Source organism: Dipodomys merriami, unplaced genomic scaffold (genome assembly GCF_024711535.1).
Source record: "Dipodomys merriami isolate MVZ:Mamm:240054 unplaced genomic scaffold, mDipMer1.0.p SCAF_60, whole genome shotgun sequence".
NCBI classification, from domain to species: Eukaryota; Metazoa; Chordata; class Mammalia; order Rodentia; family Heteromyidae; genus Dipodomys; species Dipodomys merriami.
In genome coordinates, this window is record NW_027206180.1 from 1,006,241 (window position 1) to 1,144,939 (window position 138,699).

The 138,699-nt window shown below is 57.2% G+C and overlaps 3 protein-coding genes across 7 annotated transcripts in view; 2 read left to right on the top strand and 1 right to left on the bottom strand.

Annotated features, from left to right (window-relative positions):
* Positions 1–920: 920 nt before the first annotated feature.
* LOC138814506 (multidrug resistance-associated protein 1-like) lies at positions 921–64,637 on the bottom strand. The gene is made up of 32 exons (XM_070003407.1): positions 64,544–64,637; positions 40,906–41,082; positions 39,860–39,985; positions 39,213–39,350; positions 38,811–38,936; positions 35,363–35,424; positions 34,075–34,206; positions 32,595–32,825; positions 32,143–32,320; positions 31,500–31,661; positions 28,607–28,699; positions 26,881–27,084; positions 23,247–23,393; positions 22,368–22,458; positions 21,607–21,682; positions 20,788–20,914; positions 19,782–19,958; positions 18,065–18,232; positions 16,905–17,073; positions 14,180–14,260; positions 13,257–13,344; positions 12,533–12,665; positions 11,950–12,157; positions 10,604–10,914; positions 10,001–10,200; positions 8,323–8,473; positions 7,808–7,909; positions 7,157–7,303; positions 5,046–5,204; positions 4,432–4,598; positions 3,592–3,786; positions 921–2,264 (listed from the first exon to the last, which is right to left on the bottom strand). Exons 1-32 carry the CDS (start codon positions 64,589–64,591, stop codon positions 2,156–2,158), a joined length of 4,683 nt encoding a protein of 1,560 aa, XP_069859508.1. The 5' UTR covers positions 64,592–64,637; the 3' UTR covers positions 921–2,155.
* Positions 64,638–80,976: 16,339 nt separating this feature from the next.
* On the top strand, positions 80,977–90,607 carry LOC138814505 (centrosomal protein 20-like). 2 transcript variants are annotated; one of them, XM_070003406.1, is made up of 5 exons: positions 80,977–81,084; positions 83,130–83,327; positions 85,051–85,135; positions 88,458–88,594; positions 90,435–90,607. In XM_070003406.1, the coding sequence occupies exons 1-5, from the start codon at positions 81,057–81,059 to the stop codon at positions 90,494–90,496; spliced, it is 510 nt and encodes a 169-aa protein (XP_069859507.1). In that variant the 5' UTR covers positions 80,977–81,056; the 3' UTR covers positions 90,497–90,607. The 2 variants fall into 2 exon arrangements, with proteins under 2 accessions (XP_069859507.1, XP_069859505.1); XM_070003404.1 differs by lacking the exon at positions 80,977–81,084 and adding an exon at positions 82,470–82,763.
* An 8,720-nt stretch (positions 90,608–99,327) lies between these two features.
* LOC138814507 (myosin-11) overlaps positions 99,328–138,699 on the top strand; it is a 56,334-nt gene continuing 16,962 nt past the window's right edge. For 2 of the 4 annotated variants that reach the window (XM_070003408.1, XM_070003410.1), the window contains exons 1-21: positions 99,328–99,417; positions 108,545–108,906; positions 112,890–113,046; positions 119,660–119,687; positions 122,699–122,801; positions 123,964–123,984; positions 125,429–125,521; positions 126,044–126,107; positions 126,487–126,585; positions 128,298–128,441; positions 129,302–129,397; positions 131,546–131,664; positions 132,662–132,814; positions 133,674–133,847; positions 134,179–134,352; positions 135,098–135,212; positions 135,628–135,821; positions 136,829–136,950; positions 137,085–137,154; positions 137,330–137,490; positions 138,074–138,182. In XM_070003408.1, coding sequence (XP_069859509.1) covers positions 108,562–108,906; positions 112,890–113,046; positions 119,660–119,687; positions 122,699–122,801; positions 123,964–123,984; positions 125,429–125,521; positions 126,044–126,107; positions 126,487–126,585; positions 128,298–128,441; positions 129,302–129,397; positions 131,546–131,664; positions 132,662–132,814; positions 133,674–133,847; positions 134,179–134,352; positions 135,098–135,212; positions 135,628–135,821; positions 136,829–136,950; positions 137,085–137,154; positions 137,330–137,490; positions 138,074–138,182 — 2,541 coding nt within the window. In that variant the 5' untranslated portion in view covers positions 99,328–99,417; positions 108,545–108,561. The remainder of the gene's footprint in view (positions 99,418–108,544; positions 108,907–112,889; positions 113,047–119,659; positions 119,688–122,698; positions 122,802–123,963; positions 123,985–125,428; positions 125,522–126,043; positions 126,108–126,486; positions 126,586–128,297; positions 128,442–129,301; positions 129,398–131,545; positions 131,665–132,661; positions 132,815–133,673; positions 133,848–134,178; positions 134,353–135,097; positions 135,213–135,627; positions 135,822–136,828; positions 136,951–137,084; positions 137,155–137,329; positions 137,491–138,073; positions 138,183–138,699) is intronic. The other 2 variants (XM_070003409.1, XM_070003411.1) reach the window with 1 other exon arrangement.

A 138,699-nucleotide genomic window follows, 5' to 3' on the forward strand; every position in this document is an offset into this window, starting at 1 on the left:
TGTGGCTCAAGCGGTAGAGCATTAGCCTTGAGCTGAAGAGCTGAGGGACAGCGCCCAGGCCCAGAGTTCAAGCCCTTTGACTGACAAAACAAACAAAAAACAGTTCAGTGGTGGTATGCACCTGTAATTCCAGCTACCTGGGAGAGGTTCAGGAGGATCAGCGTCCAGAGCTGGCCTGGGAAAAAGTGTGAGACCCTATCTGAAAAGTAGAGCAAGAGGCTCTGGGTTCAAACCCTAGTACTACCAAAAAAAAGTGTCCAAAATTCCCCTAGAACATTCCTTTGCATTAGTCAGGGTAGGTCAAGCCATGCCACAGTAATGAACACAATGGTTGCTTTCAAGCTGACAGAATTTGCGTGTGTGTGGTTTGTGTGTGGTGTGCTTGTTCGTGTGCCCGTACTGGGTCTTGAACTTGGGGCTTGGGTGCTGTCCCTTAGCTTTTTTGCTTAAGGTTGGCCTTCTACCACTTGAGCCATGGCCTCACTCTTGGCTTTTTGCTGGTTAATTGGAGATAAGTCTCAGAGATTAGTCTGCCCAGGCTGGCTTTGAACTGCGATCCTCAGATCTCAGCCTCCTGTGTAGCTGGGCTGACAGCGCGAGCCCTGTGCTCGGCTGCCTCACCTGGCCTTTGCCTGGGGACGTGCCGTGGGAGCGCTGGCACGCCACGCAGGAGCCCAGCCAGCCCGGCACGCAGACAAAGCTGCGAGTCACATGACCACCCAAGAACAAGAGGAGCACTCAAGCTGGGGGCCCAGGCTCAGCCCCCCTCCCTGCCAAGCCCCGTCCTCTGCCCTCCATCTTGACTTCGAACCCCCAATTCTGACAGACCACCACACAACATACCTGCCCCGCGCCGACGCCCCCAGAGCAGAGCGCTGCCCCTGCGCAGGGCCCGCACCCCAAACGACAGGTGGCGGTCATTTAGAAAGAAATAAAATATTTTGTTTTACTGAAAATTACTCGCAAGTGTTCACGTTTCCAGTGTTAAGTCATTACAAAAAGAGGCCCAAGGAAAACCTGGGTTCTCGAACGTGAAAGAATGGCTTAACTTACAAAAAAAATAAATATACATTTCCACTTAAAAGAAAAAAGTCGGCAGCAGAACTCACGGCGGGCGCGAGTCCCGGGCAGCTGTGGGGCCTCGCTGCTTCGGGGGTGTCACCGAGACCTCCCCCCCGCAGACCCGCCTGGAAAGACCACACACGAGCCAAAGGTCTAGTGCAGAGCCAGGCCCGGCGGCGGCCTTGGGGTGCTGTCCCCCGCGCACCCCTCCACGCTGGCTTTCTCCCTGGAGCAGCACTTAGTGAGGGGCTGGGGGAGTCAGCGCGGAGCTGGAGGCGGCCGGCCGGGGGTCCAGGGGAGAAACTGAGCTCTGAGAACGAGGAGACAGGGGCTTTTTGGTATCCAGCGGCGGTCCTTGCTGTTGACCTTGGAGGTGTCCAGTTGTGACCTTGGATGTGCGTCGGCAGACCTTGTGAGAGGCCCATCCCATCCAGGCGGCAGGGGCGGGAAGAAGGCGGGGAGGGCGAGTTGGGGGAGGGTGGGTTCCGAGGATGAGCCCCCCCTCACCCCGGGGGGGGGTGCCTCTCGCCACTGACGCAAATCCCATCGGAGACGATGCTGGGCGCTGTCCCCCCGGCCCCGGAGCAGCTGGAAGACGAGAGGTGGTCGCGAGGACAGTCCGGGGCCCCGAGGGGCGGAGCGTGGCGTCCGGCAGGCGTCAGGACACTGGAGGTGACAGGAGGCTGTGGGAAAGCCACGTGGCCGTGGAGAGGTGCAAGGCAGTTGGCTGGGTTTGGTCACTCGCGTGTTTCGCACAACCAATTTCTCGAGAAGGCGACTGTGGGTGCCGCAGCCCCCTCCGTGGGAGCCAGGCCTGCAATCTGAGGTGCGCGTCTTGTGGGGTGCGCGTCTTGTGGGGTGCCAGAGGCCAGGGCACACACACGTTTGGGGTGGGAGGCATCTCTGCCTCTAAGCGGGGCCGGGCAGCGGCTGCTGCTTGCTGTGTTTTGGCGCTGGGGGGTGGGGGTGCGGTTAGTTTTCTTTCTTCGTTTTTGGTTTCTGTGTGGGAGGCCGGGGCTCCCCAGGGTGCCGGCTCGCCCTGGGGTGCGGGGCCATGAGCCTTGCAGTTCTGGTCGGGCACCGGCTGCGGGCCTCACACCAGGCCGGCGTCTTTGGCCATGCTGTAGAAGAGCCCCCTGTCCTGCAGGAGCTGGGACGGCGAACCGCACTCGCAGATCTCGCCCTTGTCCAGGACAATCACCCTGCGGGGAGAGGACGCAGGCGTGAGCGGCACGGCGGCGCTGGGCACCTCGCACCCACCACGGCTTTGGGTCAGGCCCTCGACATCTTCTGCCAGGACTGACAGAGCCATCGCCCCACTGGCTTCCTACCCCCAAGCCCCACCCCCACTTTTTTTTCTGTAGTTTTTTGTTGAGGTGGGGCCTGAACTCTGGGCCTGAGCGCTGTCCCTGCGCTCTTCAGCTCAAGGCCAGTGCTCTACCACTTGAGCCACAGCGCCACTTCCGGCTTTCTGGTGGTTTATTGGAGATAAGAGTGACTTTTTCTGTGGTTTTGAAGATTGAACCCAGAACATCCTGTATGCTAGGCAGACAATCTACCACCTGAACTATGGCCCCAGCTCCTTCAATCCCGATTTCTAATCAATGTCTAATGGGTATGAGGCTGCCGTGTGTGTGTGTGTGTATGTGTGTGTGTGTGTGTGTGTCTGTGTGTGTGTGTGTGTCTGTGTGTGTGTGTGTGTGTGTGTGTGTGTGTGTGTGTGTGTATCCTGGGGCTTGAACTCGGATCCTGGATGCTGTCACTGACTTTTTCTTTGTGCAAAGCTCGTGTTCTATCATTTGGACCACAGCTCCACTTCCGGCTTTTTGGTGGTTAACTGGAGATAGGAATCTCACAGCTTCCCTGCCCAGGCTGGCTTTGAACTGTGATCCTCAGACCCTGGCCTCCTGAGCAGCTGGGATGAGGGGGGAGCTGCCTGTCCCCTGCGTGGCCTCCACAGTGGTGGGAATAGCGTTGATGGGGACAGGGCTGCCGAGGCTCCTGCGCATCGTCTGAAGGGTTTAATTCTCTGCGCTTGCGCGGTGCTCTGCGGCCCAGCCCCTGCCTCCTCCTCCCTCGGTGCCCGCCTCCAGGCCCAGTGGCCTGGGCTCACCCCTGGCTGTGCCCCGACCTCCAGTGCTCTTCCTGGATCAAAGCTGGCCTGAGGCCCAATGCAGCGCCCCGCCTGCTGTTCTGGGTTTTCACTGTTCTTGCTTTGGGGGATACTGGAGTTCGGAATCGGGGCCCTGTGAATGCTCAGCAGGCGCTCTGCCACTTGAGCCACGCCTCCCGCCCTTCTGTGCTTTTGTTACTTGTCAAACGAGGTCTGGCTGTCTGCCCGGCAGACCCGGGCCACGGCGGTCCTAATGACGCTTCCAGCGTAGTTGAGATGCCGCAGCAGACGCTGCGCCGGCCTTTTCATTGGTTGCCGTGCCCAGGCGGGGGCGGGGCTCTGTCCAAGGAGGCTGCGGTGCGCATGGGGCCCATGCTGAATGAATGGATGGAGGAGTGAGCCAGCCAGCGCCATACCTGGTGTAGTCCATGATGGTGTTGAGCCGGTGGGCGATGGTGAGCACCGTGCAGTCGTGGAACTGCGTCCGGATGGTGGACTGGATGAGGTCGTCCGTCTCCAGGTCCACGGCGGCCGTGGCCTCGTCCAGCACCAGGATCTTCGTCTTCCTCAGCAAGGCGCGGGCCAGGCACACGAGCTGCCGCTGCCCCACGCTGGGGAGGGAGAGCGCAATGGTGGCGCAGGTCTGAAGCCTCGGAGCAAACGACACCCCCCACCTGAGCCCCGCCCCCCCCAGCCTTGCTCAAGGGGAGGCTGACCCGTGTGAGGCCCGCAGATGCTCCCCCTGCCCCGTGGGACACTGCAGGCCTGTCCCACTCCTGTGCCCCCCCCGTTGCCATGGCAACCTGCCCAGGCCAGGATGCCGGAGGGACATGTGGACTGGTGCCCGATGAGGCTGCGCTCCTCATCCCCCGCCGGCCCCCGCCACGTGAACGCGCCCAGCCGAGATCAGCCACGCCCCGGGGCGGGCCGCACGCGCCCATCAGGGAACCCCAGCTTGGACGTCATGGTGACCGAGACTGGAATGCAGCCCTGGGACGGTGACACCGGGTCTGACCCGGGGACAGCGGGCGGGCACGGAGGGCTGGGGTGGGGACTGACACGGGCACCCCTGCAGCAGCCAGGACAGAGCTGCCAAGGATGGAACCGCATCAGCCATCTTGGCTGTACCTCAAGCTCCAGAGAGTCTGGTGGGAAGCGTGTCTCACAGTGGGAGACGGGGCCCGCGGGGGAGAGGCTGGGTGGGATTCCCCAGGCCGGGATGTCGGGAGGTCCCCCCCGACCCCCTCCCCGCCCACCTGAGGTTCTCCCCGCCTTCTGCACACTCGTGTTCCAGCCTGTCAGGAAGGGTCGAGACGAAGCCCTTCAGGTGAGCCAGCTCCAGCGCCGTCCAGACGTCCTCGTCCGAGTACTGGCTGAACGGGTCTAGGTTCATGCGCAGCGAGCCCGAGAACAAAACGGGGTCCTGCAGAGCAGAGCAGAGCAGAGGGCAGGGCAGGGCTCGGGCTTGCTCAGCCGCTCCGGGACATCCCCAAGAAACGTCAGTGTGCAAAACCCGGCGAGCAGCTTCCAACGGGAGACAAAGCCCTGGCAACGCCCAGTCTCCTTCAACCTCCGTCCTGATAGACAGTGTCTCACGGAGACACCTTGTGGGTACCCAACCCCCGCCCCCATCCACGATGCTGCAGCGTCTGCCCGTGCGCTGTGGGCCACACCTGGCGCCAGGTAAATCCAGGTAAATCCAGGTAAGCGGTGGTTACACGGGATCTCTGATAGCACCACATCAAGAGAGGCGGTTATGTTACTCTTGGAAGATGCTTTTGATCTGGGGTTGGCTGACTGTGTGGATGCGGCCCGCCCCTCCCACCTGGCCCCACCCCCACCCAGCTCCCCCCACGCAGCCTCACCCCACCTGCGGGATGATGGTGATCTTGAAGCGCAGGTTGTGCAGGCCGATCTTGGCAATGTTGACGCCATCGATGATGATCTCTCCTTCTGCGGACTCATTGATCCGAAACAGGCCCAGGGTCAGAGATGACTTCCCAGCTCCCGTCCGGCCCACGATGCCAACCTGAGGGTCAGGAAGAGCCAGAGTGAGGGAGGGTGCTAGGCCATGGAGTGGTCTCGTGCCCTTGTTAGGCGCTGATCACCAGCTGGGCATCACCTCATTGGACCAACTCCCGCCATAGCCAAGGCTCGTGCGCCACAATTCCCTGGAACCGTCCTTCGGGGACTGCTTTGGCCGGAGGCCAACACGCTTCTCTCTGCCAGGCTCCCCGAGGACCCAATCTGCCCTTTTCAAAAGTAGGTAGAGACCCCCAAAAAGACAGGGAGGGGTCAGGCAGAAGGAACGCTTCATGTCCTGCTCTGCTCAACACAGTGCGTTTGCTGGGCAGCCGCCGGGCGCTTCCTGACCTCCCGACTCTGTCCCACCTCTGTTTCCAGGGGCGGCTCCTCCTGGCAGCTGTGGCAAAATCTGCTTCGAGCAGAATCCAGTCCCCTGGGCCCCTCTCACATGGCCTGGACGCACTGAGGGGAACCAGGAACCTGGCCAACAGCCAATGACAGGCTTCCCGTCATCCATCCTGAGCCAATGACGGGCATTCCTGACGTCCAACCACAGCGAATGATGGGCATTCCCGACATCCAACCACAGCCAATGACAGGGTTCCCATCATCCATCCTGAGCCAATGACAGGCATTCCCAACATCCAACTACAGACAATGACAGGCATTTCTTACAGCCAATGACGGGGTTCCTGTCATCCAACCTGAGCCAATGATGGGCATTCCTGACATCCAACTACAGCTAATGATGGGGTTCCCGTCATCCAACCTGAGCCAATGACGGGCATTGCTGACATCCAACTACAGCCAATGACAGGCATTCCTGACATCCAACCTGAGCCAATGACGGGCATTCCCGGCATCCAACTACAGTCAATGACGGGTTCCTGACACCCTACACTCTTGGGCCCTTGGGAAATGGACTCGCTCATCCTCTAATGTGTCACAGTACAGCACGTGTGCCAAAATTCCCACGGCATCACCAAAGCCACGGACTCAGAAGTACGTCCCTCATTGCAAGTTAGAATGCACCCTGGGACAGAAGGCTTTGTCCCAGATGGCAGATGGTTCAGTAACTCCATATGCTCAGAAGTGCAGATGGCCAGGGGACCTCTGACCGACTTCTGAGGACAGTCTAAGGGTCTCCGGGCAGGAGCGCCTTCTCGGAATAGCTTGGAACTACGGGAAGCTTCTAAAGTTCCAGTGACTCCCTGTGTCCCGAGCACGCCTTGTAGTGACGGAGACATCACGTGTCCCCTGGACTCTGAGGCCAGCACAGACATCAAAGAGGAGCCTGACGTCTTGTAGAGACAGGTGGGCGTGGCCTACCACCGCTACATGTTCTGGATCTCTCAAGAAAACCAGGAGGATTATTCTATAAAGTATTACTTTATTTCTTTTTAAGACAGGCTCGTCTCAAACTCTCAATCCTCCTCCTACCTCAACATCCTCAATACAAGGATTATAGTACTTTTCTTGTGCCCCCCCCCTTGTCATTTGTGAGGCTTGAACTCAGGGCCTGGGTGCTGTCCCTGAGCCTCTTTGTGTTCAAGGCTATGCTCTACCACTTGAGCCACAGCACCACCATTGGGCTTTGAGTGGTTAATTGGAGATAAGAGTCTCCCAGGGACTTTTCTGCCTGGGCTGGCTTCAAACCGCCATCCTCATGGATCTCAGCTTCTTGAGTGGCTGTGATTACAGGTGTGAGCCACTGGTGCCTGGCTCTCGTGCCCTTTTCCAATGCTCCATTTAAGTACTGGGAATTGGGCCCAGGGCCTTTGCACATGCTAGGTAATAAGCCTTTACTTCAGATTTTCTTTCAGCGCACCACTGGGCTTCACTGGGCTTCCGGGCTCTTTCTAGTGTACAACCTGTTGCTAGTCTCCAAATGGCTCTTTCCATCAGCCCTGCCGGGGCCCGGGGCCCCCACCCCAGCCGGGGACCAGGCGCGCGCACCTTTTCTCCGCCGTTGATGGTGACGTTGATGTGCTTGAGAACCATGTCCAGGTCATCTCGGTAGCGCAGGCAGTAGTCTCGGAATTCCACCCGGCCCTCCTGGGGCCAGCTGCTGGGCGGAGCCGTCTCCCTGATCTGCCAGGGAGCCTTCCGTCCCAACGGGGGGGCGAAGGGGGGAGGGCAGAGAAGCCCGCATGAGCCGGCCGCCCCAGCCCCCTCTCCTCCTTGCGTGTGAGGCTTCCGGGCCTTTAGCTCCTGCAGCCCCTGGCCACTTCCGGTCACCCTCCTACCTAGCCCTGTGCCCCCGAGAAGCACATTCAGAGCACCAGCCACCTCCTATGTGACCCTGGTGGTCACTATGCACTGTCTCCTGGGCCCAGTGCATATGACAGGTGTTCAATCACCGCTTATGGACTGGCTTGGGGAAGGGGGAGAGGTAGCAGGGGGCGGGGGGGGGGGTCCCCAGCTGCTCTGTGGTCTGCAGGGGCTCACTAGGAGCACCAGTTAACAGTAAAAGATAACCCCAGCAAGCCCGAATATCTCCTGGCCTCATCTTCAGGCAGCCCGCAGGCGTGCCGCTCACACGCCCAGCTTACGCAGGGCTCGGGGGTCCTAGGCCACGCCCAGGCCAGGCGGCCAAGGCTGCTTTACCTCCTTCTCGGTTTCTGAGTACTCCTTGAGCCTCTCCACGGCCACGATGTTGGTTTCCATCTCGGAGGACATCCGGACCAGCCAGTTGAGGTACGTTGTGACCTGCAGGCGGGGGGTAATCACGCTGACTTACCGCAGTGAGTGTGAGTTTCTGATTTCCATTAAGCGATTGGGCCAATAGTCACTGATTACGGCTCCACACAGAAAGTGGCAAAGCCACACCCAGCCGGTCCCTTACCCGTAGGTAACACGTCCCGAAGGGAAGTAACCGAAAGCATTTGCAACCGATGGCATGAAAATTCCAGAGATGCAGACAAAGCAGCACTCTGAGGAATCTTTGTAGCTTTAAAAGCCTCTTCCTTCCAGCCAGAGCATCCCAGTGGTGGAGAACCGTGGCCACGCCTCCAAATCCCCCACTGCGCTCCCTTCTCCAGCCCCGGCCCCAGGATCCCAAACAAGAGCCACCCACGGGAGGGGGGGAGCGGTCTGAGCACCAAGAGCGCCTCCGATCCTACCTGCAGGGAGTAGGACACGGACAGGCCTACCAGGCCGGCGCTGAGGCCCTGTCGGCCCACGGCGCTGAGGCTGTTTCTGGAGATGACTGAGAACAGGGCGGCAAACAGGACGATGCAGTTGCCGACATACTCCAGCCGCACGGCCAGCCACCTGCAGAGAACCACAGCCGTGTAGACACGCCTCCCCGTGCACGCGCACACGCACGCACGCGCACACGAGGCCGGCCTTCCGGTGACCTGGCTTCTCTCTCACGAGGGAAGGAGCAGCCAATCTGCCGACTGCAGTGAAGCCCTGAAGCTCATCAGGGCTGGCCGCCTGGCACAGGAGAAGGGGGAGGGAGGGAGGGGGGGAGGGAGGGAAGGAGGGAGGGACATGGGGTCCCTGGATGTCTCGCCACCCCAGGGATGAAAATAGAATTCTCCAGAAGCCTCCTTCCCAGGAATTTCCAGTTTGTCACAGGGAGGACCGGCTTCTCAAGAAATCACACACACACACGTGTCCATTCACAAGTGCCCAGAATTCTCAAGCACTCAAAAGCCTGGGGGGGTCCCACCCAGCCATCAGGGGGCCCTGGGCCTGACCCCAGCAACAACAACAAAAACCAACAGATGAAATCTCTCTGCCAGAGATGCTTCCAGAAGACACTAAGAAACAAGCCGGCACTTTTGACATCTGTCACAGTCCTAGACTCACGTTACATCCAGGTGTTCTGAGGCTGGGGTCCTCTGCTTTTAAAACGTCAGCACATCTGCCCTTGGTCTATTGAGGCAGTGTCTCTCTGGCAGCTGAGTCTAGCTTCAAACTCCCGATCCGCTCCCCCGGAGCCTCCAAGGGCTGGGATTATAGGCATGTGCCACCAGGCCCGGCAGGTTTCATTGGCTTAAAACTTTTATAAGCCATTGTGTGGCCAGAGGGAGATGGTTTCCCCATTTCCATTGTGAAGCCGGGGTGGGGGGCAGAGCTGGGCCTGACTCCCCACAGCACCCCCGGTGCTCACCACAGTAACCCCATGTGCCACCATGCTGAGCGCTGGGCAACCCCCCTGCCTAGTTTTGAAGGATGAGTTTCACTTTGGGAAGGCAATTTCCTCGGGTCAGCTCCTCTGAGCACACTGCCTTGGTGTACCGCAGATGGGGGTACAGCACCCCTCGGCGGGGACCTGAGCTGTGGGAATGACCTGGTATCCCGGGACCCTGGCTGAAGGGCGGCGTGGGGCCTGCTGACTCGGTACCCTGGGTCCCGGGCTCATAGCTTCTGCTTGTCCTTTGTGTTTTTTTTTGTCGGTCGTGGGGCTTAAACTCTGGGCCTGGGCGCTGTCCCTCAGCTCTTCAGCTCAAGGCGAGCGCTCTACCACTTGAGCCACAGCGCCACTTCCAGTGTCCAGGTGATTTATTGGAGATAAGGGTCTCAGGACTTTCCTGCCTGGGCTGGCTTTGAACTGTGATCCTCAGATCTCAGCCTCCTGAGTAGCTAGGATGACAGGCGTGAGCCACCAGCACCCGGCTTCTGCTGGTCCATTTTTATCTAAGGGTCTCGGTACATGGCCCGTGCTGGACTCGAACTCCAGATCCTCCTGCCTCTGTCTCCCCAAGTGCCGGGATGAGAGGCGTGTGTGTCCCGCCCGGCCCCGCCGCCGCCGTGGTGGGCAGGGTGCCCCAGCCTCTCTGCGGGGCTCACCGGTTGGCCACGATGCTGGGGTAGTAGGCCTTCTGGTTCTCGTCCACCTTCAGGTCGCTCTGGCGCACGAAGCGCTCCTGGTCCTCAAAGGCGCGGATGACGCTGACCCCCAGCAGGGTCTCGTTGAAGTGCGAGTAGACGGGGGAGCGGCTGACCGACTCGAGGCGCTTGAGCTGCCGGGAGGAGGCCACGTAGAACCTCTGCGGGGAGAGCGGGTGGGGTCACCGAGGGGCGCCCCCCGGGGAGCCGAGCGGCCCGCAGGAATGGAGACAACACCGTGACGGGAGACACAGCTGTCCTTCCCCCTCGTGATGGGGACACTGAGGCAGCGGCACCAGGTCCCCTCTCGCCCCCCCGGGCCGTCTTCCCTCCGATGACATCACATCTCACGCACCGACGCCACCACGGCGCTGCTCCCCCTTAACCCGGGCACCAGCCGGCACTGGCTGGTCTCAGGGTGGGAAATGGGACGTGCTAGCCGGAGCCCCAGCAGCTGTGCTGGACCGGGAGACCGGCTAAAGAGCAGAAGGCTTTGGCAACCATGGTAACACAGAACTAAGTGGAAAGGAAGCCACAGTGGAGGCCGGGACCCGGCCCGCTCACCTGCACGAAGAAGTAGACGAGGCCCAGGGGCGGGATGATGACGGCGGCGATGGGCGTGGCCAGCAGGATGATGACGCAGGCGCCCACCACGTTGAAGAGGGAGCCCATGTACATCTTGATGACCTGCGGGATCATGGAGTCCACCGTGTCCAGCTCCTTGGAGAAGCGGTTCACCAGGTTCCCGCTGGGCGTGCGCTCGAAGAAGCTCATGGGCGAGCGGAGGACGTTGTGCAGCAGGTCCAGGTGCAGGCGGCGGGAGGCCAGGATGCCCCCGATGGACACCGTCATGGAGTAGCCGAACACGGCGATTCCTGTGGCCCGGGCATCGGCGTGAGCGCCAACGGGGGCCACCCGGAGCCCGCACTGTCACCGCCGCCCCGGCTCACAGCGGGCTCACCCCTGCCCGCCTCACAGATGACAGCGGGGCGACAATGTCCCCCCTGCTTGCTGGCCGGCCAGCGTGGGAGCACTGGACAGCGAGTGCGGCCCGGGGGCCCCGGCATCGCCACCCCCAGAGCCTTCCAGTTCCGATCGCGTCTATGGAGAGCAGACAGCACAGCTCCTGAATACAGCCTACAGCCTGGCTGTGTGACCCCGGTGGACACTGTGCCCTCTCTGAGTAGTTCTCTAAGGTCCCCTCCCCCTGGCAGCAGGGCACGAGGCGCAAGAGGGTGCCCCCGACTCAGCGCCCCCAGGGCCTCTGGCCTCGACGTTTCCCAGCTGAGAGATGGGTGCCCCGGGTGCTCCTCCTCTGTGTGTCCCATGGGAAACAAAGCACCCAGAAGACATTTGTTCCACTTGAAGGTGAGGCTCGGGGATACAGAGCCAAGCACCATCAATTTAAGAGTGAAATAAAAGCCGGGCACCGGTGGCTCACGCCTGTCATCCTAGCTACTCAGGAGGCTGAGATCTGAGGATCACGGTTCAAAGCCAGCCCGGGCAGGGAAGTCTGTGAGACTCTTCTCTCCAATGAACCACCAGAAAACCAGAAGTGGCGCTGTGGCTCAAGTGGTAGAATGCTGGCCTCGAGCTGAAGAGCTGAGGGACAGCGCCCAGGACCAGAGTTCAAGCCACACAACCAACAAAACGAAACAAAACAGAGTGAAATAAAGGAAAACAAAACAAGAAGTAAAGAGCAATACAAAGTAAACTGAAATAAGAAAGAAAAGAAAGACCTCAAACATTCATTCCATCAACTGGCGGGTGTTTTGTCAGCGGTCCGTCTGAGTCTGGCTTGGTTTGGCCATGTTCCCTGAGGACTCGGGGAGCCCGTGCTGAGGCGGGCAGGAGAAGCATACTGTGACGGCCGGAGCCCCCGTGAGCGGGGTGGGGCGGGAGGCACTCACCTTGTAAGATGCCCAGGGCTCCGTAGACGCCCAGCCGGAGCTTGGTGAGCCCCTGGGTCCCGTTGACGATAGGGTCGTCCGTCCAGAGGCTGAGCCAGTAGTTGGAGGCCAGGGCGGAGACGTGGTTACACAGGAACAGGAAGATGCTCAGGAAGGAGATGAAGAGGCCGATGGCCTTCATGTACTCCCAGTACACGGTGAGCTTCACCTGGGCGGGCAGAGCAGGCCGAGGACCAGTCAGCGTGGGCGCAGTTCCCGGAGCCCCGCCTACTGCCCATCGCCACCTCCCCCCTGCCCCGTGAGTGCCTGGGAGCAGGTGCAGAGATGAGCGGCCCCTCCCCTTCTCCAGCCCCCCCCTGGGGTGGACATGGGGCTGGGGGGGGCAGGTGTCAACCCCGGGGCCTCCCATCCTCAGGGCACTGAGAGGTCACTCCTGGTGACCTTGGGGGCTCCTTGTGCAGGAAATGGGGCTCATTCTGGACCCCCTTCTCCGCCAGTGAGGGTCGCAGTCTCAGTCTTTCAGGTCATGGTGGTGGCGGAGGGCACTGGCGGCCGTGCATGGCGCCCGGCAGGTGATCCTTACCTGGCCGGTCTGCGCCTTGTCGGTCTCCATCAGCCTCCAGGCCTCCTCCTTGCTGCCGGCCTCCTGCAGCTCGGCGGTGCTGGCGTGGTGCTTGCTGGCGTCCCCGCTGTATGAGGAGCTGCTGCTCAGCTGCCTGGGAAGGTGGAGGGCAGGGCGTCGGCCCGAGGCTTGGGAGGGGGAGGTGAGGGAAGGGGGTGTCCCCACGTCCTGTTCAGGGGGTGACGAGCCGGGAGGAAGCGGGCACCAAGCGTCTCGGTCTGTGAGCACCCGGGATGGTCTGCACAAAACCACCAACCACCACTGGAGGGCAGGACATGTTCAGGAAAGGCTGGGCGTAGTGGCGCACACCTGGAATCCCAGCACTGATTATTGTGGTGAGCTTTTATTTGCACATGATTTGCAGTGTACAGGAGAGTTGGCAGGGCAGGACTGTGTGTCTCTCCACTGACTTACCATCCTGCACCCTGTGCCTCATTTGCGTTACAGCGGCATCTGTGTTTGTAATCTAAGAGTTCTGCAGGAGGCCCTCCCAGTGCCAGGAGCTGGCCTGGCAAGTGGGATCTTCCTGCCTGTGGCTCTGGAGTAGCTGGGATTACAGGCGTGTGCCATCACGCCCAGCCTGTGACTGCCTGCTGGGCCTGGACCAAGCTCAGGGAGGGAAGCAAGGCTCTGCGGGGAGCCCGCTGGCAGGGGTGGGGCGGAGCTCGGGCAGGGCCGGCCTCACCTCTGCAGCTTCCCCATGTTGTCTGACACCAGCATGCCGTTCTCCACTGGCTTGGCCTCCTTCCGCTGACCGCCGGGGCCGAGGGGCCCTGGGGAGACGCAGGGGGAGGAAGGCAGAGCTGTCACCCTCTGAGCAGAGGGACGCCACCTGGCCGCGGCTGGAGCAGACCTCAGACCTGCGAAGCCAGATGCCCCCCTCCCCCCTCCCCCTTCCCCCCTCCCCTCTCCCGCCCCTCAGCAAGCAGAGGCCTGCGGCAGCCGGGTCACGGCACACACCCGTGACTGGAGGAGGGGGGTTCCTGGGGACCGTGGCTGTGACCCCAGTAGTAAGGGGGTGCCACCATTTGAACTGACCAGGTGGCGGCCTGTGGGGGGTCTGCCTGGTGTCTCCAATGCCCCCCGGGACGAGCAGCACCGACAAGCAGGCCGCCAGCGCCGACCCGGCAGTACCCACGTTGCGCAGACACAGACACACAGACAGACATGCAGACACACAGACAAGGGAGGCGTGGAAGGCCAGCCTGGGGAGGTGGGCGGAGGGAGCCACAGGCGCAGGCCACGTGGGAAGGTCCACGGCCCAGGCCGGGGTGGCATTCACAGCACAGAATGCCACCGGGAGCCCCAGGACTGGGAGGAAGCGGGGTTCAGGCTGGCCCCTCAGTGAGCGAGTTCCAAGCACCACGGCAGCCCGTGTCCAGGCCAGGAGTGGGGGGGGGGACTCCTCAACTCCTCGCTGTGGCCGCCCTGACGCTCCACTGGCCCAATCATCCACAAGATGGGGTCACGCAGGGCTGAGTCCCGGGGACCCTGGGTGGCATCTGCAATGGCACCGCCACCCAGCCTGCCCCACGTGCTTCCGAGGCCTCTGGGGAGACCTGGGGCCCTGGAGACACAAACTGAACCCCGGCACCACCGCAAAGCAACCTGGGCCGGGCCGCCTGGAGTCTACAAGCGCCGGTGCGCAGCCGTGCCACTGACCTCCCGCCGCGTCCTCCGCTCCGCCGCCTGTGAATCACAAGATGACAGCGCGCTAGCCTCCCCTGGGCCTCCACCTCCAGCCCGCGCCACGCACGGGCAGGCCCAGGGGGGTACCCCCATACCCGGGCCAGCACCTACCCCAAGAGCACAACGGCTCTATACCTAGTGCCGGGGCGGGAGCCACGCCACGCTGCACGCACAGCGCACGGCACACGGGCAGGTGGACAGACCACTCTGGGAAGAGCCAGGGAACACGCTGAACCCCCCTTCCCGCCCTCGCCCCCCACTGACCCCCACCAGCCTCCGGGGCCTCGCGGTGGCTGCCGCAGCACTAACACGCCAGCCCGAAGCAAGGGGCATCATCAGCTCAGATTTGTTCTAATTGTCACCACTGGGAGGACCACCAGCGGGAGTGAGGCCCGGGCTCAGTCCCCGGTACCAGGGGCTGGGAAGGTGGCTCAGTGGTAGAGCGCTTGCCTCGCATGCATGAAGCCCTGGGTTCCATTCCTCAGCACCACATGTGCAGAAAAAGCCGAATTGGTGCTGTGGCTCAAGTGGTAGAGCGCTAGGCAGACGCTTTACCTACCACTCGAGCCACACCCTGGGACTTCTTAGCTTTGGCCTTGTGTTTTCCCCAGGGGTGACCATGGACCCAGATCCTAGTACCTCCATGTCGAACGTAGCTGGAATGGTAGGTGTACACTACCACGCCCAGCTTGTTGACACGGGGGCTCAGTACCTTTTACCGAGGTTTGCTCACATGGCCTTGCTCAGGAGGTGCTGGGACTCCTGGATGAGGGCCAGCTGGCCTCCCGGGAGAGGGAGGGAAGGAGGAAGAGGGAGAGGATTCCCAGAGACTGCTTTATGGTCAGCACCAAGCTTTTGCCCAAACATGGAACTGCCCGGCTGCCTCACCCAGCCTCACCCCCAGGGGCGGCCTCCAAGTTCTCCTCCCCGAGGGGGAGGACAGGCAGCCCAGAGGGAGAGAGAGGGAGGGAGGGAGGGCGGGTGGCTCCGCCCCGCACTCAAGGCTTTTTGGTAAAGCATGGTGGCTCACGCCTGCCATGGTAGCTGCTCAGGAGGCTGAGGTGGAAAGACCGAGAGGTCAAGGCTAGCCCAAGCAAATTTAGGGTGACCCTGTCTCAAAAGAATGCCATGTGAGCGAGAGGGCTGTGGGCATGGCTGTCCGGCAGGTGCGAGGCCCTGGGTTCAATCCCCAGTGACTAATGACAGAGAGCCTGGCGCACAGGCCACCGTGAAGAAACAAGACGGAGGAGGGGGAGAGGGAGGGGGGAGGAGGAGGGCAGAGACTGCAGGTGTACTCCGTGGGAGCAAGACCCAGGGCAGGGCCAGGAGGGTGCCCAGCGCCCCCCGGAGGTGGGGGATGGAAGGACCCCCCCCCTGGCTTCTGAGGCTTGCTTCTGCTTGAGAACGTCTGCTCTGTGCACCTGAGTAGCTTTCAATCCGTTTTTACAAATTCACCAGAAACTGGGTGGCTGCCCCCCTCTGGCTGTGACCCTCAGAAGGACTGGCCACTGGCCAAGTCTGCTCCCCACTGAGAGCCCCCCCTCTACCCCCATGAGGCTGGGCTTCCTGCAAATCACAGGGATGGGCGCTGACTTCCGGTGGCGATGGTGAGCCCCGGCCCCAGGAAACAGTAGGGCACCCCCACGGTGCCCGGCCTTCCCCAGGCAGGGGTGACGCTAATGCGCCCCTCCGTACACCGTACAGACTCAATACGGGGGGGCACTGGGAGCGCCCCATCACTCTGAGCGCACCCCGGCAGACCCCCCCACCCTGTGTGCTCGGAATCCACCTGCTTGGTGCAGCCGGCCAAGTCTCCCGGGCGCGGGCCAAAAGCGTGGAGCACACGCAGCCAAGGTCACGGCTGGGGCCGGCTGAGGCTGAGTGCCCAGGACGTGGCCGCGTGCCCAGCCCCGTGTCACACAGCGGGCAGGGGATGGGGAGGCCACCCACCTAGCCCGTGGCCTGAGCCGGGGCCCGTGTGGAAGGCAGGAATATCTGCAGGGAAAGTGGCGTTCTCGTGGCCAAATGAAGCAGAGAACAAAAGGAGATGGGGGCACCAATCCGGGGGTCGTGGAGGAGGAAGGAGGGAGTGGGGGAGGAGGGAGGGAGGAGAGGAGGAGGGGGGAGGAGGGAGCCCCTGAGCCAGTGGAACCCAAGGCTCTGGCTCAGCTGGAAGAAGGGGGGGGCCCGGGAGGGAGCCACGGGAAGATGGCCTCCACTGGACACGCAGATTTAGAAACAACAGCCCGCCCAGCCTCTGTCTCTGAAGAGACTAGACACAAAGCTGCAGCCAAGAACAAGGCGGCCAGACTCACAGCAGGACTTCCCGACCTCCAGGGCACGGACAGGGGTGACTGAGTGCCAAGGGGCAGACTCAAGTGGCAGAGCCCAAGGCCCTGGGTTCAATCCCCAGTGTGTGTGTGTGGGGGGGGGGGGGGTCCTAATGGCCAAGGAGAAGAAACAGCTCAAAAGCCAGGCCGTGGATGAGCCTGGGGACGCAGGTCCCTCTGCAGACAGGCGGGGGAAGGGGGGACCCCAGGCTCGGGAAGGGCGTCCAGAACCGGGGTGAACAGCGGGCGGCCGCCTGGGGGTCAGGGCGTCCGGGCGCGGCGGGGGTCCCCCTCCCCCCCGCACGCAGGCTCACCCTCGTCCTGCTCCGAGGCGGCGTAGGTGCGCAGGAGCTCGGCGAAGGCGCCGTCCCGGGCCAGCAGCTCCTGGTAGGAGCCCATCTCCGAGATCTTGCCGCCGCTCATGACCACCACGACGTCGGCCTGCGGCAGGTAGCTGAGGCCGTGCGTCACCAGCAGCCGCGTCTGCGGGCACAGCGGGCGCGGGCGTGAGGCGCGCGGGGCGCGGGCGTGAGGGGCGCGGGCGTGAGGGGCGCAGGTGTGAGGGGCGCGGGCGCGAGGGGCGTGGGCGCGAGGGGCGTGGGCGCGAGGGGCGCAGGTGTGAGGGGCGCGGGCGTGAGGGGCGCAGGCGTGAGGGGCGCAGGTGTGAGGGGGGCGGGCGTGAGGGGCGCGGGGCGCGGGCGCGAGGGGCGCAGGCGTGAGGGGCGCAGGTGTGAGGGGGGCAGGCGCGAGGGGCGCGGGCGCGAGGGGCGCGGGGCGCGGGCGCGAGGGGCGCGGGCGTGAGGGGCGCAGGCGTGAGGGGCGCAGGTGTGAGGGGGGCGGGCACGAGGGGCGCGGGCGTGAGGGGCGCAGGGCGCGGGCGTGAGGGGCGCGGGGCGCGGGCGTGAGGGGCGCGGGCGTGAGGGGCGCGGGGCGCGGGCGTGAGGGGCGCGGGGCGCGGGCGTGAGGGGCGCGGGGCGCGGGCGTGAGGGGCGCGGGCGTGAGGGGCGCGGGGCGCGGGCGTGAGTTGCGCGGGGCGCGGGCGTGAGGGGCGCGGGCGCGAGGGGCGCGGGCGTGAGTGGCGCGGGGTGCTGCCAATGCAGGGTAGCGGGCACGGGGTCACAGGCGGGCGGGCCTGGGGTCACCCCCCCCGCACGCCCCCGGCCCCCTGCCCGCCCCCGGCCCCCTGCCCGCCCCCGGCCCCCTGCCCGCCGCCCCGCGCCCTCCCGCAGCCCCCGGCCCCCTGCCCGCCGCCCCGCGCCCTCCCGCAGCGCCCTCCCGCAGCGCCCGGCCCCCTGCCCGCCACCCCGCGCCCTCCCGCAGCCCCCGGCCCTGCCCGCCGCCCCGCGCCCTTCCGCAGCGCCCTCCCGCAGCGCCCGGCCCCCTGCCCGCCGCCCCGCGCCCTCCCGCAGCGCCCTCCCGCAGCGCCCGGCCCTGCCCGCCACCCCCGCGCCCTCCCGCAGCGCCCGGCAGGCACCTTGTTCTTCAGCAAGCCCTTGGGGCCGACCACGTGCTCAAAGATGTGCTTGCCCACGTGCGCGTCCACGGCCGACAGCGGGTCGTCCAGGAGGTAGATGTCGGCGTCGCAGTACACGGCGCGGGCCAGGCTCACCCTCTGCTTCTGGCCCCCGGACAGGTTCACGCCCTGCGGGGCGGGGCAGGGACGGAGGGAGGGGTGGGTCTCGGGGAGCACTGGGCGGGGCCTGGGCGGAGCAAGGGGTGGGCGGGGCCTGGGCGGAGCAAGGGGTGGGCGGGGCCTGGGCGGAGCAAGGGGTGGGCGGGGCCTGGGCGGAGCAAGGGTGGGCGGGGCCGGGCGGAGCAAGGGATGGGCGGGGCCTGGCGGAGCAAGGGGTGGGCGGGGCCTGGGCAGAGCACATGGAAGTGGGCGGGGCCTGGGCAGAGCATAGGGAAGTGGGCGGGGCCTGGGCAGAGCACAGGGAGGTGGGCGAGGTCAGGGGCAAGGCCGGGGCCCAGGGTAGCCAGGGCCCAGGGTGGCCGGGCAGGGCAGGGCCCTTCAGGCCTCTGTCTGTCCAGTCAAGCCCAGAGCAGACACCACTGCCACGCGGTTCCCAGAGAGGGCCAGCCTTGGGCACTAGGAGCTGAAGGCTGAGGCTGGCACTGGAGGTAAAGGGAGGAGGCCGCGGCACCCCTGGCCTTGACTCCACGGGACACACTTCCTACAGGCATCAGCGCGAGGTCCCGGCCGAGCTGAAGATGCCTGACAGTGGACTGTTTTTCTTTTTCCAAGGAGCCACAGATGTCACTCAGCTACGTGGCATCATTCTCCAAATACTGCTGCTGGCGAGCCTGGCTGGCCTCTAAGGACGACCGGCGGGCTCTGCAAGCTGAGGCCGGCTGAGGCGCTGTGCTCCTGGCCGCAGGCAGGGGGCGCTGGCACGCCGGCGGCCAGAGGCGGCCAGGGGCCTCCAGGCCCAGGAGGGCACCTTGGGAGGCCCAGGAGGGAGGCCAGGGGAGGGGCAGCGTCAGATCGGGGGCTGTGGCGGTGGGAGATGCCCAAACAGCCTCTCTCTTTAGAAGCGACAAGGGTTTCCCCTGGTGCCTGGTGGTGCCTGCCTGTCATCCTGGCCCTGGGAGGCCGAGGCAGGAGGATCACAAGTTCTAGGCCAGCCTGGGCTATGTATCAAGAGTATCTTACAAAACAAAATCTCCGGCCAGGGCACCGGTGGCTCACGCCTGACATCCTAACTACTCAGGAGGCTGAGATCTGAGGACTGAGGTTCAGAGCCAGCCTGGACAGGAAAGTCCAGGAGACTCTTATCTGCAACGAACCATCAAAATGCCAGAAGTGGCGCTGTGGCTCAAGTGGTAGAGTGGGACAGTGCTCAGGCCCTGAGTTCAAGTCCCAGGAGCAGCAAAAACAATAAAACTTCAAAACAACAACATAAAACTAATAGAAAAATGGAGCGGCTGACAAGAGGGATGGGGGGCTGCCTCCACTGGGCTCCCAGGCTGGGCAGCCTGGAGCAAGTCACTTGGCATCTCTGTTCCTCCCCTTCCCCAACCATTAAATGGGTCCACAATGAACTCCGCCCCTGGGGGGTGGGAGGACAGCGGGCACACGGGTCACCAGAGGTGACACTGCTTTCTGGGAGCTGTGCAAGGTCCGGCAGACGCCTCAGTGGAGGCCGCAGATCACCACCCACTCCCAGCCTGCGGCGGGACGCTGTGCTGACCTTCTCGCCGATCTCGGTGCGGTCGCCGCTGGGGAGGATCTCCAGGTCCGGGAGGAGCGCGCAGGCCTCCAGCACGGCCCGGTAGTGCCGCTCCCGCAGGGGCCGGCCGAACACGATGTTCTCCCGGAGGGAGTCATTCTGGATCCAGGCCTGCTGGGGCACGTAGGCCACGGAGCCCTGCGGGGCGGGCGGACAGGGCCAGACAGACAGACAGATGGACCTGGTCAGCTGGCGGCGGCTGCCCGCCCCGGCCACGGCCCTGGTGCATGTGTAGAACAGGGAAGATGAAGGGGAGGTTGGAGGGGAGGGAGGGGGGAAGACGAGAGGATGGGAGGGAGGACGGGGGAGGGATGACAGGGGGAGGATGGAGGGGAGGACGAAGGATAGGAATGCTAAGGGAAAATCAGTCTTTAAGAGTGGGAAGGTGGCTCAGTGGTAGAGTGCGTGCCTAGCTCGCATGAAGCCCTGGGTTCGATTCCTCGGTACTACATACACAGAAAAAGCCAGAAGTGGCGCTGTGGCTCAAATAGTAGAGCGCTAGCCTTGAGCAAACGAAGCTCAGGCCCTGAGTTTAAACCCCAGGACTGGCAAAGAAAAAAATAACCAGGGGCTGGGAAGGTGGCTCAGTGGTAGAGCGCTTGCCTTGCATGCATGAGGCCCTGGGTTCGATTCCTCAGCACCACATAAGCAAAAAGAAAAAAGCTGGAAGTGGCGCTTGGCTCAAGTGGTAGAGCGCTAGCCTTGATCTGAAGAGCTGAGGGACAGCGCCCAGGCCCAGAGTTCAGGACCCATGACCGACAAAAAATAAGGGAGTCAGTACGTTCCGGCCTCCCGTGCCGGGTTCGGTTCTCGTGGCTCTGGGGCTCGGGACTGGGCTGCGGCCGGGGAAGCAGCAGGCCGTCGAGGACAGGAAGCTCGGCGTCCTCAGCCGTCCCGTGAACCGGGGTGGCAGCCGGTGGGGCGGGCGGGGGACCCGCGGGGCGGGGGGCTGCCCACCCCCTCCTACCTTCAGAGCCACGTGCCCCTCCACCTTGTCCATCTCCGCCAGGAGGGCCGAGAGCAGGGACGACTTCCCGCAGCCCACCTGGCCCACCACGGCCACCAGGGCACCTTCGGGGACGGAGAAGGAGATTCTGGAAGGACAGGGGGGGGCGGGACACGGGGCTCAGTGGGTGGCAGGGCCCGGGGCAGCGTGGAGTGTGTCAGGGCTGGGAGGGCCTGGGGGGGGGCGGGGGGTGTGTGCAGGGCTTGGGCCGGACATGCTCTGACTGCACCCCAGACGAGGCTGGGGGGGAGGGGGAGGCTGCACACGCCAGAACCCCGGCTGCTCCGAAGGCGGAGATGAGGACAAGTTAATGACGCCAAGAAACCGGGGAGAGCACGAAGGATTTCCGCGAGGCCCAAGAAAGCGCTTGCTGGACGCGCGCTCCCGCGGGAGTTCTCAGCGGGGGGCACAGGGGATCCCTTTCTTGCCCTCCGTAGGCAGGCGGGCCGGGAGGAATTGTTTAGGGACACGAGGAGGTCCCCTTGGCCTTGAGTATTGGGGAGCCCGGGCCGAGAGAAAGGTAAGACCCGGACAAGGTGCTCAGCACCCCATCCCACTGTCAGGCGCTGGATCACACCGGACCTGAAGGCGGGGCTCCCCGTCCCGCAGGCCCCAGGTCCCCCCGGCTGTCCACCTGTGACCTCTGCGCCAGTCACCTTTCTGTCTGTCCCCATGAGAGCCCACGCACGGGCGGCTGGCCAGCCGAGGCTTTGTTAGCGCAAAGTGCTGAGCTCTAGGCCCCGGAGCTGGGTCCGCGCGTGTGCCGGCGTCCTGGCTTACCCGTTCAGGGAGGGAGTTTCGCCCCTGGCCCACGTGAACGTGGCGTTCTTCACAGCGATGCTGTGCGTGTCCCCGCCTGGAAAGCATCAGAGACCACGGTCAGGCCGGCACGACCCGGGCAGTGGCGTGAGCGGGCCGCCCCGCTGATCTTCTCAGCCGCGCGCTCCAGCCTCGGATGCTGGGCCTCGCGCACCAGCCTCCGGGGTCACTGCTCCCAGCCCAGGCTCCGGGTGGCCCCGTCCATGGCTTTCCCGGCTCCGGTGGAGCCCGAGGCCCATCCCCAGGGGTGGGGAGGAAGAAATAAACCCCACTGCACTTCTCTGGAGGCAATCTTAGACCCCAAAGCAGAGAGAAGCCCTGAGAGGCTCCGCCCGGTGCTCTGGCCGTGCCCTGGAGATGCCCAGCCAGCAGCCGCCTGCGGGGCTGTGGGATCCACAGCTGCTCGAAGCTCCTGGGCTTCCTGGCCTTCTCAAGCAGGTCAGAGGCAGCTCGGCGGGGCGGGAAGGGGAACAGATGATTGAGTATCCCGTTTACAAAGTGGCTGCCATCACACCCACCATTGCACCTTCCTCCTGTTCAAGGCTGTTCCTTCCCTAAGCTCTTGGATCCTACATCGACCTCCCTCACCCCAATACAATCCGGCCCGCACCCTGCGGGAGGCCCGAGGAGGCCCTGTGGGCGCTGCTGCCCGCTGAGGAGGAAGGGCCAGGCAGGGAGGGGTGCGTGGGGCGGGGCGGGGCTCGTGGGGGGGTGCCACCCACCGTCGTCCTTCATGGGCCTCCGCTCGATGCTGTGGGGATCCAGCTCCTCGTGGGACAGGAAGACCCTCAGCCGCTTGAGGGAGACGCTGGCCTGCGGCGCAGGGACGGGTGTGGGGAGGAAGGAAGGAAGGTTCTGGAAACCTGCCTTGGTGGCCAGGTCAAACCCTCCCTCTTTCCTCAGGGTCTGCACTGAGCTTAAACAAAGAAAATCAAGCCGGGCGCCCGTGGCTCCCGCCTGTCATCCCAGCTTCTCAGGAGCCTGAGGTCTGAGGATCACAGTTCAAAGCCAGCCTGGGCAGGAAAGTCCGTGAGACTCTTATCTCCCATAAACCACCAGAAAACTGGAAGTGGCGCTGTGGCTCAAGTGGTAGAGCGCCCGCCTTGAGCTGAAGAGCTGAGGGATGGCGCCCAGGCCCAGAGTTCAAGCCCCACAACCGACAAATAATAACAACAACAACAACAACAAGGTTTCCTTCTTGCTTTGCGTGAAGCCCGCCCGCAGCATGGACGCGGGGGAGGCGAGGGGCTGGGTGAGGGCCGGGCTGTGACTAAGGTGGCGGCTGGGACTCGTGTTAAAATTCCTCAGCACCGAGGGGGAGAGATGGGGTCCAGGATGGGGAGGTGGGGAGAGCCACCGGCCCCTCCGCTGTGTCCCACCGTCCATACCTGAAAGGCTTCTCTGTTTTCCCACCCGAGCTGAGAAGCCCCCCCTTCAGGGAGCCCCCCAAAAAGCACAAAACCCCGGCCGGATGGGCCGGGAGCGCCGGCAGCTGCCCGCTCCGGCTCTCCCCGCCGGGCCGCTCTGCTCTCCCTGGGGTCGGGCGGAGGCTGGCGCGGGGAGGGAGAGCGGGCCGGGCCTCGAGGGCCCGCCTGCAGTACCTGCACGATGCTGCTGATGACCATGGGGAGGATGTTCAGAGGGAAGCGGAGGATGTTGAACAGGGCCAGGGACACGAAGGCCCGCTGCGCGTCCAGAATGTTCTTCTCGTCCACCATCACGTACACGGCGAAGGTGGACAGGGCCACCTGCGGGCGGGCGGGGCGGCGGGGGCTGAGCACTGTGCGGAGAGCGGCGGCCCCGGGGCCCCGCGGCCCGTCCCCGCACTGGCCTCCCCTCCCCACTCCCCTCCCCCATGCGGCCCAGGCTGGCCTCCAACTTGCAATCCAGCCTCCACCTGCCCGAGTGCCTGGATTACAGGCATGCCCGCCACGCCTGGACCCCATCGTAATACGACAAGCTCTGAGCGGGGGCGGTCTCCTGTCCCCACTGCGTCGCCAGTGCCCGGGACGGCCCGGCCGCAGGGCCGAGGTGCGGGCTGGACACCCGGCCTGCTCCCAGCGCACCCCTGCCCGCCCCGACAGCGTCCCGGCCACAGGCTAGCGGAGCCGCGGCCCTCTCCCGCTCTGCCACTGGCAAGGTGACCCCAAGGCCAGCTCAGAATTTTCCAGGCGCAGCTGCCAAAGGGGGAGGGGCGGGGCTGAGAAGCCACCGGAAGCCAGGTGCCTGGGGTGCACGCCCATCACCCCAGCTGCTCAGGAGGCTGAGATCTGAGGATCGGAAGCCAGATCTGGCAGGGAAAAAAAAAATCTGTGATAATTCTTATCTCCACTTCACCGCCAGAAAGCCAGAACTAGAGCTGGGGCTCAAAGTGGCAGAGCGCTGGCCTTGAGGCAAAGAGCCCGGGGACAGCGCCCAGGCCCCAACTTCAAGCCCACGAGTGGCCTCCAATCAGCCTCAGACCCAAGACAGACAGAACCAGGGTCTGAACTCAGGGAGGGCTTTTCACCCCCAGTTAGCTGGCTTGCTCCCAGCTGGTGCTCTACCGCATGAACCAGGCATCCAGGCCAGCATTTTGCTAGTTAGCTGCAGATGGGACTCTCTTGCTCTTCTCTACCTGCCTGGCCTCAACCCTCTCGACCCCATCAGGTCTCAGTTCCACGTGGGAGTCACAGCCATCTGGCTTGCATTTTTAAGCATGTTCCACTGCTACGTGGAAAAAAAATCCGAGAACTGTGCGTGTTAACCACGCGCCCGGTGACGCTCTGACCGGGTGATCGCCGTGTGGTGTCCGGGTCGGCCAACGGCCCGCTGCCCTCCCCCCTGCTCCTTGCTTCGGAGACAGGAGCTTCCTGTATGGCCCAGGCTGGCCTCAAACTCTCCAGTCCCCCACCCCCCACCCCCCCTGCCCTCAGGCTGGGACTACAGGGATGCCACCCCACGCCCGACAGCGGTCATCCTCTCTTGAGGCTGATGACACTCGGTGCTTCCTTCCCGGCTTCCTGCACTGTTCTGCGCATGTCTGTTTTCTGTTGTCAGCCTCTCACTTCAACCCCCAGCACCAGCTCGTGGAGATGGCCTCTCCCCCCCTCCCCTCCCAGAACCTGCCACACAAACCCACAGAGTAGAAAACACACATGGAGTAGTATTCAGCCCAGAAGAAGGTGGTTCCCCTGTGTGCCACCCAGCGGAACCCTGGGAAACTCTTGCTAAGACAAAGCGGGGACCAGGACCGGCCGCTGCGTTGGATCCCACCGCATGAAGTGTCCTGGCGGGTTCCGTGCACACCTCACACAGAAACACTAACAACACCCTCTCCTACACTTTGTGGGTGCTTCAAAATTCCCCTCTGCTTTGCACTCTGAGTTAGGTCTCTATAGTGTGGAAGACAGGTCTGGGCGAGCCCGAAAATCCAAGCTGGGAGACCCCAGAAAGGACGGGGGGTTGGAATGCCTTCTCCCCGTACACGCTCAGAACGCCGACAGTTTTCCTGGAAAGGTCGATCCGTCTGGCTCACCAGGAACTCAGACTCCACACTCCACCGTGTGTGGGAGCCAAAGGGTAGACTTAGCTCCATGCAAATGACAGGCTGCTTAACTGTTTAGCTCTCCTTCTAGAAAAAGGAGGTCACCTACCGGTTACACACAACGTATGGTCCCAAGCTGGTTTGTACCGTACTTCCATGCACAAGACCAATAAAAACCCCAGTTAACGGAACCTCGGAATCTGTTGCTGGTGGAAGGCTACAGGCCGCCTGGTACCCCAAATCTCAGTTGCACGGTCCTGTTTCTGTACTGTGTTGCTCCCGGTCACGGTGGATTAAGGAGTATGCAGCGGGTTGCAACAAGTTCCTAATGCAGGTAGTTCATCCATCCATCCATCCATCCATCATCCATCCACCCACCATCCATCATCCATCCACCCACCATCCATCATCCATCCACCCATCCATCCACCCATCATCCATCCACCCATCATCCATCCATCATCCATCCACCCATCATCCTTCCATCCATGCCAAGATGAGGGAGCACTCTCTGGGGAGGAGTGGCCACAGACTTTCCCGAGTTCGTCACAGTCAGGGCCGACAGCCGGGCTCCTCTGCTCCTTGCCAACCCCGCCATGAGCTGTGTGTGGCGCCCAGCCACCCCTCCCGCCCACCGCGACGGCGTGGCGGGTTCGGAGGCCAGCAGCCTCCCCACGGGGACCAGGGCAGGAAAGGAGCACAGCGCGGTTGGGTGTGTCGCTGGCGTCCGAGGGCGGAACACGCAAAGGAGTTGAGGACAGCCCCCCCTCCCTGCCGTCCCTCCTCGTTCTGGGTGGAGCATGGCCCAGAGGTTGCAGAAGAACCATGCCGGGTGGGCACGCCTGCAGTCCCAGCGTGTGGGAGGGGGAAGGCTGGTGAGCGGGGAGCCAGCCTCACAGGGAGACTCCGGCTCATCGGACAGACAGAAGGAGCAGAGTACGGTTTGGAAAACACAGTAGAACACGCCTCCTTTCCGTCTGTCTGTCCGTCTGTCCCAGGTGGGCGGTCCCGAGCCCGGGCAGGGCGGAGGCGCTGGGGTGAGGAGGACATCACGCCACAGCCCTCCAGCCAGGTGCTGGGACATGGAGTCCCAGCACACCGAGGCTCTGCCCCGGCCGTGCCAGCCCGAGGGGGTCAGGTGACGTGGCGCGTTCAGGGCGCGCGGGGAGCAGGCGGCGGGCAGCCGGGCGGCAGCGCCAGGCGGGTGGTCTCCAAGACCACCCCAGGCCCCACCAGGGACCACCGGCCAGCACCCAGCTCAGCTCCCTCCCGTTCCCGCCGGGAAAGAATCCCAGGAGGATTTGGTTCCTTCCCCATGATCCTCCTGATCTCAGATCCCCCAGGAACTGGAAATACAGGCGTGAGCTCCGGTGCCCGGCTGAGCGGGCTACAGCGCACAAGCGGCGTGACAGACCGTGGCCACGGGCTGTGGGACACAGCTGCCCGTCGGTCAGGCGTGGAGATGAAGCCTCCCTCCCCCGCCCCGGCTCACAGGGCAGGGAGGAAGAAGGAAGTGGTCCTGCGCGGTCCACGGGTCACTGATCGCTCGAGGCTTGTGGCCAGTCAGCGACACGTCACCCAGGCTGCCGTCCGCTGCAGCCCCGGCCAACCAGGGTAGAACTGGCCGATGTGCTGGCGCATGCTCCCAAGAGGTCAACAAGCACAGAAGCACCATGCGCTCAGGGAAGCGGGGGGGGGTGGGCACTCACCAGGAAGGGGGTGCAGACCCAGGTGAAGGTGCCCACGGCCGCCAGGTAGGCGGACTTCTTGAGCACCTTCAGCTCCTCCTGCCGGATGGCCATGACCTTGTCCCGGAACGCCAGCTCCCAGGCGTACAGCTTCAGCACCTTGATGCCGTTCAGGACCTCGTTCATCAGCTTGATGCGGTTGTCCTTGCTCTTCATGTGCGCCACCTGCAGACGAGACCCCCGTCAATGGGCCAGCCCCCCCCCCGGGGACCTCTGGACCCCAGTTCAAACCACATTGCCTGGGAGCGCAGGGATGGATGGAGGGCGCTCCCGGCATGCCCTCCTTCCCAGCATGCCCTCCACTGGTCCTGGCCCAGAGGCACGGACGATCCTGCCCTCTCCACTTTTCTGTCAGTTGTGGGACTTGAACTTAAGGCCTGGGTGCTGTCCCTCAGCTCTGTGGCTCAGGGCGAGTGCTCTACCACTTGAGCCACAGCGCCACTTCAGGTTTTCTGGCAGTTCCCTGGAGATAAAGAGTAGCACGGACTTTCCTGCCCGGGCTGGCTTTGAACCTCGATCCTCAGATCTCAGCCTCCTGAGTGGCTAGGATGACAGGCACCGGTGCCTGGCCAGCTCTCCACCCCCTTTCTGCACCGGTTGTTTTTGAGACAGGCCCTACTTTATGTCGGGCTGGTCCGCTCTCTCACGCCTCCCTGCCTGTGGAGCAGCAGGGCTGTGGGCATTAGCGGGTAGAATGCCATCGGCCTCACCCAGGGGCCGGGCAGTTTGCTCAGCATTTCGAGTGCACTCAGCCATAGTTGCTCAACTGGACTGTACCAGATGGTATGGGGAATCACAGGCAGAGAGGGGAGCTGCTTCACGTGGAGGGGGAAGGGGAAGACAGGACACGGGGTCTGGCCCCCACGCCCGGGAGTGTCACGTGTCCTGGGCTCTGCCCCCTGTGGTGGTCAGCATGGCCAAGCGCTCCTGTCCACAGCCCACCCCCCACCCCGGCATAGCACAAACACCTCCAGACGAGCTGGGTCTCAGGGCTGGACCAGAACTGAATTCACACAACACAGCCCAGCACGGGAGCAAATGACACACACAAGAACATTACAGAAGCACAGAGATGCATGCCAACCCTCTCTACAGCCAGATCTGTATTTAAGAAAGTCCTGAAAGCAGGAAGATGGCGCGTGAGCGGCCAGAGCTTCCCAGAGAGCTCCTACCTTAAGAAAAAAAAAAAAAAAAAAGGACCAAAGTTTTAGAAAGACTGTTTTAGCTCACACCTGTCATCCTAGCTACTCAGGAGGCTGAGGGCTGAGGATCGCGGTCCGAGGCCAGCCAGGGCCGAAAAGGCTCCATGAGACTCTTATCTCCAATGAACTACTCAAAAACCAGAAGTGGCGCTGTGGCTCAAGTGGTACAGCGCTCGCCTTGAGCACCAAAGGGGCTGAGGGACAGCACCAGGGGCCCTGAGTTCAAGCCCCACAACTGGCCAAGAAAAATAAAAAGAGAGAAAGAGAAAAACTTCCCTTTATTGTTAGTTATTTAAAAGCCAACAAATTACAAAGGAACTCCAGAAATAAAAGATCTGACCCCATGGAAGAGAGTGGACGGGACACACAGGCGGGGGGGGGGGGGGGCGGGCAGGAGACCTCTCAGCAGAAAGCCCTGGAACAGCGTGGGGGGGAGGGCGTACCCAGCCCCCCCCCCCCCCCCGTGAGGGACTGGCGCAGCCTACCTGGTAGGTCTTGGTCTTCATGGCCATCACCGCGTTGAAAGGCACCATGAGGATCATGACGGCCACGCCCGCTAGGACGGAGGGTCCCAGGTTCTGAGGGGCGACAGCGGGCGTCGGCAGAGCGCCCCACCAGCCCCACGCCCCACACCCACCACGATGGGGCGTTGGCGGGCTGCAGCCCTGGGGTCCCTCCCAACCTCTCCGAATAGGCGGGACCCAAGTCCTTGGGGTCCCCACGCTGAGGAGGGAGAAGCGCGGAATTCTGGGTAGCCGGGAGCACGGGTGGGAAGGGCGTTTCTGGCTGGGGAGGAGGGCTGGGGATTTGTGCGCCGAATGGCGCTTCCCTTCGGAGAAGCTGGCGTTTGTGGGGCGCCAGGGCCCCACACAACCAGCTCATGATCCCTACCCGGGATGGGGGGAATGGCAGCCCCTCACTGGCTGCTGAGCTAGGCAAGCCGCGAGGGCTCAGGGTGCCGGGCCTCGTGGGCTGCACCCCAGCACTGCACCCTGTCATGGCTGCTAGTGGGAGGGCGACCCGTGTGCTGCGGGGTTCCCTGCGGGGGGACCCCCTAGAGGGCCAACACGGCGTAACTCAGCGTGGGGTGCTCTGGGGTTCACAGACACCCCAGCCGTTTGGCCTGGATTCTGCCACTAAAGGAACCAAGCAAGCTTTGATCTCCAGAGCCTCCGAGGGCGGGACATGCGGCTGGACACCTGTCATTCCAGCTAATCAGGAGGCTGCGATCGAAGGCCCGGGGTTCAAGGCCAGCCTGGGCGGCAAAGTCCCACGACACACACACACACACACACACACACACACACACACACACACACACACACACACACACAGAGTCAGAAGTGAGGGCGTGGCTTGAGTGGTAGAGGCCAGCCTCTAGCACAGAAACTCAAGAGCCGGTGCCCAGGCGAGACAGGCCAGCATCCCCACGCCCTCCTGCGCTCTGCCATTGAAGAAGCGTGTTTGCCTTGCTAGGCCCCGCTGGGGCACGAGGCACAGGACGCATGCGCTCTCCCACGTCACTGGGGAGTGGCATCCCGGCCCGGGCTAAGCATTTGCCCCTGGGCTGCTCTCCCAGCTCCAGGAAAGTGCTGCTGCTGCACAGCAGCCGAGCGCTGCCCATGGAGCCCTGGTGCTCCGGGCACATCGGCTACAGACGACAGCCCCGCCTTCTTCCACAATCAGATGTGGCTTTAAGGGCCTGCTATGAAGCCGGGCGCCGCTGGCTCACGCCTGTCATCCTAGCTACTCAGGAGGCTGAGATCTGAGGATCGTGGCTCACAGCCAGCCCGGGCAGGAAAGTCCGTGAGACTCATCTCCAATAAACCATCAGAAAACCAGAAGTGGAGCTGTGGCTCAAGTGGTAGAGCACTGGTCTTGGGCTGACGAGCTGAGGGACAGCGCTCAAGCCCAGAGTTCAAGCCTCATGACCGACAAAAAAAAAGGGGGGGTGGGGGGCTTGCTATGGAGGTAAGCTGGCCTTGAAATCCTCTGGCTGGTGTCCCCGGAGAGCTGGGATTACAGGCATACATCAGTCACCAGCCTCGAAAGCCATTTTCTTAATGGCTCACAAATCAATCTTGAAGGCCAATCTCAAAAGAGTGCTCCAGGAACTTAAAAAACAAAAAAATTAAACCAAAAGGGCAGCACTTCCTAGCAAAGGAGACACCACACAATCCACCCCGGAGGTCTGGGCTGAGCACGCAGCTCAGGAGAACGGTACTGTCGCCGTCACTGCTAGGCCCTGCGCTCCGGGCGGTGTTTCTCCTGCTGGGTTTTATCATCAGAAACCCTCTATTCACCTTGGCTCGCTCTCTCTCTCTCTCTCTCTACCTAAACAACGTGAGCTGTGGTAAAATCAACAGATGATTTTGGGGCTCCTTCTGGGGATGGCGGGAGGACCGGTGCAAAGGCCCAGGGGCAGGAAACAAGAGATGCGCTATACTGTAAGCCTCTGTGCTCATTTTCTGTCTGGGCACGGTCCATCTCCAGGTGGAAGGGCCGTCAATCAAATTGCTTTGCAACGGGAGACTGGCCAATCAGGGACTTTCTCTCTCCACGATGACTGAACTGGGCTGGGCCAATAGGAGCAGCCCTGGGCCTGTGGTGGAGGCTCGGCTCTCGGCAGTGCTGACCTAAGCCGGGAGCTATGGAAGCCCTGTGGGGAAAGCTCACTGACCAGGACGCCGAACCAGAGCAACCCAGGGCCAGGAAACAGCAAAGGAGTCAGAGAGACAATTACACACCCTGGATCCATCCACTTCTGAAGACAGATCCCCGATTCCCTTTATCTGCTTGCGGGGGGGCGGAGGGGCGGGGGGCTCTGCCTTATACCTGTGAGAATCTAGACCGACTTCATTAGGGATTTGTGAATGAACTCAGTTCTCTGAGAGAGTACCGTGGAAAAAATATGGAGTAGAAGTCCTGGAGACTATGTAGAGAGACCCAATCTCAACAAGTCAAACAGGGCTGGGAAGGTGGTTTAATTAATGGTAAAGTGCTTGCTTGCCTAGCAGCATGGAGTCTGGCGTTCCATTCCTCAGTACCACCTACACAGAAAAAGCCAGAAGTGGCGCTGTGGCTCAAGTGGTAGAGTGCTAGCCTTGAGCAAAAGCAGCTCAGGGACAGTGCCCAGGCCCTGAGTTCAAACTCCCGCACGGCCAACACAAGGAAGGACAATGGCGTTGGAAACCTGCGCCCTACGGGCGGAGGTACCCAGGGATTGGCTAGTGAGGCAGAAAGCAAAAATCCCAAAGATGGTCGCACCCTGGGCGCATGCGTGGGGACCCGAGGACGTGGGGACAGACGCACGCATGCATGCACGCACACGCGCACACACACATACACACACACACATACACACACGCACGCACATACCAGCCACAGGAGGTAGAGCGCCAGGGCGACCTGCAGCGGGGCCGACCACACCATGTTAATGTACGTGGCCAGGTCCATGAAGCGCTGGGCGTCCACCGACATGAGGTTCACGATCTCTCCCACGGTGGACGACTTCCGGGCGGCATTGGTGATCACTAGGGCCTGAGGGGGGACAGAGAGGGGCGGGGGTGAGCTGGGCGGGTGAGGAGCCCCGGACCGGAGGGAGGATCCGCCGCGGAGTCCCGCCTCTCCCCCGCCCCCGCCCCCTCCACGAAGCCCAGGCCCCGGGGGCCGGAAGCTCTCCTTCAGTTCAGGGGGTCCCAATGGTCCCCACTTCCAACAGGCCCCCGGAACCCCACAGGGCCTCGTCTCCTGGCACTGGGAGTGAGATCATTGTGCGTGGCAGCCCCCCGGGCGTCCCCCGTCCCTGGCAGCACTGGGTCGGGCTGACGTCTCCAGGGCTGGCCTCCTGTAATCTGTGCGGCCCCGCTGGGATTACAGGCGTGTACCGCCATGCCTGGCCGGATGCTTTTTGGAGTTGCCCGGGTGTGCCACTGCCCAAGGATGGGTGGGCAGCATGAAGACTTGGAGCTGAGCTTCCCCGCCACCCCCCGCCCCCCGGGCCCGCATCCGGGGTCCCGACCTTGCGGTACACGGCCCCGATGACGGCGGTCTTGATGCGCATGCCGCTGACGAAGCAGATGTGGAAATACTGGTGCAGCAGCAGCGTCTGCAGGCAGGCGCTGACGAACAGCAGCGCGGTGTAGAAGTAGCCCTGCCAGTCGGGGGCCCGCGGGTCGTTTATGAAGGCGATGAGCCACCTGCAGGGAGGTGGGGCCCAGCCGCGTCAGCCTGGCGAGGCGGCACCCACGCGCCCCGGGGGGGGGGCTCGGACCCCCCTCTGCCTGGGGGGGTCCTCACCCACAGAGGGGGTGAGGGACAGTGACGGTGGGGCCCCTAGAGGCAGCGGGGAGGAAGAGACCCTCGCCTTGATCCATGCCCGGTAGCTGAGGTCTGCCTGTAGTCCCAACCCTTCGCCCCCCCCCCCATTTTGGCGGGGGGAGGGGGCCGGGGCGCAGAGGGGTGGGCTCGTACTTGAGGATCTCGGGGCCGGTGAACATCATGAGGTCGTGGAGGGCCTTGAACAGGAAGCTCATGAGGAAGTGGGGCCCGAAGGTCTTGTAGAGCACGCGGAAGAGGGAGGGGTTGCGCTCCTTCTGGGGGGCCTTGAGGAGCAGCGCCTCGGCCTCCTCGCTCGCGTCCGCAGGGGCGCCCCCTTGGGGCTTGGGGGGCTCCTTGCTGGAGTACTGGATCCGCACGGGCTGCCTGCAGCGCGGCAGAGGGAAGAGCTGGGGGGGGCCCGGGGCAGAATCGCACCCCGAGATCGGGCCCGCCTGCAGCGGCCGAATCGCACCCGAGATCAGACCCGCCTGCAGCGGCCAAATCGCACCCCGAGATCTGACCCGCCTGCAGCGACCGAATCGCACCCGAGATCTGACCCGCCTGCCGCGACCGAATCGCACCCGAGATCGGGCCCGCCTGCAGCGACCAATCGCACCCCAAGATCAGACCCGCCTGTAGCGACCGAATCGCACCCGAGATCAGACCCGCCTGCAGCGACAGAATCGCACCCGAGATCGGGCCCGCCTGCAGCGGCCAAATCGCACCCCGAGATCTGACCCGCCTGCAGCGACCGAATCGCACCCCGAGATCAGGCCCGCCTGCAGCGACCGAATCGCACCCCGAGATCAGACCCGCCTGCAGCGACCGAATCGCACCCCGAGATCGGGCCCGCCTGCAGCGACCGAATCGCACCCCGAGATCAGACCCGCCTGCAGCGACCGAATCGCACCCCGAGATCAGACCCGCCTGCAGCGACCAATCGCAACCCGAGACCAGACCCGCCTGCAGCGACCAAATCGCACCCGAGATCGGGCCCGCCTGCCGCGACCGAATCACACCCCAAGATCAGACCCGCCTGCAGCGACCGAATCGCACCCCGAGATCGGGCCCGCCTGCAGCGACCGAATCGCACCCCGAGATCGGACCCGCCTGCAGCGGTCACCAGACAAAGGCTGGCGCCGGACGGGACACAGAGGCCCTACTGCGCACTGCTTCTAGAAGCATCTGTACAAGTCGGCACAGCTGCACGAGTCAGACTTGGGGGAGATGGTGTGGGAAGGGGAGTGGCAAGAGCGGAGGGGAGGGCAGGGGAGGGGAGGGGAGGGGAGGGCAGGGGAGGCTCCACTCCAGTCCAGGCTGAGGCTGGGAGGGAGGCCTGCCTGTCTCCTCCTCTCTCTGCTGGAAAACAGCGGCTCTGCCTCCACCTCCCCCACCGCTCCGGCCCCGCCTGACCCCCCCACACACACCCCTAACCCCTGCTGCTCCGCGCCCCTCACCCCACGGATGCCACCCTGGCTGCCTCAGGACCTTTGCACTGGCGCTTCCCTCTACGGAAGCCCTTCCCCACCCTGCTCCCAAGGGGCCCGAAGAGCAGGAACATTCCGGAGGCCACGCTCTCGGGGAGCAGAGGTGAGGGGAGGTGCGCTCGGGGCGGGGGGGAGAGGGGGCTCACCTGCAGGACTTGGCACACTCCTTCTTCCAGTTCCTCACCAGCACGGGCACCACCTGCTCCGACATGTCCTCCTTGTTCAAGGACCAGAGGTCGCTGGCCTCCAGGGGCCGGCGGTACCCCCGCACCATCAGCCTGGCCCAAGACACGGGGGGGGGGGGAGGTAGGGGTGAGCGGGGCAGAGGAAGGGAGGCCCGCTGGCACGCCTGCCCTGCGCGACCTGGAACCCACGCCACGGCAAAGGCACTGGGGCTCCGGCAGGCAGAGTGGGCGTGTCTTCACAGAGGCCCGCCCCCACACTGGCTACAGGGATTCGAACCGAGGGCCTCGCGCGTGCTAGGCTGGCACTCAACCCGCTGCGCCATGAGCGCGGGGCTCCGAGGTTCTCCCTCAATCCTCAATACACATGGCTGCCCGGCACAGGGTTTGCACCTCACTAGGCAAAACTGTAATCCCCCACTACTGGAGGCCGCAGAGAGGAGGACTGCAGGCCGAGGCCCAGCCTGGGAAAAGCTGGCTGGGAAGCACACTAAAAGCAAAAGGGCGCGGTGCACCGCTCCAGGGGTAGAATGTTCCGTCTGCCAAGTGTGAGGCTCTGGGTTTGATCAAACCTCAGACCACATGAAGCAAGCTGGGCTCCACGGTCTGGCTGAGTTTTGTTTTCTGGAATGCTGGGGACTGGGCGGGGGATCTGGGGCTACGCACATGCGCAGCAAGGGGCCGGGGAACTCTCGCTCCTGTGTGGCCCACAGCGCGCAGCAGGTGATGCGCGGGCCAGCTGCGGGCTGCAAGGCATGCTGGTCCTGTAGCTTTTTTTGTTTTTGTTTTTGGTCGGCCGTGGGGCTTGAACTCTGGGCCTGGGCGCTGTCCCTCAGCTCTTCAGCTCAAGGCGAGCGCTCTACCACTTGAGCCACAGCGCCACTTCTGGTTTTCTAGTGGCTCATGGCGAGACAAGAGTCTCGGCTTTGGACTGCGATCCTCAGATCTCAGCCTCCTGAGTGGCTGGGATGACAGGCGTGCGCCACTGCACCCGGCCTGTGTCTCTCTGCGGGTGTGGATGCGCTCAGAAGGAAACGCAACCCTGACGTGTCCACCGAGCCTGCAGAAGAGCCCCATGTCCCCCCCCATTCCCGGGGTGTGCGGTGTCCCTGCCACCTGTCCGCCTGTCCGCCTGTCCACCTGTCCGCCTGCCAGTGCCTCTCCCCCATGCTCACCCGCCCAGACCCATGTCCTGCGGGGCTGCGCACTCTCCCAGCCCCGCCCCGCCCCGCCCCGGGCCCGGCCTGCTCACCCGGTGATCCACCAGAACGTGATCCTGGACAGGAAAGAGGCGCCGGACTCCGGGCACGGGTTCTAGCACAGGGGAGCGCGGGAGAGGAGAGGAGAGACGTCGATCGACCCTCCGCGCTCGGGGGACCGGCGCCCTCCCCTCGCCTCTGCGCCCCGAAACACACTCTCTCCAGTCCTGCCTGGCTCCTCAAGTACTTCCCTGCCTCCTACCCCACGGCCACCCCGGGCGCCAATGCCCCCCACACCGCCTCCACTCCACAGCAAGCTTTCGCTGAGCACCTACTATGTGCCCGCCCCCAACCTTCCCACGGACTCCAGCATTGACTGAGCGCCTACTATGTGCTGAGGACGCCCCAAAGAACCCCAAAGCCGTCACCTCCGTCTCCTTTCATTCAACTCATCCACCAGGTTCATTTCCTGAGCACCTACTACGTGCCCAGAACTGGACAGACAGGACGGGACGCCGGCCTGCCGGAGCGCTGACCCGGAGCCGCCACCCGCCGCCGGCTCTGCGTGGACGCCTCCCACGACCGGGGCAGGGCCCGCCACGCCACGCTGCGGCGCAGGGCACGGGGCCGCCCGGGATAAAATGCCCCCCCAACAACCAGGCTCCAAGTCGTCGGGCAGACCGCGCATGCGTGCGCACACGCACGCATCTACACTGCAACTACAAGGGCTGCCTCCCAGGCCGGCAAGGCTGCCCAGGCGGCCACGTCTGGCTGAGCGGGGCGGGAATCGGCCTCCCGGAGGACAGCTGCGCAAGGCCGGACCACGCAGAATGACTGAGCAGAAGGCAAAGATGTGTCTGGCAGAGAGCCGGGGTGTGCAAAGGCCCTGGGGTAGATGGAAGCACACCAGATTCCAGGGAACCATGGAGAGCTGGGACGCTGACCAGATGAGGAGGAGGGGGGGGGGAAGCCAGCAAAGCAGGAGGAGAAAGGGAGGAGAAAGAACAAGGAGGGAGGGAGGGAGGGAGGGAGGGAGGGAGGGAGGGAGGGAGGGAACACCACTATTTTTTGTAACATTTCTGAGCCAAGCTACTACGAAATTGAAGGAAGTATTCAACAATGGGAGCAAAGCTGGGCGGGTGGCCCCGCCTGCAATCCCAGCTTCCCAGGAGGCTGAGAGCCCAGGAGGTTCACAAGGTCAGCGGACTCTTATCTCCATTTCGCCACCACAAAGCCGGACGTGGAGCGGTGGCTCAAGGGGGAGAGCACCAGCCTCAAAAGCTAATGGGGATGCGTGCCCCCGGCCCTGAGTTCAAGTCCAGCATGGGGGGGGTCCTGAGGCGGGGCTCACAGGTGGCCATTAATGACTTTATTTGGCAGGGACCCCCCATCCCCGTCCCCCCTCCCTCCTCCCACCCCCCTCGGGCAGATGGTCTGGGGAGGGCTGCGGCAGCGTCAGGACTTGGAGGGAGAAGGAAGAGCAGGAGAACAGACGTGAGTCACACAAAGGCCCGGGGCCAGCGGGGCGAACGGCCGCGGGTGAGTCAGCACTGGCCGGGGGCCAGGAGGCCCCGCCCGCCCCGCCCCGCCCGGCCCCGGCCCGCCGAGACCTGCAGCTGTGCCAGCTGCTCAGATGGGGGGTGATGGGGCAGAGGGGGACGCAGCCCGCGCCCCCTCCCTCCCTTCCTGCTACCCCAGAACCCTGCACGGACCGCGGGCCACGGGGGGGGGGGGCGGGGGGAGGCTCGAGGCCGGCCCGCGCAGAGACCCCAGCCCCAGCGACGGCCGGGTGTGGCGGCGCACGCCTGCGGCCCCAGCCCAGTCACAGGAGCATCCTTGCGCATGCGCGCCAAGCAGACACGAGGCCTGACCTCACCTCGGAGAAACCCCAGGCAGACCGATCCCCCAGGGGGAGCCCCCCGGGGACGCAGCCACCTTCGGAGCAACCCCGGGGGGTTCCGTGTGGGCTTGCGTGCGGGCCAGGGCCGTGACAGACACGGGCATCCCTGCAGAGGGCTTGTGGGGGGCGGGGGGACACCTGTGCACACCCAGCACGTGCACACGCAGCTGAACACACGTCCACGTGCACACGCAGCTGCTGAGCTCGGCTAACTTCCCCAAACCCAGAGAGCAGGGACGCCGAGAAACTTCTCCCCAAGCCAGCAGCTGGGGAGCCACCAGCCCAGTGCAGCGGTGGAACGTTCCACACGCTTCCCATCCGCGAGGCTTCAGATCCAAACAGCTGGCGCAGCCTCCCCTGCCTCGGGTCCCAGCACAGGGCTGCCCTGAAGATCCCCTGACGATCCCTCCTGCCCCCCAGCCCGCCCCAGGGCCTTTGCACGGCCCACGGCTCTGCTGGGACTGCCCGGCCCCACCCCCTCCTCTTTCCACCACTGCCACACGCTGCAGGACCTTTCCCTCCTGCTGCCCACCTCCTCCGGGGGTCAGGACAGCACCTGAGCTGAGCCTCCTTCCAGATCTGGGTGGCAGCTGGTGAGGAAGGGGGAAAGGAGGAGGAGCAGGAGGAGCAGGAGGAAGAGGAGCAGGAGGAGGAGGAGGAGGAGCAGGAGGAAGAGGAGGAGGAGGAGGAGGAGGAGGAGATGGAGAAGGAGGAGGAAGAAGAGGAGGAGGAGGAGGAGGAGCAAGAGGAGGAGGAGCAAGAGGAGGAGGAAGAGGAGCGAGAGGAGGAGGAGGAGGAGGGGGAGGAGCAGAGGGAGGAGGAGGAGGGGGAGGAGGGAGAGGAGGGGGAGGAGGGGGAGGAGGGGGAGGAGGGGGAGGAGGAGGAGGGGGAGGAGCAGAGGGAGGAGGAAGAGGAGGGGGAGGAGGGGGAGGAGGGGGAGGAGGGGGAGGGGGGAGGAGGAGGAGGAGGGGGAGGAGGGGGGGAGGAGGAGGAGGGGGAGGAGGGGGGGAGGAAGGGGAGGAGGGGGAGGAGGGGGAGGAGGAGGAGGGGGAGGAGGAAGAGGCTGCACAGAGGCCCACAGAGGAGAGAGAAACTCAATCCCACACCCCTCAGGGCCCAGCGCACCCCACAGCCCAGGCCCGTGAGACGGAGCCGGCCGGGAGGGGAGGTGGGGGTGCGGCTGGGGTTCCGCGCCCCTCAGCGCCTGCCCTGCGCTCTGCGGCCCAAAACCACCAACACTTTTTTTCAAGTCGGTCTTGGGCTTGAACTCTGGGCCTGGCCTCCGTCCCTCAGCTCTGCAGCTCCAGGCGGGCGCTCTACCACTCGAGCCACAGCGCCACTTCTGGTTTTCTGGTGGCTCATGGGAGAGAAGAGTCTCACGGTCTCTCCTGCCCGGGCTGGCCTCGAACCGCGATCCTCAGATCTCAGCCTCCTGAGCAGCTGGGATGACAGGCGGGAGCCACGGGCGCCTGGATCACACGTGGCTTTTCTAACCTCCAGCAGGTCGCACGCACGCACGCACGCACGCAGGCACGCATGCAGGCACACCTCCTGCTCTCCCTGGCGCGTGCACGCGCGTGCGTGCGTGCGCGCACACTCACCGGGTCGTTGATGGTCTCGGAGAAGAGGGGCGCGCGGTCGGAGAAGCAGGCGAGCGCCAGCTGCGCGAGCACCAGGGTGAAGTACACGTAGAACGTGGCGTCGCGGAACGCGTCCACCGGCGCGGCCTGCGGGGGCGGGGGGGGCCAGACTCACTGAGCGCCTCCCTGCCTCAGTTTCCCCTCCTACGAGCACGTCTGGGGGTGACTGTCCTCCCTGGGGCGCCCCGTGCCAGGCAGAGCCACGCCCGCGCCCCGCGGCATGCTGGGAGGGCGATCGAGGTGCCCGCGTGGGCCCGTGGAGCTTGGCAGAGGGAGCTCTGAGCAAAGAAGGTTCTAGAACACCGGCTGCGGCCGAGCCGGGGAGGCGCCGGGGGAGAGGCCAGGCCTGGCTGGGGCACTCACGTCTCGCAGGGCGGCCATGATCTTGGACCTCAAGATGACCAGGGCGCACAGGAGGGCGACGAGCCAGAACGTGAGCATGATCCCCGACGACTGCACCCCCTTCCTCCGCTCCAGCTGGATGAGGAAGGTGGCGAGCAGCTGCGAGAGACACACGCACGGACACACAGACGCACGCACGGACACACAGAGGAAAAGCACAGGCGGCGCTCAGAATCGCAGGAGCGCCGTCCAAGGCCTCGCGCTCCCTGTTGACCCCCCTGCGTCCACTGTGTGTGTGTGACTGTGTAAACGTGTGTGCGTGCACGTGCGTGTGCCTGTGGCTCCCCCCGCCCCCCCCCCCCCCCGCCGCACAGGCCACCGTGGCCTCCTCGCCGACCCCAGGACCGTTGCACGTGCTGCTGGCAGCTGGCCGGCCTGAACTCAACCTCAGGCCTGGACACCTTGGAAAGTGAGGCGCGTTGTGGGGGCACCAGGCCCGGCAACCCCTGCACACACACACACACACACACGTACACACACGCACATGCGCGACGCGGTACAATTCGGGACAGGCCCCTCTGTGGCGTGGCGCATCACGGCTGGGCGTGGTGACGCACACCTGTAGTCCCCTCCTCCAGGAGGACCTGGGGGGGAGCAGCTCCACTCACCATGGTGATGCCCAGCAGCGTGGGGCTGACCAGCAGCACCGGCGCCAGCGGCGTGCCCTGACTTCTTTCCCAGAAAGTGTAGAACAGGTCTGCCCAGCACACGACCCAGAGCAGGAACCCCAAGGCCTGGAAGAAAGGGGGGCCCCCCCCAGTGAGTGCCGGCCCCGCGGGACGGACGAGCCCCGGGTTCCTGGGCGTCACTAGCCAGGAAGACCGCCACAGCTCCGCGTCGGGTGGCGGCCCGGCGTGTCTGCGGCCCTGCCACACAGACCCACGCAGGCCTCAAAGACGGGACGCTGGCCGTGGTGGTGCACGCCTGTAGTCCCGGCACCCAGCAGCCTGAGCCCAAGCTCTGGGTGGGCCTGGGCTCCACAGGGAGATCCTGTCTCAGAAAGAGGGAAAAGGAGGGGGCTGGGAAGGCGGCTCGGTGGTTAAGAGTGCCTCGCATGCCTGAGGCCCTGGGTTCGACTCCTCAGCACCACATTCGCAGAAAAAGCCGGAAGTAGTGCTGTGGCTCAAGTGGTAGCGGGCTAGCCTTGAGCAGAGAGAGGCTCAGGGACAGCGCCCAGGCCCAGAGTTCAAGCCCCAGGACTGGCAAAAAAAGAAAAAGGAGGAAAGCACTATTGAGAGCAGAGGGAGTGAGCAGTGCAAAGGTCCTGTGGCGAGTGGGGGGAGGGGGGGAAGGAACTGCGGTTGCTATGAACCAGCAGCTGAGTGGCACGAGGCCCGGGGCCTGGCGCACGTGACCCGGGCCCTCATGTGGGCCTCCTTCCCGTGGAGGGTGGCTTTGAGCAAGAAGGAAACCTCATTCGCTATTTTAAAAGAAAACAATGTTCCCTGAAAAAAAAAACCCAAAACTGTACAAAGTGCTCTCAGAGTTTCGGGTCCACGGCGCGGTCCCCAGACGCCCCTGGCCAGCGGGGAAGGGGCGGCCCGGCCAGGGGAGGGGGCAGCGACCGGGCCCCCAGCCCGGGTCCCCTCCCAGCGACCCCATCTCTACTCCCCGCTCCACCCCCCGTGGCCCCGCCTGCGGCGCAGGCACTCACGGTCTTGGCTTTGTTGAGGCGCGTCATCTGGATGTAGCCGCGGCCATGGCGGGACAGGTAGAGGAAGTAGAAGGGGAAGCAGAGCCAGAGGAAGGCGCAGGGCGCCCAGGCCAGCGCCGTGTTCTGGAAGCACTTGGTGAAGTCGGGGTTGCTGTTGTACCACGTGATGTTCCAGTCCTGGGGACACAACGCGGGCGGGGTCAGACGCCCCCACCCTTGCCCGCACCCCACGCCCGCAGCGCCCCGCTGCCCTGTGGACGGCCCTGGGGTTTGAACTCGGGGCCCTGCGCGTGAGCCGCCGCCGCTGCAGCGCGTGAGCTGCGCCCCGGCCCTCTGCTCTTCATACCCAGGGCGCCTGCGCAGAGCCGCGGGCCTCCCGGCCTCAGCTCCCGCGTGCAGCCCCACGGGAGCCCGGGGCGACCCACGCACGGCGGCTGTGGCCACTGTTTTCGACCTGCTCTAGAAAATCCAGACGCGCGCCGGGGGCTCACGCCTGTCACCCTAGCGACGTGGGAGGCTGAGACCTGAGGATCACGGTTCGAATCCTGCCTGAGAAGGAAACTCCCCCAGAGACTCTTATCTCCAATCAGCCTCTCAAAAACCTTAAGTGGCGCCCTGGTTCAGGTGGTGGAGCGCTCGCTGTGGGCAGAAGAGCTCAGGGGCGACGCCCAGGCCCAGAGTTCGAGTCCCACGACTGACAACACAACTGTAAAGAGCCAGTGAGGGAAGCAGTATTTTTTTTTTCCCATCAAAAGGCAGCACGCTGGCCAGGGCCAGCTGGGGGACAGCACCCCCCGGAAGGCTGAAGGCCCCGGGCTCCAAACACAACACAAAAGGCCCGGATCAAGACCTGCGATCCAAGAGCTTCAGAAGAGGGAGCTAAAGCCGCGCGTGACGGCGCACGCCTGTAATCCCAGCTCCTGGGGAGCTAACGCAGGAAGAGGGGCTTTTGTGGGGTGTCTGCTGGGAACAGAGGGGGAGGCTTTGTGAGGGTTGGGCAGGCTGGGCGGAGGGGGGGTCCCCGTGACCCGAGCCGCCCCCCCGCATGCAGGGGAGAGGGCGTGTGAGGTCGCGGCTCGGCAGCTCGGTTGGGCGGGCGGGCAGGCGGGGCGGGGCTTCCTGCGGGCCAGCTGGCCAGCCTTGACCTCAGCCCGGCCTGGCCGGCGGGCGGGCGGGGCGGGGAAGGGCGGGCAGGGGAAGGAGAAAGCTGACCAGCACCAGAACTTTCTTCCACAGAAGGAGGGGCGAGCACCCCACCCAACCAACCCTGCCTCGGCCGGGTGGGGCGGCGTGCGGGGGCTCCTGTGTGCACCCCCGCGGACCCCAAGCATCGCCCGTGCCTCGCGCCCGGCATCCCCGCTCCTCGGGAGGCTGAGACCTGAGGATCGCGGTTCGAAGCCAGCCCGGGCAGGAAAGGCCGTGAGACTCTGGTCTCCAATAAATCACTAGAAAACCGGACGTGGCGCTGTGGCTCAAGTGGCAGAGCGCCAGCCTTGAGCAAACAATGCTCGGGGTCCGCATCCAGGCCCTGAGTTCGAATCCCAGGACCCAACATGTATGGTGGCTGTCTTTGGTGGGGGGGGGGTCCCTCGCTGAGGCCCACGGCCTCCCCCACCCCCTCCTGCTTCCCCGGGGGCCTCAGAAGCCAACCCAGCGTGGGCGCAGAGCCACGAGAGCTGGGGGAGGAGGCTGGGGTGAGCCCCCCCGCCTCCCACCCTGCCCAAGGGGCAGCGAGGGTCACATGCGTGGGGTACGGGGCCTCTCGTGGGGGGTGAGGAGCTCCGAGCCGTCCTCAGGTCCCCGGGGATCAGTCTCGGCACCCACGCGCGTGGCTGGCGCGGTGGGGCGGGGGGGGGGGCTGGGGGGTGCGGCGGAGCGGAAGTCATGAAGGGTGACTGCACGCGGGGTCACGAGGCTGGAAAACAAGGTCGCCACTGTCCGCTTCTCTCCACCAAAGGCCGTGCCACGACCAGCCGAAAACTAGAGCCCTCCGTCCACAAGCAGAGGTTCAGAGGCCAGGAAGAAAGGGGGGCAGGCCGGGCCAGCTGAGGAGCCAGTGACAGAAAAGCCCCCCCTACACCCCCCAGATGACAACGTGAGCCAAGACCCGACAGAAACGAGAAAAACAAAACAAACCCCGAGCCCAGCACCGCGGCTCACGCCTGTCACCCCCGCTCCCCGGGAGGCAGAGGTAGGAGGATCGCAGTTCGAGGCCGGCAGAAGCGAACAGTTAGCAAGGCCCTGTCTCAAAACACGGTAAAAGCCAGGAATAGTGGCTCACGCCTGTAATCCCGGCGACGCAGGATGAGGGGGGCAGGAGAAGTCAAAGCCCAAAGCTGGTCTGGGCAAAAGCCTAAGACCCCATCTGAAGAGCAATAAACTCCAATCAAAGCCTTATTTATAAGAAAGCAAAACCAAACAGGGGAGGGCGGGGGGGGGGCAGGGGGGGACGGCTCCAGTGCCGGCATGGCGGGCCTCTGTCTGTGAGTGCCAAGAGCACTCGGGGCGCTGGCTTTGGGCCGGCGCACGCGGGGACAGCGGCTCCCAGAACAGGAGCCGCCTGGGGGACAGCAGGAGGCCCCGGGTGCGCTGTCCTGCTGCTGTCACTCCGCGTGGGCTCCCGCCTCACAAATAAACAGCAGCAGGAGCGCAGCCGGGAGAGGCCGCCCCGACCGCGCACGCGCACGCCAGGCTGCCAAACACAACGGCCCAGCGGCCGGGCGGGCGGGGCCGGGCCGGGCCGGGACAGGACCGGGATCTGAACCTGAAGGCGCTCAGTGCTGAGCTCCTCGCTAGGAGAAAGCAGGTGCGGGGCCAGGGGGACCCCAATGCTGACCCCTGGTCGAGCTGGGGGCCAGCAGGGCGGGCTTTGGAACAGGGTGCACGCCGGTGTCCCCCCCACCTCACTGGCTGGACCCCATGCAAAGGCCCGGGGGCAGCAGGTCCACCAGGGCCATAGACATCGCCGGGGCCGCAGCTCGGGAGCCATAGAAGCATAGCTGGAGCTCCACCCTACCTGATCCACACATTCAGATTCTGGGGGAGGAAGGAGAGGACCAGAGAGGCTAATAACAGCCTCAACACCACACAGCCATCAGAGGGTGCAGGACACCTGACTGGAGCCGACGCAAGCTTGTGAGAGATGGGATACCTAGCACTGATCTACCCAACACAGCGGGGCTCCACGCAGCACGGAACATTCTAGACAACGATCTGGTGTGAAGTGTCTGTATCACCAATACGGGGAGCGTGGTCGTGCATGCCTGCAATACCAGCCGCTCAGGAGACTGAGGTTGCAGGGAGAGAGCCCAGCGGAAGCACGAAACTCACACAAAGGGGCCGGGGGGTGGCTCAGGTAGCAGCACCCACGCCGCCAGCACAAAGCGCAGGGTCTGGTCCCCACGTCGAGGGACCACGCGTTCCAGAGGTGGAGGGAGACACACGCTCCCAGCTCGCCCGGCTCCAGGGTTCAACGGGAAGTCTCCGTGCGCAGCCGAAAGCAGCGAACCTCACACCCCGCGCCTGCAACCCCAGCCCCCGGGAGGCAGAGGCAGGATCCTGAGTTCAAGACCATCCTGGGCTACAGAGAGGCTGTCCCAGTCTGCAGGGCTGGACCTGGGGCAGGGACGCAGCGGGACTCAGTGGCTGGCGCGCTGGCTGGGGATTTGGTAGAAGGAAAGACCATGAGACGCGAGAATGGTGCGTGAACACACACACACACACACACACACACACACACACACACACACACACACACACACACACACACACACACACACACACACACACACACACACACACACACACACACACACACACACACACACACACACGGACAGCACCCAGGCCCGGCCCTGAGTTCAAGCCCTAGGACACACACACACATGCACGCACGCACGCACGCACGCACGCACGCACGCACAATTAATCCAATAAAGCTGTCCAAGCCTTGGAGGCCACTGCATCCCTGGGCCCAGGGCCCGAGAGTCCACGGTGCCGCCCAGCCCGTGCTGGCCCCGTCCCTGCCACACGCTGATGGCCCCTTGCTGGTGGCCTGCCGGCGCCCCGGGAAGCGCCTGTCCCCGCGCCAGATAACGAGGCGACGGCTCGGGTTCGATCTGATGACCCCGCGCGATGCTTCGCGCCGCCGGGGCCGCGGTGGGACCCCGCGAGCAGCGGGCCCGGGGCCCCGACTCCACACGGCGCCCGCCACCTGCTCCTGGGTCGTAAGAGAAACCCCCGGATCCGCACGGTCTGGTACGGCAGCTGGCACCCGCGGAGCCCGGCCGCCTCCTCGGGCCGGGCCTCATGGCATTTGCTCTATGCGGCCTTTGTCCCCTGTCCCTCCTCCCCCCCCCCCCCCCCCGCGTGGTGACAGCTCAAGGTCCTGGTCCCGCAGGCCCCGGGGCGGGGCACTCTGAGGAAGACCCTACAGAGCCTGTGAGTGGGTGGGTGGGAAGTCCACGCGTGATCACAGCCAGGCCGCGGGTGGCAAAGGGGCACAGGGGCCCAAGCACGGGGACAAGACGCTCCCGCGGGGGTGCTCCCGCCCCGAGCCCTGCTCTCGCGATGTGCTCACACCTCCTCACCCGATGCTTCAAGGCCACCCGCTTGAGGGGAACCTTCCCCGGACCTCAGAAGACGATTTCTTAACCATCCACAGCGCCTCCACCTCAGGAGGAGGCCGGGCCGGCGACACCAGACTCCGCGTGTGCATGAAAACATCCGCCGCGTGCGGGAGCGCCCACCTGGCGTCCCAGCGCGGCCGAGCCGCGGCTGCTTCCCTGTGCACACTGACGTTTCAGGCTGGGCAGGTCGGTTCCGGGCGCTGGGGCGATTCGCAACCCCCCTGGGCTGGCCCCCACGACGTGCCAGGAGAACGCTGGCCTGGCCGGGACAGACAGCCGTCTCCAGGGGGAAGAGCCACTTCCGGTGAGATGGACTGCGGCCAGCCTTCCACGGACGTTGTGGAGAGGAAATCCACACCTGGCCCTTGGAAGCGGGTACACAGTGCATTTCTGCAGAGCAAAGTGACTGAGGCACAGAGAGGGAAAGCAGCCTGCCCAGCGCTGCCCAGCCTGCACGAGGGAGCCAGGCACCAACAGCCCCCCCCCACCCCGGGACATAGCAGACCGGTACCATTCACCCGGGCCCGATGGAGCCCTAGGGCGGCTTCCACCGCCAAGTGCGGCCGTCCCTGGCCCTGGGGAGGTGAGAGATGGCTTCTAGAAATAGGTACAAATCTGAGCTCGGCCTCAATGCTGCGGCAAGTGGACAGAGAGGGGACAACAGGGGACAGTCAGGAGGCAGGCGCAAGGCATGCAGGCACCGCAGGGCAGGGGGGAGAGGGACAGGGAGGCCACAGCAGACCCCTGCGGGGGGGGGGGTGCAGGACGAGATCATGGCAAGACCGGAAGCTCACGGGTGCCCACCGGGCAGACGCCGCTGTGTGGAGTCGTGAGCTCCAGGAGTGTGAGGCTGGCATGGAAATGAATGGGGGATCCTCCCCCCCCTGCCCTTCCCCTCCCCCCCCCCCAGGCCCCTGCAGCCTAGGACGCTGCTACAGACAGAGCCAGCCCGGCCTGGCTTCCCTCCGACGCACACTGCAGCCTGCCAGGCCTCAGACCCTAACACACAGGCCCCGGTGCCAGGACCACTAAAGGGAAGAACGCTCACGGTGGCCAAGGGCAGGCTCCGAAGGAACAGGCCTGCCTCTCGCACCCAGCACCATGAAGATATACACAGAAGAAATTCTGATCCTGTACTCGCCGGGTGTCGGAGTGCACGCCTCTCATCCCTGCTCTGGAGGCTGATGCTGCCGGAGGATCGCCGTTTAAAGGCCAGCCTGAGCGACACAGAAAGATCCTGTCTCGAGCTCTAATGAAGGACCTGGAGGGGCAAGGCCCCGAGTTCAAACCCAAGCACCACCAAAAACAAAATGAAAGAAAAGCAACTAAGAGAGTTTAAGCCGGGCGCCCGTGGCTCACGCCTGTCATCCTAGCTGCTCAGGAGGCTGAGATCTGAGGATCACGGTTCAAAGCCAGCCCAGGCAGGAAAGTCCGTGAGACTCTTATCTCCAATAAACCACTAGAAAACAGAAGTGGGGGCTGTGGCTCAAGTGGTAGAGCGCCCGCCTTGAGCTGAAGGACAGCGCCCAGGTCCAGGGTTCAAACCCCATGACCAACAAAAAATGTAAAAGGGGCAAGATGGGGGAAGGTGGATAAGAATGGTAAGGGAGGGGAGGGAGGGAGGGAGGGAGGGAGGGAGGGAGGGAGGGAGGGAGGGAGGGACACTGGAAGGCACCGTCCTTGGCCAATGGCTCTCCTATCTGAATGTCTGTGGCAGGGGGCTGCGCGTCCCCCGGGCCAGGCCTACACATGGCGCCGACCACACCCTGGCATGACAGGTCCTGCACTGCACGCGGGCCACAGCTGCGGGGCTGTGACAGCAGCGGGGCCCCTTCCTGAATGCTAACGCACCAACTGGGGACAGCAAGAGGATGCTTCTAAGTCTGCAGGACCAAGGAGACACCGCAAGAAACTCCCCCGACTTCTAAGGCGAGGACCCATCCGCTCCCCACCGCGCTGGGCAGGCCTGAGGCCGGCCCGAGGCTGCCAGCAGCCTGCTCTGGCATCGTCTCCCCTGCCGGCTGCCTTCTTGTCTGCGCAAGGCACATGCCCGGGCCAGCTTGTTGCTGCCAAGCCCGGGCAGAAGCCACACTACCAGCTCCACATGCCAAGGCACAGCCTTTTCCAGAACATGTGGTCACCCGGGCCCAGGCTTCTGCCTGTCCACCAGCAGCAAGTGTCCTGCCGAGACCAAGAGCTCAGCGCTGTGCTAGCACTGGTCAGGCCGGGGCCTGGTAAGCTGCCTGCCACCCCCTGACGCCTATCAGGTGCCACGGGTGGGCCCCCCGGCAGGCTGGAGAGCCGGCGTCACCTGTGGACAGCCTTACAGACCAACAAGTGGGCCGCAGTGCACAGTGTAGGGAGACACAATCGGCCCCCACATCCGGGGTACAATGTGGTATAGGGAGATACAATCAGCCCCCACCCCCAGACTGGTGGTGCAGTGCTGTGTAAGGAGGTACAACTGGCCCCTGGATTGGTGGGTTCTACAGCTCAGAGTCAGCCAGGGGCCAGCTGGAAACACTTGGGGGAAAATTACTTACTGAGCAATTCTCTACACAATAAAAAAAACAAAAACAAAGCAACCACCGTTTCCATGAAGTTTGTGTCATGTTTGGCGCTGCTCGCTACCTAGCAGGGTTTTAGGTTTGCAGGGTGATGTGCACAGGTCCCGGGCAAGTCCTGTGTCGGTTCACACCTCGCCCAGGCCCATCTCCCCAACTGTCAACACCGAGTGCTTGTTCTTCCCGCCTCCCTTGCAGCTAGACAGTTACATGGTCCACTTCCACCGAGACTCATGAGCGGTCTACAGTCAGGTGAAGGGGGCGTGATTTTTTAAATAAGGGAACAAATAAGGCTGGTAGGCCCTTCTCTCTTTCAATCTGGAACTTGTGAACTTGTAAGTGTTCATTTGAGCTGCAGTGGTCCTTCTGGAGCCTTCAGGAAAAAAGATAATGAAAAGGTAGAGTTGTCTTCCCTAACAGCATTGGCCATTAGCCAGGAATGCTGAAATTCCTGGTAAGTAAAAACAGATAACTACCTCCAAGGCCCTGTTTCTAGAAACCCAAAGCAATCCTCACAGACATGAGGTGAGACACAGGATTATCTGCAAACACCCGAGGGGAAGAGAGCAGCCCAGGTCAAACTACTCAGTCTGCCCCTGTGTCAATGTGGGAAATGTTAACTGTGCCTCAGTTTCCTCCTCAATCAGAGACCCCCCTCCCCAAACTGAAATACGGCATAGCACGGTCATTGTCCAAGTAAATATTTAATGTGTGCCAATTATAAATAACTTCATGCTATGGATTTAGCTCTGTGATACAGCTAAAGGGCCTAACAAATGCAAGGTATGCACTCCAATACAGAAACAAAACCAACTCTGACCAAAGTCACACAGCAGATCAGACAGATCCATCGCTCTCTTTTCCCTGAAGCTCTACCCCCACTTCTGAGACACCAGGCATGCTCCAAGTCACCCTCCTAACCCACAAGTCTTGCTCGGCTGGGCACGCGCACACCCAGAAACTACATCTCCCAGCCTCCTTTGCAACCAGATGTGACCGTATGGCTAGCTGCCAGCCAATAGGACACAAAGGAGAGCTGTGGGCACCTTCCAGATTGTGTCCTCTTTCCCTTCCCTCCTGTGGAAATGGAGTGTGCCATCTTGGGTCTGTGCAGACCAGAGCAGCAGAGCACCAGATGGGAGGAGCCTGGGCCGCTGGCCCTTTTGGGAATGGAGCCCTACAGCTGGGATTTGCACTGGGGAGAAATTAGCTTTTAGGCTACTGTTGGCCACACAGCCAAATCCCCCTCAGAAGCCTCTTTCCTCCCAGTCAAACTCCCAACTCCATGCACTGGGCACTGAGCAGCACTTCCTGGCTGTACCTTCGATTTGTTTTTTGTTTGTTTGTTTTTGTCAGTCATGGGGCCTGAACTCTGGGCCTGGGCACTGTCCCTCAGCTCTTCAGCTCATTGCTGGCACCCTACCACTTGAGCTACAGTGCCACTTGCAGCTTTTTCTACTTATGTGGTGCTGAGGAATCGAACCCAGGGCCTCACGCATGCAAAGCAAGTACTCTACCACTGAGCCACCTTCCCAGCCTCCTTTCGATTTCTTTGCACATTTCTCCCTCAAGACTGAAGCTCAGAGAGGGTAGGTCCCTGCCCAGCACAGCCCTGGATTCCCAACTGGGAGTCCCATTAAAAAAACTCAGGAGACCCTGGGAGGTTGTGGACCAAATGGGCTAGACATGGGACCAGGTACCGGCCTGAATAGATCCTCCAGGACACCAGTCTCCGGAGCCTTCCATTTCCCCAGGATTATTGTCCATGCAGGAGAAAAAACAAGGCTATGACCCACCGGCTCATGAAGGTATAACTATAAAAGCAAAGTACTTAACTAGGTCCATGTTGACATTTCATTTTTTTTTTTTTGGGTCCGGTCGTGGGGCCTGAACTCTGGGTCTGGGCGCTGTCCCTCAGCTCTTCAGCTCAAGGCTAGCGCTCTACCACTTGAGCCACAGCGCCACTTCCGGCTTTTTTCTTTTTGCTTACGTGGTGCTGAGGAATCGAACCCAGGGCCTCAGGCATGCAAGGCAAGCGCTCTACCACTGAGCCACCTTCCCAGCCCTGACATTTCATTTTCAAGTAAACATCTGTTAAGAAAAATACTGTGGGGCTGGGAAGGTGGCTCAGTGGTAGAGTGCTTGCCTCGCATGCATGAGGCCCTGGGTTTGATTCCTCAGCACCACATAACCAGGAAAGGCACCATGGCTCAAGTGGTAGAGTGCTAGCCTTGAGCTGAGGAGCTCAGGGACAGTGCCCAGGCCCAGAGTTCAAGCCCCATGACCAGCAAAAACAAAAACAAAAACAGAAAAATACTCCGTGTCCAGGAAATCAAACAATACATATTGGTTTTCATAGGGTTCTCAGGTACAATCTCAGAGCTTTGGGCTTGCCTAGCTGGTGCTCTACTATTTCACCTTGGGAGTCTCGCAGACTTTTCTGCCCAGGCTGGCTTTGAACATTAATCCTCCAGATCTCAGCTTCCTGAGAAGCTTGGATGACAGGCGTGAGCCACTGGCACCTGGCTCAGTCCATTCTTTTCTTAAAACCAAAAACAAAAAATACAACCTAGGGCTGGGAAGGTGGCTCAGTGGTAGAGCGCTTGCCTTGCATGCATGAGACCCTGAGTTCAATTCCTCAGCACCACATAAGCAAAAAGAAAAAAGCCGGAAGTGGCGCTGTGGCTCAAGTGGTAGAGCGCTAGCCTTGAGCTGAAGAGCTGAGGGACAGTGCCCAGGCCCAGAGTTCAGGCCCCACGACCGGACCCAAAAAAAAAATACAACCTAGCTGGGCGCTGGCGGCTCACACCTGTCATCCTAGCTACTCAGGAGGCTGAGATCTGAGGATCGCAGTTCAAAGCCAGCCTGGGCAGGAAACTCTATGATACTCTAATCTCCAGTAAACCACCAGAAAACTGGAAGTGGCGCTGTGGCTCAAGTGGTAGAGCGCTCACCTTGAGCTGAAGAGCTGAGGGACAGCGCCCAGGCCCAGAGTTCAAGACCCACGACTGACAAAGAAAAAAAAAAAAAAAAAAAAACAACCCATTGAGATCTGTGGCAAAAGAAATAGAGGTGGTAGCAGGAAAGGAAGGCATGGTAGCAGGATGATCTGCCATTGTTCATGCCTAGAAAATAATAATGGAGGGTTCACTTTGCATTATGAGTTTCTTTGATTTTCCTTTTCATATCACTCCTCTTACAACATCCAACAAAGAGAATGGGGAGTAGGAAGAGGGAACACCCCCTTCTTTTTTTCTTTTTGGTGGGTCGTGAGGCTTGAACTCTGGGCCTGGATGCTGTCCCTCAGCTCTTCAGCTCAAGGCTAGCGCTCTACCACTTGAGCCACAGCGCCACTTCCAGTTTTCTGGTGTTTGTTTGGAGATAAGAGTCTCATGGACTTTCCTGCCCGGGCTGGCTTTGAACTTCAATCCTCAGATCGCAGCCTCCTGAATAGCTAGGATGACAGGTGTGAGCCACTGGTGCTCGGCTGGGAAACACCCTTTGAAGCAGCCTGGTCTTAGGATCAGAAACCACACAGCCCCTACACTGGCGGCAGCAGCAGCAGCAGCACAGAGTGGTCTCTGCTGGGGTTCGCTGTGCACCTCAGCCACCAGCTGGGTGTTGAGCAACATTGTTAATCCTGAGAAACAATAAAGCCTGCACAATGACTTTCCGAGCCAACACCCATACCCACTTCCTCCCAGATTCCTCATGGGCACCACCCCCTCCTGGCAGCTGACAGTCACCCTGGTACCCTGCTTATTTATCCAGGGCAGGAGAAGCGGGCAGGGAGGGAGTCTGACACCTCCACCAATCAGGATGTCCGGCTGGGCTTCAGCTGGGCTGTCCCAATGCTGCCCAGAGACTACAGGAGAACTCTTCAATGGTCCTCCCCGGTCCTCCTTGGGGTCCCTTCCTGTCCATCGCCACAGACGTCGTCCGCTGAGCGCCTGCTCTGGGCCGCCCGCTGCTTGGCCTCAGTGTCCTCTGCATCTCGCGGCTTCTCTTCCCGGAACACCCGGTGTCCACTCGGCAGACAAGGAAACTGAGGTTCTGGGGCTTAGGAAAGTCGCCCGCAGTGCATGCTGGGAAGTGCAGGTGCAGTTTTCAAACCCAGGCTCCTCCAGCCCCAGGCCTGCCCCAGCCACACACCTCGCTCTCCTGCTGGACCACAGGAGAGCGCCCACCGACCTCTCTGTCCCCAACACCAAGTGAGAAGTGGCGCACCGGGACCCAAAGGTGGTGGTGGGGCAGAGAAAGATGAGGGTTCCCTTCAGCCATGGCGCATGCGTGTGTGCCTTATCACAGGGCGCCCAACACACCAACCTAATAATAACTCCCGGGTCACCTTTCCCAGGCCTCGGGCTCCACTCGGCTCCAACTTTCAAAGGCTGGTGAAAAACTCTGCCATCAACTCCGCTTTTCCGAGGGGGGGCAGGGAGGAGAGAGCCAGGGAAGGGGGGGGCTGGTGACTCAATCCAGGGCCTGGCAAGCGCTCTGCCCCTGAGCGAGGGCTCCACTTCACCCCCCTATTAACAACAAGAGTGGTGTCCTTCCACACCAGGGGAACACAGGCAGAAGCTGCTAGAAGCTTGCCAAAGGTCCTGAGCTACATTCCCACCTCCAATTCTGTATCCAAAGAAAACAGGCAACAGGCTAGAACCAGGCAATGTTTTCTTTACGAGAGGGAGGAGAAGAGAAACACCCCAGTGACCTCAATGTCAGACCACAGGTAACCATGACACGACCCTCATCAAGCCATGCAGCAGGCTTACATGGGAACACGAGGGGAAAATGTGGATAAAAATGCAAGACACGGAAGTGGCACGCCATCTACCAGTGTGGTTTTGCAAAACGCCACACCAATTCACATAGGATTTGAATGTTAGCATACCAACACACTACCAATGGCCTGTGGGAAAATACACATACATGCACGCACACCTGCACACACGCATGCCAGAAGACAGGACTGGAGGCCTGATCACCGCAGCAACTTTAAACACAAAAAGACCCAGCAGTCTGGCCACACCCCAGAGACACGGGGAAAGAGCCACAGGGCTCCCTGTGTCATCTTGAGAGCGTTCCCTATCTACAGAGAAGGCAGGAGGTGTACAGGAAGTAAGGCTGCCTTCTATATCCCGGGTAATTAACAAACCTGCTGGTTAGGAAAGGCCCCTGGATCTGTGGGATAAAAACCAGTCCATCCATATATGAAGGATGAAAATTACAGCCCACGCCTGTAATCTCAGTTACACAAGAGCATCCCGATCCAAGGCTGGCCTTCGGCAGAAAGTACCAGACCCCATCGGAAGAAGTAGTAACTAAAAGCCAATAAAGGAAGAGGAGGGAGTGCTGGGACTAAGGCCCAGGAGGTAAAGAATCTGCCTAACAAGTATGGCTCTGAGTTCAAATCCCACTACCAGGAAAAATAAATAAATAATATATATGTGTATATATATATATATATTTTTAACTTGTTTGTGGTGCTAGGAATTGAACCCAGAGCACACCCATTTAGGCAAGTGCTCTATACCCCCCAAAATTAAAATTGATGCAAATTGTGTGTGTATGTGTGTGCCAGTCCCGGGTCCAGACTCGGGGTCTGGGCCCTGTCCCCAAGCTTTTGTGCTCCAGGCCAGAGGTCAATCACATTGAGCCACAGCTCCACTTCCGGCTTTTATGACAGTTATTTGGAGTCGAAGTTTCGCCAGCTTTTCCTGCCTGGGCTGGCTTTGAACCGCGATCCTCAGATCTTAGCCTCCTGAGTAGATAGAATCCACCAGCACCGGGTAACTTCTGCAGTTTTGGCACATGGATAAAGACGTACGTCAGAGCACTGTCTACTTTTAAAAAGTGGGGAAACGCTCAAGGATAACAAACCTAAAACTTGGAGCAACTATCACAAAGGATGAGGAAGATGACTGACATGTTCAATGAAAACACGCCCCCCGCCCCCAGTCATGAGTATAAGAAGGCTTCAGGTTATAAATGTTTACATGACTGCGGAAAGAGGAACAGAAGGGCTCCTGGTTACTGGTTAGCTCAAGAGAAAGGCTTGTTCCGGGTCTCTGTGACTACTTTGAAGGGCAGAGTAGAGGTGTGCCTGTGTGGAGGAGCGCTTGGCCCTCCACAGGGAGACCCAGACTTCAAACCCCCCGGCTGCCAAGAGAAACAAGAAAAAAAAAAAACCTGGTAAATACATCGGTGTGCCAACAGCTTATAGAATAGAGTCTTTGCAGCAGCTCATAAAAGTTTCGCCAAAACAGATCATATTTTTAGGATATACTGCAAGTCTTAACAGTGAGAGTGAGGGGGGGGAGGGAAGGAAGGAGGGAAGGAGGGAGGGACGGAGGGAGGGGTTGGGCGCCAGTGGTTAGATTTATGCCTGTAATCCTAGCTACTCAGTATATTGAGGCTGGTCAAGGCAGACAAATCCAAGGCTCTTAGCTCCAATTAACTACAGAAAAGCTGAAAGTGGAGGAGGTGGTTCAAGTGATGAGTGCTAGCCTTGAGCAAAAAAGTTAACACACACACACACACACACACACACACATTAACTCTCTCTCTCCCTTCATGTCTGTCTCTGTTTCTGTCTCTGTCTCTGTCTCTGTCTCTCTCTCTCTCTCTCTCTCTCACACACACACACACACATAGAAGGAACCTCCTGTATTTTCCTCAGACCACAATGGAACAAAATCAGAACATAATAAAATCAAATGCTTTGTGTACGGTTTGCTTTCTCACAGAGCACAGGTCACTTTTTTGGCAACAGAGACCTCTCCCCTTCAACTAGAAGGTTAATGTGGAAAAACTACCTTCAACACACATCCCCAGGGAGAACCAGGAGTAACTGTTGATCTAAGAGCAGAATGGGGGGGAAAAATGCTTAAAATGTAAACACATATTTAAAAACTGGAACGGAACCCAATCACCTTCTTCCAGCTCTGGCTCCTGACCTAAGCCTTCAGGAACGTCTGGTTCAATTTCACGGAGCTAAACCGGGGCCTGGCCGGTTCCCAGCTTGCCCAGGGCTCTGATAAGCCAGGTACACAACAGGTGTTCAGTGAGTTCTGGTATGTCCATCAGTGGGAATTTAGACTGCAGCAACAACCTGGTAATTATCAAGTTTCAATGGGAGTTCTCTCTCAACCTGGCCGCTTCCGGAAAGGGAATTCGCCGGGGGTGTTTGCATGTATTTGCATGCATGTGCACACAGCATGCCCACCAATATAACCCCATGGCACCAAGTGACCCCCCCCCAGGCCAGCAGGAAGGTGAGCCCACGGTGCAGCCACAGGACAGCTAAGCTGTAGCCCACAGAGCAATCTCATTTCCTTTTTCTTTAGCTTTGTGCAGACTCAGCTGCAAAACAAAACCAGCATTGGCCTAGAAAATGGCCGTCCTCCTGCCTCAGCCTCCAGGGTGCTGGGATTATAGGCATGCACCACCATTCTGACTGTGTATTCGTTGTTGCTTTTTGTCACTCGTGGGGCCTGAACTCTGGGCCTGGGCGCTGTCCCTCAGGCTCTTCAGCTCAAGGCCAGCGCTCTACCACTTGAGCCACAGCGCCACTTCTGGTGGTTAGTTGGGAGATGATAACCTCACAGACTTTCCTGCCTGGGCTGGCTTTGAACCACAGTCCTCAGATCTCGGCCTCCTGAGTGAGCCACCAGTGCCCGGCTTTGGTACTTGTTTTTAAGTGGAGAGAACAAGATACAGCTATGCAGAACACGATCGTATTTAGACAGGAGGGGAAAAGAAAAAAACTATGCTACTCTCACATCTGCATGGGTATTTGAATGTGCTTAAAACGTTTTCACAAGCACCTATCATGAATAGCTGCTGGGGAGGGCAGGGGAGGGAAAAACCAAAACTGTAACTTTTCCCAATATTCTTCCAGATTCTTGTTTTTAAAGCTAACACCACACACACACACACACACACACACACACACACACACACACACACACACACACACACACACACACACACACACACACACACACACACACACACACACACACACACACACACACAGAGTCACAGTACAAGATCTTTCTTGTGTAAGTTAGGTCACTCAGATCTACATTAAAAAAAGAGCTTTTCTAGAAGCCCCTAAAAAATCATCCTGATGGGAAAGAGTCCTTCCACTTCATGGTCAGGAAAAGCATGGTGTAAAAGGAGCAAAGGCAGGTGGCGTGTGGGTACCCCAGCTCCAGCTCACCTGAGAAGTTTCCAGACATGGTTCTGAGATGCCTCCAAGAAAAAAAAAGGAAAAAAAGCTGGGAGCTGATGGCTCCCGCCTGTTAATCAGGAGGCTGAGAGCTGAGGGCACCGTTCCAAGCCAGCCTGGGCAGCGAAGTCTGTGGCACACATCTCCAATTAACCACCAAAAGGCTGCAAGTAGGGACCTGTGGCTCAAGTGGTAGAGTGCTAGCTTTGAGCAAAAAGCTCAGGGACAGCGCCCCGGCCCTGAGTTCAAATCCCAGGACTGGCCAAAAGAAAAAGTTTAATTTTAAAAACTTCAGCTCAGGGGCTGGAGGCGTGACTCAGCGGTGAAGCAACTGCCTAGTACCAAACCCTAAAGAAAACCAAAAACTAGGGGATTCATTCCCACATCAATGCACCAGAAAGGGTGTGTCTTGGGGACCCGGCCCTGCTCTACCTCCTTAGCCAAGGAACCAGCAACCTGCCAGGAGTTTCCAGGCCTTTCTTAGCCCCGCAACCAACTTGACTGGGCTTTATGCCTTGTGTTGCGTGCCCCCGACAAGACATGGAGGCTCTGGGCTCCTGAGTTAAGAGTCTGCGATTCCTGGTCCATACCAAGCTCCCCAGGGCCTTTGCACGTGCTGCTCTCCCTCAGGACTCCCGTTTTCATCATCTCCAACCTTTGCAGGGCCACTTTTACCCCTGGGGCCTTGGGTCAAATGTCACCTTCTCCTGATGGCCTTCTAGGCACACCTGGTGTCACCTAGCATAGCTGCGCCCACTCTACACCCACCCTAGGTGGTCTAGGACCTGACACAGATTTGGGTATCCCCAGCTCACACCCCACAGGAGCCCAAGCCTCAAGCATGACTATGCCCCAGAACACTTACTAGATACTCAATTAATAATAAACCAGCGGGTTGAAAAAAAGAGAAGGCGGACCAGCTGCCAGTGACTCACACCTGTAACCCTCGCTACTCAGGAGGCTGAGATGTGAGGGTTGCTGTTCGAAGCCAGTCCAGGCAGAAAAAGTCCCCACGAGACTCTTATCTCCAATGAACCACTCAAAACCCGGAAGTGGCGCTGTGACTCAATGCGGTAGAACGCCAGACTCTAGTGCTCTAGATCTCAGGGACAGCGCCCAGGCCCCGAGTTCAAGCCCCGGGACTGACAGGAAGGAAGGAAAAAGAACTCGAGAACGAAGCCAGCCTCTTTCATTAAAGGACCAACACTCACTCTCTTCAGGCTGGGAAGACCTGGCTACAAAGCCAGGCTTTGTGAGCAGAGCACTTGCAGGCAAAGAGTAACCATAGAGTCCAATAAAAGGTAAACTGAGGTTCTCAGACGGCAAAGTCTGGGAGCAGGTAGGGGAAAAGTCCCATAAAATCTCAATTGACACCTGAGGGCGTCTGCCTTGATCTGACCATCTTGAACAGCAACTCCACACTGAAACCAAGAGTTTCTTACTAGCTACCTACCCCGGGCCTTTAAAATGGAGTAGAAAGCCCGGTGTGATGACGCACGCTTGTCATCCTAGCTACTCAGGAGGCCGAGATCTGAGGACCGCAGTTCAAAGCCAGCCCAGGCAGGAAAGTCTGTGAGTCTGGTATTTCCAATGAACCACCAGACAGGAGGAAATGGAGCTGTGCCCCAAGAGGCAGCGTGCCAACCTTGAGAGAAGAAAAAACAACTTGGGGACAGCACTCATTCTCCGAATTCCAGCCCTAGGATTGGCATAAAAACCAACCCCAAACTGAAGTTGAAAGCCAGGTGTGCCGGCGCATGCCTGTAATCCTGGCACTGAAGGGGAAGAGGCAGGAAGACCGGGGGTTTGAGGCCGACCTGAGCTGCCCAGGAGACCGAAGGGGCTGGGCTCCGGGCTGGCGTGGGGACACTGCCCTGTCCCGGTCCTGCCGGGGGAGCCCCAGCCCTGGGTGGCTGCACCCCTTTCACTTCCCAGTGACTGCAGCTTCACCCTCTGGCGTGGAGGAAGTGCCCCCCCCTTCACACACACAAACTGGTGGCTGTGGTTTCGCCCTGGGGGAGGAGCGGGGGCGGGGGGGGCAGCTGGCAGTGTGTGGGGACGCTGTGGGCTGTGGTAACGAGGGCAGGCACCCTGGCATCCCGTGGGCAGAGGCTAGGGCCGCTGCCATCCTAAAACAGCCGGGCCCAACCGTCCCCAGAGCCACGCCCACAACATGGCGCCCCCCCCCCCCCCCCCCCGCGCCCTCCACCTGGGCAGGTGTCTCTCCTTGCGGGGGATGGGTCCCCCCCCCCCCGCATTGTCCCAACCAACTTATTTAGCACAGCAGAGTGTTCGGGCAAGGTTTTACGAGCGAGGCTTTCCTGGATCAGTTCAAGATCCGATCATGAAAGCCAGGCCAGCCCCCCCCACCCACCCCCCACCACCACCGGAGCCAACATACAAATTAGAGGCCTGCTTCACATTCCTCAGGCTCCCATAATTACGTGAGCCCTCCCACCCGCTCCTGCCCAGCCAACCAGGCCACAGCCCAGCTCTCCCAGGTCATTAACCTGAGGCGATCGGCCTGGGCTGTGGCTCGCTATATCCAGCGCTTGCCTGTGTGCACGTGACCGCAGCTCCCAGGCCCAGCAAACCCCTTTGAGAAAGAAGATCTTGGAGCCGGGCACTGGTGGCTCACACTTGTAATCCCAGCGACTCATGAAGCTGAGAAATAAGGATGGTGGGCAGGAAAGTGTACGCGACTCTTATTTCCAAGTAAACACCAGAAAATGAGAAGTGGCGCTGTAACTCAAGTGGTAGAGCAGTAGCCTGGAGTGAAAAAGCTCAGGGACAGTGCCCGGGCTCTGAGTTCAAGTCCTACAACAAGAAAGAAAGAAAGAAAGAAAGAAAGAAAGAAAGAAAGGAAGGAAGGAAGGAAGGAAGGAAGGAAGGAAGGAAGGAAGGAGATCACAGATGAGGCATGGTGGTACCTCCTGTAATCCCAGCACACAGGCGGCTGAGACAGGAAGATCATGAGTTCATAGCTAGCTTGGGTTACATGGAGAGACCCTATCTCAACAAAACAAAATAATAATAAGTCCATCAATAAAGCCACACACAAGCCAACTGAGAGAGGGGTCTTGGCCACAACGCCAAACCTATCTTACAGCTGTTGTTTATTCTCGTAACCAACACTTCCTAAGCTCCAGGCACTGTCCTAGGTGCTGGGGTTACAGCTGCCCTGGGGAGCATGCGCGATCGTCAGTAAAGCATCTGGCACATCTGGCACATCAGACAGAAGACGCCCAGGCTGGGGAGAGCAGAACTGGGCTCGCAGAGCCGTGGGGGAGGGAGGGTGACCTCCAGTGGCAAACGGGACGCGAAGGTGAGAGTCCACCGGAGCATTGGGACAAATGCAAAGGCCCTGGGGCCAAAGTGTGCATGGCGACCGGAAGTAAAGTGAGGCAGAAAGCAGGTGCAGAAGGAACCAGAGCAATCACGGGGCTGGGCGGGCGGAGGTCAGCCCTTTGGCTTCTCCCAGGAGGGAAGTGGGGACCCCGAGCTCCCGCAGGATCCCACGGGGCATTACGGGGTGGGTATTACATGGTGGGTGTGGAGGGTGGACGTGGGAAGGGAGAAGAGGCGAGAGTTCAAGTCCAGGAAGGAGGCGGAAGGAGCAGCAGCCAGCGAGGCCGTGAGAAGCTGCAGATTCGGATGGATGCATGCGGAGGAGCAGGCGCGGCATGGGCAGATAGGGCCGGGAGGAGAAGGAGCGAAGGCCACCAGGCCTTTGGCCTCGGCGGGACACGGCCTCCGCCTTCCCCAAATCACTCTGGTGGGAGAGCTGTTCACAAGGGGAAGGGGACTGCACCCCCAAAGGCAGGCTGCCTCCACGATGGTCACGAAGGAGCCAGGCCCCCATCTCAGGGAGACCCCAACCCCCAAGTGTCCGCCACATGGGAGCTGACTTTGTTCTGCAGGACAGGAAGCCAAAGAGGGAGGGCAAGAAGTTGCCGTGAACAGCGCCCCTGAAGGGGGGGGTGACCATGTGGCTCTCCAGTTCGAGGGGTTCAGGCAGGAATCGGACCACCTCCACCCCAAATTCCAAACAGCCACCGAGACAGACCGACTCCGTTTGAGAATGAAGCCCCAACTCACTCCAAGACCTTCTGGCCACGCTGCTGTTTATCAGTTCACCGCAGGTCAACTACAAACCTGTAGCCCTGGTAATCTTACAACTGTGTGCGTGCATGCGCGTGCACGTGCATGCGCCTCAGGCTTTCCTTACTTTCCCATTTTCCTACACTGAGCAGGAAACGCATGTATGCAGCATTTTTCTTTAAAAAAAAAAAAAAAAGTGACCCACAGCCAAGCATGGTAGCACATGCTTGTAATTCCAGCACTTAGAAAGATCCTGAGTTCAAAGCCAACCTCGGCTACACAAGGAGACCCTATTCTGACTACGATGTAATGGACACACACGTGAAACACTGTGGTGAAATCCCTTGGTACAATTAATATACTCTTAAAAAGTGAATGATAGGAGAGGGAAAAGGATCTGTTGGGGGGTGGGGGTTTGCAGACACAGGAGAGGTAAACAGAAAGGGAGAACGAATGAATGGAGCCAAAGCACTTCATAAACACATATGAAATGCAAGGATGAGGGGCTGGGAAGGTGGCTTAGTGGTAGAGCGCTTGCCTAGCATGCATGAGCATGCCCTGGGTTCGATTCCTCAGCACCACATATGCAGAAAAAGCCAGAAGAGGGCGTTGTGGCTCAAGTGGTAGAGTGCTAGCCTTGAGCTGAAGAGCTGAGGGACAGTGCCCAGGCCCTGAGTTCAAGCCCCAGGACAGGTTAAAAAAAAAAAAAAGAAAGAAAGAAATTATAACGATGAACCAACTGAAATTGTTTAAAAAAGGGAGGTAGGAAGGCAGAGTGACGGAGGACATGGTGGATGTGTGTAGGGAAGTGTCACAATATGCCCGGTACTATTAATATGGTAATGAAAACAATCTGTAAAAAAATAAAAATAAAAAATTGTCTGGGGAAACAATCTTTATGGAAATGAACTCCAGGAAATGGAAATAAGTGGTTTTCTGTTTTCTTTGTTGTTTTGTTTTCTTGTCTTGTCTTTGGAAGGGTAAAGGAGTGGGGGACACATGGGAATGGAGGGACAAAGCGTGAACAAATGGGCTGGTGGTGCTCACTAGACATTGTGTAGACAAAGTACTGTACAATGTGTGTGGGTGGGGGGAGGACTAGGAATGAGAGAAGGGTCGGCATCGTCCAAAAAGAAATGCTCCCCCATTACCTGATGTAGGTACCTGTAACCCCTCTGTACATCACCTTTAGAATGATTTTTAAAAATCACAAAATAATGGGGTGGCGGTGCATGGCTCAAGTGATAAAGTGCCTGCTTAATTTTAAAGCACATGGCCCTGAGTTCAAAGCCAAAAATTTAAAAAGGAAAGAAAAGAAAAAATAACTTGCAAAGGGAGGACCAGGCCCACATTCCCAAGCACCCTTCAAACACCTGCCACAAAACTGGCTCTCACCGGGCACCGGTGGCTCACGCCTGTCATCCTAGTTACTCAGGAGGCTGAGAGCTGAGGATCGCGGTTCAAAGCCAGCCTGGGCAGGAAAGTCCATGTGACTCTTATCTCTAATAAACCACCAGAAAACAGGAAGTGGCGCTGTGGCTCAAGCAGTAGAGTGCTCGCCTTGGGCTGAAGAGCTGAGGGACAGTGCCCAGGCCCAGAGTTCAAGCCCCATGACTGACAAAAAGCAACAAAAACAACAATAATAATAAAAAAAAACTAGCTCTCCTTGCACTATCTGGAGAGAAAGCCCAGTAGCAGATGTATTGCTCTTTTCTTTTGTTTTCTTTTTTGTCAGTCATGGGGCTTGAATTCAGGGCCTGGGCGCTGTCCCTGGGCCTTTTCATTCAAGGCTAATACTCTACCACTTGGAGCCACAGCATCACAGTGGTTCACTGGACATGAGTCTCACAGACTTTCCTGCCCAAGCTAGCCATGAACTGTGATCCTCCGATCTCAGCCTCCTGAGTAGCTAGAATAACAGGCGTGAGCCACCGCCGCCCAGCTGGACTATTTTCACTTAGCTAACAAGATTCCTCTTTTTTCATAGCTTAGAGAAGGGTGCGAATAATTTACCAGAACTTTCCTTTCAGGGTCATTTCCCAGACTTTGTGCATTCCAAGGCAGACAATTGCCCCGGAGTAAGAAAGGTTCACCTGTGGATCGGCAAGTGTCCTTGGCTTCCAAGCAAAGAACCTTGGCACCAGCCAAGGTGCCCAGTTCTGAGCCATCCCTAATCAAAGAAACCCAAAGCCAGGCCAAGAAAGGCAAGGGAGTGGAACAAGTACACAGCCCTCTATTCAGAAACAAACCAACAACAACAAAAAGATAACAGCTATTTATCTCTGCGCTGGCAACAGGCTGAGCTACTTATACGGATTCATCTCCCACAGCTCTATGAAGCTGGGATGGTTTGGGGGTCCCTACCCTCAATGTACAGCCAAGGAAACTGAGGCAGTCCCGCAGTAGAGTTCACCATACGGTCATGTGGCTGGCAGCCCGGTCTCTCTCCCAGCCTGGAGCTTGCCGTCTTGGCCAATACAAGTGAGTTACTCCATCCCGCCCTGGGACTATCTTTGACACCTGGATTTCTCTCATTCCTCAGCTGCCCACGGACTAATTCTGCTTCTGTGGCACCCCTAGAAACTGGGGCATTGGGGCAGGACTCTGAACCCTGGGAGGGCCCAGGAAGTGTGCCAGGCCGAGATGGAGGAGGTGAAGGCCTATAGACCCATCTCCCTAAGTGCAACCCAATACAACAGAGCTCCCGAGCCAGGCTTCTGAGCTAAGGAGATGCGGGCAGAGAGCGCTGGAGCACACAGGGGCCACCAATCAAACACATCTTGGCACAGATCTAATTTAGGATTACTTATCCTTCCTCTTCACCCCCCCCCCCAAAAACAACTTTAACTTAGATTAATAGGAAGTACTGGAGCAGCACTGATCTAGCTCTGTGCGTAGAACTGGGTAGAACTCTTGGGACTCTCACTACACCTGGTACGGGGAGTTCGTGTCCCACAGGTGTTTTGTGTGTTTTTAACCAGTGAGTGGGTGAGTGTAACGCAATTCGCAGCCCTGGAGAAACTTCCAGCCCCACTGGTAGACAGATCCAAGTCCGGTGATTCAACCAAAACGACACGACCAGCCCCTCCACCCCCAAATCATAAGCATAGTAATCAAGGCTCCTGGTGAACAGCCCTGGAGGGCCACTTTTGTACCCCGCAAACCCAGCCAGCCAGCAAGAGAAGGAAGCAAGGTGAGACGCTGTTTCCGGGTGCCAAGCATCGGCTCCTAAGAGACAAGTATGTCGATCCTATTTCATAAACAACAACAACAACAACAATTGTGTCCAGATTGGCCTCTTGTGTTTACAAATAATCAAGGCAGCAAAACACAGAAATAAATCGCATTACTAAACCACCGCTAAAGCCCAAACACCGGGGATTAAGCCAGCTGGGGAAGGGGGGCACCCCCACATTTCAGGAGGAATGGTCCCACTGCCCCCCCGGGCGTCCCCGGAGGGGTCTCCCCCCACCTGGCCCGCCCGCACCCACACCCACGGGTAACCCAGGAACCGGTTCTCTCGGCACCCCAAACCTGGCGGGAAGGGCGGGCGGGGGCATGCCAGGACACCCCCCTTCCACGAGCTTTTCTCCTGCTCTCCCCGAACTTCTGGGGTGGGGGGGGGAGCTACAGGGGGGGCCGGACACGGAGGCAGGAAGTCAGAGAGATGCCATGAAGAGATCCCTGGGGTGTAAGACAACTGTTGTGGGGGGACTGGGCCCCCCTCCCCAGCTCACCATTTTAAGTAATGGGGGGGAGTCTTGGTGAACGCGGGGAGAGGGGGGAACCCCCAACTCACAAAGCAGCCCCCCCCGGCCCTTGGCTGCCTCCCTCCCCAGCACCCCATTTTCCCAGGGAGGCTGGGCGGGTGGGGGGAACCCCGAGGCGGAGAGGCCCCGTCCCCCCACACACACACACCCGGTGCTGAGCCCCCCAACTTTCCTCCGTCGGGCGCCCCCGGGCGGCTGCGGCGCGGGGAGCGGTGCGGGGGGGGCCGGCGGGGCCCCGGGAGGCCGCGGGCCCCACTTCCCCGCGCACCCCGCGCCGCCCCGGGCGGCCTCCCCGCTCCTCCCGCGGCCCCACGCGGCGCGGCGGCCGCCAGCACCTACCCAGAAGGGGTCGGAGCCATCGGCGCTGCACAAGCTGCGGAGCGCCATGCGGACGGGCCCGGCTGGCGGCTGGTGGCGGCGGGAGGGCGGCGGCGGCGGCTGGGGAGCGAGCGCCACGGAGCCGCAACGCCGCCGGGTTGGCCCTCGTCACTGGGATGCGGAGCCACGCCCCGCGGGGGTGGGGCTGAGGGGGGGGGGGGATGCGGAGCCACGCCCCGTGAGAGACCACGCCCTCCGCCTCGCGAAGCCACGCCCTGCCCCCTCGAGGCCACGCCCCCCGCGCCGGGCACTCCGCAGGGCACCCGCGTGAGCAGCCAGCGGCGCCCGCCCGGGCTCCCTGCATCCTCCCCCCGCCCCCCTCCGGGCGTCCGCGGGCCGCCCGCCCGCACCGCTGGAGCGCGTGCAGCCCCTGCCCCCTGCGTGCGCCCAGCGCGTCCTCATGACCCTCCCCGCCCCTTACCACTTCCCCTTTACCCAGGGACAGAAGGGTGTGCAGGAGACCTAGACTCTGGTCACCTGATCCCGACTGGCAGGGCTGGGATCCGAACCCCCGGGCAGCTGGGCCTCGCACGGACTCTGCCAGGAGTGGAGACTCCCACGCGGTGCCTGGGGCTCGAACCCAGGGCCCTGCTAGGCAAAAAGCACTGGTCTCCGGCCCCATGCTTATTTCAGCGTTGGATCCTTCTAAGTCCCCCAGGCTGACCCTCACCCTGTGATCCTCCTGCCTCAGCCTCCGTAGCAGGCTAGGATTACAGGCATGCACACCACACCTCCCTGAGATACTCAGGGTGGGTGTACCCTTTACAGAGAGGGACACAGGCTCAGAGAGCCTCCACTCCCATGAACACCACCCAGGAAATAACTCAGTTACTTTATTATTATTATTATTTTTGTGCCTGGGCTTGAACTCCAGGCCTGTGACCCTCTGGCACTCTACCATGGAGCCATGGCTCTGCTTCTGGCTTTTTGGTGGTTAATTGGGAGTAAGAGTCTCATGGACTTTTCCTGCCTGACCTGGGTTTCAAACCCCGATCCTCACGTCTCAGTCTCCTGAATAGCTAAGATTACAGGCGTGAGCCACCAGTGCCCAGCCAGTTACTGATACTCACCTCAAAGACAAAGAAACGGAGGTCCTGCTAATTAATACTTAGTGAATAGACATCCGTGCTACCTGAGTTTCCCAAGACTGCACGCTTAGCTGTTTATAGGTGTTAACGTGTCGTTCACACAGCCCTCAAGGGAAGTAATACTATTCTCCCCCTTTTGGGGGGGCTGGAGGGGGGGTTGACGCACAGAGCCAGAGTCATTTGTCACGGCTTATGTAGATGGTTAATGTCTAAACCCAATTTTGAATCAGAGCAGTGTGGTTGGCAAGGTGGGTCTGAGGGAGATCAATAATGCCCACCCCAATACCATAGCACCCTAAGAATGCTTGAGATCCAAGCAGCCAGCAGGAGAGAAGCCGGGGCCTGTAAGTCTCAAGCTTTCTCTCTGATTCTAGCAATGCCTTTGACCTTCCTTAGTCCCTGCCCAAGGTGAGGCTTTTCACCTCAAGTGTCTTCAAGGACCGTGGCAGAAGCTAAAGCAGGAGCCGGGGTTTGAATTTGAGGCCCCAAGAGGAAAGAAGGAATGAGGTAGCTTTCAGCATTCTGTAGTTAGTCCAGGTCCCCCTCGGGGCAAGTGAGTGTTAAGAGACTTTCAGGTGTCACTGCCCAATAGGAATGTGTCCCTTAGGCAGGTGTCTTACTAGGAAGCATTCAAATGCTTGGGAAGCAGAATTGGATAGTTTTGTTGTTGTTTTGTGTTGTGTGTATTACCCAGAACTACTTTTGATCCTCCAGCCTCAACCTCCTAAGTGCCCAGATTGACAGACGTGTAAAACCTAGCTTTAAAAAAGCAGATGAGGGGGCTGGGAAGTTGGCTCAGTGGTAGAGCGCTTGCCTTGCATGCATGAGGCCCTGGGTTCAATTCCTCAGCACCACATAAGCAAAAAGAAAAAAACTGGAAGTGGTGCTGTGGCTCAAGTGGTAGAGTGCTAGCCTTGAGCTGAAGAGCTGAGGGACAGCGCCCAGGCCCAGAGTTCAGGCCCCATGACCGGACCCAAAAAAAAAAAAAAAAAGCAGATGAGGGCTGGGAATGTGGTTTAGTACTAGCATGCTTGCCTAGTATGCATGAAGCCCTGGGTTCGATTACTCAGTACCATGTACACAGAAAAAGCCAGAAGTGGTGCTATAACTCAAGTGGTAGACCATTAGCCTTGAGTAAAAAAATGCTCAGGGACAGTGCTTAGGCCCTGAGTTCAAGCCCCAGGACTGGCTAAATAAATAAATAATAAGTCCGTGAGACTCTTATTTCCAATTAACCACTAGAAAACTGAAAGTGGTGCTGTGGCTCAAGTGGTAGAGCACTTGCCTGGAGTTGAAGAGCTGAGGAATAGCGTCCAGGCCCAGAGTTCGAACCCATGACTGACCAAAAAGTAAAAAAGAAAGCAGATGAGTATGTTTACAACTGTGGTCAAAAGCCAGAAAGAAAGACAAAAAGTCTGCTAAGGGTAGGAATCAAGAAGGCTTCTTGGAAGAAAAGGGCTTTTGAGCTCAGATCAAGCAATGGGTCTAGGGGAAAAAGAAAAAAAAAAAAAAAAACAGCTGTGGAAAATCTCCGAAGCAGACAAGTTCTTGAACAGAACTCTGGAGGCCAGGAAGAAATTAGGAATCAGAGTCTGCCAGGGTTTGGAGACCAAGAGACAGGCAGTGGAAAGCCACAGAACCATCTTCAGAAGGAGAGACAGAGTCAGATTTAATTTGCGTTATTACCCTCTTTACTCATTCACTCTTTTAGCCAATTCTTTTTTCCCCTCCCAATAGAGTAAACACAGGAAAGGGCATTCATCATTATTACTCATGAAGGAAATGCAAACATAACTCTCTTGGAATAAAAGCGGTCATCTTTGCAAAGCAGACCATCTGCCTGCAACTACAGAGTGACACAGCAATTCCTGCGAGACCCAGGGCTGCTCGGAGCCAGCAAAGACATTGCCAGACGCTCAGGGCGAATTCTTCAAGATTACACACACAGCCTGCCAGATACCTGTGGCTCATGCCTGTAATCCTAGCTACTTAGGAGGCTGAGCGCTAAGGAAGGACCTCAGTTCAGGAAAGTCCCCGAGACTCTTCTCTCCAATTAACCACAAAAGAGAAGAGAAGAGAAAAGAGATCAGAAGAGCAGAGAAGAGTAAAGAAAAGGCTGGAAGTGGGGATCTGACTCAAATGTTACGCAGCTAACCTTCAGGGAGAAAAAAAATAGCTTAGCAACAGTGCCCAAGCCCTGAGTGCAAACCCCAAGATCAGAATTTTTTTAAAAAGAAAAGGTATACCTTAATTTAAAATTCTTAAATAATAAGCTGGGCACTGTGGTACATACCTGTAATCCCAGCACCTGGGAGGCTGAGATAAGATGATCAAGTGTTTAAACCTAGCCTGCTGGCAGGGCAGTGAGCCAAACAAACGCTGACCTCTGCTCTCTGATGGCGGAGGTGAAGCAGGAGGTGGTGAGCAGAGATGCTCTTCAGCTTGCGCAAGGCTTGTGGTTCTATCTGCAGCACCACAAAGAAGAGGGGAAAAAATAAGAGGCAGATGACTGAATGAGCAACGCAGGGTTGCATTTCCTAGGGTGGAAGGTGGAGGTGAAAAGATGTGGTTGCAGGTGCTCCACTTGGGTTTGGATAGAGTAATGGTCTTTTTTTTTGGGGGGGGGGTCCGGTTGTGGGGCCTGAACTCTGGGCCTGGGCACTGTCCCTCAGCTCTTCAGCTCAAGGCTAGCACTCTACCACTTGAGCCACAGGGCCACTTCCGGCTTTTTTCTTTTTGCTTATGTGGTGCTGAGGAATCGAACCCAGGGCCTCTGGCATGCAAGGCATGCACTCTACCACTGAGCCACCTTCCCAGCCCCTAGAGTAATGGTCTTAAGCACCCTCTTGGGCAGCCCTTTTAGCCACGGAGCCCAGTCCATTCCCTACAAGCCTCTTCCCTGCCACTTTTGCTCTCCATCAGAGGCTCGTGAACAATAACCAATTCTGTGAACCTGAGAAGCTCTCGGCCCTGCAGCCCAGCTCCCTGAATCAACCCCGGTAATTTGTGATGTAAGCTTCCAAGCTTCAGCAGCCTGGAGCAAATAGGAACTGAAATCAATAATCAAAGTAAGGAAAACGCAGGTGAGGTAGCACACTCTTAGAATCCCAGCTTACTTTGGACTACATGGAGACGCTGGAGTGGGGGAGGAAGAAGAATGACCAAGAAGTTGTTTTGTTTGCCTGGAATCTTAGCATCTTGAACAGTACTTTTCTCTTATATTCAATTATCCCTTTATTAATTTGTTCCCTGTCGCTTCTTACAACCAGACTGCAAGCCTTAAGCTGCTGCCATCTTGGATCTAGACACCCCCCCCAAAAAAAAAAACCTGCCTTCTCCTAGGTCTCCCCATTTCTTCTTCCTTCCTGCTGGAACTAGAGCCCTCCCAGGAGCCACACATCCTACTGAAAACATGGGCATCTCACCCTCCGTGAAGCTCCAGAGACCTCCCATGAGCCTTCATATAAAACCCTATCGGAACCCATGTGGTAGTACACACCTGTAGTCCTGGCACTCAGGAGGTTGAAGCTGAAGGATCAAGAGTTGGAAACCAGCCTGTCGGTACACAGTGACTTTCCAGGCCAGCGTTGGTGACTTCACAAGCCCCTCTCACACAACAAAACAATAAAAAGAAAAGGTGGGGTTTTTGTTGTTGTTGTTTCTTTTTACCAGTCCTGGGGCTTGAACTCGGGGCCTGGGCGCTGTCCCTGAGCTTCTTTGGCTCCAAGCTAGTAGTCTACCACTTGAGCCACAGCACCACTCTGGCCTTTTTCTGTGTATGTGGTACTGAGGAATCGAACCCAGGGATTTTGTATTTTACCGGAAGTGATTCGGCAATTTCCCTCATGGGGATGCAGGCAGAAGGAAAATGGAGGACTAGGGTGGACATTTGCATACTCTTGCTTATCTCAGCATTCTGCACAGTAGCCAAGGCTGGGGAAAGTCGGTGAGCCAGCCACAGATACGGGAGTAGATAAACCAAATGTGTGATTTATGGGCTAGTGAAATATTCTCCGGCCTGGGAGGCAGGAAGTTCTGACACCTGCTCCCGCACCCAGTCCCAAAAGGGCGGCTGTTGTACCAGCCCACTGAAGGGACACATAGTCCTACAGACCGGAAGTAACATAATCATTTCCGGGGGAGGGGGTGTGATGAGCCATCGTTGGATGGCTATAGAGTGAAAGCTGGAGATAGTGGTGGTGTGCGTGTTGCAATGTGGATGCAATTAACCGCTACAGGCCGGCATGCTTCATGATGCTTACAACAAGCCACTTGTATACGAACTATCACAAATTAAAATAATAATAGACCTAAACCTCAGAGCTTGGTGGCAAGGAACTGACCTAGCAGGCAAGAGACCCTGAGTTTATTTCTTTGCACTGCAACAACCGAAGTAACAATTCACAACACCAAAAGAAACTGGGAGCCCGTGGCCCACACCTGTGATTACAGCTAAAACTACTCATACTCTGGAGGTGGAGATCTGAGGATCACGGTTCGAAGACCATCTTGACAGGAAAGTCTGTGAGACTCTTATTGTCAATAAACTACTCAGGAAAAAAAAAAGCCGGAAGTGGAGCTATGGCTGAAGCGGCAGAGCACTAGCTAGCCTTGAGAAGAAAAGTAAAAAGCTCAGGGACAGCACCCAGGCCCTGAGTTCAGGCCCTAGAACTGGCATGATAATAATAATGAATAATAATACCAAAACATAGTGACTTTAAAAAGGAAAAGAAGCCATGTTGGGCCTACTAGCGGTGAACACCTGTAATCCCAGCATCTTGGAGGCAGGAGTATCTCAGATTCAAGTTCAGGGCCAGGCAGGGACACATAGTGAGACTCTGTCTCAAAAAGAAATACTTTCTGTAAATGGAAAAGAAGTAGAGAGAAGGAAGGGGAAAGAAGAGGGAAAGAGAAAGGTCAAGTCCGAAGAAAGCCTCTACCCATAGCTCCCGGTTATCCTTCCTCAGCCATCCTGAGCCCCCACACCAATGGTTCTCTGCACAGCAAAACAAGGAAGGTCACCCTGACCTTTGCACGTGACAGGTGTATTGTCCTGTCCCCAAAGGAAAGAAATGTCCCAAAGGGCATCAAGAATGTGAGCAAGCAGGGGCACCAGTGGCTTATACCTGTCATCCTAGCTGCTCAGGTGGCTGAGATCTAAGGATCACAGTTCAAAGCCAGCCCAGGCAGAAAGGCCCCCCGTGAGACTCTTATCTCCAGTGAACCACTCAAAAACCAGAAGTAGCGCTGTGGCTCAAGTGGCAGAGCACTAGCATTGAGCACAAAAGGCTCAGGGACAGTGTGCAGGCTTTGAGTTCAAGTCCCACTAAAAGTCTCCCAGACTTTTCTTCTCAGGCTGACTTTGAACCACAATCCTCAGATCTCAGCCTTCCGAATAGCTAGGATGGCAGGCATGAGCCACCAGTACCCGGCTACAACTTGGATCTTCAGAGAGAAAGTTTGCTGACACTGAGTCTAAGAGCTCGGGGCTTAGAACATACCAACTCCCCCAGTATGGAGCTGAGATTCAGTAGGAGGAATAAAGAGATGAATTATCTGCAAGCTAAATATGTACAGATTTGAGTATGTGTGACTTGGGACCGTAAAATGTATTGAATACTTATGAATGGGGACCATTAGATGCAAAGACTACACGGAAGAGCGCGTGCCCATGGCTCACACCTGTCATCCTAGCTGCTCAGGAGGCTGAGCTCTGAGGATCCTGGTTCAAAGCCAGCCCAGGAAGAAAAATCCATGAGACTCTTATATCCAATGAACCATCGGAAAGCTGGAAGTGGAGCTGTGGCTCAAGTGACAGAGCATCAGCCTTGAGGAAAAAGCTTAGGGAAGGTACCCTGAGTTGTTCAAGCCCCAGAACCAGCACAACCTTCTTATCCCACTGCATTGTACGTCATCTCAGGTCGCTCCTCTGGAAGACGATGATGAGTGCTCAGGAGCGAGCAACAGCAGTGCCACACCAAGCAAACCCCCTTCATTTCTTTTGGTAGTTACTGAGCTTTGAACTCAGAACCCAATCTTACCACTGGAGCCACACCCACTCCGGTCTGTTTGCTTTAGTTATATCTCAGGTATCATGTCTCCTTTTGCCCAGGGCTGGCCTCAAATTGCAATCCTCCTTCGCATAGCCTCCCACACAGCTGGGACTGCAGGTTCATGATCAAAATGGGGTCTAGATAACGTTTTTTTTTGGGGGGGGATGATGGCACGGGCAGCCCTGGACTGGCTTAAAACCACCACCCAATCTCTATGTCTCATACAGCTGGAAGTCCACCTGACTGTTGAGGCTGAGATCTGAGGATCATGGTTCAAAGCCAGCCCAGGCAGAATAGTGCATGGGACTCTTATCTCCAATTAATCATTACCCCCCCCCCAAAAAAAAAAAGCACAAACAGCTGCGGCTCAAGTGGTAGAATGTGAGCCTTGAGCACAAAAGCTCAGGGACAGCGCCCAGGCCCTGAGTTCAAGCCTGAGGACTTTATATAGGGGCAGCCTGGAGGCATGGCACAGTGATTAAGGGCTGAGTTCTGTCTTAAGTACTTGATAAACACTTTTAGAATAAGCCTTACCAATATACAGAGTTGCTCCAAAGACAGGAACAGTGTCTCTATGTGTTCTCCCACCAGACTGTAAGAGGCTCACTATGGCTTGATGAAATTGGGGCACCAGAGGGGAGGGCCCCAAGTCTTTGGCATGGCTGGCCTGTTGCTCATTGTAGCCTTGTAGCCGCAGCGCCGCAGTCCCGTGGGAAGGGACAGACGAGCTCCCACGCTTCTTAGCCAAGCCCCGCCCTACCTCCCAGGCAGCCACTGGATACAGGGCAGGCTGGAGTTCTTTCCTAGTCAGGGGCTGGGGTCAAACTCTCCATCCATTGTTTTATAACAAAGCTTCTAGTAAGTTCATTCTATCTCCAGATCAAATCAGTCTTCCCAGAACCCCGTCCCACACCATTCTTAGGAACAGTACAATAGGCTAATCTCCTTTCTGCATGATGGCTCTTAAACATTTGAAGATGAGATCCAATTCCACGCTGTAGATTCACCCCAGCTCTGGTCAAATTAGTCCCTGGCTAGGAAGTGTCACCCTGCAAGCCGCCGAACATAGCCTCGTATCTCTGAGCTTCCTATCTTATCCCTACTCAGTCTCTATGTATGACCGCCACCAATTCATCCTGGTTTCTTGGGAGGCTGAGATCTGAGGATAATGGTTTGAAGAAAAGTCCATGAGACTTTTAGCTCCAATTAACCATAAAAAGCTTAAAGTAGAGCTGTGGCTCAAGTGGTAGAGCACTAGCCTTGAGCACAAAAGCTCAGAGACAGCGCCCAGGCCCAGAGTTCAGGCCCCAGGACCAGTACCGTGTGTGGGTGGGTGGGGGGGCGGTGTCAAGGACTGTGCAGAGTACAGGGTGTAACACTGAAGAAATTTCCTGCATCAATGACCATACCTGTGTGGTGGGGACAGGAGACTTAGCTATGCCTGAATGCACTTAGTATCTGTGACTGGATCCTTGTTTTCTCATTATCCTTGCAAGTGTCTTGCAAGAGGGCCAGGCACTGGTGGCTCACGCCTGTCATCCTAGCTACCCAGGAGGCTGAGATCTAAGGATCATGGTTCAAAGCCAGCCCAGACAGGAAAATCCATGAGACTCTTGCCTCCAACAAACCCCTAGAAAACCAGAAGTGATGCTGTGCCTCACAGTTGGTAGAGTGCTAGCCTTGAATGAAAAAGCTCAGGGACAGGGCACAGGCCCTGAGTTTAAGCCCCATGACCACCACCACCACCACCACCACCACCAACAACAACAACAACAACAACAACAACAAAGTCTGACAAGAGATTCTTTCAAAAAAAACAGATCCCTAGGGCTGGGAAGATGGCTCAGTGGTAGAGCGCTTGCCTTGCATGCCTGAGGCCCTGGGTTCGATTCCTCAGCACCACATAAGCAAAAAGAAAGCCAGAAGTGGCGCTGTGGCTCAAGTGGTAGAGTGCTAACCTTGAGCTGAAGAGCTGAGGGACAGCGCCCAGGCCCAGAGTTCAGGCCCCATGACCGGACCCCCCCAAAAAACAACAAAAACAGATCCCTTTCTTGAAGAAGGGTATGTGCGTGAAGAATTCTGGAAGGATACATAAGAGATACCCAGCTCTAGTGACCTACTCGGGAAGGTTGAGGATACTCAAATGGGTACAGGAACTAAAGAGAGAGAGAGACTTCTTGCTGACAGCTGTTTGAGACTGTTTGGTATTTGAACCCCCATAGCATAGTACTACGTTCAAAATCTCCCCAATTTTTATTTCAACCATCATCTGTATGTAGAAAAGAAAATCCAGCTAAGCACTGGAAGCTCACACCTGGCATTCTAGCTACTCAGCTACTCAGGAGGCTGAGTTCTAAGGACCATGATTCAAAGCGAGCCTGGGCAGGAAAGTCCATGAGGTTCTTATCTCCAATTTCATTACTAACCTCTCCCCCGCCCTGGCAAAATAAAATAAAATAAAACAGATAGGGAGCTGTGGCTCACATGGTAGAGGGCTAGCCTTGATTGAAAGAAGCCCAATGACAGTGCCCAGGCCCTGAGTTCAAGCCCCAGGGCTGGGACAAAAATATAGACATAAAATGAAATAAATAAAACAAAAATGCAAATAGTTAAAAAAGGGTAAAAAGGGGCTGGGAAGGTGGCTCAGTGGTAGAGCACTTGCCTTGCATGCTCGAAGCCCTGGGTTCGATTCCTCAGTACCACATAAGAAAAAAGCTGGAAGTGGCGCTGTGGCTCAAGTGGTAGAACGCTAGCCTTGAGCTGAAGAGCTGAGGGACAGCGCCCAGGCCCAGAGTTCAGGCCCCACGACCAGACCCCCCCAAAAAAAGGGTAAAAAGGAGGTCTCCTTCCTATACCCAAAGAGTTCCTAATAAAATGATCTTTTAAAAAAATCACAAAATATGTACAAAACCCTTTAGGGAACTATTATAAAATTTTATAAAGAGATATGAAAAAATAGACTAAATGGACAGATAGTACCATGTTCATTAAGTGAAATGCTTACAACTAGAAGGGGTTAATTCTCCCTGCATCAATCTATAAATAAAATTAATTTCAATCAAAATTTCAGCTTTCTTTTCTTTCTTTCTTTCGGTCGTAGGGCTTCAACTCTGGGCCTGGGCGCTGTCCCTCAGCTCTTCAGCTCAAGGTAAACACTCTACCCCTTGAGCCACAGCACCACTTCCAGTTTTCTGAGTGGTTCATTGGAGATAAGAGTCTCACGGACTTTCCTGCCTACACTGGCTTTGAACTGCGATCCTCAGATCTCCACCCCCTGAGTAGCTAGGATGGCAGGCGTGAGCCACCGGTGCCCAGCTCAGCTTTCTTTTCTTTCTTTTTCTTTTTTTAACTTGAGAAGCTGATTCTAGATCTGATGTGAGAATGAAAAGAGGCAAAGCAGTCAAGACACATTTAGGAAAATAAGGGGAAAAAAGCAAAACAAAACAAAGAAGGATTTGCTTTACCAAGTGTCAAAACTTACAAGTATCAAACTTTTTTTTTAAGTAATGAAGAACTTCTAATAAGATATGAAGAATGTAATTTAATAAAAGGGGAAGGGCGAGGAAGGTGGCTTAGTGGTAGAGTGCTTGCCTTCCATGCATGAGGCCTAGGTTCGATTCCTCAGCACCACATAAGCAGAAAAAAGCCAGAAGTGGTGCTGTGATTCAATTGGTAGAGTGCTAGTGTTGAGCTGAAGAGCTGAGGGACAGCGCTCAGGCCCAGAGTTCAGGCCCCACGACCGACCCCACAAAAAATGGGCAGATGGATAAATTCAACTAAATTTAGAAACTCTCATGGAAAGGAAACTTTATCACAAGGAAGCTTCAATCCCCAACACCACCACAAATAAAACAGAAATAAAAATAGAAAAAAAGAGAGAGGGGGAGGGAAAAAAGAGAGAGAGAGACAGAAAGAAAGAAAGAAAGAAAGAAAGAAAGAAAGAAAGAAAGAAAGAAAGAAAAATGATCACTTATCACTGCAATCTTGCAAATTCAGGACAACTTGGAGAATTTCTGTTACTAGGCTAATATCCAAAGAAAAGAGGACGATTTAGCCCACACTTGGTAGAGTCTGCAAATCAAAGAGGGAGTGATTCATTGGTTTAGTCCTGATATTAACAAGAACTCACACGCAAACAAGAACAAAAAGCCCCAGTGATCTAAAGAAAATTCCCCAGAACACAGGTTTGCACTGATCATTTTAATCTGCTTCCCAGAAGGCAGCACAACAACCATTTTCATCCAAGGAGCGTTCCCGCCCGCCCGTGACCTTGGCACCAATCTGCCCACTCTGTTCCCATAAGCTCAGCTGCAAGGAGAGCCTCCTGGCTGGCACCCCAGGGTCACTGACATATCCCCATCATCTTGGAGAGAGGCTGAAGGTAACCACTGGAAGATGGGATCCCCGGATGAGTCATCAGCCCCTACACAGGCTGGCAGCATTTATTCCTAAGTCAAGATGACACAGCAAATGCCAACTTCCAAGGGGAGCAGTGGTTAGACTCCAACCAGGCCTTCCCTCATTCCTCCTCAAATTGGCCATCACCTGTTCTTTAGGGGAGCTGGTCCCTACTGGGCCTGCTCCAACTCAGACTCTTCTGGGAGAGAACAGATAACTAAACTGGGACACCAAACCAGAAATGAATGCTCCAAGAGAGATGAGCGTGGAATCAGGCCATGCCCTGCTCCAGTCTGACGCCATGTTGGATGGAGCAGTTAGTTTGAGGCTGGGCCTTGCCCTGGATGACCCTGACTTCTTGAGGCAACAGCTTACTACACTGTGAGTGCAGAGGGAAAATACAGGTTGGAAGCAAGCAATGAGGTTCCTGGTTGCTCGGACAAGAGATGGGGCCCGCTGGACAGCCCACAGATTCACACACAAGATTCACCCCATGCAGAATCAACCCCAAGACCCCAACATGGTCTCCCATAGATCACCCAAGGCCTGATAAAGATGCTGGCCATGGGCGGCTCACACCTATAATCCTAGCTACTCAGGAGACTGAAATATGAGGATCATGGTTCAAAGCCAGCCCAGGGTAGGAATGTCCATGAGACTCGTGTGTGTGTTGGTTGTAGGGCTTGAATTCAGGTCCTAGGTGCTGTCCCTGAGCATTCAGCACTCTACCACTTTGAGCCACAACTCCATGTCTGGTTTTTTGACTGGTTAATTGGAAATCAGAGTCTCTCAGGGACTTTCCCACCCAGGCTAGTTTTAAACTGTGATCCTCAGATCTTAGCCTCGTGAGTAGCTAGGATGGCAGGCGTGAGCCACTTGTACCCAGCTTGAAGATTCTTATCGCCAATGAACTACCAAAAATGCCCAAAATGGAGCTGGTAAGGTAGAGCGCTAAAAAAGCTCAGGGAAAGCAACTGGGCTTTGAGTTCAAGTTCCAGAATGGGCACCAAAAAAGAGGTGTGTGTGTGTGTGTGTGTGTTTGTGTGTGTGTGTGTGTGTGTGTGTGTGTGTGTGTGTGTGTAGACACAAGCGCACACATGCTAGTCCTGGGACTTGAGCATAAACCACTGGGCCCTGGCATCCATCTCTCTGCCTCTCTGTCTCTGTCTCTTGTCTCTGTCTCTCTCTCATTTGCAAAGCAAAAGAGTTTAATGGGGGGAAGAGAGCAAGAAAGAGAGAGACGCACACACATGTAAGAAATGCAAGTTAGTGATTTCTTTTTTTTTTTTTTGGTTGGTCGTGGGGCTTGAACGCTGGACTTGGGCGCTGTCCCTCAGCTCTTCAGCTCAAGGTGAGCGCTCTACCGCTTGAGCCACAGCACCACTTCCGGTTTCCTAGTGCTTTATTGGAGATAAGAGTCTTACGGACTTTCCTTGCCTGGGCTGGCTTTGAACCGTGATCCTCAGATCTCAGCCTCCTGAGTGGCTAGGATTACACGTGTGAGCCACCGGCGCCTACAAGTTAGTGATTTCTGCGGTGGCTTTCTTTCCATCTCTCTTAGCCCCTCTGCTCTTCCCTTCTGCAAGAACCCTATATCCAGCCACTTAACACTCTCTGAGCAGTTCTGCAACTTCTATATTGTTGGGAAATGCAATCTGTGACTAGAGTATTAGCAAGTAAGATTGGAATCAAAGAATCCCTTCAATGAGTGGCTCGTGGCTATCAAGAAAAACCAGCAACAAATTGTTTAAATAAGGATACAGGTTGACCCATTGCAACAATGAGATGTACAAGACCTATGTCAAAAAATGAACTTTCCCATTTAGGCGGGGGTGGGGGGTGGGGGGGGGAGAAGATGGGAGGGAAGGGATGGTAGGGGAAAAACAAAGGAGGAGGCAACAACGCGTGATAAGAAATGAAGTCATTACTTTACTCATGTGATTGTAACCCCTCTGTACAGTATTTTCAAAATAAAAAACTTATTTTTAAAAAAAGAGAAAAATCAGCAGTACTTGGCCAATGAAATAGACCTAGCTTGTGAATGTATGTTACTGAATCTGACTCTGTGGGTCACCTCCATCTGTCCCTCTCTTGTCTCTGCCATGATTGGCTCAGGTCAACCAATAAGGATCCAGCCATTGGGGATGGGGAGGGGTTTCACAGGGCCCAGGCATGGTAGCCATGGGACCAGATCGAGAAAGACCACTGGGATTTCAATGCAGAGACCAGAGAGATGCAGTCCCAGGCACAGACACCACAACACAAAATGTGTGGACGCTGCCAACTGTGGAGTCTATTCAAGCTGCGCTGTGCAGTTCCTTTGTCTGAAGCTTCATGACAAGGAAAAGAACAAGAATTCCTTGATTTGCACTGGATGTTCCTCACAGAAAAAACAAACACACACCATGGATAGCCTAATAAGTTATTATTTTTTCTTTTCTCTCTGTCTGGCTCTGGCTCTGTGCAGTACTGGAGCATACATTCAGGGCTAGGGGACTAAAGGTGAAATAAAGCCATCCTACCCCAGGGGTGCAGCCCAGCCTGGTGCCTGGTGCTGGCAGCAACCTGCAGCTTCCAGGTGCAGGGCAGGTTCTGCGGCATCATGACTAAGGGTTGAGTCAGCTCTGTACACCTGAGGGGGGGGGCGGGGGGCGGGGGGGCAGGTAGGGGTGGGAGGCGGCTCCACCCATCACTGCTCCTCAGGGTGAGATCCATCTATCTTTCCTAGGAAGAGAGAGAGAGAGAGAGAGAGAGAGAGAGAGAGAGAGAGAGAGAGAGAGAGAGAGAGAGAGAGAGAGCACAGTGTTCAGGGTCTTGCGGGCCCTTTGAGGGGAGGAGGATCCAAGCTTCAGGGTACACTCCTGTAATCTCAGCCCACACTTCAGGAAGTACCACACCTTTTTGTGTGTGTGTTATTTTTTAAGTAGACAGTGTTATGGATTTTTTGGCACAAGTATACATGCTCTGTGATTTGTGAGCCTGTTAGGCTCACAATGTCATGAGACATTTTGTTGGTTCCAGTTTAGGGTGATTATGAAGAAATCTGCTGTTATTGGACCGGCTTTTGTGTGGACTTAAGGTTTTAGTTCTCTGGGATTGAATTTACTAGGTCATCAATATGTGAATACAAGTTGCAAACGGCTTCTCAAAGTGACTTTGTTTTCCTACCAGCTGGCTGGCCAGCACTTAGTATTGACAACTGTTTGCTTTCTGGGCATTGTGCATAGTTTTGGTCTACTATAAAGAGTGCTCCAATAAATACCATGTATATGATTTATTAGGCATAAAACAGACATATTTTGTTTTTATGCTGGAGATAAGGCCTAAACTCAGAATCTTCCAACCCTGTTTGACTTGCTTGCTCATGCCTGGTATTCTACCACTTAAGTCAGGTTTCCAGCCTGGCTTTTTTGCTGGTTAATTGAACACGGAGTCTTGTGTACTTTTTCTGCACTAGCTGGCTTCAAACCTTGATCCTTCAGATCTCAGCCTCTTGAATAACCAGGATTACCAGTGCCAGTCTGGCTTGAGATATATTTTACAACTAGACTATCAATGGGCTAAAGGGTGTGCAAGGTTGATTCTGATTTTGCCCAGCTGCCTCTGGGTAATGGTACCAGTTGGCCCACCCACCAATTAGCTCTGGCGTGCCTGTCTTGCCACACCCTGAACCATAGTGGGTTATTCTATTGCAGTGCACGTTTTTACCTGTTCATTTGTTTTTCTTTCAAGAGGTAAACTTCCGGGCTTAAGTGATGCTCCTGCCACAACCCCTAGAGCAGCTGGTATGGCAGATATGGACCACCCCATGAAGCTTGAACGCAGGGCCTGTGTGTGTGTGTGTGTGTGTGTGTGTGTGTGTGTGTGTGTGTGTGTGTGTGTGTGTGTGTGTGTGTGTGTGTTTGCCTCTCCTGAGGCTTAAACTCAGCTGTCTCGGAGCTTTTCACTCAAATTTGGCCTTGAGCCATAGCTCCACTTTGGCCTTTTTGCTGGTTAATTGGAGTCTCTCATACTTTTCTGCCTGGGCTGGATTTGAACCATGACCCTCAGATCTCAGTCCCCTGAGTAGCTAGGATTACAGTTGTGAGCCACTGGTGGCCAGCTGGCACCTGGGAACTTAACAGAAATGCAGGTCTCAAGGGAAGGGATGATGTTGCTCCAAAAGAAATGTATATTCTTTAGACAGGTGCTGGTGGCTCACACCTGTAATCCTAGCCACTCAGGAGACTGAGATCTGTGGATGGCAGCTCTAAGCCAGCTGGGCAAGAAAGATGGTAAGACTCACATCTCCAATCAATCAACAGAAAAAAAAGCCAGATGTGGTACTGTGGCCCAAGTGATGGAGCACCAGCCTTGAGCAAAAGGAGCTTAGGGACAGCGCCCAGGTTCAGGGTTCAAGGCCCAGGCCTGGCAAAAGAGAAAAAGAAGTATTCTTTACCTGTTTACCTGACTTAGGTAACTAACACCTCTGTACATGACCTTTATAATAACAAGTCAAGAAAGAAAGAAATGCAGATCCTCGGTGGTCATCTTCTACCAGGTCTTCCCGAGATGCCGCTGCCGGCTGGGCTTGCGTGGGTCCGGGGGGCTGCGAAGGTGTGCACCTGCGGAGGTGAGCGCCCCGCGGAGGCCCAGAGGCCCCGCAGGTAAAAGCTAAGCAGCCAGCAGCACCCACAGGTGAAGGCTGGGAAGGTTCTCTCTCCTGGCTCCACCTCCCCCAGTAAAGCCCGCCCACCAAGCTCGCTGATTGGTAAGCATCTCACACGGACATTCGCCATTCACCCAATCGCGGACAGGACAGCACAAACCGAGAGAGGCGGGTTCCCACGTGCGGGCATCTGTGCGCCTATTGGCTGCAGGTCACGCCGCGGCCTGGCGGGGGGTGGACACCGCGCGTGCGCACAGGCGAAGCGCGTCCTTGGCGGCGGTTGAAAGATGGCGACTGTTACTGAGCTGAAGACCGGTGAGTGGTAACGGACGGCTGGGCGGCGGGACGAGCGGGACGAGCGGGAGCTTCCACCCGTGAGGCCGGGACGGAGGAGCTCGCGGGGCCGAGGGGCGCAGGGGTCGAGGCAGGGCCGCGTGCGGACGCCGGGCGGCCGAGGCGGCGCCGGGAGGGGCCGGGCCGGGGGCAGCGGGGCCTTTCCCCCCTTCCCCTTCCCCTTCCCCTTCCCTTCCCCTACCTTTTCCCTTTCCCTTTCCTTTCCCTTTCCCTTCCTTTTCCCTTTCCCTTCACGTCTTTTTTCCCTTTCCGTTTGCGCCGGTCCTGGGGCTTGAACCCACGACCTGGGCCTTGTCCCTGCGCTCCCCCCCCCCCAGGCTGGTGCTCCACCACTTGAGCCACAGCTCCACTTCTGGCTTTTGTTGTTGTTGTTGTATTTGGTAGTTAATTGTAGATGAGTCTCACCTGCCCAGATTAGCTTCGAACCCTGATCCTCACCACCAAGCCCCTCACCACCGCCCCCCCTCCCCCTCCTGGGCAGCTAGGGTCGCAGGTGTGAACCACACCAGCCTAAGACGTGTTTTCTGAGGACGGTCTCTGTGCACTCAGCATCACCGCAGGGGCTGCAGGGCCTGGCGGTTAGGGTGGCCCTGTGCAGGTAACCGTGTGATGACTGTCTGTACAGCGGAGTTCTCAAAGAAGACCTTTGAGTCCAAAACCAATTAAAAAAAAAAAAAAAACTTACTTCCTGACCCCTGACGTTGGATTTATGAGCATTTTACCTTTTGAAAGCATCTCTTCCGTTCCTCCGGCTTTCCATTCCTCTGGCTTGCTCTGAGCAGTAGAAGTCATTTTGGGGAAGGCGACTGAGGCATAGGTTGTTAACACCCTTTCCCCCCCTCCCCAAGACAGTGAAGGAAATGTGGGTTTGCTCCTTGCAGCCTCCTTACTCCTCTGGCAGGTTTGAGGCCGTGTCCTGTACTGCGGAGTGCTTGGAAGGGATTCTTGCCAGTGTGTGTAGGGGGGCCGGGTGGGAGGAGGATATCTTTCCATCTTAACTTCCAAAGATGGAGTTAGAGAACAGGGGGTTCAGTTATGGTCCAAGAACTATGATAAGGCTCTGCTTTCCTTTTATGGGCCTGTTACAAAGACTGCCTCATGGCTGTGTTTAACGTTACCTGAAAAAAGGTTGAGGGGATGCTTTCAAAACAGAGGGCGCTATTAAGATAAAAACTCACGAATCACTCGTTATTTATTAAAGCTTAAAAATGTTGATGTTGCTGGGCACTGACATCTGTAATCCTAGCTACGCAGGAGGCTGAGATCTGAGAATCATCGTTTGAAGCCAGCCTGGGCAAGAAAGTCTGTGAGACTCTTATCTCCAATAAACCATTCAGAAAACTGGAAGTGGCGCTGTGGCTCAAGTGGTAGAGCGCTCACCTTGAGCTGAAGAGCTGAGGGACAGCGCCCAGGCCCAGGGTTCAAGCCCCACCACTGATCAACAACAACAACAACAACAACAACAACAAAAACTCTGCTGTCGTAAAGGGTTAACTCACAATTGTCTTAAAGCAAAACTGCTAACACATCTGTCAGAATGGACCATTCCTAAGGAGTAGCTATTGGAGCTTTTGATAACATGACATTCCTTTCTTTTATGGAATGTAGTTGTTTGCTTCAGTCATCTCTGTGGACCAGAGGTCAGTGGGGATGGCAGAATCCTTCTGCAGTGATAAGCCCTTCGGGAAATGTTTAGGAGCGTTGGGAGCAAGCTCAGGCCCCAGCAAGCTAACAGTAATTCCATTCTCCTGCTTTGACTCATCGAAGGATATGTACCAGACTGCAGCCCCTGAGAGTAAAGATGCTCACATAGATTGGGGGTACATTGTTGTAAATTGCGAACTTAATTTTTTTCTTTTTTTTACCAGTGTGGTTTGTGATAGTTAAGGTGACAGTGTTTAGATAGAGCTCCATTTGTGCCACATCCCTTGTAAGCATCTTTAGAGTATGCCCAAGTCAGACAAAATGTATTCTGTAACAAAGCATTAACATTTTATGTTTAACAGTGTTAAAGGACACCTTGGAAAAGAGAGGGGTGCTAGGATACTTAAAGGCGAGGATCCGAGCTGAAGTTTTCCATGCTCTGGATGATGACCAAGAACCCCGGCCGTCCTTGTCTCATGAGAACCTTCTCATTAATGAACTCATTCGGGAGTACCTGGATTTCAACAAGTATAAGTACACAGAATCCGTGCTCATGGCAGGTGAGTGACACTCCTTTGTTACCCGGGACAGACTCTCAGAGCCCGTTAGCAGGAATCTCATTTCATAAGATTTGCTGTCACCTTGGCACGTGGAACAGGAGAGTGCCATGGGCTCGTTCCATAGCTTCAGCAAGTTTGAAAGCTTATGCAGTGGGAGAAACGAACTTTGCCTTTAGATCTTCACTTTGCAGCGCTGTGTTTTTGTAGTGTAAGGACTTGAATGTCAGATTCGGCTTTCCTCAGCTGGGTCTAGGCAGCTTTATGATTCCACAGTCGCACAGGACAGGAAGCTGAGGGTGCCATCAGCTGTGTGCTGTGGGCTTTTTCAGTGAAACATAGCGGTAATGATTGAGTTGCACAATAATGTTTGACTTTGTGTGTGTGTGCTGGTACTGTGGCTTGAACTAAGGGTCTCATGCGCTTACTTGACTTCTTCACTCACTGCTGCTAGCACTCTACCACTTGAGCCACACCTCCACTTCCAGCTTTTTTTGCTTTTTGTTGGGTAATTGGAAATAAGTCTCACAGATTTGTCTGCCTGGTCTGGCTTCAAATCAGGATCCTATTTTATATGTCAGCCTCTCAAGTAGCTAGGATTACAGATGTGAGCCCCCAGTGCCTGGAAAGTGTTTTGGCTTTTTAAAAAGAGTGAGGTACAATTTGCACAAAACAAAATGGAGGAAGTGGCGCTGTAGCTCAAGTGGTAGAGCGCTCGCCTTGAGCTGAAGAGCTGAGGGACAGCGCCCAGGCCGAGTTCAAGCCCCACGACCGACAAAAAAAAAACAAAAACAAAAACAAAAACAAAATGGACCTTAGGATAGTTGTGTGGATTTGGTCGAACATGTTCAGCCGTGTAACCACCAGTCACAGTTGAGCCATTGCACATTCTGTGCCCTCACAAAACTCTCTCTCTCATGCCCTTGTGATCAGCCTCTTCCCCAGTCCTGGCTCCTGCGGCCCCTGGCCTACTGTTGCCACATTTGCCTTTGCCAGGGTGTCATGGAAATGGAACCATGCACCAAATAGCCCCTGACTCTTCTCCTTAACTGCACACTTGTGATTCAGCCGTGTTGGATTTCACACCTGTGAAAAGCATCGTCACAGGGAAAGGCTATGTGAGTGCCTGTTAGTGGGCTTGGTTGGTGGGGGGTTTTTTTTGGAGGGGAGGGGGCGGGGAATTGTGTGCTGGTACAGTGACTTGAACTCAGGGCCTCACACTCACTCATAGTTGGTGCTGTTATCACTTGAGCCCACACCCCCTTTTCCAGTCTTTGCTGGTTCATCAGAGAGGAAGTCTCACAGATTTGTCTGCTCAGGGTAGCTTGAGGTTAGAAGCCAGTCCAGGTTAGAAACTCTGTGAAACACTCGTATCTCCAGTTAACCATCAAAAAGTTAGAAGTGGAGCTGTGGCTCAAGTGATAGAGCACCAGACTTGAGTGATAAAAACAAGTGAAGATCTTGAGAAGGTCTTGAGTTCAAGCTCTAGTACCATACCAGAACAGGCAAACAAATAACAATTGAGGACTTAGAGAGACAATATATCTTGGGTCGTATGAGTTTATGCATTTAACAAAATTTGACGTCATAAAAGTGCATGCAGGGGATCTGTCGTCATTCCGAGGTCTGAAAAATATGTGTGCCTGGAAGAAAGGTTCTGAGCAGAATCGTATTTGCTTTCTACATGAACAGACTCAGTATTTTTATGATTTTTTTTTCCTCCCAGAATCTGGTCAACCTGTAGTTCCATTGGACAGACAATTTCTCATCCGCGAACTAAATGCCTTTGAAGAATCAAAGGATAACACAATGTAAGAAGTTGGGATAAATGCAGGTTTTCAGATGTTGTGTATTGGAGCCACAGTTGCATGGTGGCAGTTTTCTTTCTTGTCCATCAAGCGGATATTTAAGCTCTCGTGTGTGTCAAGCCTGGTACCCCATCCCAGGTGAGCAGCAGTAAGTCACACCAGTTCTATTCACTGCAATCCAGGGTCCTCTGACTTGAGACTTCCATCCTTGTGTTGCGGGGCAGGAGGAGGAGTGTGGACCCCCGGCCTCCAGTATGCTATGCGGCTGCTCCACCACTGGGCTGTGCTCCCAGCCCTCTAGCTCTTTCTAAGGGAAACTCCTCTTGTGCATGCACTCTCTCCCTCTCTCCCTCCATCTCTCCTTCTCTCCTTCTCTCCATCTCTCCCTCTCTCCCTCCATCTCTCCATCTCTCCTTCTCTCCCTCTCTCCCTCCTTCCCTCTGTCCCTTTCTGTCCCTCGCTTTCCCTCTCTTTCCCTATCCCTCCAACCCTCCCTCCCTCCATCTCTTCCCCCATCTCTCTCCTCTCCCCCTCCTTTCTCCCCTCTTTCCTCTGTCTGCTATCTATTTCCTCTCCTTTCCATCTCTCCTTCTTTCCCTCTGTCCCTCTCTTTCCCTCTCTCTTCCCCTATCTCTCCCTCCCTCCATCTCTCTCTTTCCCTCTGTCTCATTCTTTTTCTTCCTCTTTTGTGCCCCTGCTGAGGCTTGAACTTGGGGTCTGGGTGCTGTCCCCTAACGTTTTTCTCAAGGCTAGTGCTCTACCATTAGAGCCATAGCTCCACTTTCAGCTTTTTGGTGGTGACTTGTAGAGAATCTCCCAGACTTTCCTCCCTGTTCTGACTTCCGTGATCCTCAGATCTCAGTCCTGAGTTGCTGTGATTACAGATAGGAGCCATTGGCACTTGGCTTCCTCTTGGCTTCTTAATCCTGTTCCTCAAGGTCTTGCCCTTTCAGTAGTTTTCTTCTTACTTAACTCTTCCCCCCACTGCTTCCTCCATGTCACCTTTGGAGTCTGTCTCGCCTTTGCCCTTTCTGTGTCTGAGACTCGTCACTGTTTCCCCTGAAGTCCCTTGAAGGCCTGAGGACAGCCATCAGAGCAGCCTCACTCGCAAGAGGCTTCTTGAAGAATTTTACTTCATTGGATGCTCTCTTCTTCCACTGTGTGTGTTGTGCAGCAGAGTGTTTTCACTGGTAGGCACTCTGTACAGGTTCTCTTCTGGGATGACCTGCCACCCTGCCTGGTGCGCTGTGCCACCTCCAGTACCCATACCCAGAGTGGACTCTGTATTGATTTCAGAGCATCCTTGGGGCAGAATGCTTCCTCTCAGGGCTCCTCATGGCCCTGTCTCCCTGTCTCTGGATACCCTCACTCCTCAGAAGTCCTGTAAGCCAAGGGCATGCCCCATTCTGTCCTCATTTTCCTTCTTGTCCTCCTCCCTCCTGCTCTGAGTCCTCGAGTCTTTAGTCAGCACATGAGTGGCTGCTTTAAACCTGACCTCTTCTGGTGTGGAAGCGTCATGTCTGCTCAGCTGCGTCTGGAGTGCACGGTTGCGTTTGTCTCCTCATACCTTCCCATGGCTGTTCTTGTAAACCAGCCAGGCCTGACCAGTCTCCACTGCTCTCTGTTCTCAACCAGTCCCCTTCACAGGTCCCACTCACCTCTGCGCCCGCTGCATGTTCACATGCCTCCTGACCATTCCTTTGTGTCCAGTACCTGTCTTATCCCTTACCTCTTCGCCTGTCCTCTGTGGTCCTGGGGATTACACTCAGGGCGTGGGCACTGTCCCTGAGCCTCTTTGTGCTCAAGGCTAGTGTGCTACTACTTGAGCCATAGTGCCACCTCTGGCTTTTTCTGAGTCTTACAGACTTTCCTTCCCAGGCTGGCTTTGAACTGTGATTCTCAAATCTGAGCCTCCTGAGTAGCTAGGATAACAGGCATGAGCCACTGGCACCTGGCTTATGGTATTTTGGGGTTTTTTTTGAAAACATGAAGTCACTTCCCATTTCATATGTGACAAGTCCTTATTTCGTAGCCAGGAGCTTCGGACCCAATCCTTCTATCCCTGTCATTGGATCTGCCCCTCCTCCGTCTTCCTCATGCTTCGAGGAACCTTGTAGTTGTATTCTCCGCCCAGCTTTGGTGGGAGCGCCCTTATCTTGCTCAGGTTCACATACAAAGTTGATGGAGAAGCCTCTGTCCTTTATGGCTTTTTAAAAATCTTAACCCTTCGAGTTTCTGTGCCTCTGTGAGATCCAACATTTGCTTCCCATCTAACCAGGTTACATGTGGAGTTTCTGTTCGTTTGTTCTCATACTAGACAGCAATCTTAAATGAGCCCGTGAAAACTAAACATGATGGTGCATACCTGTAATCCTAGCCTGGAGAGGCCGAGACAGGAGGACCAAAAGTTCCACGCCAGCCTGAAGCTCGGTCTTCTTTATGCTTCAGAGTAGCTGGGATGACCACTGTAAAACATCATGCCCAGATTTTTGTTGGTTGAGATGGGGTCTCTTAAACTGTTTGCCCAGGCTGGCTGCAACCTGCCATCTTTCTGATTTTTGCCTCCTGAGCACCAAGGAGTTACGGGTTCGAGCCACTGCACCTGGCCTAAAGTAGCTTTTAAAAGATTATTCCCCAATCTTATATAGGTAAAATGTATCTGCCATTTAAGATATGCCAGGCACAGCACTGACCACTTGGCGTTTATGAACTCATTCCTGCATAACCACCTTGCGACACGGATCGCGCTTCTCCCCATTTATAGAGCAGGGAGGTTTATGAGGCTCTTGCTCGGATCCCACAGCTGGCAAGTGCAAGGCAGGGCTTGAGCGCAGGCGCCGGGCTCGTGCGGCAGTGCGCGGTGAACGCCTGCATCAGCTTGGGTTTTACAAGCTGAATTCCTATGAATTGACTGAAACTTTATTTCACTTGTTAATGTCTTTTGTCTGGGTTTTAAAATCTATTTTATCCATATTTGGATAATCTTGACTCTTTAGGTCTAGTGAACGACGTGGCTATTAAGTGTCATAGCTTACCGAATGTTAGTGATTGATTTGATTTTTTTGGTGGGGTTGGAGGGTGGCGGTTACTGGGGATTCAGTTCAGGCCTTTGTGCTTGCTAGGCAAGGACTGTCTTTATCACTGGAGCCGCACTCCTAGGCCTTTTGTGCTTCATTTGTCTGGGCCAGCATGAGACTTGACCTCAACCCCTGCCTTCACCTCTTCTGGGATTACTAGCATGCATCTCATGCCTGGCAGGCTTGCCTCTCAAAGGAAATGTTGTTCATGTGAAGCTAACGGCTTTTTTGTTTTCTCCCTGCTGTAGACCTCTTCTGTATGGAATTTTAGGTCATTTCTTGCATGGCCCTAAGGATGGCGCCCACCATGCATTTGTGAGCGAGCCCTCGCGGCAGCCTCCCAGGCCACCTGTTGGCAGGCAGTCCAGTGGAAGAAGGCAGCCGGGTATGAGTTCCCTGCGCTTCTGCCCTCAACCTCAGCTTTGTCCTCACAGTTCCTCCTGAGCTTTTAGGTCAGAGTTTTAGTCTGCTTACATCTAGTGTAGTCAGCTCAGCAGACTTAGTCTTGAGAAAACAAAATGCTTTTTTGGACAGAACGTCTCAGAGGGTGGGGGGAATTCTTTGATATTATCTCTATTCTGGATGATTGAGGACCTGATTTCCACATACCACGTGCCATCCTGGGAATGGCACAGCTCCTAAGCATGGTGCACAGGTAGTTCTAATCAGGTGGCCAGTGTTTCCTCCCCAAGACAGCAGCAGCAGGTGGGAGTGCTGAGCGAGGCAGAGAGCCATGGCTGTTTTCCAGGCTCAGGCAGGTGTCCTGCGCTCACCGCTCACCGTTTGCAGCGCCTCGGGTGATGATCGGGCTGGCTGGTTGTAGCTCAGTCTGTCCTCTGTGTGGAGTTACTAGCCGCTTACCACAGCAGTGTCGCTCCAGCGTCACGCTGGACTACTGAAATGCCCGCAGGGTAGTGGCGTCGATCTCTAAACTGCTGTGACCACGACGGACCCTGTCACACGTTTGCTGTCTGCTGTGACCGCCTATGGACACTGGTTGCAGCTTCCCGGGGACTTCTGGCCGTAGCTTAGAACTCCAGGCCCGCTGGAGCTCGGGCGCTGCGCTCCCTCCTGCCTGCTGAGTCACAGCCGGGACTAAGAGGGTGTGGCGCATTGCGGGCCTGGCAGATGGCAGTCAGCAGAACCAGCTCCTCAGTGGCTGTTCCTGTGTCTTCCAGTTAGGACTGTAGGGAACTTTCCAGGAACTGGTGTGGAATTGACACTAGTGCCTAGGGCTTTGTGGCAAATACAGTGCGGAGGGAGGCGTTGATGTGCAAGTACATGGACCTGAGGCCTCTTTAACCTCATCCTCTGTGCCCCCCCCCCCCGTCTCCGCAGCCCATCCCCTCCCAGCCCCTTTTCTCCCTTCCCTTCACCCCTCCTCTCCCGTCAAGCACCCCCCGCCCTCCCCCCAGCACCCTGCCAGGTATCACTTGGTACTTGATCCTAGGCGTGCTGTGTACTTGGGCAGTGCTGGGGCTGGGCCTTGGCCTTGCTGTCTGCAGGCGCTCTCCTGTGCCACGCTCCAGCCCCAGTGTGTGGCTGCCTGGTAGCGTTGCACGGTGTAGCCTGCCGCTGTGCTGCTGTGCAGACTCTGGGCTATGGTGTTAGGTTTGGTGGCGCGGTGGTGCGCCTCTGTGAGTCTGTTTTTGTGACTGCGCAGCTGCGGAGTTCTGCCGTGGGAGCCAAGGCGTCGGGATGCGTCACCATTGCCCCGGCCGCTCGCAGCTCCCACCTCTGCCTCCTCTGGCCCTGCCTGGACCTTTATTGGCAGGTTGTGGGCTTTTCAGAACATTTCCCACAATCCCCTGAAGTTTCACCATTTTGGCAGGACGATGTAGACGGCCCCTCTCTTTATAACCACAAGAGGGTGCTGCTGTTGGAAGGTTTGTGGTTTAAAGGAGCGCTCTGCCCAACTCACATGCCGACTGAGCATCCATCCTTCCCTCATAGGAGAGAGGTCTGTCCCCTTAGACACAGCTGAGTCCAGCTCGCAGTTCCAGGAATCATGGAGGAACACTGGAATCGCTGCAGCGACTTCCAGGGAGGAAGCCATCTGCCTTCCTCAGGCGTGGAGGAAATGAGTGTTTCTTTGCCATATCCAGTCATCGGCAGAATTCAGCCAGTGCTCCCCAGCATACGCGCCCTGCCCCAGGCGTGCAGGGCGCACAGACTGCCTGCTCTTCTTCCCTGGTAAGTGCTAACCTCCTTTCTCCTCTTCGCAGATGACCGCCTGAGAAGGGAGCCGGGGACTGGCACTGACCCCAATGCAGAGAAGCGATCATGAGCAACGCGGGGTACCGCACCTCTACTCCCCACTGCGCACGCCCGCGTTTGCCTCCCATAGCCTCATGTTTCCCCGCGTTTGTGAATAAAGTTCACTGGATGTGGCCAAAAACCTCACTGTTCTTATGTGATGTTTTAAAGTATGTGAAAATGAATTTGAATTTCATACTTTGACTATTCTTCTAGCATATTCTACAGGTCTTTCTCCATAAGTTCTTCTACTACAATTACATGGATTTGTAAGCCAAGAGGCCAGGTGCCATTGGCTCAAGCCTGTCATCCTAGCTATTCAGGAGTCTGAGATCTGAGGATCACGAGTTGAAGCCGGCCTGTTCAGGAAAGTTTGTGAGACTCTTATCTCCAACAAACCACCAAGAAAGCTAGAAGTGATACCATGTCTTAAGTGGTAGAGCCCTTGCCCTGGGCAGAAGCAGCTTAGGGACAGAGCCCAGGCCCAGAGTTCAAGTTCCAGAGCTAGCACACACAACAGCAATGACAAAAAAAAAAAAAAAGAAAGAAGGAAAATTCATATTTTGCAAGAAAAAAACTTGGAAAAGAACATTAAATCCAGAAAAGCTCATTTGTTAGATTTTTTTTTTTTCAATTGAACACACTCTTCAGATAACCATAACTAGACTTAACCATTGAATTATACTTCAATGTTGAACCTCCAAACCGTGTTCTTTTTCTTAGGCCATTTTGGCTTCTGGAAGGTTTCATGACAAGGTAGAGGGGAGTAATTTTGGTGGTGGTGCTGTCTGAAACAAAGAGCTGACCTTGCTCCATGGGAATGCAGTCTAAGCCTGAAGAGGGCTGTGGAGAAGCCCATGGGCCTCTCCTCACATGGCTTGTGGGGCAGGCCCCACTCCGCAGGGCTCTGATAGACTTACTAAATAGCTGTTGTTTTTCTTGGGACAGAAGATAACAGTCCCTTGGGCTGGGAAGGTGGCTCAGTGGTAGAGTGCTTGCCTTGAATGCATGAGGCCCTGGGTTCAATTCCTCAGCACCACATAAGCAGAAAAAGTCGGAAGTGGCGCTGTGGCTCTAGTGGTAGAGTGTTAGCCTTGAGCTGAAGAGCTAAGGGACAGCACCCAGGTCCAGAGTTCAAGCCCCATAACTGACCAAAAAAAAAAAAAAAAGAAGATAACAGTCCCAGCTCCAAGTATTTTTTTTTTGGGGGGGGTGGTCCGGTTGTGGAGCCTGAACTTGGCCTGGGCACTGTCCCTCAGCTCTTCAGCTCAAGGCTAGCGCTCTACCACTTGAGCCACAGCACCACTTCCGGCTTTTTTCTTTTTGCTTATGTGGTGCTGAGGAATCCAACCCAGGGCCTCAGGCATGCAAGGCAAGCGCTCTACCACTGAGCCACCTTCCCAGCCCCATCCAAGTATTTTTTTGTGTGCGGTGGTCCTGAGGCTTGAACTCAAGGCTTCAGGCATAGACACCATTCTGAAGCTGCTTTTGCTCAAAGCTAGTGCACTACTACTTGACCCACAGCTCCACTTCCAGCATTTTTTATTTTATTTTATTTTTTTTGTTGGCCGTGGGCTTGAACTCGGCCTGGGCACTGTCCCTCAGCTCTTCAGCTCAAGGCGAGCGCTCTACCACTTGAGCTACAGCGCCACTTCCGGTTTTCTGGTGGTTTATTGGAGATAGGAGTCTCACGGTCTCTCCTGCCCGGGCTGGCTTTGAACCGCGAGCCTCAGATCTCAGCCTCCTGAGTAGCTAGGATGACAGGCTGCCCAGAAGGAGTGCCACTGCAAGGTCCAGGGCAGTGGGGGCCGAGTATTTTACTTCCTTTACCACATGGGCCTAGTGTTGCCTAGCTGTGGGGAGCGGAGGCTGTTGGACTAACAGGTGCCCCATGGTGCTGAGGCACCAAGTTGCCAAAACATCTGATTTTATGTTTAGTGAGTTGGGTCAGGGTTCAGCTCTCACAGCTAACCAAGGATTTGCATCTAAACACACCACATCAGCAATCCATAGTTCACCAGCCAAAACATTAGGGGAGACCCTGTTGGTGGCTTCTTCGCATCTTAGCAGAACACATTTCCAGTTTAAGTCTGTGATACCTGATTGCAGTAATGAGTTCCAGCATAGGACGTGTGGGAATAGAAATATCTGCATTCTCCCAGAGGACTTGGTTTACATCCAAGGGTACTGGCAGCACACACTGAGTTTACCTCAGGAATTGCAGCGATGCGAGACTGGGGTGAGAAGAGAACTTGAGGTCCTGATTGAAAACCATCAGCACGGAAGCCACACTAAGCTGTCACAAGTAGTCCCTGAAGGGTGCTTTTGTGTGTCTTCCCCTATTTGTGTGTGTGTGTGTGAGAGCGCATGCGTGTATGCATGCACACGCCCGTGCAATTTCCATCCTTGAGAATCAGCTTCCCTTTTGCAGGGTGTTCAGTTACTTCTTTAGGGGTGACGTGTGTCTCTCAGGGACAGTACTGCAACCGGGGACCATGTACAGCTCAGAAAAACAACACCGTGTATTTTTAAAACTCTCACTGTGAGATTTTTACCACTATGCACAAAGGAAAACTGTGTTCTTAGAAAGTTTGCTCTAGAAATTGCTAGATGTGGGGCTTGTGAGCAGAAACAATTTTTGTGCAGCTGTGCCAAGTTCTTGGGCTTAACCTCAGGCCCTGGGTGCTGTTCCTTAGCTTTTTTGTGTGTATGTGTGTGTAAATCTAATGTTCTACCACTTGAACCACAGCTCTACTTCAGGCTTTTTGGTGGTTAACTGGAAATAAAAGTCTTACAGACTTTCATTCCTGGGTTGGCTTCGAACTACTCAGCCTCCTGAGTAGCTAGGATTACAGATGCCAGCTGCCAGCGCCCATCTCGGAATCAATTTAGAAGGCAGTAGTTTAGGAAGATGTGCAGGCCAAGACACTTGAGCACCCCAGAAGGAAACACTATGGGCCAGTGTGTTCAGGAAGAGGTAGCCCAGAAGCCGCTGACTTCTCGTAAATGGCTGCTGGAAAGGCTGGACTAGATTGAAGAGAAAACCTGGCTTCGCTCAAACCTGGTAAGAACTAGGTCTGCAAGGTTTTTCGGAGACGCGGCACTGGGAATAGGCAAACTGAAGACTTGCAGGCCGGGACCCGGCTTTTGAAGATGATAGATTTACGCCTAGGATATATGGTTGCTTAGAACAAACTAATAGCTTTCTAATTATGTGCAAGAACCCATTTGTGTACAGCTCGCATGCCTGCCCGGTTATGTAAAGTCGGTATTTGTGCATGAGGCATTAACAGTTGTGAGAGCTGAAGGCCTTCGCACAATGCTTCCCAGACACTTGGTATTTGATTTTTGCAACAACCCTCATACAAGAATTATGGTATCTTAATGATTCTTTTAAATCAAAGTAGGGAGGTAAAACTTCCTTCTTAAAATAGATTTTTTTTTTTTAAGAGCAGGTTCCCTGCACTAAAACTAAATTGATAGTCAGGCACCAGTGGCTCACCCTTGTAATCCTCGCTACTCAGGAGGCTGAGATCTGAAAGATCATGGTTTGAAGTCAGCCGTGTCAGAAAAGTCTATGAGACTTTACTTCCAATAAACCAGCAAAAGAGCTGGCCTACAGGTGTGGCCCAAGTGGTAGAGCATTGGCTATGAACAAGAAAGCTGAGCAAGAGCCGGGCACTGGTGGCTCGCACCTATAATCCTAGCTACTCAGGAGGCTGAGATCTGAGGATCACGGTTCAAAGCCAGTCCAGGCAGGAAAGTCCGTGAGACTCTTATCTCCAATTAGCCACCAGAAAACTGGAAGTGGGTCTGTGGCTCAAGCGGTAGAGCACTAGCCTTAAGCTGAAGAGTTCAGGGACAGAGCCCCACAATTTGGGGAATACCTTTTTGTGAAATCCTGAGTGGCTGAAATCAGTTCGCAGTCAACATTTTTCATTTAGTGATAAGTTTTTTCCTTTGTTTTTTTTTCAGACGAGGTCTCACTATGCAGTCCAGGCTGGCCTTGAACTCATGATCCTCCTCCCTCTACCTCCCAAATGTTGGGATTACAGGTATGCACAACCATACCCGGTTCAGCTGTGTGCCTTTAAGGGTCCTTCCAGTCTTCATGTCTTGATACCTCATTTCCTTTTAGTATTGACCATTTCATCCTTTTCCCTTCACCTACTGGATGACTTCCTGGGGGCTCCCATTGGGGGGTGATTGTGAATAAAGCCACATTTATTTACCTTTTGGGGGGGGAGGGGGTCTGGACATAATTCTTCACCTTTTTTGAGTAAATCCCTAAGATAGATGATTTGCGGGATTGTCTAGTAAGAGTGTGTTTGTTTTTATTTAAACAAGAGAAACTCTAAGACTATTTTTCCTGAGAATTTTTGGGCCTTTCCCCATAGAGGTGGAGAATGTATCATTGTGGGAGCGGGGAGCTGGGACAGGTGCATGGGGAAACCCAGATGACCAGGCCCTCCTGCGCAGGCGCAGGCGCTGGAGCTCAGCTGCTCATGGTGGGGAGACCCCCCCTCCTCCACAGGGAGCCCCATGGACTTGTCACATCACGTCACTATAGCTGGGGCCTTTGTTTTGAAGACATTAGCAAATAAAAAGCTAATTGAGTTAAAAAAGGAAGAAAAGAGCTGGTCGCCAGTGGCTCACACCTGTAATTCTACCTACTCAGGAGGCTGAGATCTGAGGGCCACAGTTCAAAGTCAGTCCAGGCAAGAAAGTCTGTGAGACTCTTATCTCCAATTAACCACCAGAAAACTGGAAGTGGGGCTGTGGCTCAAGTGGTAGAGCGCTAGCCTTGAGCTGAAGAGCTGAGGGACAGCCCGCAGGCCCTGAATTCAAGCCTCACAATGGACAAAAAGAAAAAAAAGAAGCAAGTGGAGCTGTGGCTAAAGTGCTAAAGCACTACCCTTGAGCAAAAAAACCTGAAAAACAGTACCTAGGCCCCAAGTGCAAGCCTTAGGACTCCCCTCCCCCCAAACACACACACACACACACACACACACACACACACACACACACACACACACACACACACACACACACACACACACACACACACACACACACACACACACACACACACACACACACACACACACACACACACACACAGAAATATCCCCTTTGCCATCTTGATTCATGAGTTCATGGAAAATCCCGCTTCCAGCCCCTCTCAGCAAAGAATGCCAAGGAAAGTAAGGACAGCATTCAGTCATTTTTAGAGTAGCTTCTCTCCTTCCCTCTTAAAATAACTGACCTTTTTAGCCATGAGAAACAAGACAGAGACATCTGATTTAATTCAAGGAACAATGCACCTCCGAGATCCAAGCGCCTGAATCCTGGGCTTGTGGAGATATTTATTGAGTCACTTAAGTGAACATACCGTCCCTGGGTACAGGACAGCATGCCAGGAAGGTATGAAATCATCTATGTAAGGCCTCAACGCCGGTCTCACAGCCCAGCAGGGCCACCGGGGCAGACTAGGGCACAGGGCCTGGGCGCTGCTTTTCCTTGAGAATAATGAGGACAGAGGTTGCTTGGCTGGTGCTTAGTAGATCGCCAAATCCCAGATGCCCACGTGGAGCTCAGTGGTAGAGCACTTGCTCAGTAAAAGAGCAAGGTTCTGGGCTGGGAAGGTGGCTTAGTGATAGAGTGCTTGCCTCCCATGCATAAGGCCCTGGGTTCGATTCCTCAGTACCACATAAACAGAAAAAGCTGGAAGGGGTGGTGTGGTTCAAGTGGTAAAGAGCTAGCCTTGAGCTGAAGAGCTGAGGGACAGCACTCAGACCCAGAGTTCTAGCCCCACGACCAACAATAAAAAAAAAAAAAAAGTAAGGTTCTGGGTTCATATCCTACCCCAAATCTAAACTTTTAGGCTTCCATTTACTTCCTGGACTCTTTAACCAGCCAGGCCACAATTGGACTTTCTGCTGTTTTACAAATCACCTTGCTACTCAACCAGGTGGTTTGATTTCTCCAAACCTAGAATGGCAATGGTAGAATGGGGGGCTAGAGTTGGCAGGAGCAAATGGCATAGCAGTATTACAGGACTGGGTGAGAAAAATACAGGAGACTTAAGTGGGAGCCTCCTGGTCTTGGTAACACAGTGATGCAGCAGCTACAATGTTTTCCTACACAATCAGGGCAAGCCTGGGGACGCAGCTCTGCTGGGACCACGGGCAAAGCGGGGCTTCCTTCTGGCTCCATCCCGTCTGCTCCGGGACAGAACTGGGATGATGGGCGCCGTCTTCCCCCTTCCCTTCTTCCTCTGCGGAGCGCAGGCTGGGACCGTTTCCACTCCTTTTACAGTGCAGATGCTTACGGCTTGTCAGGCAGCCCATTCATCACACCGCCAAGAGCTTCACCCCTGACCCCCACCCCCAGCCAGGCCGTCCTGGCTCTGACAGCCCCCTATGGCCAGGGGCAGGGCTGCGTGGGGCAGGGGTGGATGTCTGCAGAGGTAAGCACCAGGTGGGCTTGGAGTTAGAGGTCAGAGGGGTCAAGAAATGGCTGCAGAGAGGACTGTGTGTGTGTGTGTGTAAGAGAGACAGAGACAGACAGACAGAGACAGAGACAGAGACAGAGAGATGTTAGGAGCTCTAGGCCTTCCCTCATGCCCCAGGATGGGCACAGGAGTTAGCACATGTCCCTCATGCATCTGATATCAGCTTAAGGATGGTTTCCCAGAACCCAGGAAGGGCTGGCAGCAGGTGGTGGCTCACGCCTGTCACCCTAGCTACTCAGGAGGCTGAGATCCAAGGACTGTGGTTTGAAGTCAGCCCAGGCACAAAAGTCTGTGAGACTTTCATCTCCAACTGAACACCCAAAAGCTGGAAGTAGATCTGTGGCTCATGTGGTAGAGCACCTTCAGAAAAGAAAAAAAGCGCTAGGCACTGGTAGCTCACGCCTGTCGTCCTAGCTACTCAGGAGGCTGAGATCTGAGGATCCTGGTTCAAAGCCATCCTGGGCAGAAAAGTCCATGAGACTCTTATCTCTAATGAACCAACAAGAAACCTGAAATGGTGCTGTGGCTCAAGTGGTAGAGTGCTAGCCTCGAGCTGAAGAACTGAGGGACAGGGCCCAGGCCCAGAGTTCAGGCCCCAAGACGGTGAAAGAGGAAAAGGAGGAGGAGGGGGGAGGAGGAGGAGGAGGAGGGGGAGGAGGAGGAGGAGGAGGAGGAGGAGGAGGAGGAGGAGGAGGGGAGGGGGAGAAGGGGGAGGAGGAGGGGGAGGAGGAGGAGGAGGGGGAGGAGGAGGGGGAGGAGGAGGGGAGGAGGAGGAGGAGGGGGAGGAGGAGGAGGAAGAGGAGGAGGAGGAGGAAGAAAAAGGTCCAGCGTGAGAACGCAAGACACTGAGTTCAAGCCCCAGTACTGACACAGGAAAAAGAAAAAAAGGAAAGGAAAAAACGAAGCAACCCCCCCCCCCCCGTCCTCCGACCCCCCTCCCCCTGCTCCCCCTGCACGGTGCGCAGAGCTCCGGGCGCCAGCCCGCGGCCCGCGGGGCAGGGAGGGCTGCGGAGGGGCAGCGGCCAAATTCTGAGCCTCCCCCCCCCCCCCCGTCCCGGTCTGCTCCTCTGGGGCCGTCCCCTCGGGCTCAGCCCCAAGCCGTGGGGTCTCCCCTTGGCACCCCGCGGGGGCCGGGCGGCCAGGCGGACGCACCCCGCCCGCCCGCGGGGCCGTGCGCACGGCACCATATTTAGTCAGGGGGAGCGGGCAGCCCGGCTGGTATGCGGCGCGGGGAGTTCCTGCAGAAAGGCGCCCGCGCCTGGCCTTTTTGGGTTGTCCCCCGCCCAGGGTCGGGGGAGGGAGGACCGGGGAGGGAGGATCGGGGAGGGAGGACCGGCTCGGCCCGGGACGGCGGAGCGGGTGCGCGCGGGGAGCGCGGGGAGCGCGGGGCCTCGACTTCCTTTTATGGCCTCTGTGTGTGTGTGTGTGTGTGTGCACGCGCGTGTGTGTGACAGGGACAGGAGGAGAGGCACGGGGGGAAGACGGACGGACAGACAGGTTGAGTGACAACTGATGGAGAGCCACAGAGGAGGGGACGGGAAGCCGGGCCGAGGTCCTGGGGAGAGGTTGGGACGGGGGTCCTGCGGCACCCGGGTCCACAGGCCCCCCAGCTCCCCCCCCGTTATCTGGGGGACCCCTCTCCGCGCTCTGCATGCGGGCAGCGCCTTGCAGAGCCACGCAGCTCCCACGCTCCGACCGCCACCCCGAGCGGCCGCCGCCGCCGGCTCCTGAGAAGACACCGGGGTGGTGTCCCCAGCGCGGAGAGGGGGCGCTGGGAAGGAAAGTGGCACCCGGGATCAGGCAGGAAGGGGTTAATTAGCTCAGCACCCCAGGCTGGCCCTGGCCCAGGGAAGAAATTCTCCGATGTCCCCCCTCCATCATCGCCGCCTCAGGGGACCCCCCCCCCTCAGTGACCACCGGGAACGGCCAGACCCGCCAGGATGGGTCGTCCCAATGTGACCCGGCCAGGTGCGCCTGGGGCCGGTGACAGCGATTCCCCAGGGCTCCTGCAGGGGTCGCTGCGGAGAGCGCCCGCTGGCCCCGCCCCGTCCCGCCAGGCCCCGCCCCGCTCTCCAAGGCTCGCCGGTCAGGCCCCGCCCCCTCCAGGCTCTGCCCATGTCCCCCAGGTCCCGCCCCAAAGGCCACCCCAGGGTCTCTATAGCCAGGCCACGCCCCTCACCACCAGGCCCCGCCTTTCACAGGCCAAGCAGTCTCTATAAAGTCAAGCCCCGCCCCTACAGACTCCGCCCATGCCACCAGACCCCGCCCCCTCCGTGCAGGCTCCGCCCACCGCCCCTTTCCCACCCGCGGGCTGCGCGGGGTCTCTATAAAGCCAGGCGTCAGGGGTGCGCAGGGGATTTGGACGCCCGGGCCTGGGAAGCGCGCCAGATCTGAGTCTCCATCCGGTGTCTCCTCTCCTAGCCCCCCCCCAGAGGACTGTAAGTGCTGTGGGGCGCCCTGGGGCGGAGGGGAGGGCTGGGCTGGAAGGTCCAGCGGGGTCCCGGAGCGCTGGGGGGGGGGGGCTGGGGGGCAATTAGGGGACGGTGGCGAGCCGTCCATCCGCGTCCATCCTCGAGATGCCAGGCCCGGGCCCAACGCCGGGGTGCCTCGTCTTGGGAAAATGAATGGCTAGGGTGCAGCAGGAAGGGGGTGCTGGGCTGGGACTCGCGGGCGGCCCTGCAGGCGGGCACCTCATGCCCAGCAGCTTTTGCACGGTCACCAAAAAAGGAAAAAGAAAGTGCCCTGGAGCACTTTGCTACCTCGCAGATGGGCAGAGCGCGGCCCAGGTGCACGGGATCACCCCAGGGGTGGGCTAGAAGTGGGTGGGCAGGGGCTCTGGGGCCCGGGAGGGGAGGGGAGGCCGATGGGTGTGAGGCTTGTGTACCCAGATGCAAGCCCTCTCCACCTTCTACAGGTGGTGCCAAGTCCCAGATTGCATGCAGGACCTGCACCTGCGCTAGGTTAGCTCAGGCTGGCGTTTCCCACATGGAAACAAACCGGGCTGTGATGTTGGAGTAGCCAGGGGGAAAAAAACACCCAAAAAACCAAGACTGGGCTGGCTGGTGTGGAGATCTTGCAACTTCTAGAAAAGTTCCACAAAAAGTCCAGGCGCGGGCACACACACAGACACACAAAGGAAATATTTAGAAAACTCGGGGCAGGGAGAGAGCAGCTTCAGTTAATATTAGGACTGATGGATTGGGTTGTGCACCGGCCAGAGGGTTTCAAAGGGAAGTCAGGCTGGACTGTTAATACACTCCTTTGCGTAGCTGTTTTTGGTTTGGTTCTGTCTTCAGTTCTTTGGCTTGCTTAGAATTACTGTTTTGGAGTGGATTTGAAAGAAAGGAGCTGGAAGGGGCTGGTCTGAAAGTTGTGAATGGCAGGATGGGAAATAAGAGGGGGAAGATGATTTTTGAAAGCCCTTGGAGTCTTCCAGCAAGACAGCTACTCTTGATGGGCTTCTATTGGAATGATCACAGGAGTTCTTCTTTTGTCCTAATCCTGGGGATTGAACTCAGGGTTTGGGAACTGTCCTTTAGCTATTTTGCCATTTGAACCACAGCTCCACTTCCAGCTCTTTTTTTGTATGTGTGTATGGTTACTCGGAGATAAGAGTTTCACAGGCTTTCCTGCCTGGTCTGACTTCCATCTCTGCGATCTTCAGATGACAGTCTCTAGCTAGCATTACAGGCATGAGCTATTGGTGCTTGATGCCACATAATTCTTATGAGATCACTTAACTGATCTCATTTAAACCTTGCCCAACTTCATCAGAGAAGCATTAGGAGGCCTGTTTAGTATAGAAGACAGCTGATGCTCAGAAAGGCTGAGACACCATCCATGGCACCCAGCAAATAAATGGTCGAGCTCATTCCCTGGTTTATCTGATGCCAGGGTTATTATACCCTATAGCTAATCATCATAGCCCCTTTTCTTTCTTTCTTTACTGTAGACTCAAACTTCTCGTTAGAAGTCAGGTTTCTGGTAGGACCAAATTCTTGCAGCATCGTAAATATTTATCATCCACTTTGAAGAAAACATAAACTGAACTTTGGGTTGAAAGGAACATGAAACAGTTCTGTCGCTGGCGCTGATGACCTCAGGTACTTCTGGATTCTTGGGGCGACCTTTCAGCAGCCTCCCAAGTTTGACTCCTAAACACCGTATTTTTTTATTATCATGTCTGAAATAGACACACGATTCCGTACAAGGTATTTGTTATGGATTTATCATTACTTTTCCTGGGAGGGCTGAGATGGAGGCAAACATGTCCATGTATGGTAGTGTTTTCCAGCCCAGCCCCCCCCCCCCCCCCCCCCCGGCCAGCTACCCAGCCTTGCTGGCTGAGCCCTAGGGATTTCTGGTCCCCCTCAGGAAGATCTGGGGAGCACAGCCCAGGACATTTGGAAGGAAAGGACGGTGCTTGCTTGCTTTTTTCTTTTTTTCTTTTTTGATGGGAATTGCCTCTTCTTTTCCTCTGGGCATTCTATCCAAACAAGTGTCACTGAAGCTGTAAGGCACCAACTTGGCAATTCTAAAATATGATCCATTTTTCCCAGAAAACAAAAAAAAACCCCACCCACTTTCAAATCTAGGGGAATCATAGAAGGCCACAAGCAGATTTTTAAAGTCACTTCGGTTGGCATTCAGGTGCCTTACCTTTTCTGTCTGTAAAATGGGACTAAAGAAAATAGGCAGTGTGTTTGGGGATGCTCCCTCTCCATCTCCTCTGTCTCTCTCTCTTTTGTAGCATCAGGGTTTGAACGCAGGACTTGCTAGGCTTGCTTGCCTGGTGCCTGCGGCCTGGCTTTTTGCTGGGTAGTTTTGGAGGTGGAGTCGCTCAGATTCTGCTGCCTTTACTGGCCTTGAAGTGCGACCCTCTGGATCTCATTCTCCTGCGTAGCTAGGGTGACAGGCACGGGTCCTTGCTACCCAGTGTGTATGGGGCATGGTTGCTGGACAATATTTATGGGCATTTTCTTATCAAGTCTTTAGAGCCACAGGCCCTATTTTATAACAGAGTCTCAGATTTGCTCCATAGCTCAGCCAGCCAATAAAGAAGATAGGGTGTCACAAGTCCAAGCAGTAATTAGATACTATTTTTATGCCTATAATCCTAGCTAATAAGGAGGCCAAGATGTGAGGATGGAGGTTTGAGGCCAGTAGAGGCCAGAAAGTCTTTGAGATGTGATCTCTAAGCCCTGTTATGGACACCAAAGGAAGGAAGGGAGGGAGAGAGGGAGGGAGGGAGAGAGGGAAGGAGGAAGGCATGGACTTCCTCATTATTATTGCCTTCCTTCCAAATTATATCAGCTACATTATATCAGGGGTTTCTTTTCTTTTTTTTTTTTTTTTTGTCGGTTGTGGGGCCTGAACTCTGGGCCTGGGTGCTGTCTCTCAGCTCTTCAGATGGTCTAATTCCATCTTTCTTGATATTTAGCATGTTGTCTAATTTTTATTGTTTTGCCAGTCCTGGGTCTTGAACTCAGGGCCTGGGCACTTTCCTTGAGCTGCTTTTGTTCAAGGCTAGCACTCTACCGCTTGAGAAACAGTGCCACTTCTGGCATTTTCTGCTTATGTAGTGCTGAGGAATTGAACCCAGAGCCTCAAGCATGCAAGGCAAGCACTTACCACTGAGCCACCTTCCCAGCCCATATGAGGGGTTTCAATTAAACTTGTCAGTTTATGAATCACTTGCGATTGTTCTGGGCCTCCGAGGAGTCTCTCCCACATCCTCCACTGCCCAGCCTCCCCAAGGCAAGGAAGACCACTGAGCTCAGAGAAATCCTTGCAAGAATTTGAAGGAACAAAGCCGGGCACCGGTGGCTCATGCCTGTCATCCTAGCTACTCAGGAGGCTGAGACCTGAGGATCATGGTTCAAAGCCAGCCCGGGCAGGAAAGGCTGTGAGACTCTTATCTCCAGAAAACCAGAAGTGGTGCTGTGGCTCAAGCATTAGAGCACTCACCTTGAGCTGAAGAGCTGAGGGACAGCACCCAGGCCCAGAATTCAAGCCCCACGACCAACAACAACAACAACAACAACAATTTGCAGGAACTCCTAGAACTATGCACTCTCTGTGGGGACATGGAGGTCCCTTCTCCTGTGGACCTGGGACCCCAGGGGCTCGAGTTTGGGGCTTTTAGGGGGATTTTGCAGTCTAGACATTGAATTCCTTCCTGTGCATGCCTTGGGTGTGTAACCTGAAGCCTGCTATCTTTTTAATTTTATTTTTTATTATTTAAGTAGTTGTACCTGGGGCTTTGAGTTCAATCTGTGGGTTGATTAGTGTCACCTCACCCCACATGCTCCCCCAACTCTCCTGCCCCGCCCCTCCCTGCCCCTTCCCGCCCCTCCTTCCCCTCCCCTCCAGTGGCCTGGCTTCATTTTCACATGAAAATGTGAAATGTTGAATCTTATGACTGCCTCCCACCCTTCCTCCATTCATCCCCCCACCCCCACGTCAACAACACCCCCTCCCTCCGGCCTCCTGGTGGTCATTTGGGGGGGAGGGTTGCCAGTTACCCCATCAGAATCCTCCCCTGAGTCTACCCTGCTGCAGCTGGCGTGTTTGTGCGCGTTGAGTGTGCGTGCGTGCGTGTGCGTGGTCACGTCTGTTTGTGTATGCAGTCGTTTTCGTTGTGTGCTTTAACTGCAACCCGCCATCTAGGGTGGAGGGTGAACGAGTCTCCTTGGGGGTGTCCCGTCGGCACTGCCAAAAGGCAGACATTTTGGAGCTTCTCAGATTGAGGGCGCTCACCCATGTGTGTCTCTTCTCATCTACTAAGATGTGTAGGTGGCATGAATTTCCTGTAATGAAATCGCTAAATTAATTAAGGCCAGTCCTGGGGCTTGAACTCAGGGCCTGGGTGCTGTCCTTGAGCTTTTGTTTTTCCCACCAGGCTGGCACTCTACTACTGAAGCCGTAGTTCCACTTTGAGCTTTTTGGTAGTTTATTGGAGATAAGAGTGTCAAGGATTTTCCTGCCTGAGCTCGCTTGGAACCATGATCCTCAGATCTCAGCCTCCTGAGTAGCCGGGATTGCAGGCGTGAGCCACGGTGCCCGGCATGTCCTTACACTTGAAAGCACTAAATATTGGCAAGTTGTACCGGAGAGAGACTGCAGAATCCCCCTGTTGCTGTCACTTCTGCCCTGTGCGTTTTTATTGTTATTTTTGTGCCGGTCCGTGGGCTTGAGCTCGGGGTTTTACGCTCTCATTTGACATCTTTGCACAAGGCTGTTGCCGTAGCATTTGCCACAGCTCGGCCTCCGGCTTTTTGGTGGTTAATTGGAGGTAAGAATCTTGTGGACTTTCTTGCCCAGCTTTGCTTTGAACCACGATCCTCCCGGAGTTTTTGAGATGATTACATGAAATGGTAGCTGGGGCTGGAGCCATAGCTCAGTGGCAGAGTGTATGCCTCGCATGAGGAAGAGTCTGGGTTTGATCCCTAATGTCACAAGAAGATGGGCTGGACACACGGCTCAAGTGGTAGAGCTCCAGCTCTGAGCAAGAGAGCCACGCCATTCCCCCAGCCCTGCTTCTCCCCCTCCTCTTTTTTTTTTTTTTTTTGCCAGTACTGGGGCTTGAACTCAGGGCCTGGGCGCTGTCCCTGGGTGCTGTCCCTTGAGCCACAGCACCATTTCGAGCTTTTTCTGTGTATGGGTATACTGAGGAATAGAACCTAGGGCTTCATTCATGCTAGGCAAGTACTCTACCACTGAGCCACATTTCTAGCCCTTCTTTCCTTCCTTCCTCCTTTCCTTCCCTTCCCTTTCTTTTCTTTTCTCTCTTCCTTGCCCCCTCCCCTTTCCCCCTTCTTTCCTTCTTTCCTTCCCCCCTTCTCTCCTTCCTTCCTCCCTTCCTCCTTTGCTTTCTTCCTCTATCTCTGTCTCTCTCTGTCTCTGTCTGTCTGTCTGTCTGTCTGTCTGTCTGTCTGTCTGTCTGTCTGTCTCTCTCTCTCTCACACACACACACACACACACACACACACACACACAGAAGCTGGCATTCAGTGTGCTTTAGCAGCTTTGTGATTGTGATTGGTATGATTTGATGAGCTCACTGCAGTTTCTCAAGGGCATTGTATGGCCAAGCATTATTTTCTTATTTGGGGGGAGCCCCAGGTGGATAGATGGAACAAAAGCCAGGAAGTTGGATATCCCAGTGTGCATTGGGGGTCTTCGTGAGGGGTACATAATACCTGGCACCTCCCTAACAGATTTCATGTCTGTACCACAGTGGGAGACCTTTGCGCTTTCCCTCATCCTGCCCCATCGCCAATATGCCAGGTGTGGTAGTGCACACCTGTAATCTCAGCTACTGCAGAGGCAAAGGTAGAAAAACCACAAGTTCCAGGCCGGCCTGAACAAAGGTAACACAAGGCCCTGTCTCAAACCCAAAAACCCAAAAATCAAACAAGGGCTGGGACGTGGCTGAAGTGGTAGAGCGCTTGCACCGCACGCCTCAGGCTCTGGGGGGAGCCTCCAGAAATTCAGGGCCTTAGGGTTCCAAGGAGCCCAGTCTGGGAAAGGTCTTTGCAGCTGGTTTCCTTCAGACCAAAGAGGATTTTGCACTTCATCAGGGTCGGTGGCATCAAAGCCAGGAAGGGGGAGGGGGAGGGGGAGCAGGGCGTTTGGGGGGGGCGGTGTCTTCTCCTCTTTGGGGCAGGGACTCAGTCCCTGCACTTGCTCGTGTTGCTTGTGTTTTTATGCTGGATCAGATGGGGTACCCTCCCCCCGCCCCCCCACTCGCCCCCCCCCACCCGCACCTACTTTTATTTTTCGGTTTCATTATTTGGCTCATTTGGCTAAGTTAGCGGAGCTCATGCACGTGGCCTGACCAGGAAAAGCTGCACATTGGGTCACGCCGCTCGGAAGGAATGGAACGTTCTGGAAATACCATGGAGGCTCTCAGGGCCACCAAGCTACTCCATAAATGGTGGCAGTGGTATGAGCAGCTCTTGGTATGTGTTCCCTGCACTGGGGAGGGGGGAGGGGAGGAGGAATCTAGAAAAATAACCTGGGGTTTTATTTAATTAATTGCTTTTGGTGCCAGTCCTGGGGCTTGAACTCAGGGCCTGGGCACTGTCCCTGAGCTGCTTTTGCTCAAGGCTAGCGCTCTGCCGCTTGAGCCACAGCACCATTTCCAGCTTTTTCTGTGTATGTGGTGCTGAGGAATCAAACCCAGGGCCTCATGCATGCAAGGCGAGCGCTCTGCCACTGAGCCACCTTCCCAGCCCCGTGATCATCAATTTAATCAGAAGTTCTAAAAGGTCAAATCTGACAGAGAATGCACAAAGGGCAGCGTGCCCACGCCCACTACAGCACCCGGTATCCCCATGACGATGTGGAAGCAATCCCCGCCCCCCCCCCCCCCCGTGGATACATGAAGACATAGGCCAGCTGGGGTCTGTCCATAGTGGAATACTATTCAGCCTTAAAAAAGGAAATTCTGGCATCTGGAGGACGCTGTGCTGAGTGCAAGAAAGACACATAGTCTATGCCTCCCCTTCCCGGAGGCACTTGCAACAGAGATTTGGAAATGGAGGTGGAGAGTGGAGGCCGGGGCGGGGAAGGGCTGGTGTTGCAAAGTGAAGGGTGTTCTGAGTGGGGTGGGGGCGTGCCCCACTCCACTGTACACTTCAAGATGATGCGGATGGGGTCTCGGCTGTGGCGCCACTGGTAGAGGGCCTGCCCGGCCAGTTCAATCCCCGGTTCAAATCCCACCACTGCCAACCAAAAAGACTGAGATGGCAGGTTGTATGTCCTGTGTATTTTATCAGAAGTAAATGCTGATATCGGGAAGCTCATAATAGAAATGACAGCCTTCCGTAACTGTATTTGATCAAGGCGTAGTCCTCTAGATAGGCTGCGAAGATAGTTTAAGACAGGAAATGGAATTTTATAGCTATTGTTTTATAATTCATTCCCTCCCTCCCTCCCTCCCTCCTTCCCTCCCTCCCCCCTCCCTCCCCCCTCCCTCCCTCCTTCCCTCCCTCCCTCCCTCCTTTCCTCCTTTCTTCCTTCCTTCCTTCCTCCCTCCTCCCTCCCTCCTTCCCTCCCTCCTTCCCTCCTTCCTTCCTTTCTCCCTTCCTCCCTCCCTCCCCCCTCCCCCCTCCCTCCCTCCTTCCCTCCCCCCTCCCTCCCTCCTTCCCTCCTTCCCTCCCTCCTTCCCTCCTTCCTTTCTTCCTTCCTCCCTTCATTCCCCCTCCCTCCCTCCCTCCCTCCCTCCTTTCTTCCTTCCTTCCTCCTTCCCTCTTTCCCTCCCTCCCTCCCTCCCTCCCTTTCTCCTTCCTTCCTTCCTTCCTCCCTCCCTCCCCCCTCCCTCCCCCCTCCCTCCCTCCTTCCCTCCCTCCTTCCCTCCCTCCTTCCCTCCCTCCTTCCCTCCCTCCTTCCCTCCCTCCTTCCCTCCTTCCCTCCTCCCTCCCTCCCCCCTCCCTCCCCCCTCCCTCCTCCCTCCCTCCCCCCTCCCTCCTCCCTCCCTCCTCCCTCCCTCCTTCCCTCCCTCCTTCCCTCCCTCCTTCCCTCCCTCCTTCCCTCCCTCCTTCCCTCCCTCCTTCCCTCCTTCCCTCCTTCCCTCCTTCCTCCCTCCCTCCCTCCCCCCTCCCTCCTCCCTCCCCCCTCCCTCCTTTGGTGGTATCGGGTTAAATTCAGAGCCTCATGTTCAGGCAGGTGCTCTGCCACTTGAGCCGCATCCCAGTCCTTTTGCTCTCATTTGTCTTTCAGAGAGGGATTTGGGCTTTAGCTTAGGTCCACCTGGGACTGTGATCCTCCTACCTCAGCCTCCTGTGTAGTTGAGATTATAGGCATGCACCACTGCATCGCTCTTGATTTGAGATGAAGTCTTGATAATTTCGCCACGCTGCCACTGAATCGCCGCGCACCTGTCTTCACCTCCCTGGTGGGTTGGGTGACAGCCATGAGCCACCACCCCTAGAGTCTTTCTCTTATAATATTTTCTTGTGCTGGCCCTGGGGCTTGAACTCAGGGCCCACACGCTGTCCCTCAGCTTTTCACTCAGGCTTGGCGCTCTACCACTTGAGCCACAGCTCTACTGCCCGCTTATTTTTTTTTTTTTAGTGGTTCACTGGAGATAAGAATCTCAGGGGTGGGGGGCTGGGAAGGTGGCTCAGTGGTAGAGCGCTTGCCTTGCATGCCTGAGGCCCTGGGTTCGATTCCTCAGCACCACATAAGCAAAAAGAAAAAAGCAGGAAGTGGTGCTGTGGCTCAAGTGGTAGATTGCTAGCCTTGAGCTGAAGAGCTGAGGGACAGCGCCCAGGCCCAGAGTTCAGGCCCCACGACCAGACCCCCCAAAAAAACCCACAAAACAAACAAACAAAAAGAATCTCAGGGATGTTCCCTCCCCGGGCTGGCCTTGAACCACGATCCTCAGACTCTCAGCCTCCTGAGTGGCTAGGATGATGGGCGCATGGCCACCCATGTGGCCCTGTGCATCCTTTGACAATAGAACATTCTGGTAGCTTCTGGATGCTTCTGTCAGCTGTGTATGGGGGGAGGGGCACCCCTCCGTCCTGCTGCTGACCATGTGTGCCCGTCCCACCCCAGGGCACCCCGCAGGCACCATGGCACAGAAGGGCCAGCTGAGCGATGACGAGAAGTTTCTCTTCGTGGACAAGAACTTCCTCAACAGCCCGATGGCGCAGGCGGACTGGGTGGCCAAGAAGCTGGTGTGGGTCCCGTCGGAGAAGCAGGGCTTCGAGGCGGCCAGCGTGAAGGAGGAGAAGGGCGATGAGGTGGTGGTGGAGCTGGTGGAGAATGGCAAGAAGGTGACGGTGGCCAAGGACGACATCCAGAAGATGAACCCGCCCAAGTTCTCCAAGGTGGAGGACATGGCGGAGCTCACCTGCCTTAACGAGGCCTCCGTGCTGCACAACCTGAGAGAGCGCTACTTCTCCGGCCTCATCTACGTGAGTGACTGGGGGGGGGCTCCCCCGGGGGTGTGGGCTGGGGGATCCCCCCCCCGCGTGGCGAGCCACTGGCCGCATGGGGCTAACTTTAATCAGGTTTGAAGATGCACATGTTCAGGCTACCAGAGATTCCCTGCGGTGTTCACAGAGCCGTGTGCAAATATAAGTATTTATTTTGTTATTTATGTCCTTGTCAGTCCCGGGACTTGAACTCCCCTGGCCTGGGTCTCTGAGCTCTATTGTGGCTCCTCCAGGCGAGCGCTTGGCCACTTCTTGGAGCCCCAGGTCCCCGTCTGGTTTTCTGGTGGTTCATTGGAGATAGGAGGCTCCTTGCTGGCCCCGGGCTGGCTTTGAACGGCGATCCTCACATCTCAGCCTCCTGAGTAGCTAGGATGACAGACGTGAGCCACCGACACCCCACGATAGAAAATGTTTTAAGTATTATTATTTAAAACTTCATCTCTCCAGTGGTATCTTGGCCCCAGATCAAGCACTCAACGGGCACTGAGTTTTGGTGGATACAGCATTGGGTAGTGTAAATCTAGAACATTCTTAACCTGGAGGGACCGGACTATACAAGGGACTGGTGACAGGGGACACAGGTTCCATATGGGGTTGGAGCCAAACCTCAGAAGAAAAGGGACAGAAATATCCTCATGATAGACTTCCTTACTTATTACTTCCTTGTTATGCCAGCCTGGGGCTTGAACTTAGGGCCTTGTGCTTTTTTGCTCAAGGCTAGTGCTCTGCTACTAGAGCCGCAGCTCCACTTCTGGCTTTTTAATGGTTAATTGGAGATAAGTGTCTCATGGACAATCCTGCCTGGGCTGGCTTTGAACCCTGATTCTCAGATCTCAGCGTCCTGAGTAGCTAGGATGACAGGTGTGAGCCACCAGCACCCAGCTTTCCTTGCCAGTTACCTAATTTCTTTGAAACATCATTTCCTTCCCTGTAGAAAAGACACAAATCTCACAGAGTGAGATTTTTCTTTTTACAAACAAATAACCATCAAGCCAGACATGGTGGCACATGCCTGTAATCCCAGCAACTCAGGAAGTGGAATTAGGAAGATCAGAGTCTGAGGCCAGACCAGGCCAAGTTAGTGCAAGATCCTATGAAAACAAACTAAAAGCAAAAGGGCTGGGGACATGGTTCAGGTGCTAGAGTGCTGGCTAGAGCTCCCCTGCCCCCCAGCCAGCTTTGAAGGGCTATGAATGTATCATGTGGTGTGTCTAGGTGTTGGACTTATACACCTTTCATTGGTTATGATTGTTATTTGGTGGTACTGAGGTTTGAACTCAGAGTCTCGCACTTGCTAGGCAGGTGCTCTTCCACTTGAGCCACACCCCCGGTCCTTTTTTGCTTCATTATTATTATTTTGGAGAAGGTAGACCTGGGTTCTCCATCCTCCCTGTGCCGCCTGCATGGCTGGGATTATAAGTGTGCGCTGCCATGCCCAGCCTGTGGCCTGTCATTGAATGCAGGTACTCTCACTTGACTGGCTTGCTCCATTTCTAGGCCAGCATACGAGGCCTGGAATAGGAAAGCCCATCTTTCCCTCTCTGAGGGAAGTTCCGCGCGTGCGTGCGTGGCATTTTTGTGTGGAAATGTTATCTTCCTAGGTTGGCAGGTGGGCTTTCCCAAGGGCCCCTCTGGAAGGAGCGGGGTGTGTGTAGGGGAGGGAGGTCTCCTTGGGGTCCTTGGGGTCCAGTGTTCCATCTGCGAGTGTCCCCCCATCCCGGGCAATGGAGGGCAGGCCTGTGCGTCTCCTCCATCCTCCCACATGATCTTTGAGTCCAAACTAGAAAGCAGAAAGATTCCCCCCACCCCCCAATCCAGGGTGTCATCTGAAAGAGATTAAGAAACAAAAACAAGCCTCAAATTCCCGCTGATCGCCTCTGGATGGATTAGATGGGCATGCTCTCTGCCTCGTGATGCCACGGCTGCCCCTGCCTCCAACCTTTCTGCTCAGATTCTCCCCTTCATAGACAGACAGGGCCTCCTGGAGGAGCAGGAGGAGCAGGAGCAGCAGCACAGGGGCGGGGTCAGGAAGCCCCGCCCACCCATAAACAGACTGTTAGCCACGCCCCCACGCTAACCTACTTTGCTAGCCCCGCCCTCCGCCTATTATAACCCAGCTTGTTAGCCACGCCCCCACTCTGGCTAACCCAGCTTGTTAGCCACTCCCCACTCAGCCTAACTCAGCCTTGTTAGCCACGCCCCTCCCATCATAACTCAGCTTATTAGCCACGCCCCACTTAGCCCAACTCAGCCTTGTTAGCCACGCCCCTGTCAGTAGGGGCTGGCAGGTGGTGAGGTGTCTGTCCCCAGCCCAGGCCACCAGCAGCCTGTGTCGTCTGTACTTCTCCACAAGCCCCGCCTCTCCCTGCTGTCACTGCTCACAACTGGCCCCTTGAACTCCTACTATGTGCTTTTCACAGGCAGAACGACTCCCCCCCACCTCTCCCTCCCCTACGGAAGCCTGGAGGAGAGAGCGGGGCTCATGAGCCCCCCGGGACCTTTCCCTCTTTTCATTTTTCAGAGATAGTCTCTTGTTATCTCTCCCAGGCTGGACCCAGACAGAGATTCTCCCACCCCGGCTTTCCAAGGAGCTGGGCTGACATAGGTACACCGCCACAGCTGGCCCGTGAGCTAGAAATTCTTGGAGGGCCATGGCTGCCCAAGATTTATTTGCTTGTGGTTTCTGCCCCAGACCTGGTATTAGTAGCTGCTCAGTGGGTGAGGGAGGGTTGTTCAAACGGGTTTCGTGTGAGCCCATTCACTGCCCACCTGACGATCCTCCCGCACCTCCCAGCATCCTCTGCCACTTTTCCCTCTGCATCCCTCCCGCCACTCACCATCCATCGGCCCTGGGCAGACTGAGCCCTGGGACTTCCCGGCCTCTAACCCTCAGCCTCAGCTCAGAAGTCGCACAAATCCCGTTCTGTGACCTGACACGAGTCTAGGACACACAGGCTGACGAATGAGTAGATGAGCAAATGAATGAGTGAATGAGAGTGAATGTGTGAGTGGATGTGAATGAATGAATGAGTGATGAGTCAATGAACCAGTGAATGAATGAGTGCTGTGGGGTTTTGCTGGCCACCTCACCTCAGCTCTGTTGTTTGATTGGCTGTGGCTGTGACACGGTGAGCTCTGTCCCCAGCCTGGCCTCTGCCCTGGGCCTCCACCATCCAGTGCTCCCCATGTGGGTGCCATTGGGCCTGGAGGTCTCACTGAGGCACTGGAGAAAGGGAGGGAGGGAGGGAGAGAGAGAGGGCGGGTGGGCCAGCCCCTGTCCTCCCCTGCGCCATGTTCCACGCCCTTTTCAGAATGAGCAGAATCTCACTCATCCATCAGCCATGGAAGTTCCTGTTTGCGGTGTCAGCCTGGAGCCCAGGCCTAGTGAACCCCAGCCACACACCGGCCCCAGGACATTTTCACAACCTCCAAGCCCACTAATGGCTGCTCCTCTCTCTTAGCCATGGGAGTGACGGGCATACTTTCTGTCTCTGTGGACTTTTCTCCAGTGGACCCCTGTTCCGAGTTCGTCACCCCGGCCCCTCTGTCCAGGCTGCCCGTGGGGAGGTGGTGTGCGTTTATGGAGGATGATGGGCTCTGTTAGTGGCCACACACAAGCAGGAAGTCGGGAAAACCACTCCCAGGGTTCACTTTTACTGTGGCCACACCCTCCGCATACCTCAGTTTCCCCTCCTGTCAGACACCTGTGGGAGGCCCGTGGCCTCCCTGGGGTGGTTCTGCGCTGGTGCTAGGACAGCAGTGGTGGCCATCGAGATGCAGGGGCTGAGATTTGAACCCAGGGCCATCTAAAAATCGCGCCATTAGGAAATCAAAGATGGCTCAGACATCCAGGGGACCCCTCCCCCATTTCCCGAGCCTAGGCCCCGCCTCTGCCAGGACACGGCGGATCCTGTCCGTCCGTGTGTGCTTCCATCTGACTGTCCTTCCTCCTGTGTCCGTAGACCTACTCGGGGCTGTTCTGCGTGGTGGTGAACCCCTACAAGCAGCTGCCCATCTACTCGGAGAAGATCGTGGACATGTACAAGGGCAAGAAGCGGCACGAGATGCCCCCCCACATCTACGCCATCGCCGACACGGCCTACAGGAGCATGCTGCAAGGTAGGCCCGGCCGCTGCCACCGCCACGTCCCAAGCGACCTCCCTGAATCCCTGCCAGGAATGCCAGCTTGGCAAGTGGTGCCGGGGACCCAGGGCTGTGACTGAAAAAGGAAGAAAAGCAAAGCCAACGTCTGTGGGCAGCTGGAGGGAGAGGGGAGGGGGTGGGGGAGAGGCTGCCTGGGCAAATACGGGCAAAGCTCAGCTGCCCCCCCTGCCTGCCCCCCCCCGCCTGCCCTCCTCCCGGCCATGCCAGCTGCCCAGGGAAGAAGAGGGGGGAGAAGGGTTTCAGGAGCCACGTTGGCTCTCTCCGGAGTGTGGACGCATGCCTGTCCCTCTCCACCTCAGTGTCCTCATCTGCACAAAGATTATTCTTCATGCCCGCTTGAAGACCTTTCAGTTAATATTTTTGTTGGTTTTTCTTTTTTCTTTTTTTGTCGCTCATGGGGCTTAGAAATGCTGTCCCTGAGCTTTTTTTTTGCTCAAGGCTGGAGCTCTACCTCTTGTGCCACTGCTCCACTTCTGGCTTTTTGGTAGCTCATTAGAGACAGGAGTCTCACAGACTTTCTTGCCTGGGCTAGCTTCGAGCTGTGATCCTCTCAGTCTCCTGAGGAGCTAGGATTCCAGGCGTGAGCCACCAGCTCCCTGTTAGCCTGAAGATGTTTACATGTTACCTTCCCGCCCAGGTATTACAGCGTGAAGGTTGTCATACTTAAGCATAACATGGCTGGATGTGTTTCAGATTTCAAATTACGTTTTGATTTTCAGAACATTGGAGTATATTGAGATATCTCGGGGATGGAACCCAAAGGGGAAAGTGATTTTAAGTTTTTCAAATCTGCCTTGCACCCATAGGTTGGAGGAAGTGTTGCGTAGTATTTTAAAAGTTGGGCATGGTGGGGTAAACCTGTAATCCCAGCCCTTGGGATTACAGGAGGATCTCCAGTTGGAGGTCAGCTTGAGTCTCCGTCTCAGAAAAAAAGGAATGGAATGGATTTTCTGCTATAAACTCAGTGGATGGGTAAAACGTGCCAATTTGAAGTACCCAGCTTAAAACTGATTTTTCTGTGTCATGGTTGTAGACTAAGATGTGACATGTTTCTAGAAAGTTCCCTCTTCAAATTGCCCCCTCTTGCCCAGTTCCTGGTGATTCCTATACTATCAGTCTAGCTTGTTGCTGAACTTGATACAAGCGACATCCTCATACAGTCTCCTCCATGTTTTTCTTAGAAGCTTCTCCCCCTCTACAGAGATAGTACAGTCTAGCAGTGACTGCATTAGTTCAGGACATTGATTCTAGAACAGGGCATCCTGTGTTCAAATCTGCCACTCATGGTGCTGTGTGGCCTTAGATGAGCCGTTGAACCTCTCCGTACCCATTGCTGCCTCTGGGGAAGAGAGCAGCCTGACTCTCAGGGCGTCTATGAGGATCACATCAAGTATTACATCGGCAGTGCTTAGTGGCAGGTGTGAGTGCCAGGTACTTACCAGCAAACAATTCATCCCCAAATCCCAAATGCACCAGGCCCCTGTGGCTCACGCCTCTCATCCCAGCTGCTGAGGAGGCTGGATCTGAAAATCCTGGTTCGAAGCCAGCCCTGGCAGGAAAGTCCATGAGACTCTTGTCTCCAATGAACCACCAGAAAACCAGAAGTGGCGCCGTGGCTCAAAATGGTAGAGTGCTCGCCTTAAGCAAAAAAGCTCAGGGACAGCGCCCAGGTCCTGAGCTCAAGCCCCCAACTGACCACCCCCCCTCCAAAAAAAACCCCAAATGCTCTGAACCTTGTCGGTGCCACAGTTGGGAATTTCCACACCCTGAAGCAAGATTTTTTTTTTCTTGCACAAAATTATTGGAAACTGTGCACACAATGATTCTCAGACCACGCGCCTACGATGCGTTATGATGCAAGTAAAATCAGTGTGTAAATCTAGGTGGCAGCCCCCGCCCCCCCAACCCCCCCCCCGGGGCCTCGGGAAGTCTGTGTAAAGATTCCCAGATCTGAAAAACTGGGTGCTTTGACTCACTTCTGGTCCCAAGAATGCTCCTCCCATAACACACCGGCACTGGATCCACACGTAACTCCAGGACAGCCGACACCCGGGGTCCGGGGTCCGAGCTGGGAACTGCAGGAGCTCTGTGGGTGGGAAGCCCCATGTGCCAGCATAGAGGTGCGCAGCCAGAAGGACCCCAAGTGTCTGTGATCCCAATTCCAGACGTGGCCTGCAATCCCTCTAAAGACCAGCAGGTGGCCCTTCGCAGGGCCTGCCATGAGATGCCCTGGGGCACTGCTTTAGGCCCCCTGCTGTCCCTTTGTGGTCTCCATGGCTGCCCTCGATGAAGGACTATTTAGGAGGTTGTACATGAGCCTCTTTAGGAAGCTGGGCATCATGCGGTTATGGTGTTTTGTTATTTGGCATGCGTTGCACTCACGGAAGTGTCTTGAACAATAGTTTATTACCACTGGGCACTGGTGGCTCACGCCTGTCATCCTAGCTACTCAGGAGGCTCAGATCTGAGGATCTCGGTTCATAGCCAGCCTGGGCAGGAAAGTCGGGAGATTCTTATGTCTAACAAACCACCAGAGAACCAGAAGTGGCGCTGTGGCTCAAGTGGTAGAGCTCTAGCCTTGAGCTGAAGAGCTCAGGGACAGCGCCCAGGTCCTGAGTTCAAGCTCTCCAACTGACAAAAAGAACAAAACAAAACTTAGATATCTTATTTTCTCCCCAATACTTTCTCTAGAAATGGCAGCATCCAGGTACACTAGTCTTCATTGTGCTAGAATGTTCCATGCCTCTGCAGACACATATTTCTTGCTCCCTTTTAAAATATCAGTGTTGATTTGTGTGTGTGTGTGTGTGTGTGTGTGTGTGTGTGTGTGTGTGTGTGTGTGTGTAAATGGTTTCCAGAGAAATCATTTGTCCAGGGCAGCCATTATCAACTTCTGTGATTGATTTAGAGGTGTTGGCCTCTTTATCTTGATAGAGCTTGATTATATATTGCTGATAACTAAAAATATTTCCAGCTCTAGGCTTCACCTGTTAACTTTATTTTGTTGTGGGCCTGGGCACTGTCCCTGCGCTCTTCAGCTCAAGGTGAGCGCTCTACCACTTGAGCCACAGCGCCACTTCCAGTTTTCTAGTGGTTTATTGGGGATAGGAGTCTCACAGTCTTTCCTGCCCAGGCTGGCTTTGAACTTCGATCCTCAGATCTGAGCCTCCTGAGTAGCTGGGATTACAGGCGTGAGCCACTGGTGCTACACCTGTTAACTTTTATCTGTGGAAGATAGGGTTTGAGCTCATTCATCCCTTTCATCTGCCTATATCACCTGATTTCACAGATTCCCAATACTTTAGCTCCATGAACTTAATAAAGCTTTATTCTGAGTATTCGTATGAGCTTAGATGATTATGGCTGTGTCGATGTTCCTCAGTGCTTATCTCTGTGCTGTCTTGTGATTACTTTTTCTTTGCCTGTGTGACTTACTATTTTCTCAAGTTAGCAATAACCTCCCTGCCCCCCAAACCTACTTCCTATGTTCTTCATTACTAATACTGGCTTTCTAAATGACTTTCCTGTCTGGGCTGGAATCACATGTCTCTAGATCTCAGCCTCCTGAGTGGTTGAGATTACAGAAGTGAGCACTGGTGCTTGGCTAGACTCATCTTTATTTTCCTGGCTATAGTGCTGCGACTTACCCCAGGTCTGTTTCCCGCATTGTTCTGGAGACTTAGTGAACCTTCAATATGTTAGACAAATGCCTTCTTCATCATGAAGTTTGGGGAAATTTGGGAAGAGTATTTCCTTCATCATTTTCTTCTGCTCCCTTGTAGCAGAAGTCCTTACCCTCACAATGGGGCTCTTGAACTGAATCTGTAATTATTATTATTATTATTATCATCATCATCATCATCATCATCATTATCATCATTGGTCGTGGGGCCTGAACTCTGGGCCTGGGCGCTGTCCCTCAGCTCTTCAGCTCAAGGCTAGCGCTCTACCACTTGAGCCACAGCGCCACTTCCGGCTTTTTTCTTTTTGTTTATGTGGTGCTGAGGAATCGAACCCAGGGCCTCAGGCATGCAAGGCAAGCGCTCTACCACTGAGCCACCTTCCCAGCCCCTGTAACTGTTACTATAGCGGTGCTGTGCAGAGCAGTTCCCGCCCTTCTTGCTTTACGGTTTGGGTGGTGGTGTTTGGGTTTTTTGTTTTTCCAGTCAGGGTCTTGCAGGTCGTGGACTATAATCTTCCCCCCTGCAGCTGGGATGATAGGCCTGCACCGCCATACCCGGCGTAGCGACACCAAGTCCAGCCCTAAAGTGCGGCAGGCCAACCAAGATTTCATTTTTCTCCTGGTGTTTTCCTCGGTGGCTCTTACGCAACAGCAAGCGGTACAATTCCGAGTGCGCAGGCGTGCTCGCTGGGCAGAGACTGTGATGAGCCCCCCCTTTACACCTGGGGAAACTGAGGCCCACATAAACAGAAGGACGGGGCTACAGGTCAATGAACTGGATTTGAACTCGGTGTTGTCGATGCCTACGTCTTATCCTTCCCACCTTCCCACCAGTGAGGTGCAGGCTGGGCGCCCCGGAAGCCCATTGGCTCTGACATCCGTGGGTGTTGAAAGCCCCGGGTTGGGAGGTGATGGTTGCTGAGTGATACGTGTGGAACGTGCTCGTGAGCCGCAGATGAGCTGCCGGAGCCCGCCGCGCCGGCCCGGCCGCGCGTCCGGTCTCCCCCCATTGCTACCAACTGGCGGCTGGCGGCAGACAAGGAAACAGGTGCCCTGGGCTCCGTGTTGAAGATAAGCCCGGGTAGTGGCGTGATCCGGAGCCTTTTTCCGGGCTGTCTAGGTTTCCTTTGCTGGCTGGCAGCCTGCTTGACACAAACGAGGCAGAGGCAGGGAAAAGCGGTCCCCAGGGCCTGCAGCCCCAGCGCCCTGCAGGATGCCGCCAGCCTCCCCGCTTCACAGATGGGGGAAACTGAGGCTCCTCCACCCAGTGAGAGCCAAACCGAGGGACACCACCGCCCGCCCTGTGGGCCTTTTTTCTCCCCTCTCGGGCTGTGTGGCACGAGGGCTCTACTAGAGAAACAGAGTCCTTGAAAAGCTAAGGACCAGCGCAGGCCTCCACGCTTCATCCAGGCTGCTGCTAGAACCAAATGCCCCAGGCAGGCTGGCTCAGAAACCTAGAAGGTTATTGCACACAGATCTGGAGGATGGAAGTCCAAGGTCAAGGGGGCAGATCATGTCCTGGCTTGTCAGGGCCTGGTGCAAAGATGGCGCCATCCGTGGAATCCTTCTCTGGCAAAAGGCCATCTCCTAACACCATTACCTTGGGGAGTTGGTTTCCGTGCATACAGGTGTGTGCATGCATGCATACATACATATACACACATGTACACGTGCATATGTGTATCTACATACATGTATGCAGTGTGCATCTATGTGCATGCCTGTGTATGTGCATCATGTGTGCATCTACATGCTTGTGTGTGCATGTGTGCATCTGTGCATGTGTGCAGCTATGGGATTGGCAGCCAGGGCCTGGTGCATCGTGGGCAGGCTCTGTACCACTGAGCTACATGTCTGTCCTGGGCTTTAAAGGGATATTTTCATCACCCTCAGAAAAGTGTAGTTCTCATTCATAATCAGGAGTCTAGTTTCTGTAGACTTCAGTATTCTAGACAGTTCCTGTAAATGGAAACATGAGATGCAGCCTTGTGAGTGTGTGTGCCTGCATGCATGTGCGCACACATGTGTGTTTGCCAGTCCTGAGGCTTGAACTCAGGGCCTGGGCGCTGTCCCTGGCTTCTGTAGCACTCTACCACTTGAACCACAGTGCCACTTCTTTTTTTGGTTGATTAATTTGTGGTGAGAGTCTCGTGGACTTTTCTTCCCCAGCTGGCTTTGAACTATGACCCTTAGATAATGTTTTCAAGGTTCACGTATCTATATGAAAAGAATGTAAACTAAATATTCATTAAGAAATTGAATATGAATTTTTTTAAAAAGAAATTGAATATGCCGGGTGCCAGTGGCTCACGCCTATCATGCTAGCTACTCAGGAGACTGAGATCTGAGGATCACGGTTCAAAGCCAGCCTGGGCAGGAAAATCCATGAGACTCTTATCTCCAATGATCCACCAGAAAACCCGAAGTGGCACTGTGGCTCAAGTGGTAGAGGGCTCACCTTGAGCTGAAGAGTTCAGGGACAGCGCCCAGGCCCAGAGTTCAAGCCCCACGACTGACAAAACTAAAAATAGGTAGCTCAGGACATTTTTCTCTGCCATTTTCAGGCACAGGGTATGGGCTCCCTTGGCCAACCCTCTCCCTGCCTGTCCACAGGTGTCCACGTTGCTTTCTCCCGAGGACCCTGGGACTGTGAGTCGGGCCTGAGTCCCAGGGCTCTGTCTGCCTGTGGCCCTGGCTCCCTCCTGATTGAGCTTAAGCTTTAGGCTAGCCCCCAGGTCTGACCTTGGGGCCTGGGTGCTGAGGCCAGATGTTCCCCCAGCCACACCAGTGGCGCCAGAGTGTGGGTGCTTCCAAATGGGAGCCCCCAGGAGAAGCAAGCCCAGCCTCTCAGCTCAGAGCTGCGTTCTCTCTCCTTTCTGTCCACAGATCGCGAGGACCAGTCCATTCTGTGCACGTAAGTGGAGCTGCTGCACTTGGTTCTACGGGAGTCGGAGCCCATGGGATCTCTGATGTGTTCACTGCGCTAAGGGTCCGTCCTCCTTCCCAGCGCAGAGTAGATGCTCATCAAACACCAGGAGCGATGTTCTCACACAGGCAGACAAACCTAAACACCAGCCACGCCCATCTACCCATCCACCATCCATCCATACACTCACCCATACTTCATCCATCTATCTTCTTACCCACCCATCCACACATCCTTCCATCTGTCCATTGGTCTGCCTCTTCATCTGTCCGTCTATCCATTCATCCATTCTTTAAGTCATCTATCCATCTATTCATCCACCATCAAATCCATCCACCTACCTACCCACCCATCCATCCATCATCCAATGTAGTCCATCCATCCCCAATCCAATCCATCCATCCAATCCAATCTATCCATCCAATCCAATCCAATCCATCCATCCATCCATCCATCCATCCATCATCCATCTCCAATCCATCCATCATCCAATCCAATCCATCCATCCATCCATCCATCCATCCATCCATCCATCCATCCATCATCCAATCCATTCATCCATCTCCAATCCAATCCATTCATCCATCTTCAATCCATCCATCCATCATCCAATCCAATCTATCCATCTATCCGTCTATCTCCCATCCATCCATCACCACGCCATCTATCCATTTGTCCATCTTCTTATCTACCAGTCCATCCTTCCATCCCTCCCTCTTCATCCTACCTCCCACCCATCCATCTGTCCATCCTTCTGTCCCTCAATTCACCCACCTACCAATTCATTTGTGTTCACCCATGGTTCCAGCCAGCCTGCCGGCCATTGGGCTGAGCTGAGGGTCAGGACAAGGCTGAGAGGCCACATCTGGCCACTTGGGGTCTCCCCAGGGGGCCAGAGCTGAGCACCAAGTTCCCAAGGATGGTACTAGGGGCTCTGACCTGGGCCACATCTGCACCCCAGGATTCCAGGGTCAGAATAGCAGATAAGCCTGTCTCTGCCCGGCTCCGACACCCCCGGCCTGGCGCATGGGGTGTTTTCTTTGGCAAGGCCTCCGGGTGGTTTATTTTTATCAGAAAAACTTGGAAGTAACCCACTGGGGAGAAGCAGCGATCCAGAGTTTGCACCCCACTCCTCACCATGGCAAAACGGGGAGGGGAGGAGAGCGTGGGGAGAAGCATGGAGATGGTGGCCGTGGCTGTGAGAATCCGGTGCTCCAGACTCGGTCTCAGGCCTCAGTCTCAGGACCAGCCATGTGCTTGGCTTCCCATAAGAACTTCCCCTCCTCCCTTCCTCTCTGATCAGAACCCAGCTCGTTCATACTATAATGTACATGACCGAGTGGTTGATCCTTGCTGACATTTTTCCCAGGGAGGATTTTGAGGTGTATTTTGATGGAAGTAGAGCTGGAACGGCCCTCAGCCTTTCTCCTTACGCTATGAATCAGAATGAATTAGGAGACAGTGGCAGGACCTGAGTTCAAATCTTGCTCTTTCCCTACGTCTAACCTGTAGCTTAGCAGAGGCAACTGTGGGACCTGGAGAAATTACTTCGGCCTCTCCAAGCCTCAGTGTCCCCTGGTGGGTGCTGAGAATGATCAGCTATTTCGTTCTTAGCTAGGATAGCTTGGGGAGCTGCCTGCGAGCGGGGCCGGGCACAGGTAGACGTTCCATTCCTAGAAGTTCATGCCCTGGAATTGGACCCAACTCTGTCTCCTTGTGTGTCCCTGCCTTGCTGTGTGGCCCAGGGCAAGTGGCTTACCCACGCTGGGCTGGACTTGCTTCTGACCTAACACGGAGCCCATCAGACCCACCTCTGGGGAGGGGGGTCAGCAGCAGCAGCGAGCGGAGGTTTCCGGGACGGCGGGACCGGGTGGATCTGGCCTGCGAGTGGGAACACGTGTTTCTTTTCTTCTTTCTTCTCTTCCCAACATGAGCAAAGTTATCAAGGGGAGCTTGGCAGAGAAAGCGAGCTTCTCCGTTTCCTAATTAGGAAGAAGAATCGAGGCTGGGCTGGCTCTGGGAGCCCCGGTTCTGCACGGGGGAATCTTGAGCCGACCTTGGGGCGGAGCGGGGGAGGGGGTGTGCATCCTTCCACAGACTTAGAAAAAGACCTAGAATGTTCCAGTGCGCTCAGAGCATGGGGGAGTTTAGGCAAGAGCAGGACAAGCAGTCAGTGGGAGGAGGAGACAGGGGCAGGAAAGCTGGGGCCAGGGGAAATCGGAGAGCCCCTGCATGGAATGGTCCCTCCATGGTGGTCCCGCATTACAAACGGGTCACCAGAGCCGCCCCAGAAAACCCACATCTCCCTCATGGTCTGGATGGATTTTGGTTTCATTTTTTTGGGTGGTCGTGGGGCTTGAACTCTGGGCCCAGGCGCTGTCCCTGAGCTCTTTTGCTCAAAGTGAGTGCTCTACCACTTGAGCTACAGCGCCACTTCTGCTTTTCTGGTGGTTTATTGGAGATAAGAGTCTCACAGGACTTTCCTGCCCTAACTGTCTTTGAACTGCGATCCTCAGATCTCAGCCTCCTGAGTAGCTGGGATGATAGGCGTGAGCCACCGTGCCCAGTGACTTTTTAACTTAAGAACATCTCTGCTGATCAGACGATTCCAGCCAGGTGTGGTAGCATACACCTGTAATCCCAGCACTCACGGAGGCCGAGACAGGAGGACATGGAGTTGCAGGGCACCCTGGGCCACACAGCCAGACCCTGTCACAAACAACTGAATTCCAAGCACACTTCAGCCCTTGCTAGCCAAGATCCGGGCATTTTTTGTTGCTGATGTTTGATCTTTTGCGAGTATTGCACCCGAGGTATTGCACACCTGCTTGGGTGTTAGCAGGGGTGTTAGGGGGCAAGTCATGCCCTCTGCAGGCCTCAGTTTCCCAGGGGTGTGTCTGGGATGGCCGTGGTCAGCCTGCACGCTCGGTGCCCTGGGCAGGGCCGAGGCCTGGGCAGGCCCTTTTCCCCTTGGCCACCAGGCCGCTCATGTCTTCCAGAGGTGAGTCTGGAGCCGGCAAGACGGAGAACACCAAGAAGGTGATCCAGTACCTGGCAGTGGTGGCCTCGTCTCACAAGGGCAAGAAGGACACCAGCATCACGGTGAGCGGGGGGCTGGGGGGCCCGGGGCGTGGGGCTCGGGGTCCTGTGCGGCCTGGCAGTGGTGCTGACCGGATGGCCCGTGGGCAGCAGTCCTGTGGTGGTGACCATGCGTGTCCACAGACACGGAGACGCAGCTCGGCCCTCGGAGACCCGGCCTCCAGGAGGGAGGCCGTGGGGGCCACTTTGGGGGTGCGAGGGCGTCCTGGAGCAGACCCAGCCCCTGCAGAGCCGCCCGAGGGCTCCCTGAAACCCTGCCCTGCCCCCGCCACCACGTTGGGGTCCTGCTGACCAGAGAACGGGGCCGAAAGGGACCCCAGGCCCTGCCATGCCTCCGGCGGAAGGCGTAGACACAGAACCGCGGCAGGGGCCACGCGTGACCGTGGCGGTGATCCCCCCCACACACACACCTGCCTTTCTCCATCTGGCAGAGGTGGGGTGGTGGCAGGGCAGCCAGGGCGGCTGAGGTTCCCGGAGACCTGCGTGGGGCCGACACAGGGTCAGGATTTTCCTTTCTCAAACCCAGGAAGCAAGGCCAAGCCCGGCCCGGCCAAGTATCTCTGGCCACTTGGTTCCTAGCCAGCGTGTAGGGGGGAGATGGCCTTGGACATGATGCAGCAGGGAAAAGACCCTGCTGGCCGCCTGTTCCTACAGAGTAAAAACCAGGGGTCATCTGTCCTAAGCGTCACCTGTGTTCCAAATAGTTTCTCCCTGACCACAGGTCAGGTGTGGTAGTGCATGCCTGTAATTCCAGCGACTGGGAGGCAGAGGTAGGAGGATCGTGATCCGAGGCCAGCCCCGAGTGAGTCCAAGTGTCAGACCTTATCTGAGAAATAACTAAAGCCGTAAGGAGTTGGGGGGAAATAGCCTAAGGGGTCGAGCACCTACCTGGCAAGTGTGAGGTCCTGTGTTCAAATCCCAGTACCTCATGCACACATCCACCGTGGCAGTTACAGGAAACCTTCCCCGTGTGTCTGAGAAAGGAGGCCAGGAAGGAAGGCGGGCAGAGAGGCAGGACGCGGTGTGGAGTGGCTGCTGTCAATCTGGGGGTGCCCAGGCCGATGAGGGGCGGGGGAGAGGGGGTGTTTGTGAGCTCAGACCCGGGCGGACGTATGTGACCGAAATAACGCTGACATTTGTTCCTCACCGAATGGTGCGACCACAGCAAGGCCCGTCCTTTGCCTACGTGAGTAACGGCGTGTTCTGTGGCGTGACGGGCGGCACGGCGTGGAGTTAGACCTGCATGCTTCGCTGCACCCGTGGGCGCCCCTGACTGTACAGATCCCACAGCCCCACCCAGCCCAGGGCGCCACGTGGGGGTCCACCCGCCACCCATGGACCCCCCCCGCTCCCATTTAGGATCCCCAGTTCAGAGTGGGCCCCGAACTCCTTCCCCCCGAGCGCACCCCTGCTCCCCAGGCGCAGGGCCCTGACGCTGTTCCTCCCGTGTCTGGTCGACAGCCTTGCAGGTGGTTTTGTGTCATATAGGCGCGCTAGGCCCCGCCTCCCCGGCTTGATTGACAGCATGGCTCCGCCCACCCCTGCACGTGTGTTCCTGTGCATGCGTGTGCAGTGCTGTCCGTGCGTGTCCTCTGCATGCCGATGCTTGGCCCGGGGCTCCAGGGTCTGGCGATGCCCTGGCTTGGGTGGCTTCGTGAGGCCCCCAGGCCCCTGGCCGGGCCAGGCCGGGCCCTGCGGTCTAACGCAGAAGCTTGGGGGGGCCGGGCGTCTCGGGTGGACGCTGGGCCAGAGAAGCCACCGTGTGGCTGAGCCACTGCTGCGGGCCACGGTCTCATCTGTGATATGAGGTCTCCATGGGTGACCCCCCCTCCCCGGAGGGCCTCCTCACCCTCCCTGGTTCCAGATCGGAGGATTGGGGTGTGGGGAGGGAAGCATTGGAACCCCAAGTTTGTCTGGACGGAGACAGCGACTAGTCCGTGGCCCGTCCTGGGTGGTTCCGGGTGGGGTGTGGTTTCCATGGAGACAAGGCCTGGGTTCCATCTGGCTGTGGAATCCCCCCCTCATCCCCCCCCCCCCAGAAGACGCAGAAATCAGTGGTCACTTCCGGTCCCGGGCCGGGGTCTGCCTGCTGCTGCTGCTTCTCCATGTCCGCCACCCCTCCTCCAATTCTGGGGCGCTGCCTGGGCTGTCAGGGAGAAGGAGGAGAGCCCCTAGAGTCCATCCTGTCCCAGAACGCAGCCGGGGGGCCGCCCGCTGGGGCCTGCGGGCCCGGGGACGGGCAGGGCGGCTTGGCGGTCTTTGGCATGACTTTCCTGCCCTGGCAGCTCACGTGCCCCGCCGTGGGCCCGGGCTCCTCTAACCCGCTTGAAGAGCTGCTTCGTGCCGCAGGGCCCCCCCCAAATCATCCCTGCCGGGGCTCCCCATCTTCCACAGGAGGCCTGGGGCCTGAGGTGTTGAGGGAGACTCGGGCTCCAGCGGGCCCGGCCGCCGTGTGCGCACTGCGCAGCTGCAGGGCCCTGGTCTCAAACTGGCGCGTGCGCGCGTGCGTGGTGGTCCAGGGCTCAGGACACCTGGATGCTGCCACCCGGGTCGACGAGAGGGTGGCGGCGGGAGCGCGCCTGCGCCCCAGGGCCCGGGGTCAGCCCCTCCCACCGTGCTTGGCCTTGTAGGGGGAGCTGGAGAAGCAGCTGCTGCAGGCCAACCCCATCCTGGAGGCGTTCGGCAACGCCAAAACCGTCAAGAACGACAACTCCTCCCGATTCGTAAGTAGCCAGCCGTGTTTGGTCATCACCCCCCACCCCCCTGCAGCTGTCACGATGGGGGGGGGTCCCTCTTGGGGAACTTGAACTCTGGGCCTGGGCGCTGTCCCTCAGCTCTTCAGCTCAAGGTGGGCGCTCTACCGCTTGAGCCACAGCGCCACTTCCAGTTTTCTAGTGGTTTATTGGAGATAGGAGTCTCACAGACTTCCCTGCCCAGGCTGGCTTTGAACCGCGATCCTCAGATCTCAGCCTCCTGAGTCACTAGGATGACAGGCGTGAGCCACCACTTGGGCGCAAGGACATTGCAGGAGCTGAAGGTCATGGACCCGCTCTAGGGGGGCACAGGGTCCCCGGCCTCTAACTAGCTCTTTGCAGAGAACTGGTGGGGGGGGGCTCTGAGCATTTGCACGAGTCCCCACCCCCCCACTGCACCCCCTGGGGCCCCTACATCCCCCCCCACCCCCCGCTGGGGACCTGTAGCTGGGGATGAAGCCCCAGCTGCCTGAACACGGCTTCCTCCCGCAGGGCAAATTCATCCGCATCAACTTCGACGTCACCGGCTACATCGTGGGCGCCAACATCGAGACCTGTATCCCTCAGCCGGCCGCCCGCGTGGGGCCGCGCCCCCGGCTGGGGCCACGCAGTGCCGCAGGGGCAGACGTCTCTCCCTGACGTCTAAAGCTGGCCCGGGGTGGACGGTAGACAGGAGGCCATGGCGCCCGCCTCAGAAGCCACCGTAGGCCTCATCCTGGGGGCACATGGCTCCTGTCTCCTGCTGGTTTTGGGGGGCATCCAGGAGGGGTACCCTTGGCCCTGTGTCCTCAGGAACCTTGGGCAGAGGACAAGAAGTGGGTGGTACGTGGGGGTCAAAGGCCAAGCCTCTCCCCTGCCCCCCCCCAATGTTTGATGATGTCTGTGGGCCGGATGCAGAAGCGATGGTTCTAGAATCCTTAACGCTTGCACCCCAGACCTGCTGGAGAAGTCGCGCGCCATCCGCCAGGCCCGGGACGAGAGGACCTTCCACATCTTCTACTACATGATCGCGGGGGCCAAGGACAAGATGAAGAGTGAGTGGCGGGGGGGGGGTGCACCTCCGTGACCCTGAGCCGTGGGTAGACCCACGAGGTCACAGCCTGACTTCTAGGGGCCTGGGGCTGAGCAGCTTGGGGCACGGTGGAGTAAGGAGGCGCGTGCGCGGGGCCTGTGAGTGACTGGGAACGGGACTTTGTAAGACCAGGTCAAGAAGCGCTTCCTCCCTCCTCCCTCTGCCACCCCTCCCCTACCTCCTCCCTCCCTCCCCAGCCCTCCTCCCTTCCCTCCTCCTTTCCCTCCTCCTTTCCCTCCTCCCCCGCCTCCTTTCTCCCCAGCCCTCCTCCCTTCCGTTTCTCCCTCTCCCTCCCTCCTTTATTCCTCCTCCCTGTGTATACCTGTGAGCTATGTTCTAGAATGTGCGAGGAGGGTCTTTGGTGCACACAGCCAGGGGCCGTGGTTGTGGTTTTCACCGCCGCGCTGAAGTGGGTGGTAAAATCCTGGCAGTGTAGGCAAAGGTCGGCGTCGGGAGGGGAACGGGACGCAGAATGCCGTTCCAGCCGAGCGCCGGCCGCTCACGCCTGTAGTCCTGGCTACTTGGTCCTACTTTTAGTCCCAATGAGCCACTAAACAAGCTGGCCATGGGGGCTGGGAAGGTGGCTCAGTGGTAGAGCACTAGCCTTGAGCTGAAGAGCTGAGGACAGCGCACAGGCCCAGAGTTCAGGCCCCACGACCGACAAAAAAATAGCTGGCTGGGGCTGGGAAGGTGGCTCAGTGGTAGAGCGCTTGCCTTGCATGCATGAGACCCTGGGTTCGATTCCTCAGCACCACATAAGCAAAAAGAAAAAAGCCAGAAGTGGTGCTGTGGCTCAAGTGGTAGAGCGCTAGCCTTGAGCTGAAGATCTGAGGGACAGCATTCAGTCCCCACGACAGGACCCCCCAAAAAAATAGCTGGCCATGGAGTTGTGGCTCAAGGGGTAGAGCACCAGCCTTGGGTGAGGAAAGCCAGGGCCAGCGAGCGCCCTGGAAGCCTGCGTGGTTTTGTTAAGGGACACATCGTGAGCGGCTGGGCTTAAGACAGCGAGGCTGCAGGCAGCTTTTTTTCAGGGGGCCAGTTCATGGGGAATGTGAGAATAAACGCACCCCTGCTTCTGGGTGGACCCGACCCTGTGCTGGGGCTCGGGGCTCAGCCGGGGAGCCGGGCGCTGGTGGCGGCAGGGCCCAGCCCGCACCGCACATCAACTGCCGGCGACCCTGCATGCCGCAGCAGAGGACGGTTCAAAACCAGCCAGAGGCCGGGCGCCGGCGGCATCCTAGCTACTCAGGAGGCTGAGATCTGAGGATCGTGGTTCAAAGCCAGCCCAGGCAGGAAAGTCCGTGAAACTCTTTTTTTTTTTTTTTTTTTAATTTTTTTTTTTTTTGGTTGGTCGTGGGGCCTGAACTCTGGGCCTGGGCGCTGTCCTTCAGCTCTTCAGCTCAAGGCAAGCGCTCTACCACTGAGCCACCTTCCCAGCCCCCGTGAGACTCTTGTCTCCAATAAACCACTCAGAAAACTGGAAGTGGTGCTGTGGCTCAAGTGGTAGAGCGCTCGCCTTGAGCTGAAGAGCTCAGCGGCAGCGCCCAGAGTTCAAGACCCATGACCGATCAAAAAAACAAACAGCCAGACCCTGGGATGGGACCGAGGTGACAGTGACCTGGGCTCCCAGCCCCGCCTGAGGGAGCCATGTGCTGACCCCCCCACCCCCCCCAGATGACCTGCTGCTGGAGGGCTTCAGCAACTACACGTTCCTCTCCAACGGCTTCGTGCCCATCCCCGCCGCCCAGGACGACGAGATGTTCCAGGAGACCCTGGAGGCCATGTCCATCATGGGCTTCAGCGAGGAGGAGCAGCTGGGTGAGCGCACCCCTGCGCGGGCTCGCCCCCCCTCCCCGCGCGTGCTCGGCCCCTGCGCGTGCTCGCATGGAGTGGGAGAAACGTGGGCCCCGTGGAAATGCTTAGCAGATATTTAAACTGGAGAAGTCGGCCGGGCGCCTTGGCTCTTGCCTGTCATTCCAGCACTTGGCAGGAGGGTCGAGAGTTCAAGGCTAGCCTGGGCTAAATAGGCCCTCACTCAGAAATAACCAAAAACACCATAGTAAGGAAGCCAGGGGGCACAGCAAGGGTTAAGTGCTGTTCCACTGTCGGCATCCAACAGCACTGCAAGGAGACCCTCGGTAGCTGCCGTTTGCATGCGAGGCGACAAAGGCACAGAGCAGTCAGGCAGGCACCCCGGGACACACAGCCAGTTGTTGGTAGAGCAGGGACTTGGTCTCAGGCCTCTGGGAGGCCCACGCCCCTGACTTTGCCCGTGGGAAGACAGGTTCTGCTCTTTAAAATCCTTGAATCCTGTCTGTCAGGGCCCAAGTGGGAATCGAGCTTAGACACAGCCTGGTTCTAAACGTGGGGGCCGCGGGGTGCCCGTTGTGGTCATGCAGTTTTGCCCCGGTCGCAGGCAGATGGCCCAGGAGGATATGGAACTGCATGGGTGTCATGGTGTGTCAATAAAACTTTATTTGTAACGGCAGCTAGTGGGCTGTGCTCGGTGGGCAGGCTAGGGCTTGCTTTTCCCTGGCAGCATAGTACTCCGCGTAACACAAGGTCATCAGCAACTACCAGAAAACACTGAGTGTCCCTCGCCGGTGCTCGCCCAGAGGATTTACACCTCCCGTTCCAGGCAGCTCCGCTTGATGCGGCATCTTTCCTTCTCTCCTCAGCCATATTGAAGGTGGTGTCCTCTGTCCTGCAGCTGGGCAACATCGTCTTCAAGAAGGAGAGAAATACCGACCAGGCGTCCATGCCTGACAACACAGGTGGGTGGAGCCAGGGGCTTTGGGGACAGGGACGTGGGGGGGGGGGCTGGTCCAGCTGGGGTCCGTGGCAAGCAGAGAGCTTGAACACATACGCACATGCGCACACGCTGCTGGCCCCATATACAGTCCTGGGCCAGCGGCAGCATTGGGCTGCCCAGAACCTGTGTCCTGGGGATGAATGAAGGGGCAGGGCTGCGTTTCTGGGAGGAGGTAGCGGGCATGGGGGCTTGGTCAGCGGCCGGACACTGTCCTTACTGCCGCTGACCTCTCTCTCTCTTTGCAAACTTTTCCCAGTGAAGTTTTGAATCGATGTTTTGCTTTTGTATGTGTGCACGCATGCGCGTGCCAATTCTGGGGCTTGAACTCAGGGCCTGGGCTCTGTCCCTGAGCTGTGCTCCAGGCTGGTGCTCTACCACTCTGAGCCACAGCTCCACTTCTGGCCTCTTTGGTAATAAATTGGAGATCAGAGTCTCACAGACTTTCCTGCCTGGGCTGGCCTTGAACTGCCATCCTCAGCTCTCATCCTCCTGCATGGCTAGGATGACGGGCGGGAGCTACTGGCGCCCGGCTTTTAAAACAAACAAAAAAGTGTTCTCAATTTATTCAAGATTCACATTTAACTGGACTTGGATTTTTGTCACCCTAAATGTGAGCGTGCTACCTGTGAATAAACAGGCAGGGTTTGGGGTTTGGGGATGGATTGGCTGCTTTCAGCCACACCCCCAAACCCCCCTTCCACCTGGAAGAGGCCCTGCTTTGTATTTTGAGGCCTGAAAAGCTGCCCTTCCCCCAGGCTCACCCCACCTCAGCCTTTCTTGCATATTAACTCCACATGCTGCCAGAGACCTTCTGGAATGAGAAATATAAGCCAGGCGCCGGTGGCTCACGCCTGTCATCCTAGCTACTCAGGAGGCTGAGCTCTAAGGATTGCGGTTCGAAGCCAACCCACTCAGGAAGAGTCTGTGAGACTCTTATCTCCAATGACCCACCAGAAAACCAGAAGTGGTGCTGTGGCTCAAAGTGGACAGAGCCCAGGCCCTGAGTTCAAGCCCACGACCACCCCCCGTGACCCTCCCCTCCCCCCCAAAAGATGCCATGTAATGGATGAAGGAAATCTGTTTACTGTCTCCCTGTGCTGAACAGACTGTAATGAAGCACTCATTTCTATGCTGAGGTCACAGGGCGTGTGTGTGTGTGTGTGTGTGTGTGTGTGTGTGTGTGTGTGTGTGTGTGTGTGTGTGTGTGTGTGTGTGTGTGTGTGTGTGTGTGTGTGTGTGTGTGTGTGTGCGCGCGCGCGTGTGCGTGTGTGTGTGTGACTGAGGTTTGAAGTCAGAGGCTTGTGCCTGGCAGGCAGGTGCTCCGCCCCGAGCCACGCCCCCCAGCCATTCGCTTTCCTCATTTTTGGGAATAGTGTCTGGCTTTCCGCCCGTGCCCGCCTGTGCACGCCGCACCCGCCCAGCGAGGGTGACGCGGCCACGCCACTGTGGTTGAGATGGGGGTCTCACCAGCGTGTTGCCTGGGCTAGCACAGAACCTGATCCCCCCGGACCCCCCTCCCGAGTAGCTGGGGTGGCAGGGGTGCGCCACGGGGCCCGGGGAGCAAGTTCCTCCCTGCAAAGGTGTGCGTGGCGCTGTGAACTGCCCAACGCACACGCTCCGGAGCTGGCGCTTGTGGCTGCGCTTTCTTTCTTGGTCTTGGGCGGTTAGTAAGGCCGTGCAGGAGAACACCCTGCTGCCCTCACCCCCGGGGGGCTGTGGGGCTCTTGGGTCCTGCTCCCCCTGGGCTGCTGGCACGTACAGAGTGCAGAGACACTCTGGGGGGAGCTTGTCCTTCACCAGCTGGTGCTGCTGCCATCTCTCCATCAGCGTGACAGCAGCAGTGTCCCCAGACAGGGGCCTCCGTCCCCCTCCCCCCTGGGGACAGTCAGCACCAGGCAGGACAGATGGGAAGGGGGAGGGACCCTAAGCCCCCTCGGGAATCCCCCCAGCGGACCCCAGCACTGACTCTTAGCACCAGGAAGGGGGACCATACAGCCGGCCACAGAGCTCTGCTTCTGCGAGAGCAGACCCGCACGCACCGACCGTGGACGGCCGCGGGGGGGGGGGCGCTCCCCCCTGACGCTCACAGAGCTCTCGCGCTCTCATCCAGCTGCACAGAAAGTTTGCCACCTCGCCGGGATTAATGTGACCGACTTCACCAGAGCCATCCTGACCCCACGCATCAAAGTTGGACGGGATGTGGTGCAGAAAGCTCAGACGAAAGAACAGGTATAACCAGCACTGGTTCGTCTAATCACCTTCCTTTCTGTCTACTCACTGGACTCATCCATCTACTACCCATCCATCTGCCCATCCATCCATCCATCCACCTACCCACCCATCCTTCCATCCATCCAACCATCTGCCTACCCATCCATCCACCTACCCACCCACCCATCCATCCATCCATCCATCCACTTATCCACCTCCAGCTCACTCATCCATCTGCCTTTCCGTCCATCCACCTCCCTTATTCATCCATCTAAATCTATCCACTCATTCATCTACCATCCATCCATATCCATTATCCATCCATCCACCTAGCCCACTCATCCATCCTTCCATCTACTCATCCATTCACCCACCATCCATCATCCATCAACTTATCCAGCCCAACTCATCCATCACCCATCCATCATCCATCTAAATCCATCCATATCCATCATCCATCCATCCATCCACCTACCCACTCATCCATCCATATCCATCCACCCATCCTTCTATCCATCGTTCACCATCCATCCATCCATCATCTATCCATTCATCCACTCACCATCCATCCATCTATCCATCCATCGTCCATCTATTCATCCATCATCTGTCCATCCATTCATCCTTCCATCCTCCACACATCTCTCCATTATCCATCCATCCATTCATCCACCTCCATATCCCTCATCCACCCGACAGTAGACTATTCAGAGTCCCATGTCAGATTCTGAGGATTTGGTGGTAAATGAGAACGCCGCGTCGCTTACTCATGACCTCCGACCTCCTAACTGAAGGCAGGAGCCTTGCTGTGGAAATGCTCGGGTGTCTCTGCGTGTCCCCGGAAGGTCTCCCACTCTTCCCACGGGCTTCCTGCCGACTGTGTCGCGGCCCCTTCCTTCTCCTCCTTTAAAGGGCTGATTAAAGGCAGTGGGGGAATCACAAGTCTGCGCCCCCAGCCCTGGTGTTGGGAAAGTGCAGGCCTCGGGTGATAGCGTGTCCCCGGCGCCCCCTGCAGGCCGACTTCGCCATCGAGGCCTTGGCCAAGGCCACCTACGAGCGGCTTTTCCGCTGGATACTCACCCGCGTGAACAAAGCCCTGGACAAGACCCATCGGCAGGGGGCGTCCTTCCTGGGGATCCTGGACATTGCTGGCTTTGAGATCTTCGAGGTACAGTGTGGTGGGACCGTGGCAGCCGTGCCTCAGTCCCCGGGGGCCGCGACTTTCCCGTGAAGAAATGATTATCCTGGAGGAGATATAGCTATTTAGTGAAGACAGAAGCTTGGAGAACATACGAGACAGAAAGCCAAGGGGGATGTGCTGGTTTGTGCAGTGGAGGTGCCAGGAGTACAGCTGCATCCGCTGGGCAGGGCCTGCCTGCCTGCCATACTGGCTTCCATTCTCCAGCAGGTCCCTCCTCATGGTGGCAAGATGGCTGCCACAGCTCCACGCAATCTTCTCTCAGCAACTAGAGCAGAGAGGAAGACATCCCATTTCCAATTTCTGAGTTCCACCCAGAATCTTGGAGTCCGGCCGATACGGACCCCACGTGAACCTGAGCTGAGCCCCATGATTACCCTCCAGCCAGGCATTATTTTCAGACCCAGTGAAGGATTTCACATGGTGTGGACATCGTTGCTGGAGGCAGTTCAGAGGAAGGGGGAAGGGGGGAGGGAGAGGAAGGGAGGGAGAGATAGTGAGAGAGAGAGAGGTATCTTTAAGGTTTAAAGATACACAGGAGACATCTGCTACAGACAGTCTGGGCCTGAGCCTCAGTTTCCCCAGCTGTAAGGTGATGAGTCCACGCCTCTGTGGCGGCCGTAGATGAATGTCGCAGGGAGGAGTGATAAGCCGCCTCAAACCCAGATGTAGGAGGGCCACTCGGCACAGGTTGCCGCCTCTGCTAACCCCAGCGTGTCCCTGGGTGCTGGGTGGCAGGGACAAGGTCTCTCTTCAGGGAAGACCTGGGAGGGAGGGGGCGGGGGCGGGGCGCCGCCCTCTGACGTCACCGCCCCTCCCCCACACACAGGTGAACTCCTTCGAGCAGCTGTGCATCAACTACACCAACGAGAAGCTGCAGCAGCTGTTCAACCACACCATGTTCATCCTGGAGCAGGAGGAGTACCAGCGCGAGGGCATCGAGTGGAACTTCATCGACTTCGGCCTGGACCTGCAGCCCTGCATCGAGCTCATCGAGCGCCCGGTGAGGCCCCGCCTGCTCCCCTAGGCCTCAGGCCATGCCTTGCTCTGGAGCATGCTAGCAGGGTTGCTCTGTAAAAGCCCCGGGAGGTAAGGCTGCTCTGTGAGACCCGGACAGCAGGGGGCGATAGAGGACATGGCTTTTACCCTGCTGGCCTCCCATTGGCCAGGGGGTAATTGGAGGCTGGATTGGGAGGAGGAGGCAGAAATCCATCCTGAGAGCTAGGCGCCTATAGACATGGAGCCGGGGTGGGAGGGGGGGGCCTTGTTCTCCCTGGCGAGCTGGGGCGACCCCACATCTAACTGGCCCCGCCCACCTCGGTGTCCGTCCTCAGAACAACCCTCCCGGCGTGCTGGCCCTGCTGGATGAGGAGTGCTGGTTCCCCAAAGCCACAGACAAGTCCTTCGTGGAGAAGCTGTGTTCCGAGCAGGGCAACCACCCCAAGTTCCAGAAGCCCAAACAACTCAAGGACAAGACGGAATTCTCCATCATCCACTACGCGGGGAAGGTGTGAGGGCGGGGCCGGGGCTCGCTCCCTCCTGGGGTGAGGGGGCCCAGGCAGACCCCACACAGCCCCCCCTAGCCATGTAGCAAATCAGATCCCAACCCTATCCCAAATATGGCCTCCATGCTTGTAACTTCTCTTTAGGTCTTATCGTGGCTGCCAGACTGGCGGACCAGCCCTGGGGTTTAACAAACATCCGGGGTTAGGGATGTGGCTCAGTGGTAGAGTGCTCGCCTAGCATGCATGAAGCCCTGGGTTTGATTCCTCAGCACACAAACACAGAAAAAGCCGGAAGTGGTGCTGTGGCTCAAGTGGTTGAGTGCTAGCCTTGAGCAAAAGTTCAGGGACAGTGCTCAGGCCCTGAGTTCGAGCACCAGGACTGGCCAAAACCCCCAAAACTCTGCCATTGCCAGCAGGCTCCAGCGAGGGGGGCCTGTGGGAGACGCAGCCCCGTTGCTGTCCTCACTCACCCTCATTGTCACGTCGTGGCTGCCCGTGTGCAAACCTTGGCTTAGGGCTCCTAGGTAGGCCTAGCCATTGCCATAACAACCAGCATCCCATAATCCAGCCCCCTTCCTGAGCTGTATTTGCTGCTGCCCTACTGTGTGCAGGGCCAGTCTTTCTTGGTGTATGGATCGGCCCAACATGGCAGCCATGATGTCACTTGCTGGGCCAGCTCAGAAGCCCTGGGAGGGAGATGGGTGGACTCGGGCTGCGTTCGCCTCACCAGTGCGCTGCTCCTCGGCAGGTGGACTACAACGCGAGCGCCTGGCTGACGAAGAACATGGACCCCCTGAACGACAATGTGACCTCCCTGCTCAACGCCTCCTCGGACAAGTTTGTGGCCGACCTGTGGAAGGACGGTGAGTCCGCAGGCGGTGGAGATCTGGAGATGGTGCGTCAGAGCAGCCTGGGGCCGGCAGCTCTGTGAGACTCTCACCTCGCTCCAGGCCTGGGCGGCAGGAGCGGGATTCACTCCTGGGCCCTGATGATGCGAACAGGGGAGATGCGTCCTTCCCGAGGCTCGGGCGATCTCGGGCTACCTTCAAGATGAGGCTGCTCGTGGCCATCCCCTCCCTCCCGCCCGCCCCGCCTTGTCCCCTGCTGGCATTGGTCAGCAGAAGAGAGCAGAGGGGAGGCAGGCGACTTGGGGGTCCCCTGGAGGCTGTGTCCTCGCCCACCACCCTCCTATCTGGTCCTCTGGCCGGGGGCAGGGGTGCAGGTCCCCGGTCAGGGCAGAGACCGGAGGCGAGCACCACCTCTCCTCCGTGCCCACAGTGGACCGCATCGTGGGCCTGGACCAGATGGCCAAGATGACCGAGAGCTCCCTGCCCAGCGCCTCCAAGACGAAGAAGGGCATGTTCCGCACGGTGGGCCAGCTGTACAAGGAGCAGCTGGGCAAGCTGATGACCACGCTGCGCAACACCACGCCCAACTTCGTGCGCTGCATCATCCCCAACCACGAGAAGCGGGTGAGCCCTGCGCGGCCACCAGGGGGCGCCCTTGGGGGAGGGAGCTGGGAGGTGTAGAGGCCCAGCAGGGGAGGGGGGCCTGCCCCGGCCCGCTCCAAGAGCCTCAGCTGCCGTGGGTGGAAAGATGCCCGGATGTGGGGTCCTTCTTTTTTCCTCACATCCAGTCAGTGCTTACGGGGCAGCTCCTGGAGCGGCAGGGCTGGGCCACAGTGTGGAAGGGGGAAGGGAGGGGGGAATGCTGGGCACAGATACGGCGTGAGGCAGGGATCGCGTTGCTGAGAGCGAGTGGGCAGGCAGGGTGGCAGGAGGCCACCATGGCCGTCCAGGTGGGGGAGGAGGGCGGCCATGGAAAGAGGGGGACTCTGGTGATGATGACCATGGAGGGGGAGAGTGGGGGACAGGTGGAAGGGAAGGGCTGTAGAATGGATGATGGCAGTTAGGGAAGGCGGAGAGAGCAAAGCAGCAGCCCTGGGTGGTATCCAGGGGATGCTAATGTACCAAGTCTGTAGACAGCAAAGGACAAATAGCGCCAAAGAAAGCCAGGCGTGGTAGCCCAGACCTGTAATCACAGGACTTGGGAGGCTGGAGAAGGAGGATCGAAAGTCGGAGGCCAGCCTGGACTACGCAGTGAGACTTTGTCTCAAATATATAATTTTTAAAAGGGGGGATGGGCCGGGGTGCAGTGGCTCACGCCTGCCCTCCTAGCTGCTCGGGAGGCTGAGATCTGAGGATCACAGCTCGAAACCAGCCTGGGCAGAGAAGTCCCCGTGAGATTCTTACCTCCAGCGAACCACTCCAAAACCCAAAGTGGCGCCGGGGCTCAAAGTGGTAGAGTGCTAGCTCAGGGACAGCGCCCAGGCCCTGAGTTCAAGCCCCACGACCCACAGAAAGGAAAGGGATGGGAAACCAGATCCCCAAACTGAGCCCTGTGAGCCCCGCGGGTGCCCCCACCCCGCCTGGCTGATGGCTCCGGGCGCGGTGGTCACGGCCGTCCTCTGTCGGCGCAGTCGGGCAAGCTGGACGCGTTCCTGGTGCTGGAGCAGCTGCGCTGCAATGGCGTGCTGGAGGGCATCCGCATCTGCCGCCAGGGCTTCCCCAACAGGATTGTCTTCCAGGAGTTCCGCCAGCGGTAGGTGACCCAGGCCGGGGCCGGGCGCCGAGGGCCAGGGCCGGGGGCCGAGGGCCGGGGCCGGGCGCCGAGGGCCGGGGCAGGCCCCGCAGCATCGCCGGGGTGCTGGGGTGACTGCTGTCCTCTATTCCAAGCTATGAGATCCTGGCAGCCAACGCCATCCCCAAAGGCTTCATGGATGGGAAACAGGCCTGCATTCTCATGGTAAGCCTGGTCCTGGCCTTCCCCCTCCCTCCCCTCCCCCCCCCACCCTCCCCTGGCCATCCAGCCCCAGCCCTCACTGCCCTCCGGGGTGGGAGACGCCTCACTAGCCACCACAGGGCCCAGCTGGACAGACACGGGAGCTCTCCTCCCGCCCGCCCGCCCTCCCTCCCCGCAGATCAAAGCCCTGGAGCTCGACCCCAACCTGTACAGGATCGGGCAGAGCAAGATCTTCTTCCGCACCGGCGTCCTGGCCCACCTGGAGGAGGAGCGGGACCTGAAGATCACCGACGTCATCATGGCCTTCCAGGCCATGTGTCGGGGCTACCTGGCCAGAAAGTAAAGATGGCCGCCCCCCCGGGATGGTCAGGGGTGGATCTGAGGAGCTCTGGGTTCTCACGGTAGACTCCGCTTGCTGGCTTCCATGACTCAGCCCTCCCCTGGCCGGCTTCCCACCTCCAGCGTCACTGGGGCCCTTCTGTTCTTGAAGTGGCCAAGATGGCAGCCAAGGCCAAGATGGCATCCATGGCCAAGATGGCATCCATGGCCAAGATGGCAGCCAAGGCCAAGAGAGATGGCAGCCGTCACCATGCTATGCTTTCTCCCGCCAAGTCACCCTTGCGTGGCCGAGTGCTGGCTTGGTTGGAGATTTCTCAAAGCCAACCAAGAGGAGAATGGATGTGTCAGGAAGGGACTCCCATAGGGCAGAGGCAGGCTGGGTTGGTGTCCTGGGGGTGCTGGTGTGGCCGTGAGTCTGGGGTCCCCCTGGATCATTGAGAAAGGCAGTGAAGCTCGTGCCGATGCTCAAGAGAGCGCCGGGTGGGAGGGGTGTGTAGGGAGGTCCCACATGGCCGGGGTGGGGTGGGGGGGACAGTGAGGCCCAGGGGAGGCCCGTCCCTGGAGGCCGCCTCCCTCCCCGCAGGGCCTTCACCAAGCGGCAGCAGCAGCTGACAGCCATGAGGGTGATCCAGCGGAACTGCGCGGCCTACCTCAAGCTGCGCAACTGGCAGTGGTGGAGGCTCTTCACCAAGGTGGGCGCTCACCCCTCTCCCCAGGGGCCGCCCACCCCAGCCCCCCCCCCCCCCCGGCGTGCCCCGCCCCGCTGGCCCTGCGGCGGCGCTGGCGATGGTCTATCAGAGGCCCTGAGTGGGCTCAGGGGCCGCATCCGGCCCGCCCCTTCCACGCCTTCCCCTGGGGACACTGGCTCGGCCTTTCTCTCCCAGCCGCCCTCGGCTCCCGTGCGCCCCGCCCTGTGCCAGGCGCTGGGAATGCAGCTGTGACTTTGTGAATGTCCCAGCTGACCAGGAGGCCTGCCCAGGGCCAGCCAGGCACAGACACAGATAGATACGCCCAGGCCATGAAGGGGCCCACTTTGTGGAAATGTCCACCTTTTTGACCCCACATCTGAAAATCGATACTAAGAAAACCACCTGACTATGCCGGCACCAGTGGCTTACTCCCATAATCCTAGCTACTCAGGAGGCCGTGATCTGTGGATCATGGTTCAAAGCCAGCCCGGGCAGGAAAATCCATGAGATTCCTATCTCC

Coding starts and splice junctions, on each gene's coding strand:
- LOC138814506 (XM_070003407.1), bottom strand. CDS start 64,591: ATGGCGCTCCGCAGCTTGTGCAGCGCCGATGGCTCCGACCCCTTCTGG. Junction 21,683..22,367: donor GAGGCCCATGAAGGACGACG/GTGGGTGGCACC, acceptor GATGCTTTCCAG/GCGGGGACACGCACAGCATC. Junction 13,345..14,179: donor CTCCAGGCGGCCCGGCCCAG/GTTGCTTTGCGG, acceptor GCGTCTCCCCAG/GGCCCCTCGGCCCCGGCGGT.
- LOC138814505 (XM_070003404.1), top strand. CDS start 82,703: ATGACATTCCTTTCTTTTATGGAATGTAGTTGTTTGCTTCAGTCATCT. Junction 85,136..88,457: donor GAATCAAAGGATAACACAAT/GTAAGAAGTTGG, acceptor TCCCTGCTGTAG/ACCTCTTCTGTATGGAATTT. Junction 88,595..90,434: donor CAGTGGAAGAAGGCAGCCGG/GTATGAGTTCCC, acceptor TCCTCTTCGCAG/ATGACCGCCTGAGAAGGGAG.